General features: G+C 41.7%; 3 protein-coding genes across 5 annotated transcripts in view; all 3 read left to right on the forward strand.

Moving 5' to 3' along the window:
* UBA3 (ubiquitin like modifier activating enzyme 3) overlaps positions 1 to 5,177 on the forward strand; it is a 25,507-nt gene extending 20,330 nt beyond the window's left edge. For both annotated transcript variants that reach the window (XM_063122030.1, XM_063122032.1), the window contains 6 exons: positions 398 to 434; positions 510 to 591; positions 1,304 to 1,404; positions 2,032 to 2,095; positions 2,188 to 2,242; positions 4,426 to 5,177. In XM_063122030.1, coding sequence (XP_062978100.1) covers positions 398 to 434; positions 510 to 591; positions 1,304 to 1,404; positions 2,032 to 2,095; positions 2,188 to 2,242; positions 4,426 to 4,514 — 428 coding nt within the window. In that variant the 3' untranslated portion in view covers positions 4,515 to 5,177. The remainder of the gene's footprint in view (positions 1 to 397; positions 435 to 509; positions 592 to 1,303; positions 1,405 to 2,031; positions 2,096 to 2,187; positions 2,243 to 4,425) is intronic.
* Positions 5,178 to 7,941: 2,764 nt separating this feature from the next.
* Positions 7,942 to 31,906, forward strand: TMF1 (TATA element modulatory factor 1). The gene is made up of 17 exons (XM_063122033.1): positions 7,942 to 8,201; positions 11,997 to 13,261; positions 14,135 to 14,238; positions 14,624 to 14,750; positions 16,131 to 16,236; positions 17,107 to 17,249; positions 18,829 to 18,995; positions 19,162 to 19,318; positions 20,302 to 20,394; positions 20,788 to 20,944; positions 23,165 to 23,357; positions 23,809 to 23,878; positions 23,967 to 24,059; positions 24,830 to 24,949; positions 25,577 to 25,723; positions 26,383 to 26,508; positions 28,539 to 31,906. The coding sequence occupies exons 1-17, from the start codon at positions 8,042 to 8,044 to the stop codon at positions 28,680 to 28,682; spliced, it is 3,372 nt and encodes a 1,123-aa protein (XP_062978103.1). The 5' UTR covers positions 7,942 to 8,041; the 3' UTR covers positions 28,683 to 31,906.
* Positions 31,907 to 39,228: 7,322 nt separating this feature from the next.
* On the forward strand, positions 39,229 to 65,156 carry EOGT (EGF domain specific O-linked N-acetylglucosamine transferase). Of its 2 annotated transcripts, XM_063123421.1 has the most exons (16): positions 39,229 to 39,371; positions 39,961 to 40,185; positions 42,320 to 42,420; positions 44,759 to 44,867; positions 44,969 to 45,063; positions 46,805 to 46,909; positions 49,675 to 49,781; positions 52,358 to 52,461; positions 57,015 to 57,107; positions 58,045 to 58,116; positions 58,296 to 58,382; positions 59,798 to 59,866; positions 59,985 to 60,046; positions 63,425 to 63,544; positions 64,208 to 64,310; positions 64,678 to 65,156. In XM_063123421.1, exons 2-16 carry the CDS (start codon positions 39,976 to 39,978, stop codon positions 64,822 to 64,824), a joined length of 1,584 nt encoding a protein of 527 aa, XP_062979491.1. In that variant the 5' UTR covers positions 39,229 to 39,371; positions 39,961 to 39,975; the 3' UTR covers positions 64,825 to 65,156. The 2 variants fall into 2 exon arrangements, with proteins under 2 accessions (XP_062979491.1, XP_062979493.1); XM_063123423.1 differs by lacking the exon at positions 39,229 to 39,371 and having other exon boundaries at positions 40,096 to 40,185; positions 42,320 to 42,412.
* The last annotated feature ends 77,270 nt before the right edge of the window (positions 65,157 to 142,426 follow it).

The following is a 142,426-nucleotide window of genomic DNA, read 5'->3' on the forward strand; positions in this document are numbered from 1 at the left end:
ACTGCTGAGTAAACTTTGTTAGAAAGAGGCTGCTAGAAGGGAACTTGGCACAGCCTGTCTAGTGATCTTTCTGTATTGTCAGATCTTAGGAAGGTACATTTAAATAGGATTTATAGGCAAACTGGATTCTGGTAATACAGGGTTAAAATTCTTGCTGAATTTAATAGCGAACTTATCATAGCTGACACACATGGTAGTCAACCATCCCTTGTTTCAAATAAAATCCAGTTTTTTTGGTGATATCTAGTTTTCTGGAGTCTTTAAATACTTCGCATAAACTCATTTATAAACTCAGTTTCCCCCCCAAGTTTCTATAAGTGTGATGCTTGATCTGCAATTTTTGCTCTTTAATGAACAACTTAATTTTGATTGTTTGTCTCTCTCTCTCTCTTTTTAGCCATATGTGCCACTGAAGTCTTTAAAATAGCCACAAGGTAACTTGTTTTCTAAAAAAAATTTTTTAGCAAACATGTTGCTTATAAAAGCTGACAGACTTTTTTTTGTTACAGTGCATACATGCCTCTGAACAACTATTTGGTATTCAATGATGTTGATGGCCTCTACACTTACACATTTGAAGCGGAAAAGAAGGTTGGTCTTGCTGCTGAAAATTGTTTTAGATCACGGTTTGTTTTTGGTCTTTAATGACCTTATTCTCCAGTACTGTGCCCAGAACTTCTCGAGTGCTTACCGGAATTGCCGGGGCTGGCCACGCACGGAAGGCCGCAATTGGATACTGCCCTTTGTGTTTGTCGGTTTGACTCCGTTATTGTTGTTGCAAGAGACAAGGTCATACAGCACACATTGTATTTTGTATTTGTGTTGGTTGTTTTATTATGCTCTTTATGGTTTTAATTTTTGTGAACCACCCAGAGAGCTTCGGCTATTGGGCAGTATAAAAATGTAAAAATAAATACATACAGCACACATTGTGGGAACTCAGTTGTTAAGTTCACTGCAGGCATATGGTGAACTGTTTATCTGGTATTGTTATTGGTATAGCAGTTCTCAAATTCCACTCCTTTTTCAGATCCTGTAGAATAAAAGCACACTTACATAAGGGCTGCCATCAAAAGCTGTGTAGAAGCACCAACTAATATGGGTCACTGATATCATATAAGACCTATACTTTGTCAACTGCACTCACTGCTTGACACTTAAATGCTCAGTTCAAGGTGCTGATGATATAGCTTGGGTTTCACATACCTTAGGGAGTTCCTCACCTGTTATGATCTATGGGAGAGGCCATGCTAACTTATTTACACTCTTTGTCTTATTAACTACTACATTTGCTTCTTTCTAGGAGAACTGTCTGGCTTGCAGCCAGCTCCCACAAAACATAGAATTTTCTCAATCGGCTAAACTACAGGAAGTCTTGGATTATTTGACAAATAGTGCTTCATTGTAAGTATGGAATGACTCGGATATGATAAATACTTTTAAATAATTGAACCCAGATCCGAGAAACATATTCTTAAGAGAGTAATCCTAAGGCCAATTAGCCCCAAGGATGGAAGGCTCTGAGATTGAAGCCCTCTGTCCATCCAGAATCCTGCTCTTGCTAGCAGCCCGGGCGGAGTGACAGAGACTTCCCCCCCATTCTGGCCTTGGTATGAGTGTTTTTCATTACATGGGCTTTTAAGTTGCTCCCTCTGCTGGTGGTGGGGATGCGCTTAGAGGACACTGGATCCAACAGTTCCATGGCCTCTGCCCTTCCTACCCACGGGCTCATTCCCAGCACACTTATTTCTTCCTTTCCCAAGGTCAGAGTAATGACTTTGAGAAGGAACTACTATAGAGCTTTCTGCAGCAGCTGGGAGGGTCAGGTGCAGGTGGGTGGAGATCCACAGCTGGATCTCCTCCTCCAAGGTCAGAGCTCTGTCTCCAGCCTTGGAGGGGGAGATCCATTGCATCCTATGATACCTTTGTGTTGTCTAGGAGCCATAAACTGTGCTCTTAGCAGAATAAATATATTGAGGCTTGTTTTTTAAAAAACGGTTAGATGTCTTACTGATTCTTCTTCTTTCACAGACAAATGAAGTCTCCTGCAATAACAGCCACAGTGTACGGGAGAAATAAAACTCTTTATTTACAGGTGACTAATACATACAAATGACTACTTTTAGCATGTTTATAAGTTTAAGCAAAAATAATACAAAGTGCGTATGTTTCTCCTCCCATCCCCAGTCAGTAGCTTCAATTGAAGAACGAACAAGGTCGAACCTTTCAAAGACTTTAAAAGGTAAGATAAAATAATAAATATAAACATTATTAAAAGCATATTGGTGCATACAGCTTAATTTAAAAAACAACAACAACACCCTTGTGCACTACTTAATGTATCTGTGAATTGCTTGCATGCTTGTGGGTTAATTAACCAAAGATTAACTGCAGTGAGTGTGGAGTGTGTGCAGCTGCCGTTTTGAATATGCAAACTCTGATTAGGGGTTGCTGTTTATCCAGACCAGAAGTTCTTTATTGTGTCTTCTCAAATTGCCATTATACACAAACACAGGATAAAATCCAACCATCATGGGTTAAACAAACCTCAATTAATGGTTAAGTGTGACTTGATTAACCCAGAATGGCCAGGATGTAAGACATGCCACAACTCCTAGTCAAAAGTTGCATATTCAAAATGGTGGCTGCGCAAATCCTGCACATGCCATGGGTAATTGTGGGTTAATTGATCTAAGATAAGCTGCCGTGTTGTGAGAACTGGCACCAATCCAATATATTGGAGTTGGAGGGAAACTTATCAGTAATTCTCCAATGTTGCTTCCATACATAATTAGTTTCAAGGGGATTCGTTCCTGTACCACGAAACCATGAGAAGAGCCTGTGGAAAAACACAATATAATGTGTTGCCAAATAATTAAATGTAGTAGGATCCTGTTTATGAATCAGATTATTCTTAAAGATACAGATATGGAATCAGCAACACAAAGCAGCTGTCATACTATTAAGTTGTGTGCATGCATGCATGCAAGATGAGAGCAGGGCCAGTAGAACAGAGGGTTTTGACTGGGCATTCTCTCCATCTCTACCAAAATGTATAGTGTATCAGCTCTATGGGATATCATTGATCCTAGAAGATAATGAGATTCCTCTTGAATGGATTTTCTTTAAGTTGCAGAGATTGCTTCTTTGGCTACATCATGCCCAAGTTAATTAAATCCCTTCATTTTTTTCATTGAAAGAGTAATTTAAGTACATATTAACTCACACAGAAATTAATGAGACTTAAAGATGCTTAACTTGATTATGTTTGTAGTGGAGCAAGGAAATTGTCTGCTCGGTGTCAGAGGCTACCAGCCTGTCTTGTAGGCAAGACAGCTTGAAGACAGTAAACACAAAAGATCAGAATAATTTTTGGGTTTTTTTTTTTTTTTTACATAGCACTATATACATGGCACTTTACAAAGAACGGGTATGACAGATTTCAACCCCAAGAGGCTTACAATCCATCCATTTATTGTTAGTGATCTTTAATATTAATATTGTGGGAAGGTAGTCAAGGCCCACATAGCTTGCATGTGCTTTAACTGATGGTAAAGAAGTCTGTTTAATAACCAACTTATAGGGTGGACTTCTAGAAATAAGCTTGCATTTGTTTGTTTTCAGCTGGGTTAATACATGTTTATGGCAAGGAGAGAAAACACTTAAATATCAGTACTAAACATTTGTGTAGATACTTTGCCAATGGTATCATAATTTTTCCAGAATGGTAGCATAAAATCATGCATTCACACAGACACACCCTTTGCGCTTATATACTATTTTTTTAATGTTATATTTTTTAATCAGTGTTGATGTCAGTATGGTGGGATTCCTCTTTGGACCTTCATGTTTGCTAGGGCTGCAGTTAATCATCTAAGCCAAATCAGAGTTGATTTTGCCCCTCTCCCCAACTGAGAGGGCTGACAAAAAGCAAAGCCTACATGAAGAAATATAAAGATGAATCTTCCTTTCATTGTGTATTCAAAGTTAGCTGTTAACTCTTTTGAGTAAACTGTAGTGTAGCTTCCATTCTAATAATGAAAACCACAGGCAACTGAAACTCTACACTCAGAGTCCAAAGCTTTCTTGGGTGTGCAGAGCTATTTATCATTTATGTGGATAAAAATCTATTTTTTTTATCAATTGATAACTGTAATATTTTGTAAACTGCCCAGAGACCTTTGGCTATGGGGCGGTATATAAATGTTAATGTTAATAATAATAATAATAATAATAATAATAATAATAATAATAATAGCACATCAACACTTAGGCAATTGTCCTAGTGAAATAAAAATCACATTTTCTGCTTTCACATTGAATTGTTTGAGTGAATGTTTTCTTGTGTTGTTTGTCAGTTGTACATCTTTCATAAGAATGTGGAAGCGACTGAAATGCTGTGTTCATAACTGTTTCTTGTTACAGAACTGGGACTTGTCGATGGTCAAGAACTTGCAGTTGCAGATGTCACTACACCTCAGACTGTACTCTTCAAACTTCATTTTACTACTTGATATAAATGCAAGTGGTGTAAACATGCACTGAAGAAAGTTTGTAAAACTATTGTTGTGCACTAGGAAGAGGGAAGATGAGTTATTCAGATCTGATCCCTATTAATACAAGCATCGCTGGAAGTTAGTTTACCCTGGTTAAATTGCTCTTATTTTAGAACTGTCTTTGAAAACCAATATTTGGTTGATAACTGTAAAAAAGCTCTCTAATGTACAGATATTTGATGTATAGCATTTTTTTTAATTTTTAATTACACTAAGTGATTGCCAACACTCTTTAATGCATGTGGAAATCTCATGATGGTCAATTAGTTCTTGAAGCACCTATGAACCTTCTGAATGTACAAAGTAACATGGACAAAGATTTTAAATGACATTTTAGAATCTGTGTACAATTTAGTTCAGATTACCAGGCAGTAAAATTAAATAAGCCCATCTCTTCCTTTATTTAATGTCTTTACTGAGCTATTTGTCAGATATTTAGTATTGCCAAAACATACTGCATTTTTTTCAAAATATGGAAAGAGTGTATTTAAATTGCCACCTGTAGATGAGCATTAAATACTTGATTTGTATATTTGCAACTATTACCAGCTACTGTGCATGGTACTGCCTGCTGATATTCAGGATTTGTGTTTCACTATTAGCATATTTATTAATAAAAATTATAAAAAGGTAATTCTAGTCTGTCAGTCTGTCAGTTATGCTTGTTACGATGGGAGCACAACATAACACATACCCCTCAAATTTTATCCTTTTTAACAACTGACAAAGCTTTCTTGAAATGTAGATAGAGTCAACAAGCTTTTAGTAACGGATAATATTTCTTCTTACACTCAAGTTGCAAACCTGTACCCACTTACCTGGGAGTAATCCTCATTGAACTCAATGGTACTTATGTCTGAGTAGGCATGCATAGGTCTATAGTCAGTGACTTGGTTCATATGATCAAACAACCCATGGTTAACAAATCATGGGTTGTTTGTGAGCATGTGGGAGAGAGTGGATGTGCTGGTTGAGCTTGCTTCATTCTGCCTGAATCTGGAAATTCAGGATTTAGGGGTTATGGTTTGTTGTTGGATTAACTTTGAGTTTTGTAACCCATAAACAACCCAGTTTCTAGGTTTTCATGCAATGATAACCCAAGAATGGGGCGTTGCTGGATTGCTTAGGAAAGTAGAAGCAATGAATGCACGGGAGGAGGTGCCCTCACTCGGTGCTAACTATGGTTAAACAACTGATGCAAACTGGGTCAATCTTTCTTTTTAGGAAGTAAACTGATGCTTTAGAGCTTCATCCCATGTACCTGTTTCCCTTGAATTATCCCCTACAGCGCTAAGCTGTCGCCGTTGTTGCTACCGGGTGGCTAGATCCTTTGCATACCAGGAAATGGGTTTAAGGGGGGAAATGTAAAAAAAAATCATTAAAAAATCAACGGATGACCCAATCCGATTCAAATTTGGTATGCTTAAAGCTCTCCTTAATACCTATTGCTGTGCCAATTTTGACGTCTTTATCTGTAAAGCTTATGCAGATGTAAGTATTCATTTAATTTTTCTTCAAATCCTGCTCCTGTGCCCCAGTGGCCACTGAGAAAACAACAAATGATATGTTGGAAAATTAGTAGCAAAATATTGCACTTCTTTTGGTTAAGAAACACAATTAAAGCAGGATGCATGGGAGTACTTCACAATAAAAGCAAATTATAAGCTGGAAAACTTCGGAGTCCTTTGCATGCAATTCACAGTGCTTGCACAGTATAATGCTGGTGTAATAAAGCTCCAAATCTCATAGCTGCCACCACCCACCCTAAAATCCCCATAAGTACTATGGTTTGAAGAAAAATTAGGTTAAAAAGTACAGGGCATAAGATCATTAGTAGTCTACTTGAAATAATTGTCAGAACAAATCGCATAGTTGGAGGCAATATTTGAGAGATCTGTGAAGGATTTTTTTTAATGAGTGTGGGGCCCTGGTTTCAAAGATATTCCCCTCTCCATGTGTTAGCATATGCCCCCTTCGAGGACATCTGACATTTCTGCATCTAGTTTACTTGGTACCATGGGCTTGTATAAAGAACCTACCTGTTGGAAATGTTTCCAAGTTTTGTTTCTGGTCTTTGCCAACCATATCTGAGAATTAATATTTAGTCCAAAACACCTTTGTGTTTAGGCTAGGTGATGGGGGTATCTGCCTATACTATGCTTTCATTTGCTTGAGCTGTTTTGCTCACAGGTACCTTTTCGGCTAGAGCTATTGTAGATATTATTCTCTTCTGTGCAGTATGGTTCCATGTAAAAGTAGTTCTTTGTGGAAGCTTTGTGGAAGCTTATGTTATGGGCTGGGAGAGATATGTGTAAGGAAAGATAAGCTTATATAAAGTCTAACTTTGTTGTTTATTCGTTCAGTCGCTTCCGACTCTTCGTGACTTCATGGACCAGCCCAAGCTCTTTCTCTTTAATGTCTCAGTAGTTGTACTTTAACTGTAGGTGAAGAAATCAGTTTTAACTTGTAACAATCCTGTTGAAGTTCCAGAAAAATCAAGACTAGAAACAACAGGTACTAACGAAATTGCAGTTTCCTTTGCAGAACGTGATGATGTAGGGGTCATCTAAATAGTGCTCTCTGGAAATGTTTATTTTACAAATGGTATTTTGATTTGCAATCTTAGTATTGTCCAGCCCAGGTTTTAAAGTTAATCTAAAATAAAACCCAGTGTCATGTCTGGTTGCAGAACATTAAAGAGGGTGTGGGAGGCTGGTGGCGATGTCAGCAGAGCGGTGAATCTGCTCTGAGTTTCAGTCAGGACTGTAAAGGAGTGATCTATGGTGCTGAACCCATTTTGGGGATAGGCTCCAAGCACCTTCAGAGTTCTGATTGAAACCTAGAGCAGAGCAGCGCCCCACTGATATTCATTTATTTAAAAATATTGGCTGTCTTTTGGGGAAGAACCCCTTCTAAGGCAGCGTACAGCAATAAAAATAAATAAAAACAGTTGAAATATTAAAAGCCATAAAAAGATAAACACAATAAAATAGCAATAAAAGCAACAATAAAACCAGCAACAACACCAATAGCCACCAGCGTTAATAAGGTATGCAATGCCCAAATAAACAGGGGCACACGAGATTCTGAATGGCAGCCTGTTATTGGACGAGAAGGACATCTCCGGGTTGACGTCACTACGGCGGAAGCGTGTTGGGGTGGGTGGGGAGAAGAAGGCTGCGACTTGAACCGGGCCTGTAGCGCTCTACGATGACGGACGCTCTTGGTAGCTATGGCAACAGGATTCGGCGTCACGTGAGCGGCCCCTGCAAGCGAGGGCGCCGGCGCCGCCTTGTTTTGCTACGTGGAAGCTGAGGGGCCTTGGCGCATGCGCGGTAGAGCGGCTTTCCTGCTTGGCGAGCAGCCCTATCCGGGTTCATCGCTCGTCTCATGGCTGTCGACGGACGGTGGGTGGCGGCGGGTCGTCGCTCCAGCTGCGGCTGAGGGAGGAAGCGCTGGCTGGCTGGTTGGCTGAGCGGAGGGAGATGAGTTGGTTCAACGCCTCGCAGCTCTCGACCTTCGCCAAGCAGGCTCTGTCGCAAGCGCAGAAGTCCATCGACCGGGTGCTGGACATTCAGGCTGAAGAGGAAGAGGAGGGCGAGGGAGGGCCTGGCCGGACCGCCCCGCCTCGGCCCGGAGAGGCTGGTAGGTGGTGTGGAGAGAGACAGAGAGACGAGGGGCCCGGCCCGCACCAGGCCCCTCGCCAGGATTTCCAGGCCGCCCTGGTCAGCCCCTGACGCGCCCACCCCGCGCCCCTCATTCATTGTTGAGCAAGTGAGGCGAATCTTGCCCTCAGCCTGACTTGTAGGGTAGCGCCAATTCCACGCCTCAGGGGTGGCTTTTCCCCCTCCTCCTCCTCCCCCTTCCCGTTGTTTTTGTGTGTGGCTTCCGCTTTGTTGTGAAGGCCACGCTGCTCCTGCCCGCTTCTCAGTGAGCCCCATTAAATACAGTGGCACCCTTTGAATAAACATGCGTAAGATCGTGCTGCAAGGAAGAGGTCTGTGTTAACAACGAATAATTCTCTGTTCAGTGCGTGTGTATATATATAATGAATACATCTCACATATCTATGTGAGGAATTGGCAAAATAAGAGATCAGAGAGGGACCTACATACTATGTGATCAGGTATTTTTAGTTCCATACACATTATCCCACCTATCCTCTTAATTACATTTGTATGCACTCCAGTGTTCTGCCTTTCACACAAACTGGCAATTCCCTCGTTTAATTTTCCTTGAGTATGTTCATATTTTTGTTTCGTATTTCTTAGTTACATACTTCCATTATTTCCATCACACGTTTACCTTTTATTCACTTGTGTATTTGAACTTATTTCCTCTCCTATCCCATCCCAGGGGAGCAGGGCAGGTAGACTAGCGACAGATTACAGACAGGTATATGGAGAATATTGTAGTTCTTGTATCATTTACCTGCTCTAGTTCTGTTGCTGTATAGTCTTTTTCTGTAGTGGACTCTGCACTCACTTGTTTATATACTTTGTTGAGTACTCTGTTAACATCCCTTTCATGCCTTCCTTGGTTCACCTTGCACACAGATCATGTCCGTGTGTACTCTGTTAATAACTTTAGCATGAAGATTACATTGTGGCTTTGTAATTACAGTGACTGGCCCCAGAGGGGCTTTGGACTTGTTTTTCTCAAACAGCAGCTAGCCATGTGAAATGGCAAAACTGACATAAGTTAAGTTGTTGAATAGTACTGAAATGCTAGAAAGCCACCAGTTTATCAGTCCTTTGTTATCCTGTTTGTTACTAGAGCAGTGTGGTTAAATAGTATTAAGGATTAATGTAATTTATGTAGCAGTCTTTAGAGTGAGCCCTCATAATTACATCCTGTTTCACCTCCCCCACACCCATACATCTGAGGTCCCTTCTCCAGCACAAGTATTTAGCCTTTTGCCATTCTTGCCTTCATATTACTTGCCATAGATATGCATGTGCGTGGACATACACATGCATCGCCCATATCATTAAGCAACATAAACATGCTGTGTCATTATGTTCGCCATTTTCCTGCTCTAGTTCATTGGCTGCTGCTTACAGGGGGTAGGGGGTAACATGTCATGCATTTCATTTATCAAACGTTACAGGGGGAAGGAAGGAGAATGTGGGTTGGCAGCACCATGCATGTTCTGTAAATGGTAGATAGGTCTTCAGTTTTGTATTTCTCTTGCCTGCTTAACCTGGCACTGTCACACTTCTTATTCCATAATCTTTTCTGCGTAATCACAGTACCTGTCACCTGCCTGCCATGACAGAAATTCACTCATTATTTACTACACCTCTTTAAATTGGTGGTCCCATCTAGGAGGATGCACTTTCCTCACATCTGTCCTACTCAGGTATTTTTGAAGATGTGTCAGATCAAAATTAAAGCGAGCTTCTGTGACTTCTGAAATAAAGGATGTTAACATTCTTATTTTAGGGTTGTGGTGGTTTGAAGTCACATTTATCTTATATTTTGGTCTTCCCCATCTGCTGCCCTCCAGATGTTTGAACTGCAAATTCCATCAGCCCCAGCCAGTGGGGCCAATGGCTAGAAATGATGGATATCATAGACCAAAATATCTAGTTAGCACCAGGTGGGAAAATTGAAACCTGCTTTTTATCTGGCAGTCCCTCCCATTGCACTGTATTTATTTACTTTATAATTTTCCTTGTACTTTTTCCTATTTATTGTTTACTATATTAGTCACCACGTGACTAGTTTGCCTTGCTAAGGGCTCAACAACTAACCCTGTTTGCTTTAACCCTGGAAGTGAGTATTATGTAGTTAAAAGATGACATTTATTAGAATGTAAGCCTATGCGGCAGGGTCTCGCTATTTACTGTTTTACTCTGTACAGCACCATGTACATTGATGGTGCTATATAAATAAATAAACAATAATAATAATAATAATTGCTTTTCACATATTTGGGGTATTTTAGGAATATTGTCCAACAGCTAGAGTGGGTAAAAGCTCTGTGTTCTTTATGATGCATGTTGTACACCTCATATCTGCACTAGAGCTTCCAGTGATCAAACAGATGTCTGTATGTTTTGTTAATTTAGCCATAATGATTTAGGACTCAGTTATATCTCCCTCATTGTTGTAATGCCAGGAATTATGGTGACATTGAATTACCATGGTTATAATGCCGGGTATCATGGTGATATTGAATTACAATGGTTGTAATGCTGGGAATCATGGTGATATTGAATTAAAATAGCAATCAGTTTTAGCTTTCTGCTTTCATGACATTTGCTGTGTTTGGACAATACAATACTTATTCTGGGTGGAGGCACAAGAATAATGTGGAAGTGTGTTTATGCAGAAAGGTGAAATAAGGATTAACAATATTAGTTTTTATAACTTGTAAAGATTAGGGAAAGAAAACTAGAACTTCTTGTTTGACATATGTCCTAATAAACTTATTTCCTCGTGCAGTATGTCATTGATATGCACACAAGGAGTTAATGCATATCTTGAATATGCATAAACTCCTTTTGTGCATATGCTGTCTCTAATTCATCTTGTAAAGTAATAGATTTGAACTCTTTCCAAAAAAAACTGTGGATGTTTTGTTTGCATTTCTGCAGTGATAGGGCAGGCTATGTCAACATTTTGGATTCAAAACTGTCTTTTGACTTTAAAGCTACCAATATAAAAGAAAGGGTATGGCTGTCTCCTTACGTTATGCTAGCTGGATGATGATAAGATCTCTTCTGAAGTCCCTTACATAAACAGAACAAACATGCTTTGTGGCCAATGTTAGGATACCATTGCAAGAGAGATGGCACCTATAGTAATGTTTGGATTGGTAGTGGAACTCTTAGGAAGACAGGTGACATGTAGAGAGTGTGTGTTGACTGTATTTGATCATAATGATAAACTATGGTTTATTATTACATGAATGCATCTTGGGATCATGTACTCTCCCTACCCCACTCCCACCAGGGGAAGCTTCCACTTCAGTTTTCAATTAACCACAGTTTAGTGTTTGAAACCTAAACTGTAGCTAATCTTACTAGGATTTATTGAAATCTAGCTTCATAAACTAGATTTATAAGTTGCGTTGTTTCAGTAAACCATAGTTAACACTAACCGCACCACAGTTTGTCCAGGTTTGGACATAATGCTAAACTGATTATTTTAAAATGGAAGCAAAAGCTTCTGATCTCCTTGCATGGGAGGAGGGGACACAAGATGAGTTTACTTTCCTAACAGCTAGCAGAGCAAGGAACCCAAATAGGAAGAACAGTACAGTGAGATGTACTTCTTTAGAGGTCATGTTGAAGGTATGTGCTATTGCCCTTGTTGGAGTAATTATGTATGCATTTAATGTTATGTAATTCCATGGTTCTTTTAGGTGCTGCATACTTATCTATTTGTAAGACTTGTACAATTTATTTTTCCTCTTGCCTCATTTTGTGATAGGAACAAATTCTCTTACAAGTGGAGGATGGGATGAGTCTACCTGGGGGCCAAACTCAAATATAGAACCTCAAAGTGAGCCAACATTGTCTCCTACAGCCATCACCAGACCAGTTAGGAGGACTGTGGTAGATGAGTCAGAAAACTTCTTCAGTGCCTTTCTTTCACCAACGGATGTTCAGAGCGTACAACAAAGTCTAGTGGTATCTAAGCCACCCACCAAATCGCAGCGACCCAAAGAAGAAGTAAAAAGTACACTACAGGAATCCCTGCAGACTGACCTTCTAGAAACAGAAGAAAAAGATTTCTCGGTAATTTCGCCCATAGAATTGAAAACATTCAGTAATGCCCAGGAAAAGGTAGACGAAAATAATTCAGTACTTAATACTGAAGATACGCATGATGAAAACAACAGTAGAGACACTGATCTAAAGACACCACCTCAGGATCTCAAGGTAGCAGAATCCACTGCTATTGTAAAGTCAAGTTCAGGAAGTGATGGACCTGGACATGTTTCTGACATCTCTGCACGGCCTCTGTCTGCAGAGGCGAAGAATGTTGGTTTGGAAACTAAAGAGCAAAAAAGCGAGGACAGTTTGGAAACTAAAGAGCGGAAAAGCGAGGACAGGCAAAGCAATACACCTTCACCTCCAATCAGCACTTTCTCCTCAGGAACATCCACAACTAGTGATATTGAAGTCTTGGACCATGAAAGTGTAATAAGTGAGAGCTCAGTAAGTTCAAGGCAAGAGGCTGCTGATTCAAAAGCCAGCCTTCATCTCATGCAAAATTCTTTTCAACTTCTATCAGCATCTGCTTGCACAGAATATAATCGTCTAGATGACTTTCAGAAATTGACTGAGAGTTGCTGCTCCTCGGATGCTTTTGAAAGGATAGACTCATTTAGTGTGCAGTCTTTAGACAGTCGGAGTGTAAGCGAAATAAACTCAGATGATGAATTGTCAGGTAGAGGATGCGTTTTAGTATCTGTTGCCATAAGCCCTCCAATGATAAAAGGTGATGAGGCTGAACCTACAGAAAGCAAGGCTGGACACATCTTAAATGAGACCCTTGTGCTACCCACAGAAGAAACAGAAATGGAAGAAAGTGGGCGAAGTGCAACCCCTGTCAACTCTGAACAGCCGGATATCTTGGCTGTTTCTGAGCAAACAGATGAAGGGCAGACCCAGAAGGAGGAGATGGTAGTACTCCGGCCCATTCCTGAAAAGTTATCCAGTGTAGAGTGTGAAAAAGAAGAGCTTTGTAAGGTAACCCTAGAATTTACATTCACAATGTTTTCTTGCTGCCTTCTTGACATGGTTATTGGCCATATTTTTGCTGCAGAAAGAGATACATTAAGGTTCTTCAGTCAGGTTGCCAGTAGCAACTTGGTTGTTGGTCTGTTTCTGTTTTGATGTAATTGAATCATACTTTGGGTGGAGCTTGCTGCTCCATCTGCCTAATGTGAATATATGGGGGTAGAAGGAGAAGAGGTGGTTTGATTTGCTGTAAAATATCTTCTGCAACTCTAATCCTTATGCAGGCATACAGTTGAATCCTGTGGATTCAGTAAAAATTATAGTTGCTTCAAGTTTGCCCAGGTGTACTTTTATAATCCAGGCCAAATGATTTGCCATAGAAAATTTTCTGTTAGAAACAAATGTGATCTTTATTTTTTAGTGGAAGTAGCCACATGTTCCCACTGAGAACATCTTAACATTATTTATTTATTTATGTATTTTTATTATACTTATTCCCCATCTTTCCTGCAAGGAGTTCAAGGGAGGTGTACATGATTCTTGCACCCGGTGAAGTAGGTTAGGCTGAGAGAGAGTGATTGGCCCAGGGTCACCCAATGTGCTTCATGGCTCAGTGAGGATTTGAACTTGAGTTTCTTCAGATCTAGTCTGACAGTATTATGGTCTTATTTGTACTGAACAAAGAAAATAGGTGGTAATGAATTAATATCCTTTGAGAAAGTCCAAAAATAGCCATAGCATATATGATGTGAAATGTCTTTATATTGCTTTGGAAAATAATTGAGAAGAACTTTGGGCTTTGCATCTACCATCAATGCTTCCCAAAGTGACCTTAAAACCATTGTACCAGTCTTCTCACCCCCTGTCTAAAATCTTCTTCAGATTATTGATTCGTTGACGGAGAAGCTAGAGATGCGGGAAACTCGGCTATTAAGCGTTAGTAAAGAGAAGGCATGCCTAGAAGAAGCTTGTGATAACCTTAAAGAGTAAGTTTCAGTTGAAAACATTCATTTTGAGTCATGTGGAAACATTGTGATCCCTTTGTTCAGTAAATCCACTTCATTGTCTTTTGTATTATGCAGATTTTTGTGTATTTAAGCTTAATGGATTGTAATAGTTCATTTAGAAACTTGAAAGAGATTATTAAATATGTGATTAATATGGCACTGAATGGAATCAGTCTTAAAAGCTGAAATAAATATATGTGCATTAAAGTGGAATTGGATAGGCCCGCCTCTTTCACTAATTGTTATAAGTGAGGTTGGAGAGCCTCCAATTTTTGAGGTCAGATAAGGCTACTCCTTACAAAAATTCTGCATGCAGTTTGAAATGCCAACCACATTTGTAATGATGCAAATATTTAATGTTTAGTGAAATCTTCAAAATAAAAGACGAGAACAGTAACATTTCATCTTTGAAAGAAGAATTTGCTCAGCGAATAGCAGATGCAGAGAAAAAGGTTCAATTAGCATGCAAAGAAAGAGATACAACTAAAAAAGTAAGTTTTTCTATGTATGAATTATGAATTTTATCCAACTACATTGTTCTGCCTGTGCTCATGAAACAGGATTTCCCTTCCCTGTCCTCTCCTCTCCCCTGCAGCTTCCCAAATCTGCCCTACAAAACTGCTCTAGAGGCTTGAGGACACTCCAGAGCAGATTTGAGGGTGCATGGAGGGGTTGCAGGAGGATGGAGAAGATGCAGAGGGATTCTGGTTCAGAGCCTATATATCTTTTCTATAATGTTACTTTGGGATTTTTTTTTGGAATCATACCAGAAAGCCTGACATAAATTGAAATTATAGTTGTTAGAAAAAATGCCTGGCACTAACATGTAATTCCAGCATCATTCCATAGTGAACTGGATATCATTAACTTAAAATGGATGAACATGTTCTAGGATAAAAGTTCTTCTAGTAAGCCTCTTTAAGTTAAAAGGTTCAGGCAACCATCCCTAATTCAAACTGGAGGCAGTCAAAGCTGCTGAGTAGCAAGGCATATCTTGATGGAAAGGAAATGGAGTCTCCTCTCTATCCTGAAAGCCACAGGCAAAGATTCAAAGAACTAGTGTCTTCAGCCAATGTGTTCATTATTTGGGGGAGGGGGTTGTATAGGTGGCGGCGAAACAATGAGAAAAAGTTTTTTTTAAAAAAGTTCATTGAGCCAGTATAAGTCTCTTGCATGAACTGGAGCAATTCTTTGGATTTTGGCTATAGACATTAAGCAGGGGTAGTCGAGTGCTGTAAATCAAGTGTGCTATATCTAGTTTGAAAGGATTGTGGAGGAATTTTTACTTGCACTCATCCCGCCCACTTGGCAAACCATGCTTCTCAGCATGGTTTGCGGGGTGGAATATAGGATGGGGATTTGCTTTAGATTGAAATTCACCTTTTTATCCCAAGGGTCACTCAAGTAACTTACATTTGAGCACTAAACTGTACTGTTTAAGGTGGATCTGTTTAAAATGTTCAAAGCAACAGCATCAACTAACAACTTTTAAAATTTCCCTAGAATTAAAAACAATTTTGAGTACTTGTTTTAATATATAAGTAATAATTCAAAATTTATCCATATAAATTTGGGGGAAGTGGAGGTTATCAGCTGATGATTTTGTAAGTTTAAAATGTTTATTTAAGAAGTATTTTGGCTCTCCGACCACTGTCCCTAAATCCATAAAAATCATGAGATGCACCAACTGATATGTTCATCCTCCCCTACTCCCAATACTAGATATATGTGCTTAGTATTAGGATACTGACAAACAGTTTTTTATATATAATGAGGGAAGCCCCACATAGTTTGAACCAAAAAAAAATTAAATGTCATGGTCAAAATGTATAAATAGTTTAGAGAATAAATAATTTGTGTTTATTTTTTAGGAAGTAAAGCTCCTCAAAGAAGATCTAGCAACTAGATTGAACAGTAATGAAACTGCTGAACTACTTAAGGAAAAGGATGAACAAATTAAAGGTTTAATGGAGGAAGGTGGGTATGAGTTTACATTCATAATAGCAGTTGCTTGGAAACTGGCTTTAAAGTGTTCCTTCAAATGTTGTTAAAGTGATGCTGTTGGAAGTATGTTTTGACTACAGCACTTAACTGGAAGGGGATGGTGGAACCTTCCCTCCTCAGCCCTATGTTTTCAAGAAACTAGTTTGTACTGACCATGTGTCTTGTATAATGCAACAGCTCTGATATGTATGTGTTTATAATAATGGGAAGCTCTGCATAAAAAAACACCCTTGAGGGTTCATGTCCATTATTAACTCAAGGCCCGGTGCTTTACAACAATTGTGGGCAACTGGTGGCCCTCCAGATTTTGTTGGCCTACAGCTCCAATCATCCCTTACCATTGGCTATGGCTGACTAGGGCTGATAGGAGTTGTAGGCCAAAATAACTAGAGGACCACAAGTTGCCTACCTCTGCCCTATAATATTGTATCACTATCTCTGGCTATCAAATTGGATTGGAAACACTTCTGCAGTTGCTGTTGGCTTTATCTCTGCTCCTAAAACGGTGCGAGTTCCCTTAAATAGCAAAAGGAATAAGTTGAGATGCTCGCATTTTGTAAATGTGGATGAAAGTTTTCATTATCTCTTGTAAATATCCATTACTTGAAAGAGTGTTGTGTGGGATTTGATTAGTTTGTTTTGTGTGATGGTAAAGTAACCCACTCCACATACTAGTGATACTGAAGTACCTAGGGTTAAGTCATCATAATGTTTATGATCATCATTGGTGATTACATTAGTTCAAATCCAAATTATTGAGCAAACTGGGTGGTGAACTGCAGTATATAGTCCTATGTTAAATATGCCTTGGTATTAGCTAATCAGATCCATCTTTCTTTTCAGGAGAAAAGCTTTCAAAACAGCAGTTACAAAATTCTAATATTATTAAGAAACTAAGAGCAAAGGAGAAGGAAAAAGAAAACATAAATACAAAGCAGAGTAAAAAACTTAAAGAATTAGAAGAAGACTTACAGCATCTGAAACAGGTTGGGTGAATTTTTAGACTTTCACTGCCTCTGAGTTGCACTGATATTTGTGGGCTAATTCACTTAAATTTTTTATTTAAAATATTTGTAATTCTCTCCAAAGCCAAAGTTGCCTTCCAAAAGGGGTTTCCCCCAACAAAAGGAAATAAACATTAAAAAAAAAAAAAAGATCAGTAAAATGCAATACGCTTAGCAGCAGCAGCACAAAGCCATAGTGCCCAGTTTGATAGATACTGCTGGTTTTATTGGCTCTTTAATTGTTAAATTCTTTGTTGTTAGCATTCTTGGAATCTTCAACCAAAATATTGTTTAAATGAATACATACCATAAGTTGAATATATTGCTGCCTTCCAACATCTACCAAGAGGTAAGCTGCAGCATACTGCATTTGTTGAAGCTTTTTGACCAATCAAAGTGAGGGTTGCAAATGGCAAGGCAGTTGTATAAGGATTTCTCTTGCAAACCCTGGCTGTTGTTTGGTAAGGGGGTAAGTTTTTTCCACTTGCCCTCACTTGTGTGCTGAACAGCAGTGAGCATGTGTGAGAGAGTAGGTGTGCATCACTGTGTAACAGCATTAAAAGACTCACTAGACTTTAGCTCGCTAGACTTTTAGCTCAGCTAAAAACTTTTCTTTTTCCTAAAGCTTTTAAAACTTGATTTTGTTCTGACTTTATACTGTTAGTTTTACCCTACCCAGTGCCTGTTTACCCTACCCTGTGCCTGTTTGCATTCTCTTCCCCTCCTTATTGTTTTATTATGATTTTATTAGAATGTAAGCCTATGCGGCAGGGTCTTGCTATTTACTGTTTTACTCTGTACAGCACCATGTACATTGATGGTGCTAAATAAATAAATAAATAAATAAATAAATAAAAAAAAATAGACCTTCTCCAAGTTGAGGCTCAGATTCAGGTGCATTTGCCCTGTAATATGGATAATTCAGGGCTTGCAATTAAGGATGCTTGAGGAGTTTGATCTTTGTAAATTCCAATGCGAATTGACCTGATGCGCACCTCCCAGATGGATTAATCCATTGGAGTTTGCATTTCTAATGTTACATCTTACTCAAGTGTATCAACTTGTGTATTTTAAGATAAAATATGTTTAGGAAATAAGTATCTGAATTTGAGTGTAAATTTTCATACAGATTGTAAGTTCACAAATTACTGCAAAAGTGGGACAAATAGATTTATGACCCAGCATAAGCTAAAGTGACATGGACTAAAATAGGCTAATTCATCTTTCCCAACACATAATTCAATATAGGGAGGTCACTGCAAATATATGCCCGTATCAGATACCCCAAATAGTTAAAATGAAGGCATGCGGGCACACCATTGCACTAGATTTAGTCTTTTCTATGGTAATTATATTTTCTGTTTAATTCTTGCAAGCTGCATATGAAATACCTGGCTGGCTTATATTTTCTCTTACATTTAGCTATGTTTTTGCTCACTGACAAATGTTCAAGATTTCCATCGCCATCCCTGTTGTTGTTGTTGCAGTTGCATAAAGTGATTTAAAATGCTTTGTAAATGAAAGCTCAGAAATAGATTGTGATGGCTTTTCATTGACACAGGTGCTGGATGCCAAAGAAGAAGTTGAAAAGCAACACAGGGAGAACATTAAGCAACTAAATAGTGTAGTTGAACGCCAAGAGAAGGACCTTACCAGATTCCAAGTGGACCTTGAAGATCTTGAAGAAAGGAACCGAAGTGTTCAGGCAGCTCTTGATAGCGCATACAAGTAAGGCTATTTCCATAAAAATGGGCAAGAACAGCTTTTTTGTGCCAAATAAAAAACATTCTCTATTTAAATCTTCGGACTATTGCACTGTCCAATATGTATTCTGATGCATTTTAAAACATACAAATGTTGATTTTACATTTACTTCTAAAATCATATATTTCAGAGAACTTGCAGATCTTCACAAAGCCAATGCTACAAAGGACTGTGAGGCACAAGAAGCAGCATTAAGTCATGAAATGAAAGTGAAAGAAGAACTGGGCTTCGCTCTAGAGAAGGCCCAAGAGGAGGCTCGTCAGCAACAAGAGGCGTTAGCAATTCAGGTCAGTGTTGGGAACGATGATTAAAGCTTGCAAATATTTTTATTGCCAATGTTGTTAATTCAAAAGTCATATTACAAGTTGTCCCGGTATGTACTTGGCATAATTAATCACGAGCAGGAATGAATGATGCAGAAAGGCATATTTTTAAATTACATGGGAAGCCATTGAAATGCTGCAAACCTTAAGACAATGTTCTGCAACCTGGTGTTCTGCAAATGTTTACAGTTTGGACTTTGTTTGAACTATCCATCTATAGTTCAGTACTTTGGAAGCATGTAGCTACTTGTTCACTACCCTATCGCAAATAAAATACATCTAAACAAAGTGTACACCTAAGATTGGCTCCATTACCTTCTCATTACCTTCTATGCAACATGCTTAATAGCTTGGGGCTTGAAGACAAGACAGGTTTTGCTTGTGTTTATATGTGGAGAGGGGAATAGTTGCTTCCTTCAGTAATCATTTCAGCCACATTGAGGACTTTTTGTGGTAGACCTATGACATTGCAACTCCCATTAGTATAAACCAGCAGTCAGGGATGATAGAAGTTGTAGTCCAAAACTTCTGGAGGGCACCAGGTTGGGGGAGTCTAAGGGAAAATATAAGAGGGAAATTGACATGAATCTAGCAGCCTACTATTAAGAAACCATTTTTCACAATTTTTGTGAACCGCCCAGAGAGCTCCAGCTATTGGGCGGTATAGAAATGTAATAAATAAATAAATAAAATAAATAAACCAGACTTGAAGCAGGATACATTTACACGTTGTGCTTTATAACTACAGCGTTGTTCTTGTAAGTCACTTTGTGAAAGTCACAACTGCTGCAAATGCAATTAATCCTTTAACCAAATGGGAGTGCCTGTATGTCAGTGATGCATGTTAAAAGGCCAAAGGAGCGTTAGATTGATGCCTTCAGTGCATTTTATATTTTATTTTATTATTACATTTATTGTAATATTGTATCTTTATTCCTGTTTTACAGGTGACAGACTTGAGACTGGCTCTGCAACGTGCAGAACAGCAACAAGCTAGAAAGGAGGATTATTTGCGCCAGGAAATTAGTGAACTCCAGCAGGTATTGTAGCATTTCCTTCTGAAATGTCAAATTTTCTTTGCCTCTTGCAAAGTGCTAGGAAAAAACGTTTTAAATTCACAGGATTTTTGATAGTCCAGTGAGCTAAAATAGACTATAGTTTTCTGCTTAATACTATGCATTTTAATTGAACCCTAGTGTAGGTCCTGTTATTAATAGTTATAATTGTATACAGTAGCAGAATTTAGCTGTTCTTTGCCGTTTTATTTGTTCCATGGCAATGGTATACTACTTACAGCTGCTGCTGCTGCTCCTATAGCACTTACTAGTGTTCCATTGCAGCATTTAAATTAAATTTGGAAGTAAACAGTAAATGTGGCAAAATATTCATGGCGTTCTAGAATTTAAACGGTACTTACCTATTTATAATTTCAGAGACTTCAAGAAGCTGAGACTCGCAACCAAGAGCTGAGTCAAAGCGTTACATCTGCTACAAGGCCCCTGCTCCGACAGATAGAAAACCTGCAAGCAAACCTGGGAGCACAGACCTTGTCATGGGAGAAGCTGGAGAAGAACCTTTCTGATAGGCTTGGTAAGGCAAAAGGTTGTGAGCCAATGGGCAGATCGGGGTGCCAAGAAGTTCTATGCAAAGCAGGGGTGGGCAACTTGTGGCCCTCCAGAAGGTTTGGCTTACAACCATTTGCTGTGCTGGCTAGAGCAGATGGGAGCCACAGACCCTAACATCTGAAGGGCCAGAAATTGCTCAACTCTGCCCTAGAGAGACCTAATTTAGCATGTTAGTTTTAACTTATATTTAATAACCAAAGCTAAAAAAAAAAAGCACCCCATGCTATTTTTTGTCCCAATACACTACAAGTATTTGACCTGAAATATTTCAAGGGTAGGCGGGAATTCAAGGACATTTAATGTGCTTTAAATGTTAAATTTTGTAGATTTTTTTTGAATACTTGTAAAAAGTTAAAGACAATGTAATTCCCTTACATTGTTTAAGTTTAAGAAACTAAAGGTACTGAAAACTGTTGACGCATCAATGCATTTTAATAACCTAGAGGAGAGTACATGATATGCTAACAGCATGTCATGTACTCACCTATTCCAACAGACTGCACCTATCTTCTGCTAAGGTTCTTGGGGCACCTTCAGTTTCTCTGTCACTATATTAGTTCCATGACATGCATGTATGCTCTCACATGCTTGCTAAGGATGATCACCTGAAAAATATTAATTGCAAGCTGGCCTAATATTCTATTTGCAATCAGCCTACATTTTTACTAATGAACTTATGGAATGAAAACCTTCCCAAAAAACAATAAAGCACTGGAAAAATTTCTACCCCACGTCACTGGCTGGGATTGAAAGAGTCCTATACATGACTAGGAAATACTGCAGATGTTTGGATTTCTGCCTCTCTTGTGCTGCCTAAAATAACCTTTGGGCCCTGGCCATTGTAAACAGGAGTTGGGTAAGCTCCATGGCTCATGTCTTGGTTCTGACTTAAAAATGTAAAATTACTCCCCACCCCAAAAAAGAAAAAGAAAAAAAGAGGAAGTAACTTGACTCATTTCCAGGACAGAGCAGAATTTGTCACTTTTTTCCATTTGTGCAAATTTGGACTTGTGAAAGTGTACATATCCCTCAAAGTGTGCATTTTCGTGCTTTAGCTTATGGGGGAAATGCACATTTTTGGCTTGTGTTTTTATTTTACATATTTTTCTATGACTAAATTTGCATAAAATTCCAAAAACCTTTTTTTAAAGGTCCACAAGGCTGTGGAGTCTATGCAATTTGAAAAAAGCTGGTCCGCTGTGGAATCCGCAGGTTGGATTCATAGAAATCCAAACTCATTTGATTATTATTATTATTATTATTTATTTATTTATTTATTTATTTATTTATATAGCACCATCTATGTACATGGTGCTGTACAGCGTAAAACAGTAAATAGCAAGATCCTGCCACATAGGCTTACATTCTATTAAAATCATAGTAGAGCGATAAGGAGGGGAAGAGAATGCAAACAGGCACTGGGTAGGGTAAACAGGTGCAGGGTAGGGTAAAACTAACAGTATAACAGTATAAAGTCCAAACAGCATCAAGTTGTAAAAACTTTAGGAAAAAGAAAAGTTTTTAGCTGAGCTTTAAAAGCTGCAATTGAACTTGTGGATCTCAGATGTTCCGGAAGAACACATTCCATTGTGGATTTCTCTGACATCCCTACCTACCCTGAATTTGGATCAGACATAGATTATCACTCACTCCCAACCATCCTTTCAGTAGGAAAGCTCAGGCAAAAAGATTCAGGCAGTACCCAGAGTGAGCCATCTGTGCCCCAAGTCTGTATTGCCTTGTGTGGGATATATATTGAGGCCAAACTATAGACAATACGTTAAATGGATATATGCATTCAACATACCTTGTTTTTTTCTGTATAAATAATACTTATACAGGGGTGTGTGGGATAGGGACCATTGGGAAGAGAGTTTCTTCCCTATTCCATGAGCCCACTGAAGATGCATCCCTGGAAGCTATTCACCCCAGGAAGGAAACTGCCATTGTATTAATGTCAGATTATCTTCCAAGGGAAAATAGCTTTGGGCGATGGGTCGGATTTTCACCAGGACTGAGAAAGAAAAAGAAAGAGTTAAACCTTCTTCCTTTTGCTTTTCAGCGCCAATCCTATTCTGGACACCCCTGTGATTTTTTTGAAAGTCATAGAAAGATACCTCCTAGATCCCTGTTATCCTAAATAACATTTAAATGTCAACTAGTATATCTGTTTTCTTGCTATTAGGGGATGCTCAAACTGCCCTGGCAGCACAGACGGAAAGAGAACGTGCTGCTACAGAAGAACTTCTTTCCAATAAAATCCAGCTTTCTTCCACCGAGTCACAAAATAATCTCCTAAGGCAAGAAAATAGTCGCCTTCAGGCTCAACTAGAGGGAGAGAAAGCGAGGCTTAAGAAACTAGAAAATGAAAACAATCGGTAAATTTCCTTTACATTTTATAACAATTTCTGTAAAAGAATACACATGGTTCAAATAGCCAGGTGGGGTATAGTGAAAAGTATAGCTACTTTAAAAGCTAAGGCTTTTTTTTATTTTACTGGGAGCAGTTGGTCTAATGCCATAAGAATTAGAAAGAGTCATAAGGTATGGAGTCACATTAAAAATGGGTGTATATGCTGCTACTGGTACTGTGTACATACCAATAGAATAGTCTCAATATCAACTGAGTCCAGATAACACAGGTTGGTTGCAGATCCTATGTACAGCCAGACTTGCACCCTGCAGATTGCATGGATCTATTTTACCTTGGTATGAACTCTGTATAAACTTGATTGCCTGACAAATGGTAGACCTTTCATGCTAGTTCATTACATTGAGAATACATATATTATTCTTACTGAGTGCTCTCTTTGTTGCTTTCGCACACAGGTATGAAGTTGAGCTAGAAAACCTCAAAGAAGAATATGTGAAAACGGTTGAAGAAGGAAAAAAAGAAAAGGTTTCTTTAATAGCCAACTCTTTGGTATAATGCTGCTTTCTGAAGTAGAGTTCTCTGTAAATAATGATGACCATTTTGCTTTCTTCAGATGCTGTTGGCTACTCAGCTAGAAATGGAGAAAATGAAAGTTGAACAAGAAAAAAAGAAGACAATTTTTGTACAAGAAACTGCAAGAGAAAAGGTACTTTTATCATGTGAATCACTTTCCATAGTTCTGGATATGAATCAACCCTTAAGAGAGTACAAGCAGTTTCCTGGGGAGGTAGAAGCTTTCCACGTTCTTAGCGTGCCAGTTTGTGTGCCATACTACCCCTTTAAAACCAGCATGTTTAGCTCTGTGTACGTACTATAAGCACAATAGGATCACAAGCCTGTATTTTGTAAGCTTTATGCTTCCTGGGAATCTTCCTTCTATGTCCTCAAGTCATACTCTTTGTGTGGATGGCCTAGTCCTTCCTTTTTCCTTGGATTTCATCTTGGATCTCACCTCTGTGAACACTAACATTGGACCCTACTGATGTTATTCTCTTGGTTACATTCAAGGATGCTCCATTTTTTGCTCTTCACTGATGGATGCATCATTTGAAATGCCTTAATCTATTTTGATATGTAATATAAATTCCTAAACTAACACGAACAACATCATCCTGTACTTTCAACACTGTGCCAGATGCGAATGAGGTTATGTGTTCCTTCTGCTGTGTGAATACTAAGTGAAGTTGCTTTGCTTCACATGAGCAGCAGGTTCTGTATATGAGTTAACCTGGGAAGCTGAAGGAGCAAAGTATGAAGTTCATTTAGTTGTTAAACATTTAAAAATGGGAAGGTTTTACTTGTAAGAGGAGAAATACTGCTTGATATGCCTTTGCCATCATCTCAATGCAATTTACCCTCTCTCTGAAATGTTCCCTAATATTTGCTACTTGTTTTTCCTCTTTTTATATCTCCAAGGAGCGTAAATTATACATTTCATCAACAATGGAAACTGTCTCAAGTACGCCCACTCTGTCACGCTCAAGCTCCATAAGTGGGGTTGATATGGCAGGTCTCCAGGCATCCTTCATATCCCAGGTATTCCACTATTTATCATTTTGACCTTCATTTGCAGCTTCCATATATTTTTCCTTTGGATCATGGTGTCTTAAGTGTGTTTATTAACATTTTAGTTGAATCCAGCTCCACCACCTTGCTCAAATGAGAGCCAGTAAATATGAGAATGTGGGTAGCAAACAATATGTCAAACAAATATGTTTGTTTATAATTGAAAATGAAATTTGCCTTTCTTTGCCTATGTGTTACATTTTGGCTTTTATGAAGAATTCAACTTCTGATTAAACCTGGCTAGAGCTTAATTGACAAACCCTGAGCATAGACTTCTACCAATATCAGCAGATCAGACTTTTTTGGAGGGGGGATTAAATGCTGTATTTTCTATCTGGAATATTAACCTTACAAACCAATGAAATATTTTTGCTACCACTATTGCAAAGACTGTTCAATTTTTAAATGTTTATCCATCCCTTCTTCTAAGGAGCTCAGGGCAGCATACATGCTCATTCTTTAACCAATTGAATCCTCACATCAACTATGTGAAATAGATTAGGCTGTAAGATGGTTAGAGGTCACCTAATGAATTTCATGCCTGAGCAGGGACGTTTAAGTACTCATTTTCATGGTTGTATCACATTTTACTTGCAGGATGACCCACATGATCATTCTTTTGGTTCAATGTCTACAAGTGGGAACAATCTATATGATGCAGTGAGAATGGGAGCAGGTTCAAGTATTATTGAAAATCTACAGTCACAATTAAAATTAAAAGATGGAGAGGTTTCTCACCTACAGGTAACTTGAGTATTACATCTGAGTACATATGTAGGAATATATGGTATGCACACTAGGAAGACAGATGTTATCAGTTGCTTTTTGTGTGTTTGTTTTGCCATCTTACTCTGGCCAATAGCTCCATATATCTCTGAGTTTAGAAATCATGATAAACCCTCTTAAGAAATGTCTTTTACTTGTAGATGATCCAAGTAAATAGCTAGTTAGGGAACTTATACATATACAGGATGATTGCCTGGAATCTACTTAGAACGACATCATTTCCAATTCTCTATCTTGGCAAGGTTCAAAAATAAGGTCCACCACCCCTCTGGAGAAGATTTGGAGGGGGCTGCAAGGGAGAGGGGAAACTATTTCATGGGCAGTTTTCAGCCCACTGTTGGACGCTCAGGGGTGAATACAACCCAAGGGGTGGGACTTTGGGATCTGTGCTAAGTGCACAATAACTGTACAGACTACAGTTATAATATGCAAGTTTATTATGTTGATTTTGCTTTCTAAGATGATCCTCTTAACTTGCATACTTGAATAGTACTATTATAGAAGCCCTCAAGGTCAAAATACCTGACTACTTTTAATGGAAAACAAAATTAGTAACTTGTAAGTTACTTGCTAAAGTTATTTGGTAAATTCTAATTGTCAGATGTTTGTTATCTTAGCTGGAAATCGGAAACCTTGAAAGAACTCGGTCAATAATGGCAGAAGAGCTGGTAAAATTAACAAATCAAAACGACGATTTAGAAGAAAAAGTAAAGGAGATACCCAAGTTACGTGCACAACTTAGGGTAGGTGGCTTTTATTTATGGTGAAATCTAAAATGGATTCATCAGCTTATGTAAATGTGTCCCTGCTTTACATGTAAAGTATTTCTTTTGAAGTATAGTAAAAATTTACAGTTGCAATCCTAAACATACTTACTTGGGAGTAAGCCTCATTTGCTTGCACAACAGTTGGATCCAACCCAATAACTTAGACAGAAACAAAGGCTTTCTGTAAAAGAGAAGTCTTGAACTGGTGATAGAATATAGGTAAAGAGGAAGCAAATCTAAGCTCCGGGGGAGTGAATTCCATAAATGGGGTGCTGCTACAGAAAAAGCCGCTGTAGTCAATAGCATGCATAACAGGACTAAATCAGCTGATTTTTATGGGGGGAGTTGGTCCGCAAATTATTTATTCTCAAGGTAATAATCTGCACCTTCAATTCCACTTAGAATTACGAGTTATTAGGATCAGTAATGAAGAATGGATTTATATGACAGTTTTGCTAATTTTGGTCTTCATCTTGAAATTATTTGCTCTCAAGTAGTTGTATGTGTTTTTCTAAATGGTTTGTGGTTGCTAGTTTGGTATAGGATGCCTGCATTAACACTAATGTTTTTTTCAACAGATTTACATTTCACATTAGCCTTCTAGGAATGATTGATGTCTTTATTTACAACATTTTAATACTGTATTTCTTCGAAATTTATTCCAGAGTGGATTTTAAAAGGTTAAAAAATAGAAATACATAAAACTACAAATAAAAGATGAGACCGGCACATAAAAGAGCAGTCAATAATATTTAAAAGTAGAAAAAATTACCTAATAGCCTCGCTGAATACAAGATTTTTTGCCTGATGCCTAACATTGGTGCAAGGAAGGCATTCCATTACTGGGGTTCCACAACTAAAAAAGCTGTAATTTTTTTTTAATAGCTACCCACTTCATTTCAAGCAGGGGAGGCATACTGAGAAGGGCATCAGCAGAACACAGAAGGTTGAGATAGAAGTATTTTTCTATGAATATATGAAGGAGGTAGCTATAGTGTTATTGGAAGCCAGATTTTACAAACTTTACAAGCTCATATATTATCAACCACAGATGCCTAAAGTTGTCTGCATCCTAGATCTTAAGATCATTTTTGTTAGGAAGGAGTTGCACAAGGTTTGCACCTGACAGGAGTAAATGGAAGGGAGAGATCGATCGGTGCTAATTGCTCACCCCACCCCATGATCATTCAGGGAATTCTGGCTGAATACACTAAAAACAAAAGAAACTTTAAATATTGGGAGCAAGTGTGTTAGCCTCCAAAGTTTTCTTTCCCCAACAAACCTAATAGAGAGATTAAGCTATTTATTTATTTATTTATTTATTTATTTATTTATTTATTACATTTTTATACTGCCCAATAGCCGAAGCTCTCTGGGCGGTTCACAAAAATTAAAACCACAATAAAACACCCAACAGGTTAAAAACACAATTACGAAATACAGTATAAAAAGCGCAACCAAGCTACAGCCCCAAATACCCTTACTTGGAAGTATATTTAATTTAAATCAATGAGACTTCCTACTAAGCAAAGGTATTCAGGATAAGAGTGCCAATCTAGCAATAAAATGGAAGCAAAAAAAATTTATAGAAAGTTTCATATGAGTTTTCTATAAGTAGGAACTGCAGCAAAATGTTGCAGTGTATAATACTCTGGTTCAGTTCTTTTGTCCATTATCCAGCCCTTGTTTGAAGATACTCCGTTCCATTTCTCCCCGCATCCCCATCAGTTTTCCATGTTTTTTCCTCCAGAGATCATATTCTGTGCCCATGGAGCATGCTGAGTTTTCATTGGATTGTTTTGGTGTCCCTGCTGATACCTGCCTTTTGTGCGTGGATAGTGCCATTTTGGCTACTGTATAAAAGATTGGCATTTAGAGAATTAAGTTCACCGTTTATATATGATGATGATAGCTTGAACTTCACAAAATTACTGCTGGCAGAGATGTGTTAGGATGAGAACAATGGATGAGAACAAGTTTATAACTACTGGGCTGTGTTGTTCCAGGATTTGGATCAGAGATACAATACCATTCTCCAGATGTATGGTGAAAAAGCAGAAGAAGCAGAAGAACTGAGGTTGGACCTTGAAGATGTGAAAAATATGTACAAGACTCAGATTGATGAACTTCTGAAGCAAAGGCATAGCTAGTTACTGCTGAAAATTGCAAATAGAAAATAATGTATTAAACTGTAGAGATGGTTATGAAAATGCAAATAGCTTGTAAAGTATTTGTACTATAGAGTGATTGTCGAGTTCTTATGTTGGCAGGAATCGTTGTGCTTTCATGATGGCTGACTGCCAGCAGTTAAATTATTTGTTAATATTTAAAACCTGATATATATATATACATAGCTTAATGCTAATTGAAAAGCAGACCATCTTTTCTCTATATAGTAAAGTACAAATTGACTTGCATAATAACGACTGGTCATTCAGCAGTAGGAACTTCTAATTGCAACTCTCATAAGGATGTATGAATAATTCCAATTATGGTTATCTGATTAATATCCCAGTTCTGATCTGTTCCTATCAAAATGGGTATTTGGAGGGAAAAGATATTGATTTATGAAATATATATACAGATAGCAACGACTTGACTTGCTACCTGGAATAAAAGGGTAGGGTTCCTTTAAGATTTAAAAACCCAAAACAAATTAATATCTGGATTTGTACTCTGGTGCTCTAACCATACATAGCTAACTTCTGCTGCCCGCAAAGCCAGAAAATTGCCTTTGCCTTAACCATGCAGAGTGGTTTATATCTTAATAGCAACCAAACTCCCTCCTATTCAGAAGATACAACATAGTAGTCTCTGTTTTTTAAATGTTTTGCTGCATTCGTAAAGCATAATACTCTGCCACCTAGAGGCAGGCTGCCTAGCCGCTTTAATGACATTTAGCTGTAGTGAAAGAGATGCAGAGTTTGTCTAAAAATTAGCAGTCCTTTATGGTTGGGAACAAGGCGTTTAAACATTCGCACTCTGAAACTGTTGCTCCTCTCTCTTGCCATGGCTTAATTCTTTCAGTGTGTGTGAATGCACTTTATTTTCAAAAGTGAATAAACTTCTTCCAGATGTTTCAAAATGCTTTTTAGAAGGTATTTGCTAGAACATAAATGAGAAATAACACAAAATAGATGGAAGCTAACTTAAGGTGCAAGTGAGGGGGAAAAACTCATTAGTATCAGTCACATTCACAAAAAGAATGCGTTCAGAGTATTGTTCTACCTTCATCATATTGTGTTCCTCCCCCCTAAGTTTTACATTGTCCATACAATTGACTTCAAGCCTTTTCATAAAGTTAACATCAAACTGTTTAAATATTTGTTCTGAGAAAAATATGTCACTGCTGTTTTCTCTAAGATATATATATATATATATATATATATATATATATATTTGGTAATTTTTTAAGAAATTGAAATTTTGTTAGATGAGTGTAAACAAAATTTTTGCTTACTGGTAAATATAAAGATAAAAAATCACACACTCAAAACGTATTCAAAGCAGGTAACTTTGCTTATTGGCCAATTCACTGTAAATTTGATTACATTAATACAAAGAACTATTTTCCTGAACCAGTCAATCAAAGTTTATTGAGGCAACTAAAATAGGTTTTAGCCAATGTTTTCCTGAACCAATTACCTACAGTGCTTTCACCTAAGTTAAGATGTATCAAAATCAAGATTTTATCTGTTGGGCTATTTGCCATTATATTATCCATTTACATTTATTCGCTTAAGAGTTCCACGTGTTCAAATGAATCATGTGGTATAGCCCTCCTGGGATTTTACTATGTCACAATGGGAGAGGGAATGTCATATGATTGCCTGCCTGAGCAAAGCCAGTGTGTCAGGGAGAAAGTGTCTAGCAAAGGCGTCTTCTTAACATGTTAGTGTTCTTCCTGATATGCTAGTTTTGTGTGTGCTGGACTTTTTGACTTGGTGAAGCTTTTAGTCAGGCAACCCCCCACCAATATTCTGAAGTGCTGTATTGATAGGAGGGCTATATTACATGAGTATGCTGTTCAGCAAATATACATTTTGTAGCATGCTGCTATTGTCCTGGTAAGATACTAAATTGCAGTGCAATCTAATGGGATAATTCTTTGGCTCAAAAAATGTTTTGCATTAGCAGTTCATTGATACTGATCTAAAACAGGGAGTAAACAATGACTGCTGCAGTAGAATTTATTGCTATCAAGTGTGAATTTGCAGTAAGATAATACCAATGTAAAATGCACATCTGAATGCATCTGAAGATTCAGTCTACGACTTTTCTCAAAAAGAAATGAATCTTACTTTCATTTGAATTCTGTAATTTCTATTCAGAGCAAACTTTCTCTGTTTTTGAATAAGAGAACACAACCTACAACTAGAACTCCTGTGTCTACCTTAAGAACAAAATATTGAGGTTTTAACCCAAGCCTTAAATAGATTTGCAACTTTTAATCAGCTCACCTACATACTGATGCAGCCTCTTTACCGGTTTTAAATTCACTATAAGTTAATTGATTAAATTTAGACCTAAGATGTAGGCTGTGTTTTGACAGTTTAACTTCTCAGTTCCATTGCAGAGCTTTATCGATTTCCTAATTTCTGACAATCATTTATTTTTTAGCATGTAATGTTTGTGAAATTTAGGCTCCCAGTGTCTATAAATTCACGTACAATGTTTAAAAAGAACTAGACAGTGTCACTCCTGTATCTCGTCGTCCCCCCATTCCGCTTTTAGAGCTTTTGCACATCAGTATAGTGTGACTCTATAAGGACATGGGCGTAATCACCTTCTAATATGGGCAGTGGTCTTCACAATGTTGATGTAAAAATCAATATTGCAAGAAAAAGGGATTCCCTAGTAGAGTGCAGATGTCATCACATTGCACAAACGATATCTGATTATTTTTCTTCCTTACTCATAGCTAAGCTATGATGGTGAGGAAGAAAAAATAAATTAAGTCTGCAAGAAGAAAGGCTCTCTTCTTTTAAGTCGAAACACATTTCTTAGGAGGGGGTAAAGTTACTCCCCCCCCCAAAAAAAACCCCTCTTGAAATGAGCATAAATGGGCACCTTGGCTTCTCATTGCTTTTGGATTGGAATCAAGCCAGGGCCAATTTAATGCTCAATGGCAATAATATTTAGTGAATAATCTGAACAATGATGCCAGAATATTTTTACAGTTATTTAAGTCCTTGTTGTAGCTGTGTTAAAACAGTTTGCCCTCTTGCTGTCTAAGAAATATTTCATTTTTATAAAGGGCTGTAAACTAGTTTAAATAAAGTGTACATTAATAATATTACAGAAATTAATCTGTTAATGTAAATAATTTTAATATGTTTAAATCTTGGTCTGAGTAAACTATTTGAGTTAACAATGTTTTGTAGTTTTCTTAAATACAAAAATGCATTCTGATGGTTGATGTTGATAATAGTGATCTACAAACAAAAGAGCAGGGGCAAAATGTCCTCCAAATGTATTATGCCTGTTTTTGAGTTGAGATTGTAGATCTATAAAGCTTACTACAGAACCAGGTAGGAAGTCAGTGTGGTGTATCTTGAGCATTATGGGACTGTGTTTTAGCTAGCAGTTGGTAGAATTGGCCATATCAAGTAATCCAGTTTCCCACAATTGCCCTTTTGTGTTAAATGTGTATCCTGCCCTTGCTCCCTAAGAAATTTAGAGTGGCTTTTTAGTCTTATGTCTTGTGAGGTAGATATGACTGAGTTGCCCAAGGCCTCTCACCCATCAACGAGGATGTAACTACAGAGATGGTATATGAACACAAGTTTCCCATGGGAGTGAAGTGCCCTGACCATTGTGCCACACTGGCTTGAAGGGATTAATGGAATTTATTTATATATGTGCCGTGTGTGAAAATAAGTTTGCACATTAATAGAGTTCTTGGTCCATGCATCACTGTGCCTGCTTTAGTCCTGTTTTTAGTGGTTTGCACAACATCTTGCCTCCCCACTCATATGGCATTATCCCCTACTATATTTCTTATCCTGTACTTTTTACTGCTGATCTGTTCCTAAGAGCTGCCAACTTGCCTTCCTCTAGTCTCAAGATTTTAGTTTGTTTTCAGCTCAATTTCAAGTTGCTTTCTTGAAAGCTGCCAGAATGTGCTTGAGAGTTCTAAAATGATTTGACAATTATGCAACTATTATCTTTAAAGGAGGTCTCCACCAACCTTAATCTGATTCTGCATATGAAGTCCTGTGAATAGATTTCTCATGCCTTTGGAAAGCCTTAATAGCAAATAATGTTTAGTTAAGAATTTTGGTGGGGTAGTGTATAGCGAACCTACAGACAAGAGTGATGTCCAAATGAATCCATCCAGTTTAGTATTGTCTACAGTGTAGATTCCACACTGACTGGAACCATTTCTCCAGGATTTCAGATGGATATTTCCCAGGCCAACTGCGCAATTTGAGGTGGAGGGGGGCAGAAGTGGGTGCTGGGTTCTGTCTGTAAATTATTTGGTTTGTTAGTAGAGAACAATAGTATACATTCCCCTGCCCAACTTCCTATAATGCTTAAAATTTTGAAATATTTTCTTACAATATGAATTTTATATGTATATGTAAACAATACAGTGGTGCTAGTTAAGAGTAACAAAATGTACTGCATACTCTTGTTTTTGAAGATCTCAAACTGTCTGTTTCCTGGTCCCAGTGGTGCAGTGTTTGAGTAAGGAGCTTGAAGATTGTAGCATTTAGCTGGAGCAGAAAGAGGGAAATGAGTTCAAGACTGCAGGAAACAAAACAATGTGTTTAGCCTGGCTACATTTCCTAGGATGGGATGGAAAGGAGAGGTTTTCCTGTGCTCACTGAAAATATCACCATCACAGTCCTGTAAAGGAAGATGTGTTGACACAGCCTTTGCTTTGAGGATAAGTAGGCCCTATTAATATGCAGGTTTTAGCAATTCTGTCCAAGAATTTTCTACAACTTAGAGGCATTTGTTTGCATTATTTGGTAAGGATGCAAAGATAGTAGGCATAGTTATTAATCATGAACATCGTCAAACCACACAGCTACCACCTTTCTGTGTGATTCCTTAAATATTTTAAGATTTTTTTTATTTAATGCAAGTGTTTAATTATGAATATATAAAATCCAGGGCTAAGATCCAGTCAAGGTTAAGCATGTGTGAAGAAAATTCTATGTAAAGAAAATTCTATTAAGTGCATTTTATTTGAAAGTAAGGCCTACTGAATAGTGTTGTAGCCTTAAGTATTTATCCATTTCCCCTACCAGCCAGAGGAAAATAACCTCCTGCCATGTAATAAGTGCGTTTTGTCTATGATAGAAATAATGTTTCTTTTAAGCGCTGGATAATTTCTAGTGTAGCTTCTATTAACTTTATAGTACCTATGCATCACCCAAAACTAGACTCCAGCTTTATAATATAAAAAATAAGTGGTGCCTGCAACAAAAGATTACGGGTGGCATGTTAGAACATAAGAAGTGCCCTGATGCTGGATCAGACCAAGGGTCCACCTAGTCCAGCACTCTGTTCACACAGTGGCCAACCAGCCATCGGCCAGGGTTTAACAAGCAGGACATGGTGCAACAGCACCCTCCCACCCATGTTCCCCAGCAACTGGTGCACACAGGCTTACTGCCTTGAATACTGGAGATAGCACAAAACCATCAGAGCTAGTAGCCATTGATAGCCTTTGCCTCCAGGAATTTATCTAACCCCCTTTTAAAGCCGTCCAGATTGGTGGTCTAACCTTGCCCTTTTTCTGAATGTTCCATTCCAATCCTCCGTTTTATTTCCCCCCTCCAATGATTCTGTAGTCATTGCGCTTATTTGGCCCTGATTGGGCTGGGGATAATTTGGTGGATGCATTTTTGCATCATCCCAGCCATATTTCTTCACTGATTCTTTTATAGGCAGTTCTCAGCTTTGTCCCTCAGTTCTGTCTCAGTGTGATGCCAGAAATGACCTGTCCCAAGTCAATCCAATGAACCTCCCTACCATTTTAATATCTTTGTTTCTCTTCCCCTTTCCTCCTTTCACAACTCTTTACTCAGTTTCTTCACCTCTCAGGAGTCAGTGTTTGTTCTGGGGCCACTTAGTACCCCTAGTCCTCATCGATCTGCTTTGGGAGTGTCCCCTTCTTTTTTTGTGCTACTGTAAACTTCTGAGTTGTCCCTAGTCTGCTAATACCTCCTCCTTGTACATGTGTGATGAAGCTCTGGCGACATAGGCCCAGGAAGAATTGGGTTGGAATTTGGATATAGGACACCCCTTCTCTTTACTTTGGCTCTCTGTTCTGCCCCTGATTGTGACAAAGGAAGATCAGAACAATTTCTCCCTTTGATTGTCTAAGGGCCAGAACAGATATTAATTTAAATGTATGCCTAGCAGCAGTTTCTCGTTTTCGTTTTACCCTGTAGTAGGTACGGGTGGGGGCAACCCAGATCTTAAAAGCCCCTTAACCCCCATTCCCAAACTCCTACAAAGGTCCCGATCTGGATCGGGGCCTCTGCACTTTACGGTAAAAATGAAAAGAAGACATCTGATTGCCACCAATTTTATTGATCTTTTATTGGTTCTCATTTTATAGACCGTTGTTTTCCACCGTCTGTTTTGGTCCGCCGTTAAGGTCTTTTGCAGTTGGCACAGACGAACTTGTTTTAGTCTGCAAAAAGACACTTGTCTTAAGCCTCTCGGATGCGTCAGGCTGCCCTCCACCCTGCCTTGTACCAGTAACATCTCTATTTTCTCTCCTTCCGTCTCTCCCTCCCCCTTTCCGTTTAGCATCTTCTTGGATGGAAGTGATCAAACAAATTCAGGAACTTTGCTCAGGAACCCAAATTCAGGCACCCAGTTGGTCCTAGTTTCGACTGAAGAGGGTCGCCCCTCAGCCCTGGCGGCTTCCCAGAAAGCTCCGCGTAGAGCGTGGCTCACAGAGAGGCACCGTTTGCCTGGACGCCAGTAGCCTTTCTGGCCTGGTGAGCGCGCCTTTAGAGAAGAGGACCGCCCCAGCGGGCGACGCGGCGGCGGCGGCGGCGGCTTCCCTTCCTCTCTCAGCCGGGGGAAGGCCAAGTCGAGTCAGGTGCGTCAGGCAGGCAGCCTGGAGCTGTCTTGGGCTGCCAAGCCGGCGGCCTCCTGCCAGCTCGCTCCCTTCGAGCCCGAGGCACCTTGAGTCACCATCACCTGGCTCGGCTGCGCCTCCGTCTTCCGAGCACGCCAACCAGCCAGGGCGCGCTCCAAGCAGCCCCGGCCTGTGGCCGAGCCGATTGGTTTCCGGAGGGCTGAGCCAGCCGAGCGCTTCTGGCCCCTCCCTCCGCGAGTTGCAGCCGCCGCCGCCGCCGCTGCTCTCTGCCCCCTTCGGCGCCAGTGAAAGGGAGCCCCGGCCGTAGCTGGCCCGAGCGCCAGGCGGGAGAAGCTGCGTTGCGCGGGCCTGAGACGGAGCGCGCCTCGTCGCGGCTGGCTTCGGTTCGGCGGGGCGTCTCTCCAGGTCCCTCTCCGTGAGGTACAGCAAGGACGGGTCTCTTTTCCCGCACAAAGCTGGGCGCGCAGCGGCTCCGGCCGGAGTTTGCTTTCCTGCCGCCGGCAGGGCAGCGAGTCCCCGGCTTCCTCCTCCGGCTGCGGGGGGAGTGTCACTCGCCTTGCTGCGGGCGTACTTTTCGGCGCAGCCCTTACATTGCAGGTGCCGCCTCCCTGTTGATTCTCCTCGTCTCTCCATCCCTCGAGGCGCTTCTTGAACCTGACAGATGGAAGGTGGTGCGTGGGTGGGTGGGTCGGTGGAGGCTTTAGCGTGATGCAGTTCTCTCGGTTTAGGAAGAAGTAGCTCAGCCTTCCCCCAGCCTGGTGCCCTCTGGATGTTTTGGACTTGAACTCCGATCAGACTCAGCCAATGCGGCCGGTGGTCACGAATGCTGGGAAGTGTGGTCCAAAACATCTGGAGGGCGCCACGTTGGGGAAGGCTGAAGTAGTTAGTTCGATTATTGTTGGGTTTGGGAGTGGGAACTGTGATCCTATCCATAGTGACTTGAGAGTAAAGCCAATCCCATTAAATTTAGCACTTTACACTCCAGTGACCCAGATAAAAGACATACTTGCATTTCTAGGTCCAACTTTTCTCAGATATCCAAAGCTCTTCTGCTTCTTTACGGTAGTTCTGCCTAGAATTGTCACATCTTCATGATGCTGCCCCATAGCTCTTCCTTTGATGCTCCGCAAAACCCACCATTTCCATGAAGCCTTTGGGACAATTATTTAGTCTTCTAGAGTCTTCTCCAACCTGGTGTCCTCCAGATGTTTTGAACCACAGCCCCCATACTGGCTGGGGCTGATAGGAGCTGTAGTAAAAAAAAGCACCTTGAAGACATCCGTTAGGGAAGATATAAATGTGTGATCCCCGTCTGTTTATCGCTGCCTCCATTTTCCTCCCATTCTTATATCTTCAGGGGACTGTCCTTATATTTTATAAATCTGTCTCATTCCCTATAATTCTATATCTCTGCCTTTCTGATATATATTTCTGCTTGCGTGTTTCATCATCATTATCACCAATAGTATTAATTATTTATATAGTGCCATCAGTTTGCAAAGTACAAGAAGACCAATAGCTGTTCCAAGGACCTTACAATCTAAAATTTAACACAGGGGAAACAAGAGAGGAAGGAGAAGGAAGTAAGGGCACGGGTAAATGGGGAAAGAAAATGCCATTGTTTTGGTTACATGTCCTTAGGCTCCGTTATGGTCTTAGTAAATATGTTGGGGCATGGGAGCTAGGAGAATGTGCCAAAAACCTCCAGAAATGTTGGGTCTTCAGGGAGGATTTGATGGATGGCACCATCTAAGGGCTCTGGGAGACAGTTTCATGCAGCAGGGACAGCAAGATAGAAAAGGCAGAGATATGGAACTTACACCCTTTTACTTCTAAACCCTGCCTATCTACTAATCCCAAATTGTGGGCTCGGATATGGTTTTCAAAAAGTGATTCTCTGCATATGCTTAGAATCACTTTTCGTGATTGCTGCATTGCATTATCTGGATTGAACCCTGGTACTGAAAGAGAAAAACAACAACCCATGGGCTGGTTCATGGCACAAGTTAAGTCCTGCATGAAAGTTCTGCAGTAGTCCAGGAGGCTGCCACTGGCATCTTAATAAATTAAGCCTTCTGGAAAGTGTGAGAGGTAGTACAGTATAGTGGTTAGAGCATTAGACTGGGACTCAGGAGACCCGGATTGTAGTCCCCACTTGGCCATGAAGATCACCTGGTGATTTTTGGGGGGCCAGTCACTAACTCTCAGCCTAACCTATCTCACAGGGCTGTGAAAATACATGGGGAGGAAGGCCATAGCTAGACCTAAGATTTATCCCAGGATCATCCCGGGTTCATCCCTGCCTGAGCGCTGGATGCCCTGTGTGGCACTTAGATGAACAGGTTTGACCCCAGGACAATCCTGGGATAAACCTTAGGTCTAGCTACCGCCGAAAAGGATCATGTATGATGCCTTGAGCTCCTTGGAGGAAAAGAAGAACATAAATATAACATATGAATTAAACAAAAAATTGTTACAAGTTTGTTAGGCTAAATTTGGTATCTGGAAAGTCAAAATACCCAGATTATGGGTTTATCTAATGCTGGCCTTCCGTTAGTGAAATAGAAACTGCTGGCGAAATGGATTTCTTGTGCCATCTGCACCCTCTGCTTCTCCCCCAAATCTGCTCTAATCCGAAATATGCATTCTTGCTTAAGAACATTAGAAGTGCCTTACTGTTCAAACTGAGCAACCGGCAGGCACTTAGCAGTCCATTGTAAATTGACCAGGGAACCGTGGTCTATCTTCTACCCACTACTGATTTAAACCATTTCCGGGGGCTTTCCATATTAGTCTATTGCAGCAAAAACAACAAAGCGTCTTGTGACACTTTAAAGACTAATAAAAATTATTCTAGCATGAGCTTTCATGGACTATAGCCACCTCATCAGATGCATGAAGTATTATCGAGAGCTTCAGGTATATACACATATGATGATGGAATGGGGTGGAATTGTAAACAGTGAGGTGAGAAGGAAATGAAATGCATTTACTAATCCTTTAACCCAATTCAAGCCTCTGGTGATAGAAATGAATCTGTTGTTGAACAGATGTGTATACCCTAAATGCTCTCCCCCAACCTTCCTGAACAGATTTTGAAGGCATGGGGCGGGGACTGCAGGGAGAAAGGGAAATTGCCCCTCCTCTTCTTCCCCTCATAGAGCTGTTGTCAGCAGAATGAGTTAACTGTCATTGTCTATTTCTGATGCTAAGTAAGACACATTTTTGAGCTCATCTATTTGTTGATGCCTAAATCTCCACCCTAAGAGAGAGAGCCTGCACTGTCTTGCTTGTGCCATGACTAGGTGGCCTTAGGCAAGCTGTTTCCTCTGGCAGTCTGCAATATGGAGATAAAAGAACTTATTAACCTTCATCAGGTACATTATAGTGTAAGGATGTACCTGATGAACTTCGAACATCAAAAGTTCTATATAAATTTGCATTTGCAAATCATCTGTCTGCCTACTCTTCCTGAATGTCGTTGTCAGCATGGGTGATAGAAATAATAGAAAGCTGAGGGAGAAGGGAAAGCAAAGGGCCGTGTTTGGAATATCCGTTACCTTCAGTTTGAGAAAGAGACATCTAAATATGTCTTTCCCCTAAGAACTGAATAGAGCAATCAGGGCCTTTGTGACTTCAGCAACCATTACATCAGTCTCTGTCCTCGCCTCATACCTATTTGCATGTCTAGCAACCAAAAGCCAAAGACCACCCTACTTCACAAGCTTAGAAGCAAAGGGCCAAGATAAATACATATGGGCATATAAAGGTAAGCACATCCTTGGCTATTGTCCATCTTTATGACCACATTTCTGTATACATTCCCACCCCTTAGGGCATATTTCTGTAGTTCTTATATTCTTGTGTTCTCATCCATGGGAATTATTTCAAAAGTTGTCTTGTGGTTTGAAAAGTTGCATCAGAGCTGGTTTCCAAACACACCCTTAACTTAAAGAGGATCACTAAGATGGAGTTGTTTGATGGAATTTGTACCCTTCTCTAAGACATTGGTCTAGATGCAAAATCTCATAAAATTCTCATACACAGTGGGCAATATGGTAATCTGATCTGATGTTTCTGGTCTTTGTTTATTTTGGTTCCCATTTGTTTTGGGACACAGAGGAACCAAAGCTCTTGGGATGCCTGCATAGTTTCCTGACTTGAGTTCCCAGGCATCTCTTGGGAACATCAAATTTCCCTTTACCCATTGAATTAGCATCTGGAGCTGTAATAATATGTGAATGCCAAGAAGAGAGTCTTTTTGGACAAGAAATGATTGCAAAAATACATTATAGGTTTATGATTTAATGGAAAGAGTCTTGTGAAGTGTAATTCTGTCGTCCTTGTGTTTCCTTTAGGTTTTCCTAACTGCCATGTTAATGCTGCTTGCGTTTGGAGTGTTACTTCAAGAAGTCTTGGCTAGAACTAAAGATGAAAATCTCATTAATGGCAGCAGTACCCCACAAGTGCAATCACATAGCTATGAAAACATCAACTTGCCAGAAGAGCATATCACATACTTTTTACGTAATAACCAGCACGTTGCCACAGCCTGCAAGCAAGATCCGCATTGCCCATATAAAGTAAGTACGCCTTTTCTTGTTTTATTCTTAGAATCATCGAATCATACTGTCAGGGATAATCTAGCAGCTTCAGCATCACAGAGATGAAAGATGGTGGTAACTGGTTTCTTTTCCAAACAGTTGGGAGCTTCTGTGGTTGGAATGATGGTTGGTAGCTTCTGTGGTTAAACTACTAGTAGTGGGTGCTTTCCCATTCAAAAATTATGTGATTCTTGTGTTTATCAGATTCTTGTAGTTATTTCAAACATGTTACCAAAGGGAATAAGTTTGTGGTTTTGCAAAATGTTGTCTGTAGGTTTTGGGGCTGAATTCACACTGACGCTTAAGGCTGTTTTAGAGTGAATGACTGATGGACTGCAAAGTAGTAGTGCTTTTAAAAAAAATGCACTGAGCAATTGACATACACCTGCGGTCCCCAGTGTGGTGGCCTGGGGCACCAGTGTGCCCACAGACACCTCACTTGGCACTCACCAAGCTCCCTGTCCCTCCTGATTTTTGTTTTATTTATTAACTGGGAGGCTGGCTTGCTGCAAAGTCAAGTGTTGCATTGCAGCGCCATCTTTATTTGGGTTCAGAAGTGTGATTTTATATTTTGGAGTTCAGACTCCACCTCTGCCTTGTATTTAGTTTCTTGGTAAATTATATTTCTCTTATTCTCATCAGTTTGCCTTCTGGGAAATGAGTGTTTTATTATGCTTTACTATGAGTGTTTTACTATGGCAGCCATTTTGTCAAAGTGCCCTTGACACTCTCAAAATTCCAGAAGTGCCCACCAACCCGAAGAGGTTGGGGGTGACATACTCTATCCTAAGTACTTATTTGCTTGCTCAGATAAGGACCGTTAATTTGACAGATGCTAGGTATTTAATTTCACGTAGTATTACAGCCTTACAGCAACCTTCCCCATCTGATGCCCTCCAGATATTTTGGATTACAACTCCCAGCAGTCCCAACCAGTAGTGCCAATGGTCAGGAATGCTGGGAGTTGTAGTCTAAATCATCTGGAGACACCAGGGTGGGGAAGGCTGTCTTACACTAAAGAGTATAAATATTCATCTGTCCGGCGAGGTGATGTTTACCCTGTCCTGGACGGGGTTGCACTCTCCCTAAAGGATCGGGTCTGTAGTTTGGGGGTGCTCTTGGATCCAGAACTGTCACTTGAGGCACAGGTGAACTCAGTGGCAAAGAGCACCTTTTATCAGCTTAGGTTGATATACCAACTACGCCCTTATCTGGACAGAGATAGCCTAGTTACAGTTATCCATGCTCTGATAACCTCTCGCTTGGATTACTGCAATGCGTTATACGTGGGGCTGCCTTTGAAAACGGTCCGGAAGCTTCAGCTGGTACAAAACAGGGCAGCCCGTTTACTAACAGGGACTGGCCGGCAAGATCACATTACGCCAGTCCTTTTCCAGCTTCATTGGCTGCCAGTCCAGGTCTGGGCCCGATTCAAAGTGCTGGTATTGACATTTAAAGCCCTAAACGGTTTGGGGCCAGGTTATTTGAAGGAACGCCTCCTCCCATATGTACCTGCCTGGACCTTAAGATCATCTACAGGAGCCCTTCTCCATGAGCCCCTGCCAAAGGAAGTGAGGCAGGTGGCTACTAGAAGGAGGGCTTTCTCCGCTGTGGCACCCCGGTTGTGGAATGAGCTCCCCAGAGAGGTCCGCCTGGCGCCTACACTGTACTGCTTTCGTCGCCAGCTGAAGACCTTTTTATTCTCTCAATATTTTAACACTTAATTTTAACTTAAATTTAAATATTACTGTTTTAACTCTGTATTTTAATCTTATATCAATTTTGCTCTGTGGTTTTATCCTGGTTGTGCTTTTTATACTGTATTTTGTAATTGTGCTTTTAACCTGTTGGTTGTTTTATTATGGTTTTAATGTTTGTGAACCGCCCAGAGAGCTTCGGCTATTGGGCGGTATAAAAATGTAATAAATAAATAAACAATAAATAAATTATGCGTAGATTTGGAAATATGTACACATCTTTTCAGTTATTGATTTGAAGTGCTTACAGTACAGGATTTTTCTGCAGATCTTTTGATAGTTTAATAATTACTTGGAAGTTGATTATAAATTGCTGTAATACCATCCCATTTTAAATGGAGATTTTGTGTCTACAGAAACACTTGAAGAAATTAAAAGGCTGTTGGGGCTATGAGAAATCATGCAAGCCAGAAAACAGGTTCGGATATCCAACGTGTGATTATGCTGAAGTAGGGTGGTAAGTATGCACACAATGTGTGGAGCGTAATTGCAGGTATATTCTACCCCCCCCCCCAAATGTTCAATTCATTTATGTTGTAAAGTTTATGCTAAAATGTGCTTCCAGTATTTGGATAAATGCCAAATGTGTGTAAATGTTGTGAACCAGTTTGGTCTAGCGGTTAGAGTCTCAGTGTAGGAGTGGGGTGACCTGGGTTCAAATCCTCACTCAGCAATGAAGCTCACTGGGTCACCATCAGCTACTTCACAGGATGATTACGAGAATAAAATGAGTGTGAGAGACAACCATTCAGCTCCTCTGAGGAAGGGTAGGATAAAAATTGTAACTGTCCATCAGCTTTTGTCACATTTCATACTGAGGCCAATGCTATAAGATCCATGTTACTTTCAAATTGTTTGTTTTATGCCAATTTCACATGAAGTTCAATACTGAAGGAGTATTCTGCCCCAGGGAGGCTTTTCAGAAGCCATGCTTCTGATAATGCAGGAAGGACATTGATCCAGATCTTAATAGAAGAATCTTCATGAAAACTAAAATTTGAATCACCCCTGTGTTGAGCTAGAGACAGTCTAGAAACTTGCCTTCTTTAAATCATGGGCGCAGGATCATATGCACAGCTTGAGGGTTCTTGGGTATGTCGCTTGGGGGTCAGGTGGGGGTGGCGGCCAGGACTACCTTTGTCCAACTTTGGTTGGTATGCCGGTTGCATCCCTTCCTGGGGAAGGTGGATCTGGCTACATGGATCCATGCCTTAATTACTTCACATTTAGAATACCGTAACACACTCTACATGGGGCTGACCTTGAAGACTGTGGATGAGTTCGCATGGCACAACAACCCGCCCTAGTGAAAAAGCCACATAGTGTAGGTTGTCTGTGAGACAACCCATGATGAGCCTGACAGGTGATTGATCTTACTGTGGGTTGTTCTCCCCCTCCTTCTTCCTCGGTTCTCCAGATGGCTCTGGCAGGTATCCCAGGGGGAGTTGGTGGCTGAACACATCTTCCCTGCTGCCAAATCCCCCTCCCCACTCCACGTTCCCTGGCTTATAAATAAGTAATTTTGGGCCCTGACATTTGCGCAAATGGGGCCAAAAATTTAAAAAATGTCTTCCTGATTTTTTAATATTATTTTTTTCTCCCAGTTTATTGGTGTTGTGAAAGTGGACTTTTACAGCTGTCAAATTATATACAGCCTTGCTTTGTATGTTTCAGTTGTCAAAAGGAACTCAGTGTACAAGACATTTGACAAGAAGGGACTGCATATAGGCGACTTTGACATATAGGTCTGAGTCAGCTATACAGTAAACCTACAGCATAGCCTATTGCAGACTATTGTGATGGGAGAATAGCTTATGGCAGCTGTGCAATGTTCCCACTGTTAATATTTCAGGTCAGAGTTAGGGCTGAGGCTGGTTTGGATTCTCAGTCAAATATCTCCCATACTAAAGATCAATCTTCTTATTTTGCTCCCTTAGATTTCCTCCCAGGCCAAATCTAGCACTCAGTTGTATGTAGAAGCCTTGTGCTGGCTGAACTTTTACTTGAAAAATTTAACTGAACTAAAAGAAACATTGTAAATGAATGCATATAGGCTAGTTTGACATGTAGGGCTGAGTCTAGTATACAATAAACCTACAGTGTAGCCTATTGCAGACTAAAATTACAGCAGGTACTTCATTTTTTGATGCTAACTTTTCCCCTCTGAGCACCTTCAGCCACAGGGCCTGTTCAGACAACACACTAAGCCATTGTTAGGCTGCTGTTGCAGCAAATGGTTAGTAAGCATGTTTAAACTGTGCTTATGTAGCCACCATGGTTAGGAATGGTTCACACAACATGCGAAGCCGTAATGTTTAACTGCTGCAGCTTAGCGTCTCATCTGAACAGAGTCAGTGGCTCACGTAACACAAATCCATCAGAGATAAAACTACAATAGTTTGTTGCAAGGTTCCACTTGTTAGTACCTTATTCTGTTAAACATCTCCAACATTTAGAAGAACCCCACATCTCCGGTAACTACCAGTTTCTACCCCATACACCTAGAAACTCTTTGTGCACTCTAGCAATCATTTAAGCCTCTAGGCTTTTTCCATCCATAGCCAGAATAGTTGAAGGAAGCCCTTTTCATTGCCTTGCACAGCCTCACAGCGTTGTGAGGCTGTGCAGTTGAATCTATTGGCCTGATGTTCTGCTATAGTTTGTTTGTTTATTTATTTATTTATTTATTTATTACACTTATATACCGCTCCCATAGCCAGGGCTCTCTGGGCGGTTTACAAGTTAAGGTTGGCATTTTCTTAAAGTGATGCTTTTGCATATTTTATACATGCCAGGGCTACAACCATTGAGGAAGCTCAGCATGTGTTCTGGAAGCAAGCTGACTTTGGCTATGTCAAAGAGAGGATAAATGAGGTGAAGATTCACTGCAAACCTAAGGCAATGGTAAGTGTCTTGATATATACTCAAAAAGTTATTTTCTGATGCAACATTCCACCTTCTCCCAGTTCTTTAAAAGGTGATTGTTCTTTGTCATTCTCATGCAGGGAGATTCTTCGCTTGAATGCTCTCGTTATCTTCAGTATTGCAGAGCAACAAATTTGTACGTTGATTTAAGAACTCCAGAGAGGAACCATGATAGGTCTGTGGCTTGCTTATATTCTACAAAGAAATTTTGCTAAGCAAGTCTGCTCCTCCATAGAAGACCAAGGACTTGTTTTCTTGTTCTTTCACAATTGTTGTTAATATATCTATACCTGTAAAATAAGGAAACAGAAATCTGCAGACCTATGATCATTCAAGGATGATGTCTGGGAATCAGTCCTTTTCTATTTTTAAAGGGGTGTCTTAGTGGTCCTCATGGTTGTAGAGGAAAGGGTTATGTGTGACTGGTCTCTAAGAAAGCTCAGGGATCAGAAGTAATAAGTTGCACTTTCTCTGGCAGATGGGTTTTACTCACTTGGAAAACCTTAGGGACACAGGAAGCTGTATCATATGAGTCAGACCAATGATCCATTTTGCCCAGCATGGATCACTCTATCAGCAGTTGTTCATGGTCTCTGGCTAAGGTCTGTCACATCGCCTACTATCTGATATTTTTAACTGGATATGCCCAGGATTGAACCAGGGGCATTCACTAGGTTCACACAACACACTAACTCAGTGGTTGAATGTGGATTGTTTGTTGAAACATGGTTTAGCATGTTGTCTGAACACAGGACATATTTTGGAGGATGGCTTGTTAATCATGCAGTGTGACTTATTTTTCTCAAACAAGCCACTTCGAAAACCCATGGTTTGTCGTTGGGTTGTTCATGGTGGTTAACAAGCCACCCTGTGGAAAATCTCCTGGGGTCAGGCAACACGGTAACCCACACTCAACAAGCAACCCACACTCAGCCAATGAGTGTGGCTTAGCATGTTGGGTCAACAGCCCCATAGTATTAATTAACTGCAGTTTCTGGTGATTTCCTTCTGATTTTGTCCTTGTGACTACGTACACAAACAAACATTTGCGGGAGGGATATGAACAGAAATTCACAACATAACATGGATAAGGAAGAACACAGTCTTTAAGGGACTGCAGCATAGAAATAGTACAAATTAAAGACATTTTTCTAAATTCAAAAAGGTATTTTCAGAATTTGTAGGAGGAACAGAATAATTAGAATGAGAGCGTTTCCCAGGAGCCAAACTGGTATGTTGAAAACATGAGTTGAGAGGGGCTGTGTAGTATGGTGAGCACATCCTTAGATGGTAATGTAATGGGTTCAGCATTCTCTTTACTTAACACACAGCATGCATCTAGCCTACAATCCAACCCACATAGCTAAAATGGCATCCTCAATTTGGTTCAAATGGAACACTGCATAGATCCATGCACCCCATGTTTCGGATATAACACTGGCAATGCAATCCTACTATAGGACAGAAGTTTGTCCTACTATATTCATTGAGGCTTACTCACAAGTAAGTTTATTTCGGATCGTAGCCTTAGACTGCAAACCTGTGCACATGGGAGTGATCCCTATTGAGTACTGTGAGGTTTACTTCTGAGTTAAGATGTGTAGAATTGCACTGTTATGGGAATTAGCTTTTAGTTACCACTTAGGGATTCTATTAAATTAAGCAGTAAATATTACTACTAATAAATAAATATTACTACAAATAAATAAATAAATAAATAAATGTTTAAGTATGTTGCTAGTCAATGCCAAACACTATCATATTGAAGCATCTTGCATAGTAGTTCAGTCTAGAACTGCCTCTTGCTTTAAACTTGTTTTTTACCTTCTATGAATAGTAGGTATTTTTTGTGAACCGCCCAGAGAGTTTCGGCTATTGGGCGGTATAAATAAAATTTTAATTCTTTCTTACATTAGATTTAATGAAGACTTCTTCAAGAGGGGCCAAATTGGAGGTCACTGCACACTGGACGTTCAAAACTTCCTTGCTGAAGGGCAGCGGAAGAGCCCTCTACAGTCTTGGTAAGACTTCTAGCTATAACCTCTCTCTAATTTCTCCATGACAGAACATATCTGCAGAACAGGTCAAGGTTGGGAATATCTGCCAGGACTGTGCAAGGCTGGGAATTCCCTTTCTCTCCTATTCCCACAGATCATAACTTGGTGTTATTGTTTAAGGAAGGAAAAGGCCTCTGTAACGGCAGAGCAGTGGCACAATGATTGAAACGAGACTTAGGATATTAGCTCAGAGAAGTGGATCACTGTGGTAACCATGCACACTCAAATGAGATCTGGAAAATGAATAAGTGCTCATTGGGAACAGACCTTGGTATAGGTGGGGCCTGTACTCTGTAACCTGTTCTCTGTGGCTCCATCACACGTAATTCCCCCCCACCCCCGCTTTGTCTCCTCGGGATTTTTGTGTGTGTTTTTACCTCCAATGCTCTTCTACTCCACTCCACTCCACTCCACTCCACTCCACTCCACTCCACTCCACTCCACTCCACTCCACCCCTTCTCTTTCTCCCTCCAGTTCATTGGTTGTGCCTTCCCCTCCTTTAACAAGACAGGTCCTGTCAGATGAGTACTTCAACTGGACCGCCTTTCTGCCCAGCAAAAATGGAACAACCCTTTAGTCTGGCTCTTTGGGGGCATCAAGGGAGTACAATCCTGTCTCTGCAGAGATTCAGGCATTGTACATTTTTTTTAAAAAAAAACCTTTCAAGCCTAGGATGGAAGGTTTGGGTTTTATATTGAGGCTTGGAGCTGGCTGCTGGGAGAGATTGCTTTTCCCTGCCAGGACCTGATGCAATCCATTCAAGCCAACAGCAAGGCTCCCATCACGGCACATGCCCCCAACAAAGGAAAACACATTTAGGGAAAATAATCCAGACTTTAGGCGTCCTAGAAAAAGATAGAAAAGGTTGGGGAAGAAGTGGGGTGTCAGCAGGACAGGCATGGCATCATGTGAGTACCGTGTAGCAAATCCGCACACCAGGCATGGTGAGAGTGCACTAAATTGCTGGTGTGATGGAGCGCAAAGATCCTTGCTATTAGTTTCTTGCATCCAAGAATGCTGTTTCTTGAGCTTCAGCACCCCAATGTTATGTGACAAACATCTTGCTAACCAGTGCATGGTATCGAGACCATATTGCACTTTGAAATACTTGCACTGGTTGCCAGTTGCTTTCTGGGCTCAGTTCAAGGTGTATATTTTAACGTTTAAAGCTCTAAATGGCTTAGGACTGGGTATCCAAGGGATTGCCTGTCTTGTTATTAACCTGTTGGGTTATTAGGATCTGCAAGAGAGGCCCTTTTGAGGACACCATTACCCACAGAGGCCCATTTGTCAGAGACACATGACAGAGTTTTCTTCTGTGTTGCTCCCAAACTATGAAATGCACTTCCTTAAGAATTGTGCTTGGCCCTCCACTCTTTTGGCTTTGAGAAAGGGTGTGAAGATGCATCTCTTTAATTTTGACTTCTAAATTATATAATTTTGTTAATATGTTTAATGGCTTGTGATTTATAGTTTTATGTTTTTTAATTGTTGTGCACCACCTTTATGCCTTTTTTTTTGGTAAAAACAATGCAATTTATAAATCATCATCATTAGATTGGAGTTTCAAAAGCCATTTGCATGTTGCATGGGGTGGCTACTGTTTGAAGTTAGAAAGAAACATTTGGGCACTCTTAAAATAGTTTTGGCTCTGAGGCTTTGCATTCAGGTACGTTAAAGCATATCTTTGTTCAGTAACAATTTCGTATAGAACTTTGTCCTAAAGCAAAGCTTGTGTCAGCCCTTGCAAATCTTCATATATCTTGGAAATAGGAGTTGTTGTTGTTTTTTAAAAAATAACAGTAGGGTGACCATATGAAAAGGAGGACAGGGCTCCTGTATCTTTAACAGTTGCATAGAAAAGGGAATTTCAGCAGGTGTCATTTGTTTATATGGAGAACCTGGTGAAATTCCCTCTTTATCGCAACAGTTAAAGCTATAGGAGCTATACTAGAGTGACCAGATTTAAAAGAGGGCAGGGCACCTGCACTTTTAACTGTTGTGATGAAGAGGAAATTTCACCAGGTTCTCCAGATATACAAATGACACCTGCTGAAATTCCCTTTTCAATATAACTGTTAAAGATACAGGAGCACTGTCCCTCTTTTCATATGGTCACCCTAAATAACAGGCCACTTTCAAATACATCCCTGCTACCACAGGAAACCTCATGCCTTAGCCCCATTAAGTAAATTTAGTTGCCCCATTAAGTAAATTTAGTTGCCCCCTCACCAAAAGCCTTGAGCATTATCAACTTATGACCTGAGCAACTGATAATACTTCATGGAGGAAACCTGCTAGAGTTGTTAAATGGATCCTGCTAATTGGTCTCAAATTCTATCTGCCTTGTGTCTGCACTACAGTCATTAATAACTCATGTCTTTGCTGAAATGTCTTGAAAATCATGGTCAACGCATTTGACATAAGCCTCAATGTATTCAAATTAACTGGATCTGGGAAACACGGACAGAGGAGCGTTCTCTCTTGAAACTTTCCCCAGCTCTTGATTTATAGATCAAAGATTCTGCTTGCTCCTGAGATCAAAGGCAGAGTTTAACCTTTTGAAGCCTTACTGCAGAAGCTTCAGTTACAATTAAAAATAATTTTAATTGTGAAACTTTGTCAAACTTCACTGATATTGTTAAGAGAAGTCTGCATGGTGCATAGCTTAAATGATCAACCCTGGATATGTTTTTGCAACGTCTATTAAATGACTGTAAAATGACAGGTTTGCTGAGCTCCAGACTTATACAGAACTGAACTCCAGCTCTATGGAAGATGGCAGTTGTGATGTCATTATTGACAAGTCAACGTATTTCATGAAGTTTGATGCAGGTACAAGATATTTCTATGTTTCTGAACTGTACAGTATAATAACAATAGCCTTCCACTCTCTGCGTCATAAGATGAGATACTTATGTTTCTATAAGCTGCAAGTATGTTCTGTTTCAGAGTATCGGCTTTGATTTAGAGTCAACAGGGCACCTCTGAAGAAGCCAGTACAGTTTTGGCATGTGCTGGTTCTCATGACTGCTAATGGTGTGGCAACCACTGCTCTTGTTGCATTTAACCAACTGATGGCATATTCAGAGGTGGCCATGTGCAGGTCACTGACATGCATAGTACTCTGCATGTATTCCATTGCTGTTTAGCATTTGCCAGATACATTGAAGGGCAGGCTAGAAGTAATTTGTTCTGTGTGTCTGGGTAGCCTGAACCACTTCCATGGATGTCGGTACACAGATGGAAGTCAATGGTAGCAAGCATCTGCCATGCCATCACTGACATACATTGGCCTGGTTCAGATGACACTCTGGACTTTGTGGTTAGCTTAATCATGTTTAGCTGTGCTTAATGCTAACCACATCCCGAATGCTTGCAGACAACACTTTTAACCCTTTTGTGGTTAAGTTTTCCTTAGTGTGCCTAACCACAATGGCCTCGTGCAGACAACACGCTAAACCATGCTGCTTAACCACAAAATGGTTAAGGGAATGCATAATGAATTCCCTTAATCATTTTGTGGTTAAGCAGCATGGTTTGGCGTGTTGTCTGAACTAGGCCATAGTGGTTAACGGGGCAGATGGTTAGGGAAAACGTGTGTCAGACAACACCGTAAATCATGGTTAAGCATTCCATTAACCATTTTGTGGTTAAGTAGCATGGTTTAGTGTGTTGACTGAACGGGGCCAATGTTTCTTTTTTTGGAAAACGTCTTGGTGCCACAAATGATTCTTTGGTCTTAGACTATTCCTAAGACTTTGGAGCTGAGGTCAGGGCCTATTCCTAGTCAGAGCCAATGTTCTGATTAACATGGTTGAATGTAAGCAGGTTGATTGGATTGAATGGTGGTCCTAGTTCTTTTAAAACTTAGAACAGCGATCTGTTTTCAAAGTCTTGCCTATCCTAAATTAGGACAATTAAAATGCAAAGGTTCTTCTTCTCCAAAGGCAATTGAGCCATTTAATATACTGATTACTGCTATAATAAGAATGTTTAATATCAATGTAGCACTTTCCCTACATGCTCAAAACACTTCACATAATTTTCAGCCATCCTACTGACAGGTCTGAACAGTAGGCTAATGTTATTAGACTCTTACAACCTCCAGAGAAAATTATAGAGGTGGCTGAGGCTCAGAGATAGCAAGGTGTCATTTCAATGAGAGGCTTCCCAGCTTTCTCGCCTTACCTTTGAAACACCTGTGCTATATGAGCACTCTTCTATGTAGCTGCTATTATTATTATTATTATTATTATTATTATTATTATTATTATTATTATTATTATTATTATTTCAAAGGGTTTTGGAGTTTTTATTGTGTAATTTTCCCAATCAAGAGTACAAAGAAATGGAATCCACAGTATTTCCATTTTTTATAGACGCCACTTACAGAGACTGTAGTAGAGGTGATGCTTGAAACCATGGCTTCCAGACCCAAGTCTCATGCTCTGGACTATACTGGCTCCATCTGCCTCTCTTTCCACTTCCCGGCCTTATGATTTTAGAGCAAAATTTATGTAGGAGATTCATGGCCAAATTCTTGTCTGTCTGTCTGTCTGTCTTTCTTTCTTTCTTTCTTTCTTTCTTTCTTTCGAAGTGCAGTCTGTATGCATGTGCAAATGCTGCCAATTTGATTGGAACAGCAGTGTTTAAACCTTCTCCCTCCCCTCTCATGCAGTATCATTATTCTGATCAAATTAGTTGCCCTCTATGGCTGCATTTCATTAAAAAACCACACACACACACATACACATACAATTAACAGCTTGTGGAAATCCAGTCACACAACTGTGTAGAGTTTGGCCTCTGTACAGTTTCTCTTAAGTAACATGACTTCTGAGCTTCTAGAGAAAACCCTGAGTCTTGATCCAAAATTTGAACCAATGGGTCAGCTTTGTTGTGAATATTGTCAAAGAAGGCGCACATCTCTTTCATTGGAAGAGGTGTCATTGTGGAGTGCTTCTGTCCTGGGCAGAAACTGGCTATTTGCATGTCCCTCTTACCTGGGTTTGTTTCTAGCGTTGCTACTTTGCTGCTGCTTCCCCCTCTCTCTTTTAATGTTGCTGATTGTCGTTTCTGTACAGATAAGGTATATTTTTATCTGTTCCTTTATTTTATGAATGAGTGTTGGCTGCCTAGCAAATCTGTGGGTCTGGAAGGGTAGGGGAAACACTTTAATAGGCATTACTCAGAAAAAGCTCATAAACCCAATTGAATGTACACTTGCCCTTGCAAGTAAGACTTCCATCCAACGTTTGTATGCATCTTAGGACTTGCACCTTCATCAAAAGTACCTTAAATTTGAGGGATGGCCTTGAGATGTTTACTCTGTAAAAGTAACAGAAAGTCTGAGCAAATGCAAGGGCCAGGATTACTCTAACCTTTAATTTTCCTCCTCCTCCTTTCAGGTGTTAATATGTACCACCATTTCTGTGACTTTGTCAATCTTTACATCACTCAGCATGTTACAAACTTATTCAGCACAGATGTCAACATTGTCATGTGGGATACTGTAAGTAAGAGCTTTTGTTTACAGCATAACGATGTTCGTAAAATATAGCGTGCTCCTCATTTGATATGACCTCATTTTGTCTGATGCACTACACTATTAGCAAAAGTCTAGTTGTTTCTACTTGTGGTAGATGGATATTACTATAACAATAAATAATAATAATATATTTATTTCTTACCCGCCTCTCCCTTTGGATTGAGGCGGGGAACAGCATTAGTACAAGAATCAACACATCTTAAAAATACTTGATTTCACATTCACCTGGGTCTGGGTAGGCCTGCTGGATATATACTATATATATATACTATGGCATATATTGTATATAATCATTGTCATATGATTAAGTAGAGTGTTTTTCTAACAGAGCTCTGCCCAAGGGCTAGGATTTGTTTTTTTTGGGTGGCAAAGGGGCTAACTGTCTTCAGTCCTAGCACTCCTTTTTGGCTTCCTCTTTAGAAGCGTTGTTGTTGTTGTTGTTGTCGTTCCTCCACTATTTTTGACATACCCATTTCCCTCACCTCTTACCTTGTAAATGCAGTACAGACACACATTTTGCACTACTCCACTTGCATTACTCCACATTTACAATATTGTGACTAAGGGGAATAACACATGATTCTGTCCATTAATCACTAGTGTGGCAGTATTTTAAAGTCCATGTGGTTGTGTGTCTGTGTGCATGTGCACACATGTCAGTTTATATATTTATATTTATTAGCGGTATTTTATGCTACCCCATTACTAAGATTCTCTAGGCAATAAAAATACAACTGCCATACAAAACATATCATAGCAGAGAGTGATATCCATAAAATCAATGCAGACAGGTTTTAAAACTTTAAAAGCTGGAAAACTTCAAAAGCTCCTGAAAGAGCCCTTTAAAAACAGCTGGACAGCCATTTGTCAGGGATGCTTTAAGGTGGATTCCTGCATTGAGCAGGGGGTTGGACTCGATGGCCTTATAGGCCCCTTCCAACCCTTCTATTCTATGATTCTATGGTGTATATGTAAGCCAAGCCATTTAGGGCTTTAAAAGTTAAATCCTGAACTCTGAACAGGGCTCAGCGTAGCTGACAAAGCACTGGTGTAAATGTATGCAATCATCCAGTCTCAGTTAACAATCTTGTAATCTCCGGTAGTTCAAGGAACTGTCCACATACTTTTACCAGGCTTCCCAGTGTTCTTGTATATATGTATGTAAACCATTTATATACCGCCTCATCTGCCAAAAACTCATCAAGGCAGTGTACACCTGTTTAAAATGATAAAACTGTAAAGCAGTAAAAAAACAAGACTATATATCCCCCACTCTGTCTTCCATCCTACCCTTCAGGACCTTGCATTAGGAAATCCAGCAGTGCCTGTAGTAGAGCCTCCGGGGAACCAGTACTTTTTCCACTACTGATGCTGCTCCTTGGCATGGCCTGTGGTTCTAATGGTTTCTATTTTACACAGTTTTCCATCTAGTATTAGGGTTCTCCATAACAGTACTGTCAGTGGCATTTATTAGATTACTGCATTGCGCTCTACGTGGGGCTGCTTTTGAAGACGGTTCGGAAGCTGCAGCTTGTGCAAAATGCAGCAGCCAGATTGATAACTGGAACCAGAAGGTTTGAGCATATAAGACCCACTCTCGCCCGCTTGCATTGGCTGCCTGTGTGTTTCTGAGCCCAATTCAGGGTGCTGGTTTTAACCTATAAAGCCTTACATGGTTTGGGACCACAATACCTGACGTAACGCCTCTCCTGACGTGACCCAACCTGTTCACTATGCTCAACATCTAAGGTCCTCCTCTGGGTGCCTACCCCGAGGGAAGCTCGGAGAATGGCAACCAGGGAGAGGGCCTTTTCAGTGGTGGCTCCTCAATTATGGAATGATCTCCCTGACGAGGCTTGCCTGGCACCAACATTGTTATCTTTTCGGCGCCAGGTCAAGACTTTTCTCTTCTCTCAGGCATTTAACAGCATATGCTGAGTTTTTTAACTGACCCCAGAATAGTTGTTTTACAATGGATATTGTCTGTTTTTGTTTGTTTTTTATGGTTTTAAATTTTGTATATTTCTTTTTAATGTTCACTGTTTTTAACTTTTGTAAACCGCCCAGAGAGCTTCGGCTATGGGGCGATATATAAATGTAATAAATAATAATAATAATTCATATTGTACTACCTTTTGATGGGCTGCAGCACTATGTAAGAACGTAAGCCACTTCCCTGTATTAACACTGAAATCCTACTAAGCTGTACAGTTCACAAAAAATGATATGATTCCATGCATTGCCAGATGGTGGTGCTAAGGAACTGTTTAAACTTACTGCATAGCATTGAGGAAGCTTTACTAAGCATCCCCGTTTTTTTCTTTATGTAATACATGTAGCTTTCACCTACTGCAGAATTAGCATCCTTACTAAACATTATTGTCCTATTAAATAAGTGAAAACTCAGTGGAAAACATGCATCCAACATGTTTCTGAACAAATAAAAATGGCGAAGTACAAAATTATGTATTTTGTGTAAGGCAGTGAATACAGGTGTATGACATACTACTGTGATTCATTGGAGCAGCCTTGCCCAATCTAGTGCCCTCCAGATGTGTTGGACTACAGCTCCAAGCCTGCTAATTGCAGCTGTGGTTGCAAAACCTATTTGCAGTTGGGGTTGGAGAAAAGGCAAATAAAAATTAGCATGCTAATAAGATGCGATGTTCTTTTTAGCTTAGTGTTGCTGGATATGCACACATCTTCAGCTTTTTATTTTAAATATATTTTAATTCACACTAAATTATTCAAAATGGAAGATGTATGATTCAACATGCTCTCAAGTTTATCAAGCCATATTCTAATAGGAAACAGAAACACCATGTTGTTCTTTACATATCTCGATTGGCTTTCTCTGCAAAGGCATTTTTATTTCACCAACCTTTCAGTGTGGGTTTACATTTTGATTCTCCCTGTTCTGATGCCGAATTGGTTTATCCTGCTCTTGGTTTATCGGTCTGTAACCAATTAACTTAAGTTCTGTTCATTTCAATGGGTCTACTCTAAGTTAGACTATTGGATACAAACCATTGTATGAAATTGATTGTAGTAATTTAGACAGGATTGGGTTATGTGTTTATGAATGTTTTCTGTAAACCGTGTTTATTTTTATAAAGAAAAGCAGGGCATACATTTTAAATGAATTAATTCCTCGTAGAAAAAGAAAATATTGCTCTCAACCTTTGCATCCCTCTCTCTCCTTTAAGGCTTAAAAAGCACTGTTGTGTGAGAACTGAAATCTATATACCATTCCAGCCCTTCTGCATAGGCACTAAAAAAAAAGTCAAACAAATATGAAAATATTTTTAAAAAATCAAGATTTCTGGAGACAGCTTGAGTTATATATTGAGTTCTTCACAAGAACACAATGCATGCAGATATCCATCATTTAGGCAGGCTGAAAAGATTATTTCAGAGTGCAACCCCCTCCTGTGCCCCAAGCTGTGAATGCCCACAAGGTATGGTGAACTCCCCTAGTTTGCACTCTGTTCACTGGATTCCCACTGGTTGCCCAACCCCGGTGTGTCGGGGTGGGGGGCAAGATGCCTTATGGTTTGTGGGCACCCACCGAGAGTTCATATAGTGTGTGTGTGTGTGTGTGTGTACACAACCCATGATTTGTGCAAAATTGCGGTAGGGAATATTTACGGAAATCCGGATGTGTGCAAAATTGCGGCTCAAATGCCTCAATGTGTAGTTTGGGTCTCACTAAGCTCAGTCGAGTTACTCTGTAGTATGTCTAGTTAGGATTTGCAGTGTTAAGGTAGCAGAGTTCTATAGGAACATAAGAAGAGCTCTGCTAGAGCAGACCAAGGTCCATCTAATCACGCAACATTCTGGTCATACAGTGGCCAACCGGATGTGCATGGGAACCCACCAGTAGGACATGAGTGCAACAGCACCCTCCCTGCCTCTGATACTGGAGCTAGCATGTAGCCATCAGGACTAGTAGGCATCAGTAGCCTTATCTTTTCTGAGTTTGTCTAATTCCCTATTAAAGCCATCCACATTGGTGGCCATCACTACAACTTGCAGGAATTCCATACATTAAGTATGTGCTGTGTGAAGAACTACTTCCTTTTATTTGCCCTGAATCTCCCCCCTATTTAGCTTCATGGGATGACTCTGGGTTCTAGTATTATGAGAGAGGGCGAAATGTCTCCCTGTCCACGTTCTCCACACCATGCATAATTGTGTACTCCTCTATCATGTCTCCCCTCACTTGCCTTTTCATTAAGCTAAACAGTCCTAGAGTTGTAATCTTTCCTCATAGCACCAGCCCCTTGATCGTTGTAGTTGCCTTTTTCTGCACTTTCCAAGCACTACAAAATCCTTTTTCAGGTGTGGTGACCAGAATGGTACACTGTATTCCAAGGCTCATCACACAACAAGTTTGTATAATGGCAGTATGATATTGGAGGTTCAGTATAATATTGGCAGATATAAAAGCCTGAACAATGTGAAATTATTTTTTTTCTACTATAATCTTATCTGTGCTTATGTTTCCTTCTGCCCAGAGTGCCTATGGATATGGAGACCTGTTCAGTGAAACCTGGAAGGCATTTACGGACAACGAAATAATACATTTGAAAGCATATGATTCAAAGAGAGTATGGGATACTTTTTTCTTTTTTTACTGATTGTGCATGGTGTTTTAAGCTATACAAAAAAAGCCAGTGTTTCCAGTTCAGTTTTGTGGTTATGATACCTAATATATCGGGGACACTAATTACAACTAGACCTTTGATTACTATTGCAACAGTTAAATTAGTGTTAAAGGTTCATCAGTTTCTAAAACAGCAGTTGTCAGGTTTGGATGATATTTTCTAGCTTTATAAACCATGATCTGCTCCTGGCTGCTTATCCTGGTTAGTTAACTGACATTAAGCCAGGCTTCCCCAGTTCAGACGTAAGAGGGAACTTTGGATTAAAAGGAGGACAGGGCTCCTGTATCTTTAACAGTTGCATAGAAAAGGGAATTTCAGCAGCTGTCATTTGTATGCATGTCACACCTGGGAAAATTTCCTCTTTATCACAACAGTTAAAGCTGTAGGAGCTATACTGCAGCTATACTGTGACCAGATTTAAAAGAGGGCAGGGCACCTGCAGCTTTAACTGTTGTGATGAAGAGGAAATTTCACTAGGTTCTCCATATATACAATTGACACCTGCTGAAATTCCCTTTTCAATACAACTTTAAAGAAACAAGAACCCTGTCCTCCTTTTCCTATGGTCACCCTACCATTGTTAGCAACATTTTGATTGTGATTGGTGGTTTTTAACTTTCCTTCCATTTTGTCTTGTAGTCCATCATGCTTTGCTCCTCTAATTGCCTCCCTGTAAAGTTTCCTTATCCTACATTCTTTGTCTTTGTGCCAGACATTGTTTTTATTCCAGTCATTTGTTCAATACTTAACACAGGGAGGGCTCAGACTGGCGTTCTGAACTGGCTTCTGTTGCAATATTAACAGGTCTTGCTTTATAGTCACCTCTCTTAATTATACATTAGGAGTTCCACTGTAACTTGTTAATTATCTTCCTTCCTAGGTCTGCTTCAAAGAAGCAATTTTTACATTATTGCCTCGAATGAGGTATGGCTTATTTTATAATACACCATTGGTGAGTAAATCTGGTGAAGGTTCCCCCCCCTTTAAAAACAAATACTGAATAAAATTTGTGAACTTCATAACTAGGCATATAAGGTAGAAAGTTTAATGCATAAAAAGCGTTATCTTTTGTTACTCCAAAAACTCAGGAATTGTGTACTTTTTATTCCTATATTTCTGCTCTGATTTCAGATCTCTGGCTGTCAGGGTACAGGATTATTTAGAGCCTTTTCCCAGCATGTGTTACACAGATTAAACGTCACACAAGAAGGACCCAAGGTATTAGCGCTACAGTATTTCATTTTGCAACTATCGCAGTTGCTACCCAAATGAAACTGAGTTTGCATGTGCTGAATCTCCCCCAATCCTCTTCTTCAAATTCCGCTCCTGTCATAACTTAAACATTAACCATTCTCTTCTCTGGCCTCTACAATCACAGTTTTACTGTAGTTTAAATACTTTTGTTTCTAAGCCCGCAGTGTGCATTTTGTGCTGATGGAAATGCCAAGGTGGTTGACAAAAGCTCCCTTGCCAGGATGAAAGGAATATAAGCCAATCCCAACCTCCCTCAAATGGCTATTGTCCACAACACCTCTATATCCTTTCCCAACCTGGCAGCCTCCACATTTTTTGGACCACAACTCCCATCACCCCCAGCCAGCCTAGCCAATGCTGAGGATGATTGGAGTTGTAGTCAACACATCTGCAGGGCACCAGGTTGGGGAAGTGCACTACTCATGTATGGTGAGAAATGTCCAGTAGCTTTCTCATAGTAGCAGATTCTTTCTCTTCACGTGGACAGAACGTATTGGTTTGGCTTTGAATCCTAGAACCATTTCCACTTTTTCATGACTTGCCTTGGCGTTACAAGCCTAGGAGAGGCTGGCTTGTCTAAACCTTGGGCTGAACCAAGATGTGAAGTTTGCTTCCTGGTCAATATCTTAATCCACAGGAAGATGCTGCTCTCAATTAATAGGACTATTATTATTTGGGAGGGGTATATTGTTGGGGGGAATCAATCTAGCAGCTTTAGAGTTCCTTTAAATATTCGCTGGAGATTATACCGCATGTTTATCACAAGCTTTGTGCAACCATTTGCTGTACAATTCCTACTGGCAGTAATAGATGTCTTGCAGCTAAACCTTTGTGTTCCTGTTTTTGTTTTGCAATTTTCCCCTGAGTGCTTGATGGATTTTTAAAATGGGAAGAAAACAGCCTTGTTAGGTTGGCAACTCTCTTCCCCCCTATCATTCATCTATGTAGAAAGCATGCTGTGCATGTCTGTGTGACTGCCACTTTTTCAGATTCTGCAGTGGTATGTGGTGATGATGTGGTCCATTTTGGAATTTAAATAAAAAGTAAAGAGTTTGAAAGCCTTTGCTGCTCTTAGCATATAGAGTTCTGTGTTGATGGCAGCAGAGCTATAAAGAATATAAGGGGACCCTTAAATGATTTATTAGTTGTTTCTTGCAAATACTTCTTCTTGGAAAGGAGGACGGACAGAGTACACACTTGGAAACTCTTAAGGCTCTCCTGTGTGTGCTGTAAATGAGGTGATTAAAAAGAAAAGACATTTTAATCACTCTGCTAATCATTTTCATTAAGGGCATAATTTTGTTGTTCTCAGTCAGCTGTTCTTGTATTGTACAAATGGATATATTTTGTTTCCTTCCCCCCCCCCCCTTTTTCAATAGGGTGGGAAAATCAGAGTTACAATACTTGCCCGAAGTACAGAATACAGGAAGATATTAAATCAAAATGAGGTTGGATAATTTTCTCTTATGTAAAGTCTTTTACATAATGTGGGAACATGGGAATCTTTATAGATAACCGTGAGAAAAAAATAACTTCCCTAAAATGTTGCTTTCCCCCTCTTCCTAGCTTGCAAATGCTTTGAAAACACTGTCAATATTTGAGGTCCGAATAGTGAATTACAAGTACAAGTAAGTACACATGTAAGAAAAATGAGAGAGCGCCTTCTCCCTTACCAACCTGCCCGGTCACTGAGGTCATCCGAGGGCCTGCTCCTGGTGGTTCTACCTAGATCCATCCTCCGATTGGAATCCACCAGGGGAAGAGCCTTCAGCGTGGTGGTGCCCCTCCTGTGGAATTCCCTGCCCCTGGAGGTCAGACAGGCTCCAACCTTGTACTCCTTTCGGCGCCTCCTGAAAACATCATTATTCCAGGAAGCCTTTCTTTAACATGCAGCCTTGGATTTCTGTGTTGTTGTTGTTTTGCTTCTTTTTAAATTTTGTTTTAACTGTTTTATTCTGTTTTTATTTTCATTTTACCTTGTACGCCGCTCCGAAATTTTTTCAATGAGGAGCAGTATATAAATATTCTAAATAAAAAATAAATAGCAGGCATGCAGTTCATCATAAAGGCATTTCATCAATCTGTACCTGCAATCCTAAGTGTAATGATGGAATTCTAAGTATCCAATCATTACTTGCATTAGCAGGAAGTGCTTCCTCATGCATAAGGTGAGGTGCCCAATTTTTGCTAGTCTCCCTTACCTATTGCGACCTTAAATCCGCTATCTCAGGAGCACCTGTTCAGGGGGCACAGAGGTAGCGCTGGCTCTAGGTTTTTGAGAGTCTCTGGGTAAGGCAGCTTCAGTGGGTCACTTCCCTCAGGGTGTCTGTTTTGTCACCCTCACTGTCTACCTTCTCACCAACAGCTGCTATTGCTCCGCGTCCTCTTTCTTATCATTGCTGCAATGCACTTGCTTGGCAGGCAGGCAGCTAGCGAGCAACAATGCTCCTCCTTCTCACTCTGTCTGGGTCAGAGGGAAAGGCAGGGGAAACAAGCAGGTTGCAACGGCGAGGAGGAGGTGGCATGTGGCGTCACCAGCTCCTGTGACGTCTATTTCTAAACCTTTCCTTCGCTGCCACCACCCTATTCTTTGTCCTCTAAAAGAATGAGGAAATGAAAACCTTTAGAGCATAAGAACATAAGAAGTGCCATGCATTGAGCAGGGGGTTGGACTCGATGGCCTTGTGGGCCCCTTCCAACTCTGCTATTCTATGATTCTATGGATCAGACCAAAGGTCCATCTAGTCCAGCACTCTGTTCACACAGTGGCCAACCAGCCATCAGCCAGGGATGAACAAGCAAGACATGTTGCAACAGCACTCTCCCACCCATGTTCCCCAGAAACTGGTGCACACAGGCTTATTGCCTGGAATACTGGAGATAGCACACAGCCATCAGGGTTAGTAGCCATTGATAACCTTCTCCTGCAGGAATCATAGAATAGCAGAGTTGGAAGGGGCCTACAAGGCCATCGAGTCCAACCCCCTGCTCAATGCAGGAATCCACCCTAAAGCATCCCTGACAGATGGTTGTCCAGCTGCCTCTTGAAGGCCTCTAGTGTGGGAGAGCCCACAACCTCCCTAGGTAACTGATTCCATTCTCATACTGCTCTAACAGTCAGGAAGTTTTTTCTGATGTCCAGCTGGAATCTGGCTTCCTTTAACTTGAGTCCATTATTCCGTGTCCTGCACTCTGGGAGGATCGAGAAGTGCTCCTGGCCCTCCTCTGTGTGACAACCTTTTAAGTATTTGAAGAGTGCTATCATGTCTCCCCTCAATCTTCTCTTCTCCAGGCTAAACATGTCCAGTTCTTTCAGTCTCTCTTCATAGGGCTTTGTTTCCAGACCCCTGATCATCTGGTTGCCCTCCTCTGAACACGCTCCAGCCCCCTTTTAAAGCTATCCAAATTGGTGGCCATCACTACATCTTGTGGTAGCGAGTTCCAATGCCCTTTGTGTGTGAGTGTGCATGTGTATTGTCCACCTGAAGTAACGCATATGACTGAGCAGATGTGGTTGATAAGACAAAATAAAAATAAAGGTTGATTCATATAGGAAAAGACTTTAAAAGTCACTTTAAGGTTACTCAACTTTTTCCACATATATCTACCACCCTCAACCTCCCAGGGAATACTAACCTCCTCCAAATCCTATAACCCCACTTTTCTAATACTATCCTGAAACAAGCCTCTACTAAACCCCGCTCACTCCTCCTTTCAGTAACTCCCTAATCCTTACTGAGGCCTTAGCTAGACCTAAGGTTTATCCCAGGATCATCCCTGCCTGCTCCCAGGATCCCCTGTGTGTCATTTACATGAACAGGGATGACCCCGGGACAATCCTGGGATAAACCTTAGGTCTAGCTAAGGCCTGACTCTCTCTAACTGCTCCCAAACTGCTTAACTGCCTTCTCACTCCTTCTCCTCTCTCCATTCAAATCAGACGACACCATTCACACTGCTCACCATTATAACTCCCCCCTCCCACTGACTTACCATTTCCTGAAAATAAAAGAATAGCCACAGCAAATCCAGAGCTGAACCAAACACTTAAATATCCACATCTAAACAATAACGTAAATTATCATTTCGTCCCAAGGAGCAAGTCCAGGGGGCTCTTGTCAGGGAGCCCCTGCTGGGATGTGGGCCCTTTGCAGGTGTCCAGCTATGGCCTGGTTCAGACAACACGCTAAACCATGCTATTAACGGATTCCCTTAACCATTTTGTGGTTAAGCAGCATGGTTTAGCGTGTTGCTTGAACCAGGCCAATGTCTACCCTTGAAGCTGGCCCTGCACAGCAGCATAAGAGTGGGAGGATCGGCAAAGGTCAAGCGCCCTGCATGGCCCAAGTGGAAGTGCTTTCCACTAGTGCAAAGCCACAATTGGATACAACCAAATTACTCTGAATTAAGTCCTATTGAAATCCCTGGAATTTTAAAAACTGCAACCCTAAACACATCTACTAGTGTCTAAGTCCCCGCTGAACACAGCAGGACTTAAAATCATGCATAGGGGTGCACTGTTGCCACTTAAAATGCATAGTTGAAAAATATGAAGCAGTTTTACATTACTGATGTTAAGGGCCCAATCCTATGCATTTTAGACAAAAATAAGTCCTACAATTCCCAGCATCGCTGGCTTGTGGATGCTGGATGCTCTAGGGAGTTTTTCTCTCTGTCTAAACGTGCATAGGATTGTGCCCTATGGATAATAAGGATTTGGACTTTAGGTAACATTGCAATAATGCACGTTTCTAACAGGAGAAACCAGATGCTGAAACACTTACTCGATCCATAGGAAAGGAGGCTTTTTAATTTCTCCAGTGCAACAAGGTGCTGCTCTAAGGTTTAGAGCATCGACGCTGCAAACCAGATGTTTTATTTTAATGTCTAGCTTGTTTTTTGCATCGCAGAGGCATAGCTTTGAACTACCTGTGAATTATTGTCTATTGTTACTTCCACACATGCATACCTATTGCATGTCCATTCTTATTATATGTTTTCCCTAGAGAGCTTGAATTTACGGAACAGTTGAAGATCACACACAACTCCGATATATTTATTGGAATGCATGGAGCAGGACTTACCCATCTTCTCTTTCTGCCAGACTGGGCTGTCATCTTTGAACTGTAAGCCTCCATGTGGTACTCATGCTAGTATGTTTAATATCTTTTTGGGGTGTGCATTTACATAAAGATAGGATTTCCAAATCCTGCTCCAAAGAATGTTTCTAATCGGTGCTATTTAATAGATACATGACAGGGAGAGATGCTCTGGCTCTTTCTGTCACAGCAGCTGTCAAACTTATCTTGGTCATACAGATGGTGAAAATCAAGGAACGCTTCTTCAGGGAGAGACAAACCTCTTCATTAGTTTTGATTAGAGCTTGGCAGCTGATGGCCTCCAAGTTAAATCCAATCTCCGACTCAGATTGGCCTGCTGGTGAAACTAGTAGTTGCCAAAGATTATTTCTGAACAGGTCCTCAGGATATTCTAGTCTGACAAGGGAGCCATGTTGGTCCATCCATCCATGTGTGTGTGAAAATGGCTCCCAGACACACACACACCGCCGCAAATTGTCCACCTCTGGTGTAAAGGATTGATGACTAGATGCAGAAAATTCTGGAGCAAAACAAAGTATATACAATTTATTTCCTTGCCTCCTCCTCACTACAGGAGAAGAGCTGGAACAGGAAAACCCAGTCCTCTCAGTTTCCTAGCAGCGGAAGGCCAAGTGCGGGAGAAGGTGGCCTCTTTTCTAATGAGTCCCCATCATTTCTGCCACTCTGTAGGTACAACTGCGAAGATGAACGCTGCTATTTGGATCTAGCAAGGCTGAGAGGGGTCCATTACATCACCTGGCAAAAGAAGGATAAAGTGTTTCCTCAGGATGAGGTAGCGGATGGGAGAGAAGTGACTGTTTTGTTTCTTTGTTTTAAAATTTTCTTTTACCTTCCTCAGTTCTTCTACGTGAAATATGGTTCTGCTTCTACAGCCCAAATTAAATTCTCTGCTCTGATTAAGGAGTCATTTTATATGAATAGCTGGAGGAGGAAGAGAAATGAAATTAATTGGCCATTAGTTCAGACTGTCAATAGCGTTGCTGTTAGGTCTTTTCTTACCGACACTGTTGCTTTTGGGCGGATCGATAAATCAGTGATTATGAATTAAAATAATTACTCAATTTGCTGCTTGTTTTCCAGCAAAAGAGCTGACTTTGTTTGCTTCCTTAAAAAACCCATTTTAATTCCCTTTTCTTCAGGGGCATCATCCAACACTGGGAAAACATCCGAAGTTTACAAATTACTCCTTCAGTGTGGAAGAATTTGTCCGCCTGGTTCTTTTGGCAGCTGATCATGTATCTCAACATTCCAAGTGGCCATTTAGGAGAAAACACGACGAATTCTAGGTCAAATATCAAGCCTTACATAATATTTTATACACTGAAGTGTTTTAAAATGTCACCTGTTTTGACATACAATCATAAATAGCTAATGTTTTTTTTTTTCTTGGAGAGAAAAGGGTTAAAGGTTAAGGAATAGGAGTTGTATGTTATATCTCCCTCCAAACATGTCATTTCTGTATTTTTATTTTCTTACTATCCACTCTCTTCCTAATTTTACTTGAGGAATTTGCATTATGCAAGATCTATTTATTAAGATGATGGTTTGCACTGCTTTCCTCCTATTTATTTTAGGCTTGGTCGCTCTCGTTGATAGAAAGGGTCAGAATTGTTTTAATGCTGTGGTTAAAGATAAGCACATTGGATCTTGCTTTCCCTGCTTCCTCTTTAAAATGTACCAGAGCTTTCCTGCTTTGCCCCAACTCTCTTTATTGTGTTTGCAAGACACTCCATGGCACTATGATCCAGCTGAGTTTTAAATAGGAAATATGGGGCCACGAAAGGCATGACTCTGTGTGTGTGTGTGTGTGTGTGTGTGTGTGTGTGTGTGTGTGTGTGCAACTACATTATGGCAAACACAATTTTTAAAAGCAGTCCCAGAGCAAGGAGCAGCTTTGGGAGCAAGGTTTTTGGCAGGAAACCGTGGCAAGGCTCCATTCCAAATAGGGGAGTATGTTTTGGATTGGGGGCCCTGTGGCTGCTTTGACTTCAAAGTAAAAGTGGCCAATTTAAGTGTGTTTGGCCCTGACATATCTCTCATCCCTGCAGATTTTAAAGCTAGTTTAATTTGTTCTCGGATCTTGTTTTGGGGCGTCTCCAGACAGGCGTTTCCTCCTCTGTTTTACCGCTTATTCCTGTTCCAGATTCTTTCCGGGCAGGGCTGGTGCTACCATTAGGCCAGCTAGGCAGCCGCCTAGGGTGCAGACCTCGGAGGGGCGCAGTACTGCCCTTTAAGGGTCACAGTTTTATACAAATTAGCTGTTTTAAGAAAAAAACATAATAAAAGGAAAGTAAAATAGTTCAGAAACTCTTCTTGAACAGATGAATCAAAGTTGGCAAAAATAAAAATAAAAAAATGGGGGTGCAAGTAGCTTGCCTTGCCTACAGCGCAAAATAGTTTGGCACTGGCCCTGTTTTCGGGAATTAAATGAGGTCTTTATACAGCTGGGTTTTTTTTAACGCATAATGCTATATCCCATTTGGAAAGGTGGGTGGAGCTTGGCAGGACGCTATCAGCTGTCCACCCCTCTGGTGTAGCCCCTCCCCTCTCGGTATGAAATGAAACACTTCCTTACAAGTTCAGAAATTGTGTGTTTGGAGATACACGCCCACCCCCGCCATGCAAGTCAGTATTGTACCTGTAAAAGCAACAGTAACACTTTTCTCATTTGTGTATACACTGGGAGAGGGGATTGAGTGGAAGGGGGGGGGTTACACTTCTCTCCTGTGTGCATGTGAGGATTGAATAGAAAGGGCTAAAAGTTTTCCGGGCAGCACCTGCAGAGCAGCCCCCCTCCCCATTGTTAAGCGTCAATTCTTCACAAGTTCCGAAGTCTGCGTCGTCAGAGGTCTGCCTCCCCCAGCCCCATGTGCAAATCAATATGGTCCTTGTAAAAGCAAGAGTCTCATTTGAGTATACACTGGGAGAGGGGATTAAATGGAAACAGGTTGCATGTGCTCACGTCCATTGCAACCACCATTATGGAGCTGAACAGGAGCAAAATGGCGGAGGGGCAGAGGCGTGGGTGGAGACATTCCTGATACCAACACTGCACCACCCAACCAGCCCACACAAAGCAGGACATAGTGCAATGGAAGGATTGCAAAGGGAGACGATGGCAGTTTCATCGCATGACCACAAAAGATACCGAATTCCCCCATAGCAAAATAACACACGAAAAGGGGGGGGGGAAAGACATGAGACAACAACTGCATAGCGACAGCATCATGTAAAGCGCGCAGGAAAAGCTGTGACCAAGCCATGATGATCGCACGAAAAAACTCCCGTCTGAAGATGCCCCTTGTTTCTATTGCTGCGTCCATCCATTTCAAGATTAGAGTGGTCACATATGCTTTTGATTAACCAATGTAGCAAACTGAATCTGTGGCTCATCTGTGTGTGTGTGTGGAGGGATGCAGGTGATGTAGCAAATGCAATGTTGCTTCCTCCCCCAGCAGTACACTCTAAATTTCTGAACTACTGTGCTGTGCAAAATATGAATACTTTCCTGGAAAGGAAGTGGTGTGTTTTGTTTGGTAGCCCTTGTATTTTAAACTGTCCTGCTGTAAATTTGAAAATTAAAGGGAAAAACCTATCATCAGGACAGTATAGAATGTGTTACTGTACAGGTAACTTAACTATGTTTTCTTTAACTTGCATATATTCTCTAAAATGTTATCCTTATACATGACATTTTATTTAAAATTTAAAGTACTGTAACATTTCATAAATGTTCTATTTTTTATCTTTTGCACTACATTGTTTTCTGGAAAAATATAACTATATGTATATGCTTAACACATTCCAGTCCTGAGCACATTTATTTGGAAGCAGGTCCCTTTGACTTCGGGTTGAATGTGTATGTCCTAAGGCCTTATCCACAGCATAGCTGTGCTACAGAGAATGCCCTGTCATTCTCATGAATGTAACCCAATGCTCTTACCTAGCTGTGCAAGGTATAAACACGCTGGATTTACTTCCATGTTTTCTCTCTCTGCCATGCATTACATTTCTGCCGTTTTTTTTATCTTGCCCACTTAGCTATGGCCATTGGATTGGATCCAGACTTAGTCATGCTTATAGTACACTCTAGGGTGACCATATGCTGCAGGGACACCTGGATATGTGCCGCATTATTTAGGGTGGCCATATGAAAAGGAGGACAGGGCTCCTGTATCTTTAACAGTTGCATAGAAAAGGGAATTTCAGCAGGTGTCATTTGTATATATAGAGAACCTGATGAAATTCCCTCTTCATCAGAACAGTTAAAGGTGCCAGGAGTTATACTAGAGTGACCAGCTTTAAAAGAGGGCAGGGCACCTGCAGCTTTAACTGTTGTGATAAAGAGGGAATTGCACCAGGTTCTCCATATATACAAATGACACCTGCTGAAATTCCCTTTTCTATGCAACTGTTAAAGATACAGGAGCCCTGTCCTCCTTTTCATATGGTCAGCCTATGTGTGTGTTTTCTAACATTATGTACATCAGAGGTCCCTAACCTTTGCGGACCTGTGGGAACATTTAAAATATGAGAAACTGCTGTGGGCAGCACCACAAAATAGGTCCCATGGAGGATATAGCTAGTCATGTAATGACTGCCAATGGGGCCTGGTTAACCAAAAATGAGCTAAAGAGATGTAGGGGAATGTGGAGAGATTTAGATTTCCGTCAGACGGGGCGAAATCATGCTCCCCTACTGTCACTTCTCCAGTCTTGCTTTTGTTGCTCAATACTTTCTCAGAGTGGAAAGAGGAAGTAAACAATGAGTACGTGGCCCATTGAGTGGGCCGCTTCTGTTGCGCCGCTTGTCCCCCACACAGCAGGAGATAGCTGCATAACAGGAGATAGTTTTCTGAAGATTTTCTGACCTTCCTTTTAATGAATCATTTTAGTTTTGACAGAAGTCCTCTATTATAATTGTACATGACTTTTGGATAATTTTTTTTACTCATATGTTTCATGGGCAGCTTTTCATACAATTTAATAGCACTGTAGTATCTGTTCCCAAGTGGTTAAACAACGCTTAGAACCCAGAAGAGAAGGTTGTATGTAAGAAGAGCCCCATTACAGTGCTGTAAAATACCTGTACCTAATGTCTTGGGAACTAAGGAGCAACTGCCTAAATACAGCTAGCTGCCCATGGCACAAGTATAATCGTCCATTGGAACTATGGCACCTAAAATTATGTAAACTAAGAGAGCAGACATCGGACTGCTCCGTCAATAGAGGTGCCCAGTCCTCCAATTTTCTTGTTTTAAACTAGAAGGGCCTCTCCTTCCCCCTAAGCAGACATAGGTACAAGAAAAGCTTTGAGTTGTACCCCCTATTTGTTGTTCTTACAACAGACCCATTGAAATGAAGTTAGACTAACATTGGACAGCAAGAGAAATGTGCTGGCACAAACCTATGTTGACTTGAGATTCTGAATGAGTTTATATCAAGTTTTGCAGCCCAGAACCAGTTCTCCAAAGCCTCAAAGAAAACCCTTCCTTATTGGTATGCAAAAGCAGGAAAGTTTTATATTAAGTGTAAAGACTTGAGTGGTATGTAACCATGGATATTATTGACTTCTATTTTTTTAACAATCATAAGCAATTTCATAGAGTGTGGGCCCATTTGCTGTCTGCCTATAGGGGGGAAATGAATTACTGTAAGAGTAGCTTACATATAGAACTCCCGTGACTTGAAGTATTGCAACAGAAAACTAGAGATCTCTGAAATGGAATGAATTATGAGAGTTGCTTCCCCTTCTTGGACTAGGGCAGTTGACTGAGAAAACTGTGTTTATAGAACTTGAAAGGAACTGTAAAAGCAAAATTGTACTTCATTTGTGTTTGCCGGGGGGGGGGGGGAGGGGAGGGTACTTTTCAAAATGCACTGATTTTTTTTTAAAAAAAAATTGCATTGGTTTTTAAGCTTCATTTTTAACAAAGCAAAACTTTATACTGATAAGTGCCAGTGCGGTTTTATAAAAGTACATTAAAAAAAGGAAACCAGGCAAACACTGAAAAATGCAGAATTTTTTTGCAAATTGACTTTTTCATACAAACCGTTAAATTGCTGTAAATATTTAGGATATGTATTTTACAGGGTTTTGCATGAAAGCATTTACAGCCTTGAACAAATGTTTAGCCCTTTAACACCCATCTCATCAGCAGTAAGCATAAATCCTTGGAAGTTGACTCAGGATGGTATGCAGGTTCTGACTGGTACATCTAATACACCAAGTGGGATGCAGCTACATTTTTGTGGCATCCTGCAATGATATCTGCTTATAACATTAGGTATGTGCTTGGCATGAGGGTCATGTAAGGGAAAGGAAACAAACACACTCTTCCCTCTCCCACTGCATGAGATAAAAATGGAATATTGTCATGGCGCTGATGGTTTTAGATCAGGGGTGCTGAACCTCTTTGAGCCCAAGGGCCAAACTTTATTTCAGAGAAACTCTCGGGGGCCCACATCCCAGCAGTGTGTGGGGGCTAATGGCAGAAGGGGCGGGGTCCAAAATACCAGAATATTTTAGCTGAAAGCTCTTACTGCCGGTAGTTAAGCCTTAAGAGACGCATTTTCAACCTTCTAGAATGGGGAAAATTCTGCACAAACGCCCTGTTTCTTCCTGTGATGGTCACAGGAAGAAATGGGGCCACCAGGACAACTTCAGAAGGGCAAACGTGCCCTCCAGCAGAACTGGATTTGGCTTTTGGGCTTGAGGTTCTGTACCCTCTTAGAGCCTAGCAACTAGTGCTTACTTTTGAAATGCATAAGCTGTATCCTCATCTGGAGCACTGCATCTCACTGCATGGCGTTTTGGTTGTTCTACCAAAAGCATGAAAAGAAAGAAAATAGCTTTGGACTTGCACTGCGTTAGGGAGTGTAGGAATACCTGCCTGTCCAGTGTCTTATCAGAGGCCCACAGATTTGCTTCATACGTTGCCCAATTCCTAGACAGAATTCCATTTCAAAGATTGAAGGCTCTTCTACAGAAGGCTCTTCTATACTGGAGAAGAAAGTGTCATGATCATGTAGATCATCATGTGTGTAATTTACAGCATGGACATTTTCTGGGAAGTCAGTCATGCCTTCTCAACATGTGTACATGCAATGATCTACATGTGGGTAAAACCATTGTACATTATCATCTACACTGAAACATGTTGTTCCTTATATCCTTGTATCCTTCTTATCTAATAAAAGTACCTTCTCTGTATTTATTTATTTTATTAAATTTATATACCGCCCCATAGCCGAAGCTCTCTGAGTGGTTTACAAAAGTTAAAAACAGTGAACATTAAAAACAGTATACAAAATTTTAAACCATCAAAAATATAAGAAAACAACAGCATAAAACAACAGTATCCATGTAAACAACAACAGCCCTGGGATCCATTAAAAAACAAACAAACTTAGCATATGTTGTTAAACGCTGTAAGGATTTTGCAATATGTGAACCAACCCTGAATAATTCAATTTTGCCTGGTTGGAATTCAGGCTTAGGGGAATCGATGCTAATTCCAAAAGCAATGGTCTGTTAGGGTCAACTAACATTACTGCTCATGCAATGGGAGTTTCCCTTGCCCTCCTCCCCTTGCAATTACTCCCCAGATCTGCTGCAGAGAGTAGGGGGATCCTCTGGAGCAGAACTGAGGGAGCCGGCGGGGGGAGAGTAGGAATTCAGTCTGCCTGTGGTATCTGTTCCGCTGGTGGAAGAGTAGCTTCAGATCAACCTGTTGTTCCTTCACAGTATACCTGTCCAGCTTGCATCGCTACTTGGGGCTTTTCCACATTTAGCAAAAATCCCACAGCTTTACTGGGGCTTTATCTTCCAGAGTCTTCATAGGTTTTATGATTGACACAGTACTCCCACCACCACCATTTTTGCCAGTTCCCTCCCATATGTTTCTGTTATACCACTGGCAGATGCTGCTGCTGTTTTGTGCGATTTCAATTTATTACAGCATTTTGGGTTTTTTTGTTTTTTGTTTTAAATAAAATGGCAGATTCCCATTTGAAAACTGCAGGAGAGGCATCAGAGATTAATGACATCATAAAAAAGCACCCATGAGTGACCAATCACAAGCATGCAATAAATCACTCATATGGAGAAGCTCTTCTTAGTCATTTGAAAAGCTTTGTTACATGACATCATTTTCTGAACAAATTTCATTACTGAATGTAAATTTTGACCCTGGTTTTGAAATAAAGACTGACCTAATGGTTATAGTACTGTCTCTCCCTTGCCTTTGATACCAGTATATCTTCTACATAATGTTATGAATGGTTAAATTATTTGATGCCAACGAAGTGTTATAGCGGGCCTGTTCGGACAACATGCTACGCCATGGTTAGGCCGCTAACCCTTTTGCAGCAAATGGTTAGTGAACATGTTTAAGCCATGGTTATGTAGCCACCATGGTTAGGAATGGTTTACATGACACACTAAGCCATAACGTTTAGCTCAAAATGCTTAACCACTGTGGCTTAGCATGTCGTCTGAAGAAGGTCAGTGTGAGAAATCCCCCACCCCCATCCCATAAATACTGAAGTATATCATGGTATAAAAATGAATTGGTGTGTAATATAGTTTGAACAGTGTCCAGGTTTTCTTGCCAGTTATTTCTAAATCATAGAGTTAGAACACTAGATGGGGCTAGAATACTGTCAAATATCACATATACTTCAAGGAATGAAATTTAAGAGAAAGGGGGATACTTTAGAATCTACTCATGCAGTTACTAGGTCTGAATGTTCTGATAGCTTGTGCGGGGGGGAGGGGGGCGCAATAGCCATCTAATTATTATGGATTGGATCCAGACTAAGGGTAGACCCACTGAATTCTGAGGAAGGTAAGGCAGTCCTGACTAAGCAATCTTGTGGCCCCTACACAGTGTCTGAGGGGTTATAGGATTTTTGGGATTCCTGGATCTGAGGCCAGAGATGGCGCTCGCCTTTGGACACAGGGATCCAACCTCCCTGCCCCCTCCCCCTCGCAGCTGGCCCAGAGAGAACAGGGCCGAGTGCCTCTATGAGCCTGGAAACATGAGCTTAGAGAGGGTGACCATATGAAAAGGAGGACAGGGCTCCTGTATCTTTAACAGTTGTATTGAAAAGGGAATTTCAGCAGGTGTCCTTTGTGTGCATATGCAGCACCTGGTGAAATTTCCTCATCACAACAGTTAAAGCTGCAGGTGCCCTGCCCTCTTTTAAATCTGGTCACTCTAGTATAGCTCCTGCACTTTTAACTGTTGTGATGAAGAGGGAATTTCACCAGGTTCTCCATATATACAAATGACACCTGCTGAAATTCCCTTTTCTATGCAACTGTTAAAGATACAGGAGCCCTGTCCTCCTTTTCATATGGTCACCCTAGCTTAGAGAGGAGGCAAAGTAGGGGGTGCAGTTCTGCAGACAGGAAGGGGAGGAGACTGGAGCATCTGGCTTACAAAGAATCCTTTGGCCACCCTGGCCCCTTTCCCTCCCTCTCTGCAGGGCCTACAGGTGAAATTGCCTGTGTAGTGCCAAATGCAGAGCAGGGTGTGTGTGTAGAGTCAAAGATCATGCTCCCCCCGCTCTGTATAAGATGCCTGCCACCCTCCAAATCTGGAGGCTGACTAGCATCAAGATAGGGTTGCACCCTAATTTAGTTCCATTGATTTCAATGCGTTTGCTTGAAATATGACTAAGTCTGGATCCAATCCTCTTTAATAAGGCGTTATACCACACCTTTTAATCTAAGTCCTGAAGTTGGCATATAAACAAAATTTTAAAACAGTATAACATGTCAACAATAAAAACACACAAAGAAACCGAGAAATTACATAACACAGCCTAATGCATTTAACAGCAGATTAAAATGTTGATTTTAATTAGAACTGTCCCTGTGAACAGATGTTCAATGCTGATAGCCTTGTTACAAACTCTGTACATCACTTTATTGAGGCAGAATGCTTTTTCAAAGCAATACATGTTTCGTCGTCTTCCTTTCCCCCCTTTTGATGTTCATTGAAGAGCAAATGTTAACCTTCATTAAATAGGTACAATATTTCAGCTGTGTAAAGTTCTGTGTTATAAGAAAATAACTCTAAGGGCCCATTCTCTATATTGGCTGGGGATACTGGGATTTGTAGGAGTTATTTCTGCCTTAAGATTTCATTTAATTGATTGATTGATTAACTTATCTATTTCATAGAGTTATATAATACTGTCCATATTTAAAAACATCTAACCAGTAAAGATGCATAGGATTGCACCCTCAGACTGCAATCTTAAACATACCATTGAAAATAGTCAGAGTGCCCGAAGATTTTCTACATGCGTTGTTAATCCGCTGTATCTATCTTTGGTTTTGTTGCAGAATTGAGATCCAAGCACTACATGAAGAATGTTTCCTTTCCTTCGTTTCCACTATATAACCTCTAAGAGCTTTTCTACACAAGCCACGTATTGTGTGTTCATCATTCATTCATGCTTGTTTTTGGGTTCTTTAAACAACGTTGTGATCCTCTGTTACATTTCTGGGTTTTAAATTATGGCACGATCTCCCCAATGAGGCCCACCTGGCACCAACAATGATATATTTTTAAAGCCAGGTTAAGACTTTCCTTTTCTCCCAGGCATTTGCTGAGTTTTAACTGACTCCAATAGCTTTCGCCTGGCTGAGTGTTTAAATTTTTTGTTTAAATATTAGATTTTTTAAAAAAATTTTTTTATGTTTTTAAAATGTATATGTTGATTTTTAATGTTCAGGTTTTTTAATCCAATCTTTTTAAGCTTTGTAAACCGCCCAGAGAGCTTCGGTTTTGGACAGAATATAAATGTAATAAATCAATAAAATTAATAAATAAATAGCACTTTCAGAATATATATTTTTAGAGCAGAGGAAATGTATTATTTTCAAAAAGCAAAAAAAAGCGCCTCTTCCACTTGTGTATTTGTGGTATTCTGCTATACCATAGTGCCACCTAGAGGTTATGTAGTGGAAAATCAGGAAAGGAAACTATTCATGTAGTGCTTGGATCTCAATTCTGTGACAAAACCGAAAGTAGACACAGTAGATTAATAACCTCATGTAGAAAAGCTCTAGGTGCCACTGTGGTATAGCAGAATAGTGCAATTACACAAGTGGAGAAAGCATTCTCTTCCCCTTTCACAAATAATACTACATTTCCCCTGCTCTAAAAACCTCACTGAAAGTGCCATTTAAAAATAGAAGTGAAACTGGAGGGTCATGACATCCTCCAAAGAACCCGTTAACAACAGTGAGTGGGGAAGGACGAGCATGCAATAAATTATTTGTATAGAAAACTCACAGCCAAAAAGTGATTGCAGTGCAACGCTGCTTTGCTGTTAGTGCCTCTTTCTTGAGGTATCTTTCCCCATCTCTGATTTAGCAGTGTAACATTAAAACAACTGTTGGGAAGACACTATCTGAACTTTGCCCCAGATGGACAGGATTCCAACTTGTAGTATTCTTCTTGGCATAAGGGCAACAAATCAAATGGGACTAGAAAGAGAACAGTTGCATCAGCTCACAAGGTACCCAGTGGTACAAGAGCAAGGAAAAAATGGTGGTCCTTATAGAAGGCTGCTTCAGTAATTCACCAGCAGAGACAATCAAGAGCAGGTAAATTCCTGTCTCAGTCCAGATGTGACCTGGAAGAAGTAGGATTGCAGACAAGCATCTAGTCAACAGCTTCATGTGATGTTCCTGTTGCTGGATTGTGCCACTGAAGTCTATAGGTGCCAATTTTGATGTTTGAAAGTTCCATTCTCCATGTAGAAAACACCCGGTACATTCAAAAGTAGCATGTTCTGGAGTGAGTGGGGAAGGCTAGTCTTGAACCTTCCTGACATGATAGCTCAGTATATGTTCAAGGAGCTTTTTTTAATTATGGCAAAGGGGCATTAAGGGAGGGATTGTGACTCATGGAAAGATTCTTGCCTGAAAACCTTGGAGAACTGCTGCCAGTCAGTGTTGACAATGCTGGGCTAGATGGACCAATGGTCTGACTCAGTACAAGGCAGCTTCCTGTGCCTCTCTCCTGTGTCTCACCTCTGTTCAGCCTTGAAACTCACTGGATGGCCTTGAGGGCACACTACACCCTCTCACAGGGTTATATGAGGATAAAATAGGATAAATCACTAATGTTCTGTGTTGGGCTCCTTGGTTGCCTAATTACAACTTTTGCCATGGTTCTTTGCTACCTAGAGAAAGAACAAATCCATAAAAATGTATAATTTGCATTAAATAACTCTCTTCCCCAGGTCATACTACTGTCAAATGTCTGGGTGACAAGCTTTATTCTCTACTGCAGCCTCAGATGCTATGCAATTACAGTGGGCATTGCAAATGCTGATGGAAATGTTGTGAAAATGCAATTGGGTGTTCCAACAATAGCGGTGTTTTGTTCTCAGCTGAACGTTCCTTTTTCCCCATCCAAAAAATGCTATCCTAATAGCATGATTATTTCCATCAACTAATCTTTGCTCTTAGGTTGAATGGGGGACTGGTTTTGATTTGTCTGAGTATCTGGCATAAGTCACATTTGGTAACCCAGAGCATTTGCCAGACCCAAGAGGAGTACTGTCTGGAATGGATAATGGAATCTTCACTTTCATAGTGACAACTTCACAAAGCAAAATGTGTGTTTTGAAAGGGGCAGTTTGAATATATTTGTCTTGTGCTTTAGTAATGCTTGGTATATGGGGGAAAGCCTGCAGTAGAAAGGAAAAAAGAGAAATCATTGGTAATGAAATTGATTAGCATGGATAGATACTCCTCATCCACAGTTACTTATAATACAGCTTAGGGGAAAGAAACTGAACTTTCTCCAAGCAAGATGTGGATATTTCCAGGAGAAAGTCAAATGGAAGTCAAGAAATTGGCGGGGCAGCAGAATGGAGTCGACCAACATTTGCCTTCTCAAAATGAGATATTAGTTTTGTGAGTTAGAAAGGATATCATCAGACACTCTTTCTACCCACTGAAGACTTAGGACATTTGGAGATTTGGGAGCCATCATTATTTTAGTGATTTTCTACAAAAAATAGTTGATGGTGGTGGTCCTCCATCTGCATAATTTCTTCCTAGTCTAGCACTTCTGTTGGGGTGGAAGTCGCTGGAAATGAAATGCCACATTTCCCAGGGACAGGCAAAGGCAGATGTCATGTTAAAGGACGGCACTCAACAGGTGGTTCAGCTGCAGCATAAGCCTGGCTTCTAGCTGGATTCTCAATCTGAAGGATGTGCTTCCCAGTGAGTTCATCTTGCCTCCCCCACCCAGCCCTTGCTTGATACAGGTTGTCTTTTTTAATTTTAGAAAGGCAACAGACTTTAATTCAGGAAAGCAAAGGGCAGTTAGACTGATCAACTGGATAATAAAACTGTAAATGAAGTGCAGTGTAAGTAAGTGTAAGCTGATACACATTGGACAATAATAATAATCCTAACTCACATACTCTGAGCTAGTTCTGAGTAACTAGAAAAAGAGGTTGTGGTACAGAGGTACAGAGCTCCTGTACCTTTAACAGTAGTATAGAAAGGGAAATTCAGCAGGTGTCATTTGCATGCATGCAGCACCTGGTGAAATTCCCTCTTCACCACAACAGTTAAAGCTGCAAGAGCTCCTGCAGCTTTAACTGTTGTGATGAAGAGGGAATTTCACCAGGGGCTGCATGCGTACAAATGACACCTGCTAAATTTCCCTTTTATATGCATCTGTTAAAGATACAGGAGCCCTGTCCTCCTTTCCATATGGTCACCCTAGTTGTGGTGGAAAGCAAAACAAAGATGTTGGCCCAGTGTGTGGAGGCTGTGAAAAAGGTGAATTCTATGTTGAGGATTATTAGAAAAGGGATCGAAAATAAATCTGTCAATATCGTAATGCCTTTGCACAATTCCATATTGCGACCACATTTGGAATTCTGGGTATTGCTCTGGTATTTATATCTCAAAAAGGATATTGTAGATGTGGAAAAGGTGCAAAAAAAGCACAGCCAGCCAAAGCACCTGCCCTAAAAAGGAAAAGCTACAATGTTTGGGGATTTTAGTTAGAAAAAAGAGAGCACAGAGATACATGATTGAAGTGTATGAAATTAGGCATGCTGTATAGAGAAGCCTTTCTCCCTTTCTTATGATACTAGAACCCAAGATCATCAATGAACCTTTTTAATAAGTACAGAATGATACTTGGTTATGCATCTCATGATAGCCCCATTGAGGCATTATTCAAAAGTAGTTAACGTGAGCAGGGAAGAGGCCACACTGAGTTGCTCTAGCCCGATGTCATGTGCTACCCTGAGGAAGATTGGCATAGAAATGAATAGAAATAAATGAATAAAATGTGTGTCATTTAACCCCTGCCCCGACATCTGCATGAACATCTGCAGGGGTCCTGCTTGTGTGGAAGCCTCCATACAGCTGCCTGCAGGCATTTGAACTTTATGCACAGATGCCAGGGAGAGCCTACATGACGTGCATGACATCAGGAGGTGATACTAGTTGTCATGACCCCATCCCCACTGCTTTTAAATAAAGGTAACTGCTTTTAAATAAAGCTTGAACAGGATTTATTGGAATTACAGAATCATGTCCCCATGGGCCAGCCGCTCACATAGAAACACATGTATTCAGGTATATAGCCAATCAGCACTGGATTACATCTTGATATTCAAACCCAACTTTCTGTAGTATTCTAGTATTACAAGGACAGCAACAGCTCTAACACAGTCTTTTCAGTTTGCCCCAGCTGTAACTTTGATGCAAGGTCACTTATGCTGCATAACCTTGAAAGGTTAGATTTCATCCCTTCCTCTGACTTGACTCCTACGTCAGGCGGACTACACTCTCAGTCCCACCAACATCCCAGGCACACCTGATGGGTACGCGGGAGAGGGCCTTCTCGGTGGCTGCTCCAAGGCTCTGGAACTCCCTTCCCAGGAAGGCTAGGCTGGCTCCCTCTGTGCTATACTATTGGAGGCAGGCAAAAACTTTTTTGTTTTAGCAGGCTTTTGGAACCATACTGGGCCTGTGTTAATGCATTGGATTCCCCCATTTTAATATGTTAATTTTTAATTATTTTTTAACATGTTCTTAATTTTACTGTAGGTTTAATTCTATTTTAACTTTTGTAATTTATATTTATATGTTTTAATTGTACATGTTTTAATCTTGTAAACCGCCTTGAGTCCCAGTACTGGGATGATACTACTACTACTACTACTACTACTACTACTACTACTAATAATAATAATACACTGCTGCTAGGAACCTCCCTCTCCTCCCCCCACTTCCCATCCCAGATGCATCAAACCCCACAAATCCTAGAGCTGCCCCATAAACCAGTTTTGCATGTATGTATTATTGCATTTATATCCCGCCTTTTTTCCTCCAAGGAACCCAAGGTAGCATACATAATCTTCCTCCTCTCCACTTTATCCTCACAACAACAACCCTGTGAGGTGGGTTGGGCTGAGAGTCTGTGACTGGCCCAAAGTCATCCAGTGGGTTTCCATGTCTGAGTTGGGACCAGAACCTGGATCTCCCGACTCCCAGTCTGACATTTTAGCCACTACACCGCACTGGCTCTCACCAGTTTTGCATGTCACTGTCCTTTTCCTGCCACTAGTTTTCCAGGAACAGAGTGCTGCCTCCAGCCATTCTGACAGGGAATGCAGCTTTAGGCAGCTTTTACATACCCTATTGCCATTGTCTGGCTTTGTCAGATTCCACCCACTTTAATTAGAGCCATTAAAACAAAAAGAAAAAGAAAAAAAACCCGAGTTCCACTTCCAAACACCGTAGGCTAGAAAGCAGAGATGTCATTTGCTAACAGAAAGATGTTCATGTCATCCTCTGCTGATCACAGCTTGAATTGTTTGTCTTCTTGTAGCACAGGTTAAATAGATTAGTAGGTAACAAACAAGAGCTAACCTTTCCGATAGTGTTCTTAGATGAGTGAGATTGTGATGAAGAATGAGGCGAGTTGCACAGGCTGTGTGCTTCCTGGTCTGGAAATGTTCTAGTATATGGAGTGACATGATCCTTGATTGTAATTCAGTCAGTTATTACATTCTTCCTAACCGCGTTCCTTTGATATTTAGTGCTCTCATTTTACAGACGGGAAGCAGCATCTACCCACATAGGAAGTGAGGGGGCATCACACGTCATCATTTTATTTAAATTAATGATATACTGCCCATCAGTTCTCAATGCCAGGGCAGTTTAACATTGAATCGAAAACACAATGCAGAACTATGCCATCATAAGAACACAAACAACAACAGCAAAGGTGGTAAATCATAAACGTCGCCAGCAGAATTTAAAATGCCTAGTTGAATAAAAAGGTTCCCTCCCGGCACCAAAACAGTAACAGTGTTTGCACCAGGCAAACTTCCTTGAGGAAGGTATTCTGTAATCTAGCATGCCCCAGCCAAAAATGCCCTTTCCCTTGTGGATGTCAGTTTCGCTTTGCACAGGGGAAATGTGCACTGAGAAACATCCAATCTTAAAGTATGGACGGGTTGATCTGGGAATGAATGACCCACTCTAATGACAGATCCATGTTTCCTTCCCTGACCATTGCCATCAATGGCCACTCTTTTGTAACTTATAGAGATAATGCCCTGACCAGGTCCTGATCATATCCAAGAGATGAAAAACCACCTCCAGGGATTAGCCAATGTCAATATTAGCAACCATTTGGGAGTGCTGCTCAACAGTAGTTTAAGGACCATGAAGATGCCCTGTAGTAGCATTGGGTTTCGTTGTGCTGCTTGAAAGATCCGTCTTTCTTGGCCCTTCCTCTTGTTTCATCCCAATCTGCTACCTAAATAAATAAATAAATAAATAATAGGATGTTAACCAATTACAGTTCAGTTGATCTCCTACCATTGAAACCAATTTGTTAGTGAAATGTACATAAATGTATCTGCTACAAAAGCCTCAGTGTCAGTGCCTTTTGGGTGGACTTAGTCCAGAAAGGTGGCTTATAAATCCTGTGCACACCTAGGTGGGAAAAAGAAAACCCCACTGAAGTCTGTGGGGTTTACTTTTGAATAAACAAATGTAGGACTGCATTGTTAATATATTGAAGGAAATTCAGGATAATTTCCCAATGGAATAGAAGGAAAAATACAATTCCTTTTTAGAAGGTAAAGCTCTCTTTAAACATTTCCTTTTTTTTTTTAACCTTTGCATTATATTATTAACACATACCCAAAATAGCTTTAAAATGACCTATTTTCCCCTTGGTGGTTAAATTCTTCTCCCCAATTATTCAACTTTAAGTGACTTTAAGGTGCAATCTTATGCATGTTTAGACAGAAAAAAGTCCTACAATGCCTTACATTCCCCAGCCAGCATGGCGTCCTTAGTTACTAAAGACTTAGTTGATTAACCTTCAGTTGATATCAGTTAACGCTGCAAGCCTAAACACACTTACCTGGGAGTAAGCCCTATGGATCTCAAGGGGTTTACCTCTGAGTAGACATGCACTGTAAGTGTTACAGCCCTACAAATAAGCAGAAGTCACAGCCGTTGAAGAGTGGACTAGCTATAGAAGTAACTGGGTAAAGCGCAGGTGGGGCTAGGCTTGATGGCTTGTGCCCAGTGCTCAGATTCAGGTAGTGCTGCTTGCCAGTGTTAATTAATATGGATCCAGTGGTTCTGGTGTTGATAAATAGCCGCACCACAGATTACATGCCCGGGGCCTCATCTTGACGAGTATGGGAGGAAAGCGCATTGCTCTTAAAGTTTCATCACACCAGCGTTATACTGTGCAATCACTGCGAATTGCATGCAAAGGACTCCGAAGTTTTTCAGCTTATGTGAAGCACTCCCATGCATCCTGCTTTAATTGTGCTTCTTAGCCAAAAGAAGTGTCGTATTTTAGTACCCCTTTAAGAGTGAATCTTTTGTTGTTCTCCGAGCAGCCACTGGGGTGCAGTAGGATGACAAGAGCAGAGTTGCCCAGTCGCCTCCTTCTGCAGTTCCCAAGCAAGTGCCACGTGGAGCCCTCCATACTGAAAAGTAAGTGTTCTGGCACTCAGGAAGGTGCTTACTTTCGAGTATACAGGCTCACAGCTCGATCCTATCCCTTGCCAGTCACAGAAATAGTAAGCTCTTTTCAAGTTGTGTTTGCTAGTGGTGTGTGTGTGTGTGTGCTCACTCTCGATTTAAAACGCACACAGAAAAGCAGAGGGGCCCCGAGGGAGCGTCTCTCCCTTGTCACCCCCACCCTCCTGGTAAAGAGATCGTCTAGCTGGCATGAAGTTTCCTTCCTCTCCCTCCACAGGTGGTGTGATGGGGATAATAACAACAACAACTACAGCTTTCATACACTATGGGATAATTCGACGGAAATGGGTAGGTGTGATGAAGGCTTCAGTCTCCGCAGCATGATGAAAAGAGCTGTGCTCTGTCCATGTTACACGGCTGAGCCAGCCATCCCTAAAACCTGGGTTTCCTGTGCAGGAAAAAGCATACTTCCGGGGAGCTGGGGTAGAAGTACTGTTTCTGTTTCAATTTCTGTTTTTAATTCTCGCTTGAAAACATTTCTTTTCTCGAAAGCTTTTTAACTGTAGCGTGGTCATATTAGTCTATATTTAGTTTTAATGTCCCCTACCCCTATTGGTTTTTCCCCTCCCTCCCCTGTCTGTTACAGTGATTTTAGATTGTAAGCCATATGGCAGGTTGTCTTGTTTTGTTTTATTCTGTACAGCGCCATGAAAATTGATGGCGCTTTATAAATAAATATTATTATTAATAATAACAATAGAAGTAAGATCATCAATGAGCAGAGGCTTGCTACCTGCCCCTCTCCAGGCTCCCCCTGTTACACTCTATGAATGGGAATGGGAAGGAGCTAATGCAGCAGATCTCTATTTTGATGCACTGCGTAGTTGTGCATCAGCAAAGTAAAAAATAAAAGCTCCCTCCAGAAATGCACCGGTTTAGATATAGATAGGGGTAAACCAGTGTAGCATCAGAGCAGCTAATTAACACAACAAGCTCCATCACACCAGCGTTGTAGCCCGCTGTCACGGTGCGTTGCATACAAAGGACTCAGATGACGCCGTCCATGTCCTGCCCTGATCTCGCTTCTTCCCCCCACCCCCTTTGTGAGGTTTCCAAGTGCGGGGAAGGAATGTTTTTTCCAGCAATGTGCTCAACCCTCTATGTGTATTTTTATCCCATCGTACTCAATCCGATGTTGTGAGGGTGGGCGGCATTGCTGATGAAAGGGAGGGGGCATGCCAGGGCGAGGTGTCCCTGGGAACAACCAATAGATTGTAAGGGGAGGTACAAATGGGATATGTGGGGTGGGTGTGGGTGGGGAAACAGTGATTCCAAGGAGAGGTGTGAAGATGAATGAAACATAAGACTTTCAAATACTAAGGAAATGGAGGGGGATATTACAAGGGCAAATGTTTAGGTGTGATGGAGCTCAACATCAGAGAAGCAAAGTAAGGCAGCAATAAGGAAGCGCCTAATTATGGTTCTCAGTGGAATGGGAAAATGAGTGATTGGGGTGGTAGAGGAAGAGGCAGCCCCACCCCTTGACCACGTCACAACGCATGCAGTAAAACGACTCTGCGATAATGTGAAGACAGCCCCCTGTACAGAAGAAGAAAAAGGAGCAGGCTAGCTCTGGCAATCGTAATGAAAAAGAATTCTGATTTAACAGCAGTGGGGATTTTCACACAGGCAGCAGGAGGTGAAGCTGTGAGGGATTACTGATGCAAGGAAGGCTGCTTTTGTTTCCTACTCAGGCTGCAAGTGACATCACACAGTCTACCTCTGAAGCACATTAAATACAGTGAAAGGCATTGGAGGGATTTGAACAAAGGCAGAACTCATTAAGTGAGCTGCACTGCAACCAAACAGCCTTAGAGGCATCCAAATCAGATGGTTTGGTAAAAGTAGGGTGACCATATGGAAAGGAGGACAGGGCTCCTGTGTCTTTTAACACTTGTATAGAAAAGGGAATTTCAGCAGGTATCATTTGTATGCATGCAGCACCTGGTGAAATTCTCTCTTCATCACAACAGTTAAAGCTGCAGGAGCCCTGCCTTCTTTTGTATCTGGTCAGGAGGGTACATGGATTCCACAGTACACACATGGATTCCAACCCAGAGTGTAAAAGCCCACCTCACCCCCATGCTAGGGTCCCAACCCTGGCAGGATCAACACTACTGCTTTATAATGGTACTGGGGTCCAGAACACATTCCATATACAGTTTTCAAACTGCTTTCAAAGTGTCGTATTTTGTTTGATGTAGATCTGGCCCCAGATTGGCTGCCCTGCACCTACTCCAGAGTATTATTTTAAAAATAATGTAGCTGCTGGATACAGATTCAAATTAATATCTGTTTTGGCCTGTAGAAATGTTACTTGGTGAAATATGAAATGGCTAGTCTGTTGACTGGGATTGAACAAATGGAACATATCTCACTACGCTGGCTCTTCTTAAGTCTGTCTCCAGGTACCGTTCAAAGCATTGGTTCTAAAGTACTGTCATAGGATTGGGGGTTTGGACAGGAGTGGATTAATTGCCAGGTGATAGCTGGAGCTTTCTTAAGTCTGCTGAAAGGGGACATTCCTTTCTCTCCACTGCCCCACCACACTGAAGGATGCTGATGCAATGAAATCTAGGTGTGTAACATGAAAGGGAACAAAGGTGACCGACTGTAGCTTTTGGAGACAGTCACAGAGAAAATTGTGCTGAGTTTTGGAAACTCTGTAAGCTAACAATGGGCTGGTTCACACATCACAATAAGACAGCATGGGTCAATTGACCTGCAGGACTCCAAGACGTGCACCAGCCACCATTTTGGATATACAAGCCCAGCCCCACGAGTGAATTAATGCATAGTGGTTTATAATGATGTCTGAACCAGATCAATTTAGGAGATGCAGGGGTGCCTCTGTCTGGATGTGGGGAGAATGGACTTTGATTCTATTGAAGCTGTGCCTCCATCTATCTTCATCCTGTATATTTATAAACAAAGTCAAATATTGCAAATTGCCATCTGCTTCCAGTGATCTCCTTCCAAAGGGAACCAAATCCAGGCGAGCTCCTTACTGTTCAGGGAAGCTGGAGGCAAGTGTAACCCTATAAAGCCTTAAATGACTAGAAGCCAAGTGTCTTTAGAACTGCCTTCTCCCACAAGATGCTAAGATTTTTAGAGGTGAGGTGGTTGGGGACCTGAGCAAGCACCTTTTTTCTGTTGTAGTGCCTTGACTTTGGAATGTCCTGCAGGGATGGCCCTACCGTTAGGCAAAGTGAGGCAAGTACTGCAGGTGGCAAATGCTAGAAGCAGCCGCCGCCTCTTGGGCTAATCCTCTTGAGCTTCCCAGGTGTTCCCCTCAGTTGGTGGGCAGAACAGTGCTTGTCACTTAGCCGGTCCTGGGCCCTGTCTACACACAGTCTTTGGGGCGCCCTGAAAGCGCTTCAGGGCACCCCAAAACTCCTAGTGTAGCTACCTGGTCAGAAGAGACAGAGGAAGAGGCGGTGGCGGCGGCGGCGAAAAGTTCCCAGGACTCGGCGGCTTCTCTGGTGAGTCCTTGCCGCCGAGCCCAACTCCCCGCTGGCCTCCTCCTGCTGCCGGCGAAAGAGCCACCCGGGTTGGAGAGCTCAGTGGAAGAAGGCGGGCTTCTTCCGCCAAGCTCTCCAATCCGGGTGGCTCTTTCGCTGGCAGCAGGAGGCCAGCAGGGAGTTGGGCTCGGCGGCAAGGACTCACCAGAGAAGCCGCCGAGCCCTGGGAACTTTTCGCCGCCGCTGCCTCTTCCTCCGTCTCTTCTGACCAGCTAGCTACACTAGGAGTTTCAGGGCGCCCTGAAGCGCTTTCGGGGTGCCCCGAAGACTGTGTGTAGACGGGGCCCTGAACCCCCTAAATTAGCCTGCTGCCTCAGATGTGTTGGAGCATGCCACCTCATCAGTTGCCAGTCCAGTCAGCTTCTGGATGTGGAATGGGCAGCATCTTGTCCTTTGCCTCAGGCAGCAAAATGTCTTGGGATGGGCCCATAATGCTGTGTGGATGCGGCATTATATGGTTTCATCACTGTGTGGTACTGCAATTTTATTTATTTATTTATTACATTTTTATACCGTCCAATAGCCGAAGCTCTCTGGGCGGTCAAACCTTCTACCCCAGCCATTTGGTTTCTGGAATCCGCCCCCAACTCCCACCCTGAAAACCCAGTTTGAATAAATAGGGTGCAGAAACAGGTATTAACTATTAACTGGCCATTTGGAGTGGGGCCTGGCAATTAATGTCACTGTGATCATTTCAAAATGTTATCATTTTATACTGTTGTTTTTATATTTTTGATGGTTTTAAATTTGTATACTTTTTTTTAATGTTCACTGTTTTTAACTTTTGTTTTATTATGGTTTTAATTTTTGTGAACCGCCCAGAGAGCTTCGACTATTGGGCGGTATAAAAATGTAATAAATAAATAAATAAATAATAAACCGCCTAGAGAGCTTCAGCTTGGGGTGGTATATAAATTTAATAAATAAATAAATCAGGAAAACAGCTGAGGCTGCAGGGGCTGGAATGGCCAGAGCTCCTCCTTGGCCATGGATTTCCCTCAAATATTCAGATTTGATTTATGAATCTGAAAATCCCTGTTATCTTGAATTTGATCGGTATTAGTTATTGTCTCCACCAGGGCAATGGGCAGTGAGGTGTGTCTCTGTGTATGTTTGCGTGTGCGCCGTTGGGGATGGAATTGATTTCACCTGACAGGATGGTTTTGTTACACATAGAAAAGAAAGAGCTGAATCAGGCCTTTTGTTTTTCTATTCTAGCTGCATTAGTAAATAGCTAGGATGACAGGCAGATCTAGTTCTCTGTGGGAGGTTAATTCATGAATTTGGCTCCAGAAAAAGTATCCCCCCCCCATATATTTTTTTAATGTAGAAGTCGTCACAGCATCCCTGTAAAAGCAAATCCTTGAATATGAAAAATTACATTGTCACAGATCCTACATTTCCTTCTCACTGACTTCCTTTACATGCAGGGTTGTACTAAACCTTTCTTATAATTTATTTACCATGGTGTTAAGTTGCTTTAAAATATCAGACCTGCCCTTTTGGCCCTCTTGCATTTTTCTCCTTTGATGCATCATTTTTTATTATTTTAAAAAATTCATTATTAAAGAGGCCTGGATCTTACTTGACTTTTTAAAGGTCCCCCTCCCCGCACCATGTCTTTTCATGCTATCAGGGATTTACATAGTTATGTCAAAAGTATTTTGGCAAGCAACAAGTTGAGCTGGTTAGTAATGATCTCCTGCCTTTCACCTAGCTTGTCCTGGGTGCTCCCATGCATAAATCCTGATATATATTCCATACATCATCATAGGGCTTTGAAAATATTTTAAATATATAATTATGCAAGAACAGCAGTGGCTCACCAAGAAATATCTACGGTACAGATAATGGAGGCTCCAGTTTGGAAAAAATCCTTTGATAATGCTAGCAGTATGTATGCATTTGATGATATAGGCTTCCAAGTCCACTGAATACCATATGGTCAACCTCTTGCAACACGGTGCCCTCCAGATGTTTTAGACATCAACTGCCAGCAGCCCCAGCCAGCAAGCTCTGCACAGTTTCTCCCCAGAGACAGAGAGGTTTTCTACACAAGGCTGTTAATTGGCTGTTAATCTGCTGTATCTACTTACAGTTTCAGTACAGAATTGAGATCCAAGCATCACAGAACGAGGGTTTCCTTTCCTGCAATATAATCTCTAGGTGGTACTGTGGTATAGCGTTTTCTTTTGATTGTACAATTACCTACCACATTTTCCCTGCTTTAAAAAAAACTTGCTGCAAGTGAACTTTAGAGACAGAAGCAAAACTGGAGGGTCACAGCAGGGAATGACAAGCACACAATAAATGCTTCATGTAGAAAAGCCCACTCAGGGGTAAGTCAGCAGATAGTAGGAGTGCAGACTAGGGGTGTGCACGGACCCCCCGCTCCGCTTCACTTGCAGATCCGCCATTTTCTGGATCGGGCTGCTCCGCCCCGCCCCCGCTCCGCCCACTTCCGCTCCGCTCCGCTCGGAGCTCCGGATCCGGATCCGGAGCTCCGTTCCCCCCCCCCATAGGCTTGCATTGAAAGCTAAAAAATTATACAACTTTTTTTCTGTTCAAGTTAGAAACCTCATGTTTGGCACCATGACACCTCATGGGGATATACACACGCACGCCAAGTTTCAAAGCAATCCCATCATCCCCTGATTTTTGGCGAATTTTTGAAAATCGGGCACCCCACACACAACATCCCTGCGAGGTGGGCAGGGGAGGAGGGAGGGAAGGCAGGCAGGCATGCAGCTGGCATTTCTGGGGGCATAAGGAAGTGAGCCAAGGATAAGCCAGTAATGCATATAAAATGGAATAAATCAATAAATAAACAAAGGAGGGGTGGAATTAAAAGCAGCAGTGTTGCTCAATAAACAACAAGAATAACTTTTTTTAAAAGGCTATATCTGTCTTTTACCAGCAATAGGGGGACGTGCCCGGGGGAGGGGGAAGTAGCTGCCAGTTCAAGACACTGACAGCCACAGCTCTGAGAAGAAGTAAAACGCTCACTTCGACTCAGAACAGGCATTGCTCCACCACTGAAAAGTGACCATTCACTTCAACTCATGATAGGCATTGCTCCACCGTTTTACTCTCTTTGGAAGGCTCTAATGGCCTTCCAGTGCAGGAGAGAGTGGGGGCACGTCCACGATGAGATGCCCTAGGGGAGCTCATCCCCTTGCACCACATCGATTCAGTTGTTCACCAAGGTTAGGGTGGGGAGCAGTGCTGTGTTTCTATCTCTTATTCTTGGCTTAGTATATGATTTCAGGTTGTGTTTGTGCATTTGGTGGGGCTACTGTGTTAAAAAACACGGGGAAAAGCCCATTCAGATGAAGAAAGAGAAGTTTCCCAGAATCCCAAGTTACCCGTTTTGCCTATGCCCTCCTCCAACTTTGGGATCATCATGACCGGGAGCTGACTCTGCCCCTCAGCCCTTTGAAAAAGGTATTTTTCCCGCCGATTTTTTAAAAACTTCTAGCGCGCGACCCGTACGATGCAGAAAGTTGAGAGTAGTCTCAAAATGACCCCCATCCATGACTCTCTGTGCACAAGAATTTTCAGAATGATAGCTTAACCCCCCCCAGTTATGCCCGATTCTTTCCCTCAATGCAATCCTATGGGCGAAAAGCCAAAAACGCCGTTTGAGCCGCGCGGTTGACCCGATTTTCACAAAAATATAGCACGCGACCCAGACAACGCAGAGAGGTGAGAGTGGTCTCAAAATGACCCCCATCCACGACTCTCTGTGCACAAGAATTTTCAGAATGATAGCTTAAACCCCCCCCCAGTTATCCCCGATTCTTTCCCTCAATGCAATCCTATGGGCGAAAAGCCGAAAACGCCGTTTGAGCCGCGTGGTTGACCCGATTTTCACAAAAATATAGCACGCGACCCAGACAACGCAGAGAGGTGAGAGTGGTCTCAAAATGACCCCCATCCACGACTCTCTGAGCACAATGCAATGCAATCCTATGGCGCAATGCAATCCTTATTTGCCGCAATGCAATCCTATGGCGAAATGTTTTCAAGATGGCGACCGGAGCGCTTCGCCTGAACTAGGAGCTCCGAAAAATGGCCGCTTCTCTTCGCCTTGCTTCTAGGGGGTCCGCGGTCCGCTCCTACTCCGCCTCTGGGTAAGGCGGAGCAGGCCAATCCGCTACTGCTTCTACGCTCCTAATCGGAGCGGATCACACCCCTAGTGCAGACCTCTGCTGAGTGAGTTCACTGCTCTGATTTCCAGAGGCAGTCCATCTCTCCGTACTGATGGATTACTTGGCAGAAAACCGCTCCATTTTCGGAGAACCGCGCTATTACCATCAATGGGAATTAACAAAAATGCATACATTTCCATTTTTCAAGATAAAGAGATGAAACTTGGCACCCTGGTAGCTCTTAAGTAGGGCTTTAGCCATGCAAACTTTAAAACAGATCTCTTCATTCCTTGATTTTTAAGATTTTTTTTTTTAAAAAAAATCCCTTCAAACCATTCAGGAGGAGGGGCTGCTGCTGCCCCATTCACCTGTTCCCTCCTGCAGTTCCCCACTCCTTCTGCTCCCTCTAAACCAGAGCCTGCAGCAGCACCCATTGCATGCTTCATGATGGAATAATAAACCTTTATTAATTGAGAAAAAATCTGTGCTGCTTGAGGATGAGTTTTGAAAAAAATGGGTGCTGCAACACACACTCAGACTAGACAGACTGTAGGGCCTTAGCTAGACCTAAGGTTTATCCTGGGATTGTCCCGGGGTCATCCCTGTTCATGTAAATAACACACAGGATAACCTGGGAGCAGGCAGGGACAACCCTGGGATAAACCTTAGGTCTAGCTAAGGCCTAGAAAATACAACACAGAACTCACAATAAATTATTATTTTTTTGTATTTATATAAATATACTTTTAGTGGAGGAGCACACACACACACAATATAACTAACAGCAGGCATGGGGGATGAAATGTAAGATAACATATTGGAACAGAAAGATAAAGAGGTTTTTTTGGTATTTTTATATAGTTTTGTTAGGGGAGTAGACTGGGTAACAATGAAACACACACACAGGGGTGGGGTGCTTTGAAGCATCTTGGATTCAAACACACTGACTGAGACAGGCAGATTGGGATTTAAAGAAAAGTTGGAAAGCTAAAAGATTTTTTCTTAATTTCTTTTTGTATATTTCTCAATGGGGGTAATATGGTAGAGCAAGAACACACACAAATTCAATAACAGGTGAGTGTGGGGTGCGCAAATAAAAGCAGACAATCATACAGAGAGAAAAGTAACCCCGCAAAAAAGAAGCAGGAAGCAGGAACTATCTCTATCACCAGCTAGAAATGAAGCAGACAGAGCAAGCAAGCACAGACTGAGAGCTCTCTCTCTTTCTCTCTGAATTTCTCCTCCTTCTGCCTTCCCCAATGCTCCACAAGAAATGAGTTCCAGGGCAGGGGGAAATGGGTTTTATCATTTGCAATTCCCTCCCCCTAAGCAACATGATTGGAGGGGGGACAGGGAGGAGACTGTGGCTATTGGTTTGCCACAGATGTCAATCTCAAAACTCCCCCCCCCTTCACCCCTCGGCATCTTCTAAATATGGAAGTATTCAATTAGCCAGCCATCAACATGAAATGAGCCCTCACGTCGCCTAAAAAACCTTCGGATACGAATCTCTTTGGGGATCCAAACAATCTTCTACCTGCACTGTGGGTTTCTGTCAGATTTTGAACTGGCCCCTAACCGCACTGCGAATTTGAAGGTCTGTCGAACCCCCCAATTTTCAGTGCCGAATGCACACCCCTAGCAGATAGTACCTTTTGCTGCTTTCCCATGTTTCCATCACCACATGCTTTCTTACCTGCTCCTCTGGGACAGATGAAAAGAGTAAAAGACAACACATTGACCGGGAGGAGGAGAACCAGAAACAACAGCAGCAGCAGCAGCAACTAAGCTTAGGAAGCAACAGCCGTCGGTGGTGAGGCCCCAATACCTTTCATTGTAATCAATGATGCCTGCCCTTCGGGTGGATGAGATGTCTAAAAGAAAGTACCCTTGGATGCTCTTCCATGCTATGTCTCTGTATCCCAGCTGCTGTGAGAAAGAGCAGGAAGGGCTATTGCCTTTATGTCCCACTTATGGGCTTCTAGGAAACATCTGGTCAACCACTGTGGGGAACAGCATGCTGGACTAGATGAGCCTTTGCTCTGATCCATCAGGGGCCTTCTTACGTTCATCACGCCAGACTTCAACATGTGCACCTTGCCCAGCACTCTTAACCTTTCATGTTTCTACAGACAATAATGGCTAATGGACTCTTGAGCAAACAAAGCTGTCATGGGATAAGAGCAGAGGCCCTCTTATGGATTGATAGCTGGCTAAAGCAGAGAGTAAGAATAAGTAGACACTGCTCACAATGGAGGGCTGTAAGAAGTGAGGTCCTCTAAAGATATTTATTAGTACCAATTAAACTTGTTCATAAATGAACTGGATTTTGGGATGAGCAGTGAGATGGCCAAGTTAGGGTTTGAAATGGATAAAACATTTCTGCTCTATCCATCTACCTTATTTTCCTTATCTGAACAGGTATGTCTGCGACTCACCTGACCAAGAGTGAAAATAGCAGCTGTACAGACAGACCCCACTCAGCAAGCTGAGTGTTCTGGGGGTTCAAGAATTAATGTATGTCCCTGAAGCACCTCTCAAACTAGACAATAGAAACTGGACCACTTGCTCAAACAGTATTAGAGAATAACAAAACTTTGCAATGATAAAACAGGCAAAACACAACACTACACACAAACCAATTAGGATGATTAGAAGCATAACAGAAATAGAAACTAGCATATTTCTTATTTAAGTTTCAGTTCTATTCCTTTCAGCCAACAAAACAGTCATTATTGTGATCTTAAATCTACCTATGTGGCAGGCATGGTTGGCAGAGCTTTTACTCATGTTTAGTAGGTTACTAGTTCTCCCAGGATCTCTCTGCTCAACCAAGTCAAAATCTTCCTATTTATAATATTTGACTTAACATTAGCTTAACTTAACATTAGCTCCTGCCCATAACTGTAGGAGTGTCTCGCCTAATGCAGCCAGGTTTATAGCTAACTTCAGAAACACCCTCATGAAAGTCCATCTCCTCAAGACCTTTTTACTTCCAAGAACTCACCAACCCACCTGCAAACAGGTCCCTTGCTCCTGTTCCAAGAAAACCTTTTTTTCTGCAGTTAAAGCTAGCTCATAGCATACTGTAGAACTGATGACTCTACATGTACAGTTAGCACACTACACTTACAGTTAGTGCACACAATTATAATAAATAGCATTTCTATGAAATACATTGAATTCTTATCAACAATGCACGTTACATTCCTGCTTTGTGACAACAGGGTGAGCAATGAGATGGCCATGTTTGCTGATGGCACCAAATGATTTAGGGTCATTAAAACAAGGAATTGGAAAGACCTTCAGCAGGACCTCTCCAAACTGGGCATTAAAATGGCAAATGCAGTTCAATGTAAGCAAGAGTAAAGTGATGCGCATTGGGGCAAAACATCCTAACTTCACATATACCCTGATGGGCTTACACCTGGCAGTGACTGGATCTTGGAGATGTTGCAACAACAAAAAGAGAGAGAAAAAAAAGTGATGTCCATGTTGGGGGGTCATTAGAAAAGGAATTAAAAAAGTAGAACTGCCAGTATCATGATGCCTTTATATAAATTTATGGTGTGACCACGCTTAGAATACTGTGTACCATTCTGATCATTGCACCTCAAAAAGATATCGTAGAGGTGGAAAAGATACAGGAAAGGCCAACTAAAAAGATCAATTTACAGTGTTTGAGGCTTTTTAGCTTAGAAAAAGGCATGTTAATGGGGACATGATGGAGGTATATAAAATTAAGCATGATATGGAGAGATACTAGAATGAAGATGAATAGCAGGAGATTCAGGACAAATTAAAGAAAGTACTGCTTCACACAGACCATAATTAAACTATGGAATTCATGTTACTCCACTTCTGAAATCTCTTCATTGGCTTCCAATTCACTTCAGAATCCAATATAAACTTCTTCTGTTGACCTTCAAAGCTTTTCACGGTCTAGCTCCTTCCTATCTCTCCTCTCTCATCTCACACTATTGCCCCGTTCGTGCTCTTCGCTCCTCTGATGCCATGTTTCTCACCTGCCCAAGGGTCTCTACTTCCCTTGCTCAGCTTCGTCCATTTTCTTCTGCTGCCCCTTACGCCTGGAACGCTCTTCCAGAACATCTGAGATCCACAAGTTCAATCGCAGCTTTTAAAGCTCAGCTAAAAACTTTTCTTTTTCCTAAAGCTTTTAAAACCTGATGTTGTTTGGACTCTATACTGTTAGTTTTACCCTACCCTGTGCCTGTTTACCCTACCCAGTGCCTGTTTGCATTCTCTTCCCCTCCTTATTGCTTTACTATGATTTTATTAGAATGTAAGCCCATGCGGCAGGGTCTTACTATTTACTGTTTTACTCTGTACAGCACCATGTACATTGATGGTGCTATATAAATAAATAAATAAATAATAATAATAATAATAATAATAATAATAATAATAATAATGTAGTGATGAACACCAATTTGGATGGCTTTAAAACGGGATTAGACAAATTCATGGAGGTTAAGTAGGGTGACCATATGAAAAGGAGGACAGGGCTCCTGTAACTTTAACAGTTGCATAGAAAGGGGAAGTTCAGCAGGTGTCATTTGTATATATGGAGAACCTGGTGAAATTCCCTCTTCATCACAACAGTTAAAGCTGCAGGAGCTATACTAGAGTGACCAGACACAAAAGAGGGCAGGGCACCTGCAGCTTTAACTGGTGTGATGAAGAGGGAATTTCACCAGGTTCTTCATATATACAAATGACACCTGCTGAACTTCCCCCTTTCTATGCAACTGTTAAAGATACAGGAGCCCTGTCCTCCTTTTCATATGGCCACCCTAGGTTAAGGCTACAAATGGCTACTACTCATGATGGCTATGTAAGTATATATGTCTGTATGTATACAGTATGCCTCTGTATGTTACTTGTTGGGGAACATTTATGTCCTGTTCATGGGCTCCCCATAGGCATTTGGTTGGCTATTGTGGAAAAAAATGGTGGACTAGATGGGCCTTGGGTCTGATCCAGCAGGGCTCATCTTATGTTGTTTAGAATGTTTGGAAATGTTTCCACCTTGATGCTTGCAAAGTAGACCAGGAGGGGATTATTGTCAGGGTATGAAAGCATTGTTTTGTTATAATTAATTACTCACCAAGATAATAAGCATCAACTCAGGGAGGGTGGGAGAGAAATACAACCAAGTGCTGAATATGTAAGTCTGAGAGCAGTACATTATGCTGTCTTTGGAATTACAGAGAGCACTCTGCCCAAAGAGCAATGCGATTGAATGAGTGTCAATGTGAAATGGAGCTGGCTTTTCTTCCATGCATTACACAAAAACTCCACAGGACCACTTATGTACCCAGGTTTTCAAACTGGTTCTTAATTCCCTACATTTCTTTTCCCCTCTTCCCCCTCTTTTTTCACCTAGAGAAAAAAGAGCTACAGCCAGAATCCTAGGCAGAATATTAAACATTTCATTAAAATACTGCTAAGTAAATGCAGAGGGGCGCAGATGCTCCAAAACCTCCTTCCAATGCCCTTGGTTACAATATTGCCTTTGATATTATCTGCTCAGCATTTTTAGCATTCAGCCCTTAGAAAAAATTAGGAATACGAGACCTTTTTAATTCAGGCTTCAAAGACAACACTTCGGAATGTTATGTAATAAATCAATCATTACTAAACTTAATAACCTTAATACTTTTCTTTAAAGTGAGGAATCCAGGAGGGAGACTCAGGTGTTATGAAACAAAGGGGGAAAAAACAGATATAATTCTGGTCATTTGATGTAAAACTATTTTATTGATCAGATCGGAAAAAATGTTTCAAATTGGCTGTAGGTAATGGCAGCAATTTAGAATGCTGGAGAAAATATAAAATTCTTCATGTGCTCTAGAAATATGATCACTGGAAAGTTCAGCATTATCCCATCTCTTTCAAATTCCTTCCATTCACACTAACTGTGTACTAGGTGTCATACGAAACTCCAGTATAAGGAGATCATACAGCAATTTGGGGTGAAATCTAGGGCAGATCTACACCAAACAGGATATGACACTTTATAGGATCATAGAATCATAGAATAGTAGAGTTGGAAGGGGCCTATAAGGCCATCTAGTCCAACCCCCCACTCAATGCAGGATTTCACCCTAAAGCATACCTGACAGATGGTTGTCCAGCTGCCTCTTGAAGGCCTCTAGTGTGGGAGAGCCCACAACCTCCATAGATAACTGGTTCCATTGTCGTACTGCTCTAACAGTCAGGAAGTTTTTCCTGATGTCCAGCCAGAATCTGGCTCCCTGTAACTTGAGCCCGTTATTCCGTGTCCTGCACTCTGGGAGGATCGAGAAGAGATGCTGGCCCTCCTCTGTGTGACAACCTTTTAAGTATTTGAAGAGTGCTATCATGTCTCCCCTCAATCTTCTCTTCTCCAGGCTAAACAGGCCCAGTTCTTTCAGTCCTTCTTCTTTCAGTCTCTGTCTGTCCTGGGCCCCAACAGTTGTCACTACTGGTGTAGATCCTGCTCAAGTGGCTTTTTCTCTGAGGGTAACAAAATGTACTGACCACTAGGACACTGCATGGCAGGTATAAATCTCTATTATTAAATGGATAAAAACAATATTTCTACTTGAATTCTTGAAGAATGTATTGAATTCCATGCTGATTGTGACTGCTATAGCATACTGAGGGTACTCCCATCTTGCTGTCTTTGGGCAGATAGGATGACCCCAACAGTGTAATAAGATTTGAAATGTTTCCGTACCACCACCACCACCACCACATTTTTCTGAAATATTGTTTGAGATCTAGTCAAAAGAAAGATATTAATAAATCACAAATAAACGGGTACAAAGAAGTATTGTTTATTAAATCCATTCTTAAAAAAAAGGTTAAAAAGTTAGGCAACCTTTGGGGCCACAGGCACATTTGTCAGTTGTCCTGGGCACCACCACAAAATGGTTTGCCATGAGAGATGTGGCAAAGGGCAAGTAACTTGCTCAAAAACCAGAGAGAGGGTCTGAGCCCCAACACATTAAACACTCCTTTGAACCCCAGTTTTCTGCACCAACAGAAACCTATTTCACAGCAATCCCAGCTGCCAGTAAGAAAATGAGTTCATTAAAGAAAAGAAAAGCAAAAGTGGGAGCAGCAGGGCGACTTGGTGAGTGTCAAGAAAGGTGTCTCAGGGTGAATTGTTGCCTGTGGACACCACCTTGCCTACCCCTGCAAATAAATCCAGGATCTAAATCCTGGCATAGAAGGAAGGCTTCAAATGGGTTTTGGGGGAAAAAACTACACTAGAAATGTATCTCTCTTCAAGTATTAGGCAGCTATGGGGCTCAAAGGATTCTTTAGGATCTCATACTTTACTGTGTCTTTTTAAAAAAGGTATTGGAGATGTTCTCCTCTCCTCCTTGCTCTTCTATCCCTTCCTCCCAGTTTGTCTCCATTTTAATGAGATACAATGAGATACTATTAGACTAGCCGTAACAGTCTTAATGGTGGTGGGGAGTCCTCTTTAGATAGTAATGTGCATTACTTCAAAATGTGGTAAGCCATCCCAGCCACATTTGCCCCCCCCCCCTTCATTCTGCTGAGTGGGGCCCTGGACAACTGCCTCAAAGTCCTAACTGTAATGAATTTGCCAGGCACTTCCAGGACAAAATCTTTGACATCCGCCAGGACTTAGACTCCAGTGTTATAGCAGTTGAATCTAGTGAAGTGTCCAGAGCGCAGGCTTGTCCTGTTTTCTTGGATGAGTTTCAGTTGGTGCTGCTCGAGGACTTGGACAAGGTGCTTGAACAAGTCCACGCAACCACCTCTGTACTGGATCCTTGCCCCTCTTGGCTAATAAAAGCTAGCAGGGATGGAACAGCCGGCTGGGCCAAGGAGGTGATTAATGCCTCTCTGCGAGAGGGAGTGGTCCCAGACCGTCTGAAAGAAGTGGTAGTGACACCACTCCTGAAGAAAACTTCCTTGGACCCGGAATTTTTTAGCTGCCCTCATTTGGTGGGGGCAGCTGGAGAAGGGCCTGAGAATATGACCTTAGTGTCCTGGAAAGTATATACAGGAGGAGATTCTCCTTCAGGTAACCTGGCCCCAAGCTGTTTACAGCTTTAAAGGTTAGTATTGGCATTTTGAATTGGGCCCAGAAACACACTGGAAGCCAGAGCAATATTATATGGTCTTATTCATCTTTCTGTTTTGGCCACATATATTAGGGTGACCATATTTGGGAAACCAAAAAAGAGGACACCTAGTGTGTGTGTGTGTGTGTGTGTGTGTGTGTGTAAGCAGCTTTCTGAGTCCTGCAGAAAGTACATTATTCCTCCGCCACCTTAAAGAACCCGATTGGAGTGGAGGAGGGGAAAGGATTTCATTCTGCACCACCACCATCCACTCCAATTGGGGCCTTTTCTATACTGTCCACGAATGACCCACTTTCCCCTTTAAGACCTCAATTAAAGCTCGGGGTGGGGGAATGATGTGCCTCAAGAAAGCATGTCATTCCCTCCTGCCATGCTAATGGCAGCCTTAAAGAGGAAGGTGTGTCATTCCAGGACATTATTGAAAATTATAGAAAATCCCCCCTGACACCATGGAAAGAAAAAAAACCAGGACAAATCTGGGGAAATCCTGACAGTTGGTCACCCTAACATATATTTATTCTGTCCCGCCCCTCCTTAACCCCGCCCCTCACCCCACCCTGTTCCAAATGACATCAACAGCACTGTGGGAAGGAATATCAGGTGCTGGCTTCTTCTTAAGTGGAGCTTGTAATATTGTTCTGTTTTGCTTATTGAGCATGTGGTTGCATTTTATAAATACTATAAGCCACTTTGAAAATGTTAGCTGAAAAGTAGGATATAAATCCCCTAAATAAATACATTTCTGTGATGTCCTTGTATGCATGGAATATTAACACACACCACACACATTTAGTGCACTGAGCCAATTCTAAGCATTCTGTCTGATATGGTACAATCATATCATAGGCTCAGAATGTAGACAGGACATTGCTTCTTTGAAATTTAATTAATGTCAAAATGTCCTGCAAGTGGAAAACTAGCATGCTGAAAAGGGGAATTTTTGAACAAGTGATCCATAATATCTCCTTTTAGCTGGGTACATAGCCATGGGAGGACTGTACATCAGAATGGCAATGTTTGAATTGGCTCTAAGTCCTAGTGTAATTCCTAGTGAATTCTGTGGCTATTTTGTCCATTTATTATGTTTATCTCTTTAGCAGTGTTGTATCACATAGTAAAATAGAGACCCACCCATTCACCCCTGCAAACCATTTTTGAAACAGAGGGGATTTTCACAGCAATTTGGTGATATGGCAAGGATGACTGCTGTTCAAAATAAAAAATAAAATCCCACTGAACATGCCCAACCCTCGAGTGTTCCCAAAGTTGTTCAATAGATCCTCCTGGGTTTTCTGCAAAGGCACTTTGAAGTTTTAAAAAGTCTGTTTGAATGGCCATGCACATTTAAAATGAATTGAAAATAATAATAATAATAATCTGGGGAGGGTTTGCAATACTATAAGCATTAATTTCCTTGGGTTAATTAAAAGATAATGTCATTGAAAATGAAGATTGCAACTTGGGGCGTTGCTAGACCTACCGGGTGTTCCGTCGTTGAGGAGCGGTGAAAGCGGCTTTTCCCGTTCAGCCGTGACGCCTCATGATCCACACCTGCCTTCGATTTATGGCGGAAGTTTGCGCCGGTTGTGCTGCTGCCGCCGCGAGCACGGTTGCGCAGCCACACCGGCCTGATTGCCGCGGCTTTTTTTTTCGCTCGCTGCACGGTTTGCGCACGTCCGAAAGACCGCAAACTTGCGCAGCCGTCAGCGATGCCGCCGCCGGCCCTGGCGGCGGCAGCGGCGGCAGTGCCAGTGCCAGCTGAAGTGCTGCTGGTGCTGTTGAGGGTCAACATTGATGCGCTCACTTCCTGATGGGGGTCGTGGCGGGTGTCATATGACCCGAGGTCAATCGTCTGCATGGCCACTGTGCCTACATCTCCCATCATGCCTCTGAGGTGTCGGCGGCGATGACCGCCTCTGTGCCCTGTGCCCCATCCCAAGGAGCCAACCCACATCTGGCCGTAGCCATGGCAGCAGCCCACAAACAGCTCTGCCCTCTGCCAGCCTGGTACCCACACTAACAGGCAGCGTACAGCACCGCCATTATGCGGCCACGGTAGCTGCCCACCGCAAGGAGTCACCAGCCACTTTTCCGGTCCTCCGTTCCTGCGCAAACTGTCACTGGGGAAATAAAAAAAAAAAGCCGCTCCGCCGCGCTGCCCCAGCTGCCGGACTGCGCGCAAATGGCGGAGGCGGCTTGACCGAAGCCGCTGACCACTCCCCCTTAGCACGCCTTTTCCTGACCAGTGCCGACCGCAGTGACCTCACATCCTCCCACACGTACTCCAAATTACCGCGGGACAGCAGGAAAAGGCGCACTACAACTCACTTTTTTAAAGTCGGGAGAAAGAGGCTTCACCGCAGGATAACGGCGGATCCTCGTGAACGTCATCTGGAAGCCTCGACGTGGCTGCGGAAGGTAACGCGCGCTAGAGCCTCGTCTAGTAACGCCCTTGGTAACAGACTCTAGCAGTAAGATTAATGCAACAGGAATAAGCAACGGAATTGCAGAAAATTAATGCAGAGGAAAACAGCTTGTTCTCCAAAGCACTGCACTTGCACAAGACCCAGTGAAGGTGGTGTGATAAGAAAATAAATAGGTGCACAAAATGAACCAATCAACAAACTCTGAATTGTAGTTAAGAACGTAAAAGATAGGTTCATTTGTAACATGCTTCACCTATAGGGTTGTGTCGAGTTGTGGTAACTCTGAAGGGAGAGATGCGTCTGTCAACAGCCACTCCCCAAGAGCCACCAGTCTCCCAAATCTGCCCTGGAAGTTTGGGAAGCCCTCTGGAGAAAATTTGGGATATGCAGGAGGCTACATAGGAAAGGGAGAATCACCCCAAATGGCATCTCTCCCCATCCTGCTGACAAATGGCTCCAACAGCAGTGAGACCACAATTGGCTATGGCCCATAGGATATTGGATATTGCCCCAGGTTTTGACATGATAATTATATGTTTGATTAATATCAGCTGATTTTGGTGGCTTAATCATTTGGGTTGGTCCTCTGTTAAATTTACTTTTTACAAGGCTGGCCCTGATATGCAACAGAGTGGAGCAACCTGTTCCAGGTAGTACCATGAAGGTGGCAGGTGGGGTGGGGAATAGTAGAAAGCAAGAATTGGTGTCTGAATAATGCAGCAAGACTTTTAAAAGTGTTGGCCTGTGTAGGGTGGGGTTTGGACCCGATGGCCTCATAGGCCCCTTCCAACTCTACTATTCTATGATTCTATTTGGGGTCTGCTTCAGGCAGCAAAATATCTCTGGTCAAGATGGGTTTCTTAATAGCATTACTATCAAAGTGTCACAAAGTTCTCCAGCCTCATCATGGGCTTGTTGATGTAAGAGGTATCAATGCTGCCCATCAGGAGCCAAAACAAAATCCATTTGACTAGAAATGTGCATCAAAAAGAGTGGCATTGCCACTACACCTACAATTTCCCACAGATGAAAACAACAAAACACAAGCAAAAGATTACAGCATTGCTGCCCCTCTGTATTGACTCTGAGGCTTTTAAAAGAATGGGAGCTGTGCGGTGTAGTGCTTAAAGTGTTGAACAGGGATTTGGGAGGACCGGGTTCTAGACTAAGTCCTATTGGACCACGAAGCTCACTGGAGGATTTCAGGCCAGTCTCAGCCTAACCTACTTCACAGGTTATTGTGAGGATAAAATGGAGAGGAGGATCATGTAAGCCACCTTGGGTTCCTTGCTAGAGGAAAAAGGACAGGATAATAAATAAATAAATAAGTAAATAAATAAATTAGATAAGCAGCAGCAATAGTGGCAACCTGCTGTACTGAGGAGAAAACTTTGGAGAACATCTGGTCCCCAGCAGGCCACTTTGTTGTCACCATCTTCTTCCAGGGGAGCAAAACCAGGAGCCACTAATACCACGGTTGATTCCACTGACAGCAGCTGGAGTTCTACGGGCATTACCACCTGGGAATATTATCTGAGTTTATTATTGTGATCTGATTTGAGAACCTTTATTGCTTAAAAAGCAGTCCACACATAAAGAAAATACCGACCTGTCTCTTTGTTGCCCTTTGTTTCAAAGATCCTGGAGCGGGCGGTCTACTCTCGCTGTCTTGACTTTCTTTCTAGTAACTCTGCGTTGGATCCACTTCAATCTGGATTCCGTCCTCTGCATTCCACCGAAATAGCCCTTACTAAGATCACCAATGATCTCCTTACTGCCAAGTCTAAAGGCCATTATTCCGTTCTTATCCTCCTTGATCTAACTGCAGCCTTTGACACGGTTGATCATGATCTTCTCTTACATTCCCTTCATGACCTTGGATTTTGTGGCTCTGTCTATAACTGGTTTGCCTCCTATCTAGCGGGTCGCTCTTTCAGCGTGTTGGCTAATGGCAGCTCGTCTTCCTCCTTTCCCCTTTCAGTAGGGGTTCCGCAAGGCTCGGTGCTTGGCCCGTTGTTGTTTTCCTTATACATGTTGCCCTTGGGCAAGCTTATTCAATCTCATGGCCTCCAATATCATCTGTACGCTGATGATACACAACTATATCTGTCATCTCCGGAACTTTCTCCTGATGTTCACGATCGTATCTCGGCATGTCTTTCAGATATCTCAGCTTGGCTGCTTCATCGTCGTTTGAAACTCAATATGGCAAAGACTGAATTGCTCATTTTTCCTCCTAAACCTTCTCCTCATCTCTCATTCTCTCTTACTGTCAATGATGTTACGCTTACTCCGGTCAAGGAAGCTCGTAGCCTTGGCTTTATATTTGACTCCTCGCTCTCCTTTATTCCTCATATTGAGGCAGTAGCTAAATCTTGTCGATTTTTCCTGTATAATATTGCCAGGATTCGATCATTTCTGTCTGTCTCTTCCGCCAAGACGCTTGTTCATGCACTGGTTATTTCACGGTTGGACTACTGCAACCTTCTTCTCTCTGGCCTTCCTTCTTCTCACATCAGTCCATTGGTTTCTGTCCACCACTCTGCCGCAAAGATCATCTTCTTGGCTCGCCGCTCTGACCATGTTACTCCGCTTCTGAAATCTCTTCATTGGCTTCCAATTCACTTCAGAATCCAATATAAACTTCTCCTGTTAACCTTCAAAGCTTTTCACGGTCTAGCTCCTTCCTATCTCTCCTCTCTCATCTCACACTATTGCCCCGCTCGTGCTCTTCGCTCCTCTGATGCCATGTTTCTCGCCTGCCCAAGGGCCTCTACTTCCCTTGCTCGGCTCCGTCCATTTTCTTCTGCTGCCCCTTACGCCTGGAACGCTCTTCCAGAACATTTGAGAACTACAAGTTCAATCGCAGCTTTTAAAGCTCAACTAAAAACTTTTCTTTTTCCTAAAGCTTTTAAAACTTGATGTTGTGCAGACTTTATACTGTTAGTTTTACTCTACCCTGTGCCTGCTTACCCTACTCTGTGCCTGTTTGCATTCTCTTCCCCTCCTTATTGTTTTACTATGATTTTATTAGATTGTAAGCCTATGCGGCAGAGTCTTGCTATTTACTGTTTTACTCTGTACAGCACCATGTACATTGATGGTGCTATATAAATAAATAATAATAATAATAATAATAGAATGCAGAAGATGACCAACTAGATCCCACATGACCAAATATAGATCCCACATGACCAAATAGATCCCACATGACCAAAATAGATCCCACATGACCAAAATAGATACGACAATTCTAAGCCATAGTCATGTGGTCTAATTTAGTACAAGGCAGTTCTTGGTGTGTGTTTTTTTATTACTTGAGTCCATCTATTGGGACTATCTTTAAGGAGAACATGTCCAGGGCCATAGCAACCATATCATACGATTCCTCCATCATATGAACCAGACAAAATGGTACCACATGCCAGATATATAGAAAAGGGTGGGTACAGGGAAGAACACAGACAGCTGGCAAGCAGAGAAGTGCAGAATTCAGGGGCAATGGCACACAAAAAATTATCAAGTTTAATTTAGCATGTTTGGGCTCCTGTCTGGTTGGGGTGATATTAATCAGGAGAAAGTCCGTCTTTGCGCTTAGTGATGTTCCAGTGCTCGTTTTCCTGTAATTACAGCTTTTGATGTTGATTCTTCCAGAGGTTAGTAGATCAAGTGCAAATTCAAGAACCTTAAATGTGTGAGATGATGAATTGTTTTTGGTGTGTGTCTATGGACGGGGTTGGTTGGGTTGAACCACTTGGATAAATGCCTAAATTACTTCTAATCATATGAGCTAGAAACTTTTTCTTGCTTTTTTTTGTTTTGTTTAAACAAAATCTTAGTGTGATTATATGTGTCCAGCAATGGTTAACAAAGCACTAAGACCCATGAAATCCCAGTTAAAGTCACAAGAATTAGGAACCAACTGTTTTATTTTTAGTTCTTAAAGTAAGAAGTCTAGAATTCCTTCATTTGCTAGCTCTGAGAGGATGAATGGCTGTATTTAATGAGTTCACGTGTGGTCATTCTCTGTCTGTGACTCATGTCTTGTTTAGTCCTTTGGTGTTGTACAATTTCGCAAACTAATGTCTGTACTTAAAGGTATTTTTTGCAGATGCTCTTCCTCTAAAAGGTTGTATTAAGAAAAAAATCACTTGGCATTAAGGTTCGGATTGTGTGATGAATATTTTAATAGTTAAACATCTAGTGAGGGCGAAGAGACGGGGGTTAATGTAGTAAATAAATCTCTTTGTGGCTTTTAATGTGCAAAAATGGACAGTGGTGGTTTTAAAAACTTTCCACAAGTGCTTAGATCTGTACTCTAGTACCCTCCGGATCCATAGCCAGTAATGCTTTGTTGTAACTTCTCAAGATACTACAGGCAAGTACTGTAAAAACTTTTTCCTCTTTGCTTTCATAAACTTTTGAGAAAAAGGACACTGGGTAAAATTAGCATAACAATGGGCATGATCCAACCAGAATTATTATTATTATTATTATTATTATTATTATTATTATTATTATTATTATTATTAATCCCATAGACTTCAATGGGATAGTGTTAAGCATATGCTAATGTCTGTTAAAATCAATGGAACATAGAAGTGCTTGACTGCAGATCAGGGGTGTTGAACTTCTTCTAGCTGGACAGGACAGCCGAATGAGATTTTGGAGAAGCTCTCTGAGGCCACATTCCAGTGGTGGGTGGGGCTAAAGGCAAAGAGGAAAGGCCAAAGGCAAAGAGGGTGGAGGCAAAATTACCAAAAGATAGCTATATATTTTAGCTTAAAACTCTTATTGCCAGTAAACGTTTAGAATGAGAACAATGGCACAAAAGCTGGAATGGGTGTGGGCATCTTGGGAACCCCGGAAGCCTAGACTGGGATGTCAGATGATCAAATTTGGCCAATGGGCTAAAGGCTCAACAGACCTGCTGTAGGTGGAGACAGCTGAGAGCTTCCAAGTCCATTAACACTAGTCAATATTCCCAGTGTTACTTTTGTAGGGAAGATATTCCTAAGTTAAGAGAGAGTTAATGAGCAAGGAGTTCTGTTTTTAGCATGCAAATAGTCTGACACAAGTCTGCAGTGGTGCACTTATGTCCATCCATATTTTATAGCCTTACTCCACTTACCTTAGAATGTGATAAGACAGTCCTGCTGCATTGGGGCCCCTCCTTCTCATTCTGCTATAGGTGACCTTCAAAGTCCTATCCTGACACTACCACTGCAAGACATCTATCAGCAGATGGACTCATCTGTAAGCAGATGAATTTTGGAGTTTTGTCTGCCATCCACGTCAATGTCTCCTTTGATCATTCTGATATTACTACCCTATTTCTTCGATTCTAAGATGCACTTTCCCCCCCATATAAACTTCTCTAAAAATGGGGTGTGTCTTAGAATCACAGGTGTGTCTTAGGTGTTTTTTTTTCTGTTGGTGGTACTGAAATTAGTGTGCATCTTCCAATCGATGGCGTCTTACAATTGAAGAAATACGGTAATACGTTTTTATTTGTTTCTTTAGCCATTTTTTCTGAGAAAAGGGGAGAAGGCCATTCCCCTATTATGTATGCATTAGAAATTAATCCGTGCAAAAACAGTACCCATTCGAGACGCAAGCAGCATTGGTGTAATCAGTCTGTTGTGGCCATGAAAGACCAGAGATGTAAATAGTATGGAAGCCAGAAGATCTCTAAAAAACATGCTCACTTGTGAAAAAGGTTAAAGCACTACATCCTGCATATGACTAAAGTCTACTAAGAACCTAAACACTTTCACTGCACCTACAAATATAATATAGAACCAACAGAAAAAATGGTTGTATCTAGATACATACAAATATTGCATTTTTATACTAGCATCTAGTACACAGGAAAGATATCCTGGGGTCATTATGCATATGTTTCCTGAAAAGCAGCAAGGAAAAAAGAGGAGCATATATTTCTTTATTCCATTTATATCTCACCTTTTTTCCTCCAAGGAACCCAAGGCAGCATACATAATCTTCCTCCTCTTCATTTTATTCTCACAATAAAAAAATCCCTGTGAGGTAGGTTGGGCTGAGAGTCTGTGACTGGCCCAAAGTCACCCAGTGAGCTTCCATGGCTGTGTGGGGACTAGAACCTGGATCTCCTGACTCCCAGTCCAACACTCTAGCCAGTACACCACACTGGCTTTCATGGTGGGAAGAAGAGGGTAGCCTGACATGTTTAGCATTTTCAAAGGGCTATGTTTCACCAGCCACTCCAATCATGGTGTGTTTGTTTAAAGCACACATAAGCTGATTTTCCATAAAGTCCAAATGGAGTATTTATTTAAATTTTAATTTATAGGCTACTTTTTTGCTTGGAGGACTCTAGCAGGATTTACGATCAGCTTAAAATTCACACGGCATATAAACAATTAAAACAACAATCAATAGACTAAAAAAAGAGAAAAAATACAGCAGTGCAAGAACAAAACTCAGAATCACAGCACCTGTAAATAGCATCATATCTGCAAAACCAATCAGGGTGAAGGACAACTGTCCCACACCAAAGGTTAATCAGAATCGCACCGGCTATGCTAAAAAGCCAAGAGGGAAGGAGTCAGATGAGCCATGTGAAGCAAAGAGCTCTAGAACCTCACTATAACCAAAATGGCCCCCTCTCCCACATGCATGCCCATACCCAACAATAGGCCAAAAAAGCAGAAATGCATCACCATAAAAAAGGACAAAAGAGGACACAAAGTTGTATCTGCAAATGTATATGTATGTGTGCACATTTAGAAAAAGTTAGTGTAATTTAAATAAAAATACAGCATATCTCACCATAATGGCGAAAACTGACTAGTTGACCTCTGTGCCTGCTCAGTCTTTTAGCCAGCTGCTAACTGTTGATGGGCAACTTCAAGGTCCCTGCTCTGCTTCCTTATGGTTCTTTGACTTTAAACCAGACTAAGGCCTTCGCTAGACCTAGAGGATACCCCAGCATGGAGGAGGGGTGATCTCGTGTTGTCAATAACACGAGATCCCACCCTCATTTACACGTAAGGTGAGGCGACTCAAGAACCGTTGCGCCCGCCATTTTAAAAAAACTTTTAAAGGGGACGATGCGCACGAATGCTCGTGCATGAAAGTAAGTTTTTTTTTTTTAAAAAAGATTGAATTGTTTTTCCCACTCTCCCCACCCTGCCCTCGATGGGCACAGCTCCCGGCTCTGCGAGTAATCGCGCTGAGCCAGGAAAAGCCGTGGAAACGGGCCACACGCTCGCGGTCTTGGGCTCAGCTCGAGACCTCAGGGAAAAGCAGGCTTGAAGGGGTAGGCTATATCCCAGGGCCAGGGAAGGTTGATCCCTGCCTGATCCCGGGGTCCCCTGTGCATCATTTGGACACATAGGGACGATGACAGGTATCACCCTGGGACATAGCCTGGTCTAGCAAAGGCCTTAGACTGGACAAATCTTCAAATAGAGGATGTCTTCAAGTAAAGCATTGCACTCTGCCAGCTCACAAAAAAGAGGACTGTCGTCTACATGGGTCATGTGGCCACCTGGCCTCTGATGATGGTGGATCAATAGAGTCAGCATAGTCACTACTTAAGATCTGAATGGGCAGAAAAAACTGGTCCATCTAGCCCAGTATTGTCAACACTGACTGACAGCCGCTCTTCAGGGTTTTCAGTCAAGACTCTTTCCTAACCCTACCTGGAGATGCTGCGGATTGAACCTGGAACTTTCTGCATGCAAAGCAGGTTCTCTGCAGCTACAGCTACAGCATGTCATGAATTCAGGACTGGCATCTCACTGCAGATGCAGTGTACACAGGGTGGAATGAATGTGTCTTATCAACACAGAGAAGGATGGAGACAATTAAGTGCTCATGAGGACACTACGTCATGGCTCAGTGCTCACACATACACAAGCTTGGATAGTCTGGGTATATTTTTGTTTATTCCTGCAGAACTGGTGGATGTTGCTGTCGCGTAATTTAGCAGAGCTTAAGCAGCAGCGTTCCAGAGTTTGGCTTGCTGCACGGCTCCTGAGTGCCTTCCTCGAAAGAAACACTCACACAAGTAGATTCTTCAGCAATAGAGTTTACTGAGGCATATAATCATAACATTCCTATAGAAAATCTTCTTTTAAGAACGAGAGACATACACACCATGACCATCAACGGCCGGCAAGAAAAACATTCCATATGCACACACACACACACACACACACACACACACACACACACACACACACACACACTTCATACACAGTATGATGCCACAGTTTCATCATTCAATTAATCAATTAAGGGATGATGTGCGAAATTCTTCCCTTATCTTTGACCTTTACAGTTCCAGCACTGATGAGTAACACTTGTGTGAAACTCTGTGCCAAGTCCAGTTTTCTTCCAGGGCTTGTCTTTCTGGAGATAAATTGTCCGCCCTGACAGTTGCTGCTCAGAGCAGCAGTAAAAGATGATTCCACTCTACCACACCTTTATTCTCACATCAGCCCTGTGAGGTAGGCTGAGAAATAGTGACTGGCCCAAGGGCTTGATACCTGGTTAGGAATATGAACCCTGGTCTCCCTAGTCCTTGTCTTGTTTGCATGGAAAAAAATGTAGTTTTATGACCCCTGATGCCAGAGGACTTAACATTCAATAGCTTTCATAAATGAATGATGAATTGCTCCTCTCCTTTAGCTTCATCAAAGAACACATTCTGGCTAAATGTTCACCTATTATTATTATTATTATTATTATTTATTAGGTCTCATATCGATTAACTTTGTCATGTTCTGCATAATTTTGGGATAGTGATAGTCCCCAAAGCAGGGGTAGGCATCCTTCAGGGCCTATGCGCACATTCAGAAATTTGAAAAACTGGACACAACCATAAAATGGCTGCCATGGGTAGACATGGCTAGTCACAAAAGAGAAGTGACCCGCCCAGAGGCATTCATAGGGAAATAAGATGGCAGCAGCTAGAGGCTCCCACTTTGCTTTGAAGCAATCCTAAGTGCCTGTAAGACATTTTTTTAAAAAAACACTAAACTGGGAGGAGTAGGGTGTCTTGTTGAGATACCCTACCCACCAAGGAAGATGTCTGAGAGTTCATTGGTGTCCACGGGCACCACATTGCATACTCCTGCCCTAGAGAAGCTGACTGAATCTTGAACAGCTGTTTAAGATTAAGATTAAATGCAAGATTAATAGCAAGATAGAGTTTTGGAAGGGGAGGGGGAAGTGAATGGGTGACAATGGGTCTTGTCATATAACTGGTGTCTTATATAATACCATTTGATGTTCCAAATCAATAAAAGTTACTTTTATTGGAGAGAGATGTTAAATTATGACAATATGATTTTTTTGTCCATTCTCCATTACCCCAGCTGCAACATGGAGCTCATTTTATAAAGGGACCTATTTAAAATGAAAGGTCTGGCTTCCGCTAGAGACTATTGCATTCCTGTAAATGGAGTTGCAGTATTTTTGTACATGAGGTAATTGAGAATGGCTTTTGATCCCTGGCTGTTCTCATTATGCTTCTCCCTTAAGAAAGGAAGATTGGAAATAATCTTACTTTAAACCAGGCGGCTTTAATCACCCTGGATAGAGAGCACCAAAACTGCGCAGGGGTGTGTGAGTGGGACACACACACACACACAAAGCAGATATGAGAATCCTCTAATCTTTGGTTTAGTTGTAATGAAATTGTCCAGGATAAGGAGGAAACAGATGGATCCTGATTAATTTCTCACCGAGAAAAAACAAGCACAGAACTTGGCATCCAGCATCAACAAGTGTGGTGAGTGAAAGCCTCCCAAACATCCGGTATGCATATATTGCTGCAATGATATGGTGCATTTCATTTGTAGATTGGATGCTTAACTCTCACGTGTGTGACTGAACTTATCCTTTGCATTTAGTCATTAATTAAACATCCAGACACGGACATGCCTAACTCCTTTCCGGTGTCTTTCCCCAGTTGTTTATCAAAGCTGAGCTTTAATAAACTGAATGAAAAATTGAAGGCTGCTGCCTTTTCTTCTTGCTGTGGTCCATTATTTATTGCTACTCAAAGACTATCACAAACAAAAGTTGCTCCCTCATCAAGAATGGACAACTCTATTTTTGCCTGTAGTTTGTTTGATAAATGATGGACAAGTTATTAATTGAAGGGCTTAGGCAAGGTGGAGTAGCCTGGGACCAAACTCAATATGATTACATCAAAGCATAGGTCAGGGATGGGCAATGTGTCACCCTCCAGATGTTGTGGGACTACAAATCCCATAATTCCTCACTATTGGCTATGCTAGCTGGGACTAATAGGAGTTGCAGTCCAAAAACATCTGGAGATCCACACATTCCCCACCCCAGTATATGTCTTTCCCCTTCCCTGTCATATACCTTTGAGAATTAAATGGAAAAAGATGCCACTGATGAAAAATACAGTGTATTTCATAGTCTTATCTTCTGGCTAGATCTGCTGTGGAAATCAACCAATGAGAGAGCCTCATCATTGAAGGGCACTCTGGTGCCATTGTAGCGATTCTGAGAGCTAATCTCAACTGCGTGCATTGCTGTCATAGGCCATAGCTGGACCAGGCCTATATCCCGGGATTGTCCCTGTGCATTCAAATGACACACAGGGCATCCCGAGAGCAGCCAGGCACGACCCTTCCATTTGCCTGGGAGAATCCTTAGGTCTAGCTAAGGCCATAGTTACATTGGTCTTATGTTGATATTTTCTTGGCTATGTGGACACATTGGAAATGAATTTATTTATTTATAAAAAGTATAACTCACGTTTCTCCACCTCGTGAATTCAAGGATGCTTACAAAACTCAACTTTGTAATGACAGAAAAATCAACAAGTCACAAACACTATTAAATGGCAAACCAGGAGAACATTGATTGTTGTATTTTCTAGGAGTAATTAGTAGATAGCTTTAAGTACAAAAATGTATACTTGGAACTGGGACAAGGAAGCTTCCCACAGGTACAGATGCTGGAGAAATTCAAGATGGACTAAAATGAGTTTGGATTTCTAAGAATCTGACCTGCGGAATCCACTATGGACTAGACTCCACAGGCCGGGCAGAGGCTGTGGACTTTCAGAACTTTTTTTTTTTTTTACTTTCCCATAATTTAGGCAAATTTATTCATAGAAAAATACACAATTTTCTCCTGAGACTGGGAAATATATGCAGGGAATGGAACAGGGGAAAATACACTAAATTACTGCAAATATAAATGACAGAAAACGGTTTGAACCCTCTTATGGAATTATTTACATATTTTTTCCAGATAATGGGGAGAAAAATTGAAGCTGTCTGTGAAAGGATGCTGTAATGAACAACACCACACAATCCATGAAATATGAACAGGACAGATTTCACAAAATCTGGACATCCCTACCTGCAGGTGGCTTGGTTAATTTTTTGGAAGTAAAAAGCTCTTGATCTCACAATGGGAGGGACTTTTATAAGGGTGTTTCAAAAGTTAGCTGTACACCTGGCTGCATTAGGGACAGACACTCCTGAGGTTATAGGCAAGATTCAGTCGGAAGCTCCTGGTATATTCAATCTCCATAGATGTATGTTTAAGACAAGAAAGTAGAGCTAACGTTGGGTAGAAAGTTATAAATAATAAAATTTTGACTTGGTTGAGGCGAGAAATCATGGGAGAATGCGAAACCTGCTAAACATGCTTAAGCAACCTCTCCCAAACGTGCCTCCTACTTAGCTAAATATATTAACTGTTGAGAGGAACTTGAATTTTGTTTTTATTAAGAATATACTTGCCACTATTTCTATTATATTTTAGTTAATATAATCTCAATGTATTTAAGTATGTTTGTGATCTGCTTCATTAGGATAAAAGCACGTATTTCTCCATTAGATTGTTAGAGCAATCAATTATATATTCTTTGTTACTAATTTTGTGTTGTCTGACTGGGGCAGGGGTTGCTTCAGGACCACCATCCTACAATTGTTAAATTCCTTGATGCCCATAACAATTAGGTAAGATTTATACAACTGAATCTGACAGGGGAGCATCCATATAGTGGCAGATTCTCTCCTGGTCAGGTGAACCACATGTACACCTGCATCAGGTGTGAAAAATTAGCCAAATAGAGCAGATGTGATAGGCCCATCTCATTGCAAGAGGAAGGGAGCTTCCATAACCGAAAGGTCCCTCCAAGTGATTTTTGGGGATCCCTCCACACCACATCCAGAAGGATATCCTGGGTAGTAATTTTTGGAGAGGCTGCATGGGAAAGAGCATGTGGGGAAGTTCATTTCTGCCAACACAGCTCACTCCCCTTGAGTCTGGATCCAAAGCCAGATATAGAGGAATATATGAAAGGAGATCATCTTTAAGAGAGCAGTCCTATAATCGCTGGGCAAATATCCCAAGGACCATAGGTTGGCTCACATTACTCCCTCCAAGGTTGGAGACAATGCTCCAACCTTGGAAGGGAGAAAGGGTAATCCACCTCCTGCCGCCTTGCAGCTGGAGCAGAGAGAACCACGAGGCTGCCTCCCTGAGGTCTCTCTGAGGCTGCCTTGGAGAGTGTAGAAAGGGGTGTTCAAGTGGATGGGCTGGGGGAGGAGGTTGGAGAGGCCAGAATATAATTTATCCTGAGCTTCCTCCAGCCTTCCTTCCCTTTCTGAAGCGTCCTTGCTAGACGGACTGAAAAGCCTGTCTATAAAAACACACACATGCCCACCCCCCTAAAAAAATTAGAGGATGGGAAGGTACAGATCACCTCTGCCACTCCTCCTGCCCTGTTGTCTTCATCTTGGTGGGGCCTAGGAATCTCAGAAGCCTGTGATTTTGGGAGCTTCTAAGGAGTGAGGGTGCATGCCATAGGATTGTGGCTGAAGGTACCTAAATTCCAAGCCATTTTGAAGGGCTCTCTGACTCTCTTGCAAGTATTCCGTGGGCCCTAAGAGCCCTGAAGCAAGACAAAATCTGTCCCACTTCTACTTCATAGTGGAATTAAGGAGGTCAGGGCAAGGAGGATGAATTTGGAGCCTTCTACCATTTGAAGCTGCACTGCTTGTCAGCACTAACTAGGAAGCAACATTGATATTTGCCTTGCTGTAGTGAAAACATTTTAAAAATGAGAAGGTGGCTCAGAAACTAAGCTAGAGCGGAATGGGGCTATTCACCTTATATAGGATGACCATATGAAAAGCAGGACATGGCTCCTGTATCTTTAACAGTTGTATTGAAAAGGGAATTTCAGCAGATGTCATTTGGATGCACGCAGCACCTGATGAAATTCTTTCTTCATCACAACAGTTAAAGCTGCAGGTACCCTGTCCTCTTTTAAATCTGGTCACTCTAGTATAGCTCCTGCACCTTTAACTGTGGTGATGAAGAGGGAATTTCACCAGGTTCTCCATATATACAAATGACACCTGCTGAAATTCCCTTTTCTATGCAAAATTCCCTTTTCTATGCAAAGATACAGGAGCCCTGTCCTCCTTTTCATATGGTCACCCTATAAGCCTTATAGTGGGCAGAAGACTTATATTGGGCTGGCTGTTAGCACATTTTCCAACACCAATTCAAAGTGCTCACGCTTCCCTTAAAAGCCCTAAGTAGTCCATCTTTTGTGTGTGAGGGAAGCGCTGCCTCCTATAAGTTTTTCCACATCCACTGAGGTAGGGTGACCATATGAAAAGGAGGACAGGGCACCTGTATCTTTAAAAGTTGTACTGAAAAGGGAATTTCTGCAGGTGTCATTGGTATGCATGCAGCACCTGGTGAAATTCCCTCATCATTGCAACCGTTAAAGCTGCAAAAGCTATACTAGAGTGACCAGATTTAAAAGAGGGCAGGGCACCTGCAGCTTTAACTGTGGTGATGAAGAGGGGATTTCATCAGGTGCTGCATGCATGCAAAAGACACCTGCTGAATTTCCCTTTTCTATGCAACTGTTAAAGATACAGGAGCCCTGTCCTCCTTTTCAAATGGTCACCCTACACTGAGGCCTGCTGAAGATGAACTTTGCATGCCACCTTGACAGGTAAAGTCTATGGCCCTTTCTACACCCGAGAGTTATCCCAGGAAAATGGAGGGATCCCCTGTGTGGCATTTGATACACAGGAATGATCCAGAGATGATCCCAGGAAAAAAGGCAGGCGTAGAAATGGCCTATGAGAGTGAGGAGAAGGGCCGTTTCTGTGATACAGAACTCCCAAGGGAGACTTAGCATGGTCTTTAACCAGAAAGTCTTCCTTCCTTGCATATTTATTTAATTTATATCCAGCCCTCCCTCTAACAATAGTTCTCTAGGCAGCTTCATTTATGCAGGCAGCTGTGACATTTTTGTTGTTGCTGCTCTTTCTAGTGTGTGTTATATGGATTTTATTATTGTTTTAATATAGTTTATTATATATATATTATTTGTGGGTGGGGTGGGGGAGGAGACTAATTTAAGATAATTTATATCTCACTAAACTGGGGCCTCAGAATGGCTTACAAATCAGATATTTGAACCATGAAGCAATCAGTCGGTCAGAAACCAAGCCAATCTAACAGCAGACAACAGCAAAACATTTTAAAAAAATCAGAAACAACAACAACAACATCCAAATGTGGTTGTTTTGACCATTGCTTGAAAGTACAGGGAAGACCCTAGAACTTAGGCCCTAGAATTTAGGGGCTGCTACCAAAGAAGGCTTAATTCCCACCCTCCCTGTCTTCTATACTTCAAAGGGCAGGGGGATGGGAAAAAGTCCCTCACCTCATGATAGTAGTATGCACTTGTGCTCATGAGAGTGGAGACACTCATCACATATCAAGCTCCCAAATGACGTAGACCTTTAAGGGTGATGACCAGCACCGGGAGTCAATGCAACTGAGGTAATATTGGCATAGATACCTCAAGGCAACTGAGGTAATATTGGCCTCGCCCTCGCATCAACTCTCTTGTCACTGCATTCGTACTGTATTTTATTGTTTAAATGATAACTGGTGACTTGTGCAGTTTGCTGCTTTCAATACTTTTAGTAGAAAAGCAGTTAATAGGTGCATTTTATAGAGAACGATAAACAAAAAGGGCTGATGTCTGCCTTGGAGGAGCTTATCATCTAAATCTCAGTGGTAAAGAAGACCATAAAGGGAAAGAAGGGAGGAAAAGAGAGGAAAGGATAATAGGAGGTGGATTTGCGCATTTATTTGTATGCTTACACTTACTTAGGCTTTGCCATTTTTTCTAAGTATTTTTTTACCCTGTGATGTAACACTGCAGTCCAAATGCAAAAAGTGTCCTATTAAATCCATTCATGCTGGAATATGTCCAGCTAAGAGTAGCCATATCAAATACAGGATATGATGCAAATGGGCAATTAGACTGACGAGGAGGCTTTGTTCCTTTATCTGAAGCATCGCACATGGACCTCCCAATTATGTCTTTTAGTACGCAAGCAAAACAGTTTTGATAGTAACAAATGGGGTGGGATGTACAACATATCCGTGCAATTATTATTATTTTTTTAAAAGAAATTATGCTAGGCTTACAATGTGTAATTGAATTTTTTTTGTAAGTACATTTTAAACCTTTTGCATTTGGTTCTTCTCTTCTTAATTAATCAGCTCCTGTTAGCCCTTGCAGATTATACTGTTGTTCATTAGCATTCGGTGAGGTTACAGAAGTGAAGCTTTTGAATAACATGGCATTCAAAAGAGAGAGGATGCTTTTTTATCTCCTTCAATAGTTTATTAATTGGCAACTAATTGTTTACTTACGATCTACACTGTATCATTTAGCAAACAGAAAAGTAAAAAACAACCATCATAATGAATATTATAGTTATGTAATAACCTTCAAGAATAAAAACCAGAAATGTGTTCAGGCTTAGTAAGCACATAACCCTTCTTTGCAGGAGTAACCATAATGGAGTAAAACCATAGAGACAAATAAGAGTTTGTGAGCTGTGGCGAGACTGGGATCCAATTGGTGGCCCCCTGCTTGGTGTAGATGAGCCCCCAAAAGCCTTAACCAACATGCTTTAAGGTATCTTCTGAACAGGGACACATGCACACAGCGAGTAAGCCTTCTCCATGTTTCTATTAAGGAGCAGAGCTGGAAGGAGTTGTATGTTGTGACTGCATTTTTATTCATAAATGCACAAACCTTTCTCAGCATGCACGTGTAATGCACGGCAAATGCAGTCATCACCTTCCTTTGATGCCTTAATGTATGTGTGAAAACTATAACAATGCTCACATGTACAATAATATCAAAAACATCTCTGCCATTCATTGTTTCTGGCTTTGTCTCCCACCCATCACATAAACATGACACTCTTGCATAGAATCACAGTGTTGGAGGGGACATGGTAGGCCATCTAGTCTAGGGGAACCATATGAAAAGAAGAACAGGGCTCCTGTATCTTTAGCAGTTGTATTGAAAAGGAAATTTCAGCAGGTGTCGTTTGTATATATGGAGAACCTGGTGAAATTCCCTCTTTATCACAACAGTTAAAGCTGCAGGTGCCCTGCCCTCTTTTAAATCTGGTCACTCTAGTATAGCTCCTGCACCTTTAACTGTTGTGATGAAGAGGGAATTTCACCAGGTTCTCCATATATACAAATGACACCTGATGAAATTCCCTTTTCTATGCATCTGTTAATGATACAGGAGCCCTGTCTGCCTTTTCATATGGTCACCCTAATCTAGTCCTATCTCCATGCTTGAGCATCCAAAGCTAGAGCATCCCCAACAGATGGCTGTTCAGCCTCTTCTTGAAGACCTCCAACAAAGGAGAGCCCATCATCCTCTCTGGGAGGAAGGGGGTGTAGCTCAGTGGTAGAAGCACTTGTTTTGCATGCAGAAGGTTGCAGGTTTGTTCCCAAGCATCTCCTGGTAGAGAAGGAAAAAGTCATGCCAAGAAACCCTGGAGGGCTGCTGCTAGTCAGTGTTGACAATACTAGGCTAGATGGGCCCATGGTCTGACTCAGTATAAGGCAGCTTCCTATCTTCCTGTGTTCCTCCATTCATTTTCCATACCCCTAACCATCTTTGTGGCCCCCTCTGAACCTGTGCAGTTTGTCTATATATCCTTCTTAAAGTGCAGCACCCAGAACTGGACACAGTTCAGTACTTCCATCAAAAGTTTATGATTTAGAGAAAACTAACTACTCTTATGGGTCTATACCTATTGGTCTGGTCTTTGCATTGTCCAATTAGGATGATGGATAATCAGAGGTGTAACAAATTATTCCATTTTCCTAGTATGCTGCAATCATGAAAAGCTTTATTTATTTATTTCATTGTTTTACATTTTATTTATTAAACGCCTTAATACGTTTTTCTAGGCATTGTGCCAACCCTGATTGTGCAACTCATTTGAAAATATAATGTTGATTACTCAGCACTTAAATTCTAAACTGAGAAATTGTGGATCTCAAGTCTGTCAGAGAAACATACCCTCTGATGTTGAATACTTTAAACTAATCCTAGGCATGTGAATGCCAGCTATGATGGCTCATTGATGAAGAATAGACACTCTGCACATGCTCAGAATCTCTATTTTCCACAGATAATGAAAGGGGTTGAGTCCTAGTAAAGCCTTCTGATTAGGTTTTATTTACACCCACTACAAAAACACACAATTTTGGTTTCACAGACATAATGAAATTAATAATAATAATAATAATAATAATAATAATAATAATAATAATAAATGTATTTGTTACCCACCTCTTCCTCTGGATCAAGGTGGGGTACAACACAAATGCGGATTCCATAAAAGACATATAACTAATTAAAACCTTTACAACTAATACATTATGCCAAAGGAAGTAAGGCGGGTGGCTACCAGGAGGGGGGCCTTCTCTGCTGTGGCACCCCGGCTGTGGAATGAGCTCCCTAAGGAGGTTTGCCTGGCATCTACACTATATTCTTTCAGATGCCAGTTGAAGACCTTTTTATTCTCCCAGCATTTTAGCAGTCTATAAATTTAATTTTAACTTTGCTGTTTTAAATTTGTATTTTAAATATGTATTTCTGTACTGCTGCTGATTTTATCCTGATTGTGCTTTTATATTGTATTTTACATCATGTTTTTATACTGTTTGTTTTATACTTTGAATGGTTTTAATTTTTGTGAACTGCCCAGGGAGCTTCAGCTATTGGGCAGTATAAAAATGCAATAAATAAATAAATAAATAAATATAGAAAAGGAAATGTGTATCAATTAAACTGAATCTTTAGCAACACAGTTTATATTTATATGTTCTCTGCTGAGGTTTGGCTGGACCGCACACATACTGCCCTCCTGAATAGTCCATTACAACCTTTGTTTAGAAATAGGGATTTTGAGTAGAATGGTAGGCAGAGGATTGGATGAATTCCTGGAGGAGAAGCTATCAATGGCTACTAATCCTGATGTCTATATGCTACCACCCAGTATCAGAGGCAGTATCAGTAGGCCTATATACACCAGTTGCTGTGGAACAAGGGTAGGAAGGTGTTGTTGCACTCGTGACCTGCTCATGAGTTTCCTGGGGGCAGCTGGTTGGTCACTGTGTGAACAACCTTGTGAGGTAGGTTGGACTAGATGGACCCTTGATTTGATCCAGCATGGCTTTTGTTATGTTCTTATTGCAAAAAAATTAAATGGTGAAGGCTCCAATTGGCAGTTGAAGGCGGTGTAAAAATGTCCAGGTGTCTGATGATGTTCCTATGTCTTGGATATGCCAGACATGCTGTTTCTCAAATGATCCATTTGTCTTTGAACTACAACCCTTGTCAAACTTGCGTACCATAAGTCTACATTTAAACTAATATTCAGGTGAAGAACATGACAATGAAGATTCATACTGTCTATCAACATACTGTAGTGCATGTAACTGCGTGACAATGCAAAAAGATGCACTTAAGGATAATTTGACAGCAGAATAGATAGTATTGACATAGTGTCTGGGCTCTGATATTAAGAATGCTGAATTATCTAATATTGTACCATTACATCATGTCTCATGTACCTTGTGGTTAGAATAGTCTGCAACACCCCCCCCCTTTTTGATCCAAAATGTACATGATTGTACATGACAGAAGATCAACAATGAACAACAGCAAGGCCTGCCTCTTCTTACGTTTGGACATCCCAAACCTAGATTGATCCAAAACTGCAATGGGGCAGAGAAAGATGTCCCAATACGACTGGCAATAGCAGCCTGGGTTAGATGCTTCAGTGTTGCATATGAAGTAGCACCTTACTACAAGTTACATTTAGGGCTTCTCTACATTCAGCAAAAATCCCTCAGCCCTACCAGGGCTTTGTCTTCTGGAGTCTTTGTGGGTTTAACGATCGGCAAAATTCATGCTCCCTCCCATTTTTGCCAATTCTTTCGCATATGCTTCAATTCTACCTCCAGCGGATAGTGCGGATTTATAGCGTGTTTTCCATTTAATACTGCATTTTCAGGGTTTTATAAAATGATGGATTCTAGCTTGGAAGCTGCACAAGAGGCATTGAAAGTTGACGATGTTATGAAAAGAACCCTCCATGAGTGACCAATCTTGAGTGTGCAATAAATCACTTCCTTGGAGAAGCTCATACAAGCAGGGAACCAGCTCAATACATGATTTGCAGTGTGTTTGTACATGAGGAGTTGCCCCATTATAAGGTGTCCCCTCCAATTTCTTTCCTGTTCAACAGCTTTGGGAATTGTGGCAATGCCACATCTGGTGATGGCAAGTATTTGAAGGATAGCAAAACTGACCCATGCTGCAGTGTTGATGTGACATGCTTAGTTTGTAAAACCAACTGACTGCCACATGTTGCAGTAGCATGTCAGAGTGCAGTACTTATTTTTTTTTGTCAGCGTAATAAGTAAACATGGCTCTTCTTAAAATCGTGATCCCCAATTTAGTGGTTTCAGTCTACATATGGCAGTTTCCATGTGTCCGGACATCGGGGCATGTCTCATTAAGGTAAGTGCTAAGGAATGCTCTGTGAACAAAACAGTGATATATATAAAAATTGTTCCTTAACACTACATTTATTTATTTTATTAATGCATTTATATCCTGCCTTTTTTCCTCCAAGGAACCTAAGGCAGCGTACATAATCCTCCTCCTCTCCATTTTATCCTTGCAACAACAACCCTGTGAGGTAGGTTGGGCTGAGAGTTTGTGACTGGCCCAAAGTCACCCAGTGGGTTTCCATAGCCAAGTGGGGACTAGAACCCAGATCTCCCGACTCCCAGTCCAACACTTTAGCCACTACACCACACTGGCTGAGCAGAGAAACACTTTCTCACACAGAACTTCAGTTCAGTCTAAAACAACCAAGAGTGTTGTGGTACCTTAGAATCATAGAATAGCAGAGTTGGAAGGGGCCTACAAGGCCATCGAGTCCAACCCCCTGCTCAGTGCAGGAATCCACCCTAAAGCATCCCTGACAGATGCTTGTCCAGCTGCCTCTTGAATGCCTCTAGTGTGGGAGAGCCCACAACCTCCCTAGGTAACTGATTCCACCGTCGCACTGCTCTAACAGTCAGGAATTTTTTCCTGATGTCCAGCCGGAATCTGGCTTCCTTTAACTTGAGCCCGTTATTCCGTGTCCTGCACTCTGGGAGGATCGAGAAGAAATCCTGGCCCTCCTCTGTGTGACAACCTTATAAGTATTTGAAGAGTGCTATCATGTCTCCCCTCAATCTTCTCTTCTCCAGGCTAAACATGCCCAGTTCTTTCAGTCTCTCTTCATAGGGCTTTGTTTCTAGACCTCTGATCATCCTGGTTGCCCTCTTCTGAACATGCTCCAGCTTGTCTGCGTCCTTCTTGAATTGTGGAGCCCAGAACTGGACACAATACTCTAGATGAGGCCTAACCAGGGCCGAATAGAGAGGAACCAGTACCTCACGTGATTTGGAAGCTACACTTCTATTCATGCAGCCCAAAATAGCATTTGCCTTTCTTGCAGCCATATCGCACTGTTGGCTCATATTCAGCTTGTGATCTACAACAATTCCAAGATCTTTCTCTTTTGTAGTATTGCTGAGCCAAGTGTCCCCCATCTTGTAACTGTGCATTTGGTTTCTATTCCCTAAATGTAGAACTTGGCATTTATCCCTATTAAATTTCATTCTGTTGTTTTCAGCCCAGCACTCCAGCCTATCAAGATCACTTTGAAGTTTGTTTCTGTCTTCCAGGGTATTAGCTATCCCACCCAATTTTGTGTCATCTGCAAATTTGATCAGCGTTCCCTGCACCTCCTTGTCCAAATCATTAATAAAAATGTTGAAGAGCACTGGGCCCAGGACTGAGCCCTGCGGTCCTTAAATGTCTAATGTATTTATTATTGCCTATGCTTTCATGGGCAGGAGTCCACTTCATCAGATGCATGAAGTGCTATGCTGAGTAATAAGTACATACGTGGTTGTGGTGGGGACGGGGACTGTAGATAGTTTAGTCAGAGGGAAATGAAGTGCAGGAAGTGTAGACAATGATCATTATTACTTTATTAAAATGGCCATTCACAAAACAGCTTTTGGGTGATACACAGATATCTTTGCTTTGGTGAGCTAATTAACACATATAGTGTGATGTAAAAAAACCCACCAGATTATGTGGAAATCAGCTCTTCTGAAATGTGTAGCACTAACAACCATGCCGACTTAGCACTGGTATGCACAATGTTTGGTACAATATCACAGTACTTTTCAGAACAATAGAATATAGTTATGAATTTATATATTTTTCTTGTTTAACCAAGAAATCAAACCAGGTTGGCAGGGTGTCGGTGCAAACCTCCCCAATGTTCTTTATTGTGTTGTCCCATCTGACTTGTGCAAATAAACCTATCTGAACTCAGTAAACATAATTTTCTGTGTAGATACTGGTAACCAAAATTGATATTAGCTCCAATATGTGGAATTTTATTTTGAAATAAAGTCAAGGGGGGTGGGAAGGAAGAACATACAACAATATAAGATTATTAAGCAATTGGAAACTCACAGAAGGCTGTTCAGTATGAGCTCCATCACACCTACTTTTTTTTATCCAGTCTTTATCTGCGGTTTCCCCCTCCACTTCTTTAGCGAGTCGAGCGCTGGGCACTTTCACGTCTGTGCATTGTTGCTGTCGAGTTTTTTTTTTTTTAAAAAAAACCTCCTGCCTTCTTGGGAGACAATAACAAGGCTTGCTAAGTAATCTACAAAGCTTTATTTAAGCAATAAAATCTCTTCCCGCCTGAAGATAGTCTAATCTCTTGGAATTTTCTACTAGGCAAAACTATGCAAACTAAGTGAGACAATTGTCTGTTCAAGAAGAAGAAAACTTTTTCTTAAAATGTGTTAATTTCAGAGAGGCTAATTTTGAGGCAGCTTCTGACATGATGCGAGCCGGGCCGACTGTCTCTCGCCTTCTTTTTGCTCCACCCGTTATAGCCTGCGACATACTCTAAAATCGGTTAGCTTGTCAGTGCTCTCTCCTTCAGAACAATGTTGGCTTCTTACTGATTGTGTATTATTTGCCCTTAACGAGATGAGTTCTGGAGTGATTTCAGCACCAGCTAGTGAAGAGTTTGTGAGAGCTTTCTCCCCAACTAATACAGGCTAGCTTGTGTCTGGTGCTGACTCCTCTACATCAGAGTCTGATTCTGATTCATTACCTGAAACACCTTCTTCCAAACCAAGAAAAGTAGAGCTAGGACCGTTGTGCTATTTCAGCTCATGTATCTTTTCACCTGGAGCGCTACCATGCTGTTGAAATCTCCCGCTCCACCCCCTACATTCTCCTTTCCCCTGCAGTTATTTATTTTATTTTTTAGGAATATTTCTTTATTTCTGCCAAATACAGAAATAAATAAATGTACTGCCAAGTACAGCAGCCTGAAACTGCACAATTATGGTAAAACAACACAGGCCTTAGCTAGACCTAAGGATTATCCCAGGCAAATGGAGGGGTCGTCCCTGCCTGCTCCCAGGATCCCTTGTGTGTCATTTGGATGCACAGGGATGATCCTGGGACGATCCTGGGATGTAGGCCTGGTCTAGCCATGGCCACACTATACTTTCCCCTAAGATCATATTAAACAAACTCCAAGGAAAGGAGGCTGTTTGTAGGAAGCAGGAGGGAGCGCCTGGGTCGAGACTGTCACTGTCTCTTGGCTTGGGAAAGGTTTACAGAGGGAGAGGAGGCAGGGTTTGTTTTGCTCGTTTCAAAAATGTTTGGGTTCATCGCACAGGTGTTGTGAGATCAAGACCTTAGAGTCAACTTCTGAAATGGAGGCATTCTTACAGTGCAAATCTGTGCTAGAGAGAAAAGATACGAGTGTTTTTGGAAGGTTGGGGCTGGGAAAGCAATGATACCTAGGGGAACACCCCCCCCCCCCCCACACACACATCGTAAAAACCTAGATTAGGTGGTTTATAACAGATTAGACCAGAGCTGGACAACTGGCAGCCCTGGGCCTAATTCAGCCTTCCCCAACCTGGTGACCTCCAGCTGTGTTGGAATACAACTCCCATAATCCTCCAGCCAGCTTCTGGGAGTTATAGTCCAGCACATCTGGAGGAGTTGTAATGTAAAGTACTGTTATATTGTACCAAACACTCAAAAGAAAAAAAAGGCTGCTCAGCTCTGGATCAGACACTTCTGGATTAGATGGAGGCTAGGTCTATCAATGGCTATAAGTCAAGATAGCAAATTGGATCTTCAAAATCCAGAGGCTGAATACCAGATGCTGAGCACAAACTATCAGGGAGGGCTGATACTGGGATGTCCAGCTTGTAATCCTCTCATAGGTATCTGGGCAGGGTCTGAAACAGGATGTAGAATAAATGGGCTCCTTGGTCTAATCCAGCAGGGTTTTTATGTTAGCTTGTTGTCATCTTGGAAGGACCTATGGAGGTGTCTGGGGAAGGGAGCAGACTGGTTTGGGAAGAGGTTTCTTCTCCACCCTACCTCGCCCTCCTCTATGGTATTTCACACATCCACTCTCTGAACCCAGTCCTGGGCTGGGCTCTGAAGTGGAGTTGCATGAGCTGGACACAGCATCAGAGGGGCTAGAGAAGGGAAAACACTGCCTTAACCAGGCTACTCTCTATTTCTTGAGCCTTCTCTTTTGCTTGCTCTTCTTAAGCCCCCAGGGCAGGATCTACACTACTGCTTTAAAGCGCTTTATAACAGTTATAAAGCGCTTTAACTGCTTTAAAGCGCTTTTAAACTGTTATAAAGCGCTTTAAAGCAGTAGTGTAGATCCGGCCTAGGTGCCTGCACAGAACTGAGCAGCAGGAGTCAAGTGACAATAAAGTAGGGCTGTGAGGAAAGAGGACAGACGCTGTTCTAACGATCCTGCTTTTTCTTCCCAAGCAGTTCCCAAAGTTGGGATACCTGGATCTGGACAGCAAAAACACCTCTTCAGTTGAAATAACATTTTTGTGTAAAAGGGTAACCCTATAAAAGGTGCATATCTGGAACTCAAGATTTTTCAAAATGTGTAATCTAAATTTTGCTGTCTCTGGCTTGATGTTGGACTATGAGTTCAGATTTCATCATCGGGGGCTGCAGTCCTATATCCATTTACCTGGGAGTAAGACTGATTGAAAACAATAGGACTTATGTCTGAGTACACATATATAGGATTGTGCTGTAAAACACCCAGTGATTAATGGAGAGAGTTGTAAGTGCAGAAAATGATTTGTATTGATCACTACTCATGGCCATTGTTTTAGAAGTTATCCACAACAGAGGAAACAGCAAAATGTCAATAAAACTAAAGCATATTTAAAAACAACACAATTACTACAATTGTCTCGTAATATCCTTATGAAATTCTGATTGGATGATTCCTATGTACAGCAGGAGATTTCATGCTTCTGATACACTTCATATCGAACTCTAAAGTGGGGCTTACACCCCCAATAAACATTTTATTTATGTCTACTCTTAAAAAACACCACCACAGATCCCTAACTTTCATTGCAAAACGGCCTCAATCTAGTTTACAACAAGCATGTATACGTATATTCTCAACAGCAACCAGAATGGTAAAAACAGTAGAGCCCACAAATAAAAAACAATTTAAAAGCCAGCAGAGACATGATACATGTGCAAGTTATTTTAGGATTGAGGGCTGCAAAGCCAAACTCACACCTGGGCCAGATCTACACTACTGCTTTAAAGCGCTTCATAACAGTTTTGAAAACGGTATATGGAATGTGTCCTGGGCCCAACAGTTGTCAAAACTGTTATAGAGCTTTATCACATCAGCGTTATACTGTGCAATCACTGCGAATTGCGTGCAAAGGACTCCGAAGTTTTCCAGTTTATAATCTGCTTTGATTGTGAAGTACTCCCATGCATCCTGCCTTAATTGTGCAATAAAGCATATTTAGGCCCTACATTTTGAGCGAATCTTCCGAGCTCCCGCTGGGACGCAGGAGCAGGATTTTAAAGAAATGCTTACATCTGCGTAAGCTTTAAAGATAAAGACACCAAAATTGGCACAGTAATAGATTTTAGGGAGAGCTTTAAGCATACCAAATTTGAATTGAATGGGGTCATCCGTTGATTTTTTTTAATGATTTTTTTACATTCCCCCCCTTAAACTCACTTCCTGGTATGTAAAGGATCGCTGTTGCCGGTTAGCAAAAACAACAACCGCGAAAGTTTAGCGCTACGGGGATAATCCGAGGGAAGCAGGTAGATGGGATGAAGCTTCCCCTGTTCCCTCTGAGTTTAGCTGAGGAGAAATTAATTTTACCCATAACGATATATTGTTCCCTGTTGAAATGCAAAGTATTTTGTGGGTGTGTGGTTTGTTCCATCAACACAGAGGCCTGGAGTTATGGACTTTCCTTGGGGTGTGTGGCTGTGTGGACTGTCACGAGGCTGCGCTTCAAGCATTTACCCCTATCCCGGTGAACAGGATGTCAAATGACACTCCCAAGCACACCGATGTGGAAGCAAACTCCACTTGAGATCAATCAAACGAAGTTTGATTTCAAAGATGCGAAACTATACAGGGGGAGGCAGATTCTCGCGGATAAATTCTCGCTGCACGCCCCCTCCCATCCCTGGTCCCGCCACCTGGGACTGGCCGAGTCTCCGCGATAACCACGTGCCGGGCCTTGGAGAGGAGGAGACTAACGAGCCGTCGCCGTGCGGTGGAGGAGGACGAGTGTCAGGGCCCGGAAAGGGGGCGGGCAGCCCTCGCCCTCCGCCGCCCAATCAGGGCCGGCCGCCCCGGAGCCCTTTGAAACCGGCGTGGGAGAGCTCACGAGTCGCTCTTTAGTTTTTCCAAGCCGCGCTGGTGGCGTCGCTCGGGCTCCGGCTCCCTTCGCGGCGTGTGATCGCGGCGCGCGGATTCCCCTCTCGAACTTTGCGCCTGCTTTCGCCGGGCTGAGAGATGCGTTACCTTTGAATATTTTTTGGGGGTGTCCTTTCCGGGCTTGAGCTTGATCGTCCTCGCCATCCATCCGCGCCCGCCTCGGAGCTTTGGAGCCTGCTGCCCTCCACCCCGGGGCCGCGGCGCAGGGGGCTCTGCCTCTCGGCAGCGCGAGCAGAGAAGCGGGCGCTTCGCGGTTGCCGCGTCCGCCTTTGGCGCGTCCAGTTTCCAAGCGATGTGATCTATCAAAGGGAGAGGAAGACGCGCGCCCTCGAAACGGGCGATCCGCACCCTCAGCTTGTCGCCGGCGGGGCGGCTAGATCCCGGCTCTTCTCCGCTGCGCTCCAGGTAAGAGGCGCTGGTCGCTGCGCTCGCTGCGCTTTAAGCCCTGCCTCGTTCCGCGGGCGCGGGGTCCGGGCAGCCGGCTTTGGGAGGATGGCGCGGCACGGCCGTTGGCTGGCTGCTCGTAGCCCAGGACAGAGGAGCGGAGCAGTCCTGGAGATGCGCGCGTCCCTGGGTTTCTTCCACCCACACCCACCCCGACTACTCGGGGGTGAAGATCGGAACCGGTTGGTGGAGATCCCCGAATTCAGTTCAACGACTTCCCCCTACATGCACAACCAGGCTGGCTCCCGCCTCTTCCAGTACATATTTATGCGCGAAGTGGGCATTCGAATCCTTGCTAGTGGCGAACTAGGCGGCAATGACGTTCCGAAGGAATCCGAAGTAAAACGCGCGTGAAGCATCAGCATGCAAGTGTGTGAGTGAAAGAAAAAACTTCAGTCGGATGTGTGTGTGTGTGTGTTGCAAAGTGGGTGCTCTCAGGCTGGCCTTCGAAGGAAAGGCGTCTCCATCCCCGTTTGGGGAATAAGGAGAACTTATACGAAGAAAATCGCAAAGCTCCGCCGCCCGGGAGTGAACTGTCACTCCGAAGTGTATCCTCAAGCTGCATTCGCACGCGTGCAATTGGCCGGAGGTCGGTCCCGTTGAGCACAGTGTGCAGCAGAGGTAGCGCGCACCGGAGCTCTCTGCACATGTTTAACTGATTCCAGTGGCTTGAACGGGTGAAATGTCTGAGATTGGGGAGCGACGGTGGCTTGGTTTGTGGGTCGTTTTTGGAACCAGTGGAATGCTTGGGATTTTGGTGGCCTTCAGAGCCCTGTCCAATTCCCTGCATCTGAACCCAGTGCCACAGGGTTCGTCCAACTCCCTCCCAAGCAGGCGTATTTGCATAAGATGGTAGCCTTTGGAATGGTTGGCTTGTGGGTGAGTGGCAGAACCTGCCGGGCAGTGGGGACTGGAGGATGCTGAAAGTGACCCTCTGGAAGCCATTGGAGCTGGCTTGGACAGCACGGAGCTTGGCAGGCTGATTGGATCGCAAAAGCTGTCTGAGGGAGCTGCTTCTGGAGGAGGCTGGGAAACAGGCTGCTTTGTGGGAAAGCCTGGCCCCCAGGGGCTCACGGAGGGCATTTGCCACTCAGCTTTGGGAGCCCTGCGGCTGGCTAGTGTTGCTGCCCAGCTAAGCCCTGGCTGCTTCTGTAACAGGGTTTACTTGCTCAGTGCAATAACCTTTTTGGAAAGCCCCAAGCGCTGCTAGAATCGATGGGTTAATGGTGTGCCCCCTTAAGTGTGTGCAGAGTGCATTTGTTCACCCAGGGCCATCTCCTGCCATTTGGAAGGAAGGGTTTGGCCTTCCAGTTCATACAGGATATGGGCCACTTCTAGGCAGGCTCAAGTGCCTCTTTTGGACAAATGATTTGAAATGCAGTTGCAAAAGAGTGATTGGGATGCATATTTGGGATTGAACAGGATCTCCCTCCTTCTTCCACCTTGTCTCCAGTCTATATTTTACCCGGGGGGCTTTGGTGTAAATAATTTCTTGCCTTGTATGTTCAGCATTGAAGCTTGAAAGTCTGTGAGACGCTTCCCCAACCTGGCACTCTCCAAAAGGGTCAGACTACAAGTCCCAACATCCCCAGCCAGCATGGGCCATCTGGGATGGTGGGATTTGTAGTCTAACACATCTGGGGGGTGGCACCAGGTTGGGGAAGGCTGCTACAGAGAGTGAGGATGTCTGGCTGGGTGCTCTGTCGTCCTCCCAAGGGTCAAAACCTGGGCACCAAGGAATTTCCTGCCTGCTGTCGCTTCTGTGCTGTTTTGTTTGTGGCTTCCATGAGTGGTGTGCTTGGGGGGGGGGGGGCGAGCAGGGTTGGTGGGATGTGGAGGAGGTGCAGTTGCATAGCAAAGGAACCCCAGGAAGAGTGAAATAAAACTTTGTGGTCCTCCTTCTATTGTTGGCCCATTACATGAGATTTCGTAGTACCGTTGGGCATGTTGTTCCTTGGCGCGCAGCAGACTGCTTCAGTCAAGCTTGATTGATACGGCTGATTGTAATAGATATGTGCGAATTGATTCATTTTGTCAGTGGACGAAGAACTGTGCTGAAGAGGAGGTGTAGTAGGGCAGTGCTGAGTTGCCCTGTGTATGTGTGAGAGAAAGAGAGAGAAAATGAGAGAGACCGACACTACTTACTCCCATTTTATCCTTCCACTTCAGCCGTAATAATAATAGTAATAATAGTAGTAGCAATTCTCCACAACTTGTTGGGTGTACCTTCATCAAAACTATGGAAATCATGATTTTCTTCAGACATAAAGACAATTTGTTTTGTGTTGCTGTCTATTTGTTAAGTGACCGTGTCGTTATTGGGGACTTCCTTCAACATGAGAGACATCTGGTAGCACCCCACCCACCCCGCCCCAGTTTATTGCCCTCACACCACAGAAGTCCATTTGCTACCTGGCCTCTAAATACACAACATGAAATACATTCTACATAAATTCATGGAAAGTTAGTAACACATTTGGGATTGGAAAGTTAGTCCCATTATGGTAGTAGTGTTAATCCTAAACCCACTTACCTGGGCATGAGCCCAGTTTAACCAAGTGAGACTTCTGAGTAAAGGACGTTGAATGGGTGTGTGTGTGTGTGAAAGAGAAGGGGGAGAGAAGGGAAGAGACAGTGTGTGTTACAACTACTGCATCGCAAACTAATAGCCAGAAAGCACATGCCACTAATAAACCTGATCAGTCTTTGCTATTCTATCAACCATTCAGCACCCTGAAATCAACTTCAACATTGCTAACAAGATGTTGTTGTTTACCGAATAGTAAGCAGAAAGTCTCTTTGTTTGGGAAAGTGTTTCCTGTACATTGTATTTCAAGTTAGGAGTCTCTGTAGTTTTTAGGTAGCCACTTGATATGTTATGGCTGTTCCCGACCCCTCTTCTGATTCCACATGCTGTAAAAATAAATAACTCATGACAGCGTATTCCCAGTATGCCACTCAATGTATTCCAAGGTGTGTGCTCTGTAATTGCATGCAAACCTCTCCACCGATGTGTTTTCAAATTGCTTTGACATACATTTTCCCTGGCACACATTGTATTTGCAAAGCTGGCATTTTTCCCTCCTGCATGTTCTGGAATGGTCACATATTTGAAGGGAAGCTTCCTAATTCATTGGTTTTTTAAAAGGCTGTAATGTTTTACTGGAAAAGCCATCGTCTGCTAGGGAATCTGTGAATGAAAGACTTATGAGACCCATGAAAGGACGTGATTTTTAAAACATCAAATTGGCAGACAGAGGCAACAGTCACTTCTCTGCCCAGAAAACAATGCAAGTGAGTCAGTTGTGGTAACTTATATTTATGATGATAATTATCAGTCTAATTATGGGCAGCAAAGACCTCTGTCTTCCAAAGTGGCCATCTGGGTCCTTACAGTCTGTCTCCTATTTGTATGCACAATTATTCTTTATATTATGGCAGTTCATTTTGGTTTTTTTTGGTTTTTGTTTTTTAAAAAAATGCTTAGAATTTTGAGATTATACATTTCTGTTATGTTTGCATTGTCCAGCTATCATCATGATAAAGTACTAGGCCACCCCTCTAATATGCTTGAAAGAATCAAATTTAGAGATGTATTTTGGTTATACAGAGCATTATATACTTAGAGTGCAATCCTATACATTTCTACTTAGAAGTGAGCTCCATTGAGTTCAGTGGTACTTACTTCTTGGTAAGTATGCATAGGATTGCACTGTTGATATTCTGTCATGATAGCTCACGTGCACGCTGTTCCTCCTCCCTTAAAAAAAGGCACTTCTTACAGGATTCCATTGCTGAACATCAAGATTCCTCATTAGTTGAGTTTCCTGTTTTCTTTTTCTTTTCAGAATGGGAGATTCTGAAAAAAAGAAGGGATGCTTTTACAACTGCTGAATCTCCTAGTGAAGAACGAATTCAGCTTGAAAACTAGCTTTGTGCCACAGTATGCTTTCTGTTTCAACAAGTTGCCCGAGAGTCTCACTTGTACCATTTACAATAATAACACTTATGCTAATGCTTTCGCTTTATAGCTGTTGAGGGCGATGTATGAGAGATGTTGAAACTGCAGCCACTGGAGATTAAGTGTGTGCTTGACTCATCATTAGCCAATCAGGTGTTTTGGATTCACTGACCAAACCACATTAGACCAGACTTGATTTGGTGGTTCTTTTCTACTCCCAGCAATTAAGATGAGATTACATGGAGCAGCTTGAGTCTTTACAAATTCTGAGTATCATTCCCAAAGCTGTGCCATTTTCAAAAGCTTGAAGAATATGTGTGCATGTGTGTACGTGTGTGCGCGCCTGGTGTGTCAGTTATATTTACCTGGAAGCAAGTCCTACGGCTTTTCATGGAAATTGACATTTCAGTGGAAATATCTACTAACCTGGGATTAAGCCCCATTGGATTTAGTGGAACTGAAGATTCAGCCTAAGATTGTGCTGTAAGTATTGTAGTCCTTTGCTTACCATTAAAGCCATAAATGTCATGTGACCTTGGTATCTAAAGGGTCTCCTTCTCTTCCCAAATGGACATGCCCAAATGTTACAATCAACTTCAAAGATTCTACTCTGAGTTCCTTGGAGTTAGGCAGATAGTGAGGAGAGAGAACCCTTTTCAGTTATGGTGCCCTTAAATGTGGAATGCTAACTCCAGGAAGATTTACCTGTCAGTGAATTTGATGCCTCTCACCTCCAGGTGAAGACATTCATATTTGTCCCAGCCTACTAGCAGATCACTTAACTGTTTTCTAAAAACAGATTTTGCTGTCTCTTCTGCTTTGACTCGATTCTGAGTTAATTTTATGCATTTATCATCATTATTATAATTCTTACTAGTGGTGTGCACTGACCATAGGGTTCTACTCAGACCCTTGATTTGAAGGCTTCAGCTTTGACTCAGGTACCAAATGAAATTTGGAAAGCTGAAGCTTCATGCATCTCATTGACTATTATGAGAACTTTTTTTAGAAAAAGCTTTAACATTATGTTTGTCTAAGGTGAATGAAATTGACAGGTACGTTAGCCCCTGAGGATGGGATTATACCTGCCAAATTTCAAAAATATAGCAGTGGTTTTTGTGCTACACACCTTTATATTTTCATTTTCTTTTAAGGGAATTACCTATATTTTTTGTTATTTCATGGCAAAATTGGATGAAATTTGCAGAGATAGTTGCTGTTTCTGAGAGGATTGAACCTGCCAAATTTCAGATGAATATGTGCAGACACTTTTGTGCAAGAGCAGCCTTTATATCCTTCTGAAAATGGCAGACAGCATAAAAATGGATCTAAGTAATACAACTGCAATGTTTCAGAAGGTTAGGTGCAGTGGTTTATGTGAAAGGGGAGTCCTCAGATTTGGAGTATGCATGAGTTATTTGCCTCCCTTAATGAGGTCTCTCTTGGCAAGACACCTGCAAAGTTTTAGAAGGTCACGTCCTAAGGCTTGGGAGTTCTGATGATTGGGAAACAGTTTAAGGCTTTTTCATACTGAAGTCTGGTGGAGTTGGAACAATGGCCATCTTATGGTCCCAGCCTTGCCCTCCCTCAAAGCATATGTTTAGAGAGCCCCTGATAAAACATGCCCAGGATTATAAGGTGGACCTGTCAGTCTCTCAATCCCACTCCCTCCCAACTCATAACTACTGGGTCCTCCTTCAGTTTTGGTCCCTATGGAGGGAAGTCCGCTTCACCTCGGGAAGCACCAGAAACTGCCTGAAAGATCTCAATTTGGACTGGACTTCGGCTGAATCTGGTGCACATCCCTAATTATTATTACTACTGCTTTGTATTTGCTTTATTAAGTCATATGGTATTCACCTTGGGAGTTTTGTAAACTGAAGGGTATCTCATAAATACATCACATGCATGAATGAATAAAGTCTGGGTAGATTAAAGATTCCATTGCTTGTTTAAGAAAGACACTATCTTAAATTTTAATTTTCTTTTAGTCATAGTGATTAGTAGAGCGGACAATGTTAAATAAACTGAAGGTAGTTTTATCTACCATACATGATTCAGGAATTCTCTGTAATTCTTTTTATCCACACCCTCTATTTTGGAGATGATTAAATTGTACATGTGCTGTCTGATTCTTCTGTCTGATCTAACCTATATGGTCCAACAAGGATATTTATGGGTAACATTATTGATAGTTCAAAGGCTATTCATGTAATGTATTATTATTATTATTATTATTATTATTATTATTATTATTATTATTATTTCATTTCTTTGCACAACAATTCACAAAAATTACAAACCATAGGTGCAAGTTTATAAAACACAGTATAGCATTTTTAAAATAAAAAATTAAACAGCTAAAAGCAATTTCAATTAAATATTAGACCTGTTAATAACAGCTGACATAAATGCCCTTTCCTATGCCATTAAATGCCTGGGAGTAGAAGGCAGTTTTAACCTGGTGCCAAAAAGATGACAGTGTTGGCATCAAACCGTCCTCAGTGGGGACATTGTTCCATAATTGGCAGGCCACCACTGAGAAGGCCCTCTCCTTTGTTGCCACCTCCCGAGTCTCATTTGAGGTGAGACTCAGAGGAAGGCCTCAGATGTTGATTGTAGTGACCAGGTAGGCTTATGCATTATGTTAACGCATTACACTTTATTTTCACTACTGTACTCCAGTTTATTAGTAGGACACAGTTGTTTTCTGTGTCCTTGAGCTTTCCATCCAGTGTGGATGTGGGAGAAATCAGGAGAGTAGTTATTGAAGACATCGTTTCAAATACCACCCCAACCAGTAAAAATGAAGAGAAGACTGTTGGGAGGATTAAACTAATCAGGATTGTGAAGCTAATCTACTTACAGAACTATGAAAATGCTGAAGAAAACAGCATGCGGTATGTTATCAAATAAGGTGACTTACTTTGGACAAGGCAATAATTTCCTGAAGGTAGTTAAAGATTAAAGCAGGGGTGTTGAACCTTTTTTCCTGCCTGAGGGTTGAATTCCACTTTGAGAAAGCTCTTGGTGGCTGTGGTGATGTTGGGGCAGTGCGGAGGGAGGATTCCAGTGGTGGACGGGACTGAAAGCAAAAGAGGCATGCAAAAGTAGCAGCCTTCAGCATGGTAGCCCCCCTTCTCTGGAATTCCCTGCCTCTGCAGATCAGGCAGGCACCAACTTTGTATTCCTTTCGGCGCCTCCTGAAAACGTCATTATTCCAGGAAGCCTTTCCTTAACGACCAGCCACAGTTCACTGTACATTTTGCTTCTTTTAAAATCTATTTTAATGTATTTTATTCTGTTTTTATTTTATTTTATCTTGTACACCGCTCCGAAATTTTCAATGGGGAGCGGTATATAACTATTGTAAATAAATAAATAAAATATATTGTAGCTTAAAGGTCTTACTGCTGCTATCTTAGCCTCAGGAGTAGGGGTGAGCGAAAGTGCCTGTGCCTGTCTTGGCAGATGGCCACCAGTCACTGCCTGCCACCTGCTTGCTGGGCCCCAGGAGACTTTTCTGAGGCTCAACTTGGTCCGGTGAGTGCTTGGCAGCCATTTGCAAAATCGCCCCCTTCCCCCTTCCACATTAATGGCGTCCACCATTGGTGCGAAAGGGTAAATACCCGATTTCCAGAGCCTTTGGAAATGGCGCATTTCCCCCTTTTGCTCCAGTGGCTCACCCTGTTAAAGTGGAAGGTGGAACTGCGTGGTTTTGCAAATGGCTGCCGAGCGCTTGTCAAGGCCTCGCAAGGGCTCGGCAGTGGTCTGCGCTCTCAGCTGGGGGCGCCTGGCTGGGTCCAGGGGGCCAGATGTGTGTGTGGGTTGTCCATCAGCCTCCCAGACAGATGCTCACAACAAAGCTATTTAGGAGAGGCATTTCACAAAGCCCAGGAAACCGCCAGATGATCAGCAGTTGAAGGAAAGGAGTTTGGGCCCAGGGTGCTGGATTGGGCCCTTTGGGCCTGAGGTTCTGCCCCCTGGGTGTACCACTTGCCTATTATACCAAGCAATAAGAACAGAATATATTTAACTATCCTTGGTTCTAAATCTCTTTTCGTTTGCTGAAATGTACTAGCATCTTTTTAAGACTTGATCCAACCCCACTGTGAGTCCACAGATAGAAAGCTTCTAATGATTTAACATCCTTCTAAGGTCAAGTGCCTTAGGCTGCAATCCTATGCCCACTTACTTGGGAGTAAGATCCATTGAATTCAATGGAACTTATTTCTGAGTAAACTTGTGTAGGTTGAATATACACAGAGCATTCACTACTGGTGAGAAGCATTTTATTTCTTTACTGTTCTGCCATAAGAATCTGCAATGACCTTTTGAAAGTGTTGATGTGTGCAGTTAATCTAAAACATAAATTCGATATTAGGAGTGGGAAATGTGTGGCTCTCTCAGATGTTGTTGGACTCCAGCTCTCAACAGCCCTAGCCAGCATGGCCAATGATAAGAGACGATGGAACTTGCAATCCAACAGCATCTGAAGGACCACACATCCTCCATTCCTGTTCTATGAGATCGTTGGGATCATTTAATGTTACTAAATGCTATATTTCCATACATGTGATCTCATTGACAGTTTGCATATTTAGGTGTACATTGCATTAAAGCAAACCACATGGGATATTGAAATGTTGCTGTTGACTTGTTTGAGACTTTGTGAGTGTAAATGTGTGGGTGTAAACTTCACTTTGACTCAACAATAAGATGCAACATGTACATGCAATGGATTATTTTAAATAAGAAGTTGTAGGACTTTTTCTGTCTAATGCATTGAATTGTGGCCTTAATTATTTTTCTTGTTTTTGAAATGATTTATATTTGTTGCATGCTTACTTGTGTTTAAATCCTGTGTTAATGTGTCCAATATGCAGTTTATGATATCTATACATACTGAACTCTGATTCATATAGGTGTTAGGTGCTAGAGGCCTTATGCAGGGAGTATAGTACTTCAGTTGCACTTGGAGAGGTGTTTGAATGTCTGGAATTATTGCCGCCCATCAAGCTGAAAATATTGTAAGTCACTTACCACTAGTTAGGAAGGGCATGTTGTCGGTGCATTATTAGGGAAATAAATGTGGTAGAGTGGATCAGAATGATGAATTTGGTAGGCAATATCCAGACATGGTCATGCCTTTGCCGTTAGACTTCCTTTGTACTTCTCTTGATGAAATAGTTAGCTGGTCTTTAAATGGCTAGCAAAGGTGCACCATGACATACATCAGGAAAGTAGTATCAGCATCACACGTTCTAGCATTTAGGAGCCCAAGGTAGGAAAAGTATTGGTTGGCCAGATTTGACCTGGGTGCCAACATTGATTTAGGTGACAAGGAGGAACAAGGTTTAGATACTTTTATTTGTTACAAGCCTGCCAAATGATGCCTTCTTTGTTCCTCTTATCGTATTTGAGTTTTACAGAAACTTGACAGGGAATAGGAAAAAAACCCTCAGACAATGACAGGGTCCTGATGCAATGTAAATAAGTTACAAAATACACAATCTATTCTGTTAGTGGTAGTAGTAACCAATTTTTCTTCCTATATTATAAAGAAAGAGAACACATACAACAGGGTTGGGCATTTGACCAGTCAACATTGTCAAATAATGATTGTATTTTCTTTAAAAAAAAAATCTGATACTTATGCTGATTGGGAGTTGTAGCTCAACCCATCTGGAGGGCACCTGGAAATAGCCCTGAGGCAGTGAGTCCTTCTATGTGTTCCTTCCTTTGCCCATTATTGCTTTCCCCTCCACCTTCCCAGCCTGAATTGCATTTGTGCTTTCTCACTTCCCAAATTGGCTTCTATTTCAACCAGGAACCTACCTCCATTTTGGCTTCTCTTTGGCTTCATGATATTCCTAGGGAGCGTACTCAGATGCAGGAAGTGTCTGAGAACAGTTCCAGAGGTGAGCATCTTGGCTTCTGAATATCACTTCTAGGAGTACCAGTGCTGTTTCTCTTTGGCTACATTAATGGACTTTTAGTATGCAAGCCAGTTCCATTTACATCAAGGGAGCTATTCCCCTCTTAATTGCAACATGGATTATTTTCTAAGACTGGGTAAGAAGGAGAGACAACATAGAGCTTTTCGACATGAGGCTTTTATTCCACATCTTTCCCGAGGCTTCTGTTTCCAGATTCTTTGCAGGATTAAGATCGGCTCCTGTACACTTGTTTTTTCCATGTGTTTTTTTTCTTTCTGCCTTTGTATATGTTCCATTACACAAGCACTAAGTGGCACTGTGGTATAGCAAAATTGCACAAATACATGAGACTTCTAAAATGGCATTGAGAAAAGTACCAGACTTCCCTTGTTAGGAAAAACACACACCCTGTGATAATGATTGCAAGGCAGGAGAGAGGCTCTGGAGGGTGAGGACAGAGAGCTTCGGCTATTGGGCGGTATAAAAATGCAATAAAATAAATAAATAGTGTAAAAGGGACCGCAAACTACCGAGAATGAGGAATCATGAGTGCATAATAAAACGTGTAGAAAGGCTCAAAGAGAAAACAAGTGGGATATGCAGCAGTGTGTATCAGCCTTTCCCAACCTGGTGCCCCCCAGATGTCTTGGAATATAACTCCCAGGATAGCTATGCATGTTTCGACAGAAAAAAAAAGTCCTACAACTCCCAGTGAAGTCATACAGGGATATCTCTAGCATGGCTTCTTAGAGTGGAAGTGAGCATGCTGCTGGTGATGAGTAGAGGAACCCTGAGGAAGGAAAGGTGGGCTGTGCTCCTGTAACCTTCAGTTGAACAAACTTTTATTCTGAGGTCTTTCAGGAGTTTCCATCTTATGGATCTCATAATGTGTAGGGCAGGGGTAGGAACCTATGGCCCTCCAGAGTTTTATGGACCTCTGATTCCCATCAACCCCAGGCAGCATGGCCAATGGTCATGGATGATGGGAATTGGAATTCAACAACATCTGGGTGGCCAGAAGTTCTTTGCCTCAGGTGCTGATGGAATGGGTCATAGCTCAGAAGTAGAGCAGATGTTTGGTACAGGAATGTATGGATTTTGCAAAATCTGTTCCATCTGTGTTTTGCAAGTCGTCAGGCACCTTTGGTTCCATTGTCCGCTCATTGACAGAATCAGTTCCCCTCCCCACAATTTCCTGAATTTGCGCAAATTTGCACTTTTGAAAATACACAAATCCCCCCCAATGCTTTATCCTATGGGAATAGTGGGCATTTTCCGCAGGGTTTGTTGTTGTTGTTTTGTTTTAGATATTTTTCTGTGACTCAGTTTGCGTAAAAACAGCCCACAAGTCTGCGGAATCCATGCAACTTGGGAAAAGCCGGTCTACTGCTCAGCCCTTGAGCTGGATTCATAGAAGCTTGGACTCATTTGATTCTGCTGTGGATTTTTCCAGCATCCGCAATGGATGGTCCCAGGCTTGATCCCCTGCAGCAAAATAGTCTCTGGTAGGGGGAGGCCAAGTTCGTGAAGACCCACTGCCAACCAGAGTAGACAGTAGTGGGCTTGCTGGATCAATGGGTGGGCTCAGTGTAAGGCAGCTTCATATATAGATCATGTCTTGGGTGCAAGAGTAGGGAGCAAAGTTTCCCCCTACCCTGATTATGTACCTGGCAACCTGGACACATTGTTAACCTCTTTTATAAGAAGTGAAAACCTGCTGTATCAGATTTCAGTTCTCTTGTGTGTGTTCTTGTTTTTAAAACAGGTTACATCTAATCTTAACTCTCTTTGAAGATCTATTTGGAGTAAAAGAGCAGCATAGATATTTGGGGAAAAAAGTCTGATATAACAGATTATTAGTAATCTTAGCAGTTTGCATCAGTGCCAAATTATTGCAGTCCAGCAGATGGAAACCTGAAAGACTGCAGAATAACGGTAACAATAGCAAATGAGTCTCAGGTTATTGTAGCGGCAATAACAGCAATAGTTGTAGAAGTACAAGCTGGTTTTAAATCACTCCCCACATCACAGAACTGGACTACCTGGAATCTGGAGTGTATTTCATGGTATTTACCCGTGAGTAATACCCCCACCTCCTTATGCTCCCTAACTCTGACGCAGGACACATGTCAGGGCTATGGGAATTAACTTGAGAGTAAGGAAGTGCTTCTAGTAAGTAAACCCTCTGGTCTGTGCCAAGCCAGGACTCAATCTGTAACTTCTTCCTTTTCTCCCCATCGAAGTTTATAAAGTGAACCAAAAACAGCTAAGCATATGGGTGGGAGGAATCTAGGGCTAGGTGACAAATCCAGTCAATCCCATGGCTCAAATGATAAAGAAAGGTTTATTTTAAATAAAAGAGAATGGGAGAAGTCTGAAGCAGCACAATAAAGCAAATAAAACAGTTAAGAACAATCCCTTATTTTTAGATAGCATCACATACTAGCATTGTATTAGCCTGAAGTCAGAATTTCTTCTCCAGGTTTTCCTTGAGAGACTACATGAGACATCATCCACCTCAACTTCATCCTAGTTGAGTGGAAGGGGGGGGGGAGAGAGAATAAGGGCCAACAAACCAGCTCTAGCCATTGGACCAGTAGGGGGAGATTTAGGATACACCTGAGACTGGGAAGCTTGTCAGGTAGATAGAAAGAAATTGGGCATTATCCCTAGCCAGCAGCCAAGTGAGATGGTAAAAGAAGCATGATTTAAAGCAATCTCTTCTTTGTTTCCTCTCAGATGGGGTTAAATAAGGGGAAAAGACTGTCTTGTAGATGAAGCTCGGGGTTATCGTGGCCCAAGATCCAGACTCCTTGTCTTTAGAGGATGAGGCTCCTGAGTTAACAGATCTGTGAGAGTTCTTGGTTACATAAGGGTGCCGTAGCATTCCCACCTCCATAGGCGCTAGTTCTTCAAGAAGTCTCCAGGGACCAGCTCCCTTGAGTTCAGAACAGGTTACACTGCTGTCCTCAACTTCTGAGGAATCTAGCCATGAAGATACCACCATGGTGCAGGCACTTCCGTGTTGTTGAAGCCTACTGAAACAGACCAGGCCCTTTTAAGAGAGAAGACCTAAGTCAATACGGAGGTGGAGTTGACCAGCCTAAAGAAAGCCAAAACAATACTTAAAGCTCATTCTCAGTCTGATGTTTGTTGGAACAGCATGCAGGCAACCTGGCTTCCAGCACCGACATCACTTGCAGGGACAGCCCACCCATGAAGCATGGTGAGGTGCCTGTATGAAGTGGCAGAGCTGGAAGAACAGTGAATTGTGCCACTTCCTCACCCAGCCTCAGCCAGGAGAGCCAAACCTAGCCACTGCCCCGCTGCCTCCAACAGGGCCTCTAGAGAGCCCTTTCAGCTGCCCTCCTGCTGTAGCATTTGCTTCAGTGAGAGAGCGGCTGGTGGGGCTCTCTGGAGCAGCCACCGAGCCTCTGTTTCATCTTTGAGAGCTCCACAGCTGGAAGAAATAGCTGCGGGGCACTGGTAAGGTGTAATATAGCTCCAATGAGAGTTTGCGAAAACTCGGCTGGGTCTTGTGAGGACTCGTAATACCTTGGAGGCCACTACTTCCATCCCTATGGCTCTCCATAGAGCCGGTATGGCAGCAGTGGCAAAGATAAGGGGGCATGGGGCAGGAGTGCGGTGTGTGATATGGCGGCAGCAAGGGGAGGGACATGGATGGGGGAGCATGAGGTGCTGGTGGCGAGGGGAGGGGTGTGAAGCAACAGCAGCAGCACACGTTCTTCCACTTCAGGTGGTGATTCAGCTTGCTCCAAGGCTGATCACTTGGAGCTCTCCGTGGTGCTGCCCTATTCCTGTCTCTCTGGAAAACCTGTCTTTCTGATTCATTGAAATCCAAGGACTCCAAGTGTTTGGCGTCCACTGCACCTCCTAGAGCCCAGCCAAGCTAGGCCATCACTGTGACAAGGCTTGCTGGCTGAATAGCAAACAGAGGTGGCATTAGAGCAAGTCTGGATTTGGTGGCCAGATTGGAATTTGTGGGCTTTGAGGCTATAGCCAGAAGTATTATATAATTGTTGTTTTCATATTGATGTGCTTCTGAGTTACTTTCAAGATCTTTTTTTAAAAAAGTATGACTATGGCTGCAATCCCACTGCCAGTGACATATTCAGGAGTCCTATGAAAATCAGTGAAAATTAATGCATGCAGAACAAGGCGCAGGACTGCAGCATGCGTATTTTAGAGCACTTTAATTGTATTAGTTGTCTTCGGATGAAAGACTGGATAAAAACTGAAAACAGTCCTAAACAATAATAGAAGGGCTATAGGCTGTGAGGTGATCACTTTCTGGCCCACCAGTAAGAGCAGTTGTATTGGAGGGTACCAGAAATGGGGACTTTTTGATGGTGGCCCTGCACCTTTGGAACCCCCTGCCTAATTAAATATATATGGCTCTGTTATTGCTGGTCTTGAAAAGAACCGTAAAGACATTTTTATTCCAGTTTGTGCTTCAATGTGCTATGTTTAAGATTTTATTGCTGCTTATTAGGGGAGTTAATAGGGGAGTTTATTGTTATTGGGTTGGATCTAGAGCAGACCCATTGAACTCAATGGGACTTGATTTCAGTGGGTTTACTGTAACCATGACCAAGTCTGTATCCAACCCTGTGTTTTTATATTTTGTGTTTTAAATCTTTGTCAATTCTTTTGTAAGGGTAGTGTGGCCTGAAACATGGAGGTTAAAAACCTTTTAATTAATTAATTAATCAATTAATAAATACACTTATTAACACAGGAATCTGCCTTATATTTGGTCAGAGTGTTTGTCCATGTGGCCCTGCTTTGACCCTGTTCAGACGACATGCTAAGCCATGGTGGTTAAACATTTTGAGCTAAGCATTACAGTTTAGCATGTCATGTGAACTATTCCGAACCATGGTGGCTACATAACCATGCTTTATATATGCTCACTAACTATTTGCTGCAAAAGGGTTAGAGGCCTAATCATGGCTTAGAGTGTTGTCTGAACAGGCCCATTATCTACAGCTAGTGGCTCTCCAGGGTCTCCGGCCTTTTTCACTGAACCTTTTAGCTGACCTGGGAACTTCTGCCTGCTAAAGAAGTGTTCTACCACGGAGCAATGGCCTCCCTCCATTTAAGCGAAGTTAAGGGAGACGATATTATTATTATTATTATTATTATTATTATTATTATTATTAGAACAGGGATTGGCACTCTGTTGCCTTCCAGATGTTTTAGACTACAGTTTCTATAAGCCCCAGCTGGCATGGCCATTGATCAGGGGTTATGGGAGTTGTAGTCCAAAACATCTGGGGGGCAGCAGGTTGACTACCCCTGGATCAGAATAACATATGCTGTAGAAAAGCCATTCAGATACCTTGATGCAATATGGACAGTGATTCTCCAGAAAACCTTGTTGGAGAAAGAATCATGGCTTCCTTTCTGTGTTGGTAGAACTATTTGGTGAGGGGGAAAGAGGAGGCATGCCTGCCTTCCTTCCTTCCTTCCTTCCTTCCTTCCTTCCTTCCTTCCTCCCATTTTCCATCAGCAGAAAGTGAGATGAGAATGGAAAGTTGGACTAAAGTTTTAGGGAAAAAATGCAGGCTTCTTATTTGCAAATGAGTGGAACATTTGCAAAATGAAGCAAAATTGTTTCCTTGTTTGTATTGTTTCTTGGTGGAGTTAACATGTTATACTCGTATAGTTATAGGCACAGTGGGGTTTACTTTTCTATTGCCCCCTCACTGCTATTGCAATAAGGATAATGTATTAATAATGCAATTTATTTAGATTTACCTCTCTTAAAAGCACGCGCGGTAGCTGCAAGTGTTCTGACTACAATGTGTACTAGTGTAACAATGGGGATATCTCAGCAGGGTGAGGTGCTAAGAATATATACAAAAATTAATTCTGCTTGCCTCGAGCATTAAATAATTCGAGGTAATTGTCAAATGTGCCCCCGTTAATACATTGAA

This window comes from Elgaria multicarinata, chromosome 3 (assembly GCF_023053635.1).
Source record: "Elgaria multicarinata webbii isolate HBS135686 ecotype San Diego chromosome 3, rElgMul1.1.pri, whole genome shotgun sequence".
In the NCBI taxonomy this organism is placed as follows: Eukaryota; Metazoa; Chordata; class Lepidosauria; order Squamata; family Anguidae; genus Elgaria; species Elgaria multicarinata.

Excerpts from the sequence above, each read along its gene's own strand:
- TMF1 (XM_063122033.1), top strand. The coding sequence starts at position 8,042 with ATGAGTTGGTTCAACGCCTCGCAGCTCTCGACCTTCGCCAAGCAGGCT. Across the intron at positions 20,395-20,787 it reads AAATTAGTGAACTCCAGCAG|AGACTTCAAGAAGCTGAGAC; the intron begins GTATTGTAGCAT and ends TTATAATTTCAG. Across the intron at positions 25,724-26,382 it reads GAGAGGTTTCTCACCTACAG|CTGGAAATCGGAAACCTTGA; the intron begins GTAACTTGAGTA and ends TTGTTATCTTAG.
- EOGT (XM_063123421.1), top strand. The coding sequence starts at position 39,976 with ATGTTAATGCTGCTTGCGTTTGGAGTGTTACTTCAAGAAGTCTTGGCT. Across the intron at positions 46,910-49,674 it reads AAGAGCCCTCTACAGTCTTG|GTTTGCTGAGCTCCAGACTT; the intron begins GTAAGACTTCTA and ends GTAAAATGACAG. Across the intron at positions 52,462-57,014 it reads ACATTGTCATGTGGGATACT|AGTGCCTATGGATATGGAGA; the intron begins GTAAGTAAGAGC and ends CCTTCTGCCCAG.